The 144179-nt window shown below is 39.6% G+C and overlaps 3 protein-coding genes and 2 long non-coding RNA genes across 6 annotated transcripts in view; 3 read left to right on the top strand and 2 right to left on the bottom strand.

Annotated features, from left to right (window-relative positions):
* The first annotated feature begins 23195 nt into the window (after positions 1–23195).
* On the top strand, positions 23196–27583 carry LOC127576304 (uncharacterized). The gene is made up of 3 exons (XR_007957214.1): positions 23196–23308; positions 27317–27350; positions 27461–27583. It is a non-coding gene; the product is annotated as an uncharacterized LOC127576304 (long non-coding RNA).
* Positions 27584–40094: 12511 nt separating this feature from the next.
* Positions 40095–70420, bottom strand: LOC127576049 (solute carrier family 35 member F2-like). Its single transcript, XM_052026382.1, has 8 exons — positions 70284–70420; positions 63768–63943; positions 63522–63649; positions 62185–62344; positions 54560–54716; positions 52580–52632; positions 49351–49505; positions 40095–40388 (listed from the first exon to the last, which is right to left on the bottom strand). Exons 1-8 carry the CDS (start codon positions 70379–70381, stop codon positions 40179–40181), a joined length of 1137 nt encoding a protein of 378 aa, XP_051882342.1. The 5' UTR covers positions 70382–70420; the 3' UTR covers positions 40095–40178.
* A 22399-nt stretch (positions 70421–92819) lies between these two features.
* Positions 92820–117119, top strand: LOC127575790 (ras-related protein Rab-39A-like). Its single transcript, XM_052025890.1, has 2 exons — positions 92820–93255; positions 114077–117119. The coding sequence occupies exons 1-2, from the start codon at positions 93041–93043 to the stop codon at positions 114501–114503; spliced, it is 642 nt and encodes a 213-aa protein (XP_051881850.1). The 5' UTR covers positions 92820–93040; the 3' UTR covers positions 114504–117119.
* A 7966-nt stretch (positions 117120–125085) lies between these two features.
* On the bottom strand, positions 125086–137252 carry LOC127575882 (uncharacterized). The gene is made up of 4 exons (XR_007957140.1): positions 137180–137252; positions 136393–136490; positions 130755–130846; positions 125086–125396 (listed from the first exon to the last, which is right to left on the bottom strand). It is a non-coding gene; the product is annotated as an uncharacterized LOC127575882 (long non-coding RNA).
* LOC127575880 (cullin-5) overlaps positions 136887–144179 on the top strand; it is a 62305-nt gene continuing 55012 nt past the window's right edge. The window contains exon 1 of one of the 2 annotated variants that reach the window (XM_052026087.1): positions 136887–137317. In XM_052026087.1, coding sequence (XP_051882047.1) covers positions 137297–137317 — 21 coding nt within the window. In that variant the 5' untranslated portion in view covers positions 136887–137296. The remainder of the gene's footprint in view (positions 137318–144179) is intronic. The other variant, XM_052026088.1, reaches the window with a different exon arrangement.

Here is a 144179-nt window from a genome sequence, read left to right as displayed (position 1 = left end):
TTACTTCAATGGCTCTCCACTTTGTTTTGAACCATCTGGACAAAAGCAACTGATATGTCAGCCTGCTGTTTGTCCACCACAGCTTAGCATTCAACACAATCGTCCCCTCCAAACTTTTCACCAAGCTCCAAGACCTGGGTCTCTGTACCTCACTTTGCCACTGGATCCTTGACTTCCTGATTGGCAGACCTCAATCAGTACAGATCTGTAACAACGTCTCCTCCTCTCTGAACAACAACACAGGAGGACCTCAAGGCTGCATGCTTAGCCTCCTGCTCTACTCTCTTTACACACATGACTGTGTAGCTAAGCATAGCTCCAATGCCATCTACAAGTTCACTGATGACACTACTGTTGTTGGCTGAATCACAGGTGGTGATGGGTCAGTATACAGGAGTGAGGTAGAACATCTGGTTGAGTGGTGCTGCAATAACAACCTCACGCTCAATGTCAACAAAGCCAAGGAGCTAATCATTGATTTCAAAAAGGAGAAGTCAGGAGACCACATACCATTTCTCATTGGTGGGACAGAGGTAAAGGGAGTTAGCAGCTTCAAATTCCAGAGCATTAACATCTCAAGTGGCCTGTCAAGGGTCCAGCACATAGATGCAATCACAAAGAAGGCACGCCAGAGCCTCTGTTTTTCAGAAGCTTAAGGAGATATGGCATATCACCAAATACTCTAACAAACTTCCACAGATGTACTGCTGAAAGTATCCTGACTGGTTGCATCATGGCCTGGTATGGCTATTCCAATGCACAGGCATGCAAGAGGCTCCAGATAGTAGTGTACACAGCCTGATCCATCACGGGAACAGCCCTTCCCACCATTGACAGTATCTACAGGAGGTGCTGCCTCAAGAAGGCAGCATCTATCATCAAGTAAGCCCACCATCCGGGTCATGCCCTCTTCTCACTGCTACCATCAGGTATGAGGTACAAAAGCCTGAAGTCCCACACTGCCAGGTTTAGGAACAGTTACTTTCCTACAACCATCAGGTTCTTGATCTGACCTGCACAACTCTAATCCTACCTCAACAATGGAACACTAAGGACCACCTCTGGCACTACCATGGACTTAACTCGGATTATGTTTTTTTTTGCACTAATGTCTTGTTTTACTCAGTCTTTTTTTCTTCACTGTCTGGTATAGTTTACGTTTTGTGTGTTGTCTCAACCCATGTGTCTGTGATGCCACCGCAAGCTAGTTTTTCATTGTGCCTGCATCTCACCGTACTTGTGCACATGACAATAAACTTGATTTGACTTGACTCAACATGAGTTGAAAGGCAGCATTGGAACCTCAGCCTGTGTTTTTGTGGTCAAATCTACAGTCTGGGACTTGAATACCAAAAATGTGGTATGTGGGATTTAAATCTTTTGATCAATAGATGAAAGTACTGCTGAGACCAAGTAAATAGCAACATGCACAATATTTAGGAAGGCAGGGGAGTAAAACTGGTCAGATTTGGAAATAATATGCAGAAGTTGGTAGAATGTTCGACTGATGTGATTAGTCATCTTGCCTGTCAGTCATGTTATATTGAGGCAGTCTTAACATGTTACTCACTTTTGAAAAAGTGACATGAAAATGTTAGCAATGCTTGCAAATGATTCAATCACCTTTGTGATATAAATCTCACCAGAGTATTATGTTACACAGGAATAGCATTCTTGAATAAGACCAAGGCTGAAAATCACTATGAATGACAGCATTTTCAGATTCCATATTTCCTAATGGCATAGAACAGGGCCATGCAGCCCATCAAGTCGAGGCTAGCTCACAGTACAATCCCAATCCCCCACTAATTTTCTATGTCAACTATTCTCCTGATATTCATCAAATTCTACCACCCACCAAGGCTAGGGGCAATTTACAGTGGCCAATCAACTTATCAACCAGCAAGTCTTTAGAATAAGATATGAAACCAGAGCACCAGGAGGAAACCCACATGGTCATAGGCAGAACATGAAAACTCCACACAGACAGCACCAGAAGTCAAGGTTGAACTCAGGTCACTGGAGCTGTGAGGCAGCAACTCTACCAGCCGCACCACTGTACTGTACTTGCATTGGAGATTGCTTGGAGCTGCTTTTACAGCAAAATGCAAAGCTCTCAAATGGATTAAGTTACTGGATATTTGAGTGTGTGGATGTAGTTGTCCTCACAGGCAGATGTATCAAATTCTGAATATATGAAAGCTGACATAATATAACTGTGGTAAGTGCACTCTGCTTCAATGCAATCATGAAATGATTTATTTGGGGGGCAGTAAAACCATCATCTTTCACCAGTTTTATATTCAGTTGCTCCATGCCATGGGACTTTGCAATTTCTATGTACACGTCATGGAAGTTTATACATAGAGTTAGTTTCATGCACCTTATTATTTCATTGATAGGTGCTTCCTTGAAGTATGGTAATGTAGCAGTTAGCGTAACGCTATTACAGCGCTGATGACCCGGGTTCAATTCCGGCTGCTGTCTGTAAAGAGTTTGTACATTCTCCCTGTGTCTGCATGGGTTTCCTCCGGGTGCTCCGGTTTCCTCCCACATTCCAAAGACATACGAGTTAGGAAGTTATGGCATGCTATGTTGGTGCCGAAAGTGTGGCAACACTTGCGGGCTGCCCCAGAACACTCTATGCAAAAAAGATGCATTTCACCATGTGTTTCGATGTACATGTGACTAATAAAGATATCTTAAGCTACCTAGATATCAATAAATGGGCACTGTTCTGGAATGTAATGTGAAAATGAAAACTGTAATACAATTAAGTGTATTGGGAAAATCTACAATAATAATAAACACAGCACAAAATGGTACCAAAGCTACCAAAGAAGTACAGCATCTAAATTCTACCCCGTTATGAAGACTCTCACAAGAGGAATGTAAACTGTGGCTCAGATGATAGAAACCTTGCCCATAGGTCAGCACATTCCAGGTTCCAATTCCCTTTCAGAGGCTTGAACATGAAAGTCCAGACTAATGTTCCACTGCAGTTCTGAGGAGGGCTTCACTCTTGGTCATGTCTTTTGGATGAGATGTTAAATTTAGCCCCATCTTTTACAAGGTGCTTGCAACTGATCCCAAGGCATTATTATGAAGAACATCAGTGTCATGTGCTGGTCAATGTTTAACCCTAAATCAATATTTTAAGACATATTTTCTGATCATTATCACATCACTGATTGTTGGAGCTTGCTCCGCATTTCCTACAGTACAACACTTCAAATGTACTTCATGGGAATGTACATTCAATGGAATTACAGTCATTACGTTTGTTATGGAGACTTAATTATAAGGAACCCTGCTTATTTACCAATCCTCGGTTTTAACAATACTAATAGCAGGGCTTTTTTTTAAATAGACATCAATTCAAGCAGAAATCCCAGAAACAATAATCCAAGGATAATTGAAAGCTAACAGCTTGAATTATTGATAATGAGTGCACTCAGTACAGGAGTGAGAATATTATTGAATCAGAGGCAATGAGTCACGGAGTGATTAGGGAAACTTCTGGTGTTAAAGATGTGGAATAAGCAGAAGCAATACTCCTTCATGGATCGCAGAGCTTCACTGAATCATAATCACATCATGGGAATGAGGATATTTTAAGTCTTTTTAACCAAGGTGCTAATTCTGCTTGGAAATTTGACTAAGAAACAAGTTTGTTCATGTCAACATCAATATTAATATACATAAAAAGTAATTTGTTTTTGGATGATATTGGTAGAGAGACAAATATTGGCCAGGACGTTGGAAGACCAAACTTACTTATCTCTGAATAATGACAGCTTAACATCTCATTGAAAAGATATCATTAAACTGGAAAAAATGCAGCGAATATTTATGAGGATGACTTGAAGGACTGAGTTATAGGGAAAGGTTGGGCAGGCTAGGACTTTATTCCTTGGAACGTAGGAGACTGAGGGGTGAACTTATAGAGGTGTATAAAATCAAGACGGGTTTAGATAGCGTGAACCCGCCAGTCTTTTTCCCAGTGAAGAGGAACTAAGAACTGGAGGGCATAGGTGAGAGGTGAAAGACTTAAAAGGGACCTGTGGGGCAATTTCTTCACGCAGAGGGTGGTGCAGATATGGAATGAGCTGCTAGAAAAAGTGGTTGAGGCAGGTACAATAACAACATTTATGAGACATTTGGAAAAGTACATGGATAGGAGAGGTTTAGAGGGATATGAGCCAAATATGGACCAGCTTGGGACTAGCATTATGGTCAGCATGGACAAGTTGGGCTGAAGGGCCTGTTTCCATGCTGTATGACTCTATGACGCTAAAAGGTGACACTTCCAACTGCAGGGCACTGATTCTAAACACCATTTTGAATTATGAATCAAAGTCCTCGAGGAACTTGAATTCGAGATCTTTTATATCAAAAGTGAGAGCAAAGGGATGAGAAAGGGAGATATATCACAGGTCTTTCATCATTGCTGGGCCTAAATACTGTAACTCTCTACCCAACTTTACTGTAGGACTACCTTCACTAGAAGGCCTGCAGCAGTTCAAGATGGCAGCTCACCATTACTTTCCCAAAAGCAATGGGTTGGGCAATAAATGCTGGTCTTGCCCAGATCCCTAAAATGAATAATAAAAAAGGGACTGAGCCACATCTGACACCCCAAGATTACCCTTTAAATACCCTTTTACTATCTAATGGATGGAAAACAGCCTCTATCTGAATTTGTGATGGGCATGTTTGACAGTCAAGTTCTCACACCTGGACAATCAATCATTTCAACTGGCTTTTAAATGTAGCTATCAATCATTACAAGTGCCACAGGAGAAGAACTTGCTATATCTGATATGGGTACAAAGTTGTACCAATGAACCACCTTAAGTGAGTATAATCAATTTGATTAAGACTCTAATGAATATTTCTTCTAAAAGCAAAAATCTGCCCGTGGTGGAAATCTGAAATAAAAGCATAAAATGCTGTAAGTACTCAGCATTTGTGGAGAGAAAAATGGAATTAACATTTCAGGTCAATGACCTTTCACCAGAAATGAAATGTTCTTACTGTTTAGGCAGAAGCATGAGCTGAGGCAACAGTGGAAAACCCAGGAAAATGAAGTCCAAAAATATGGTACACGACGGACAGACGACGCACCACTAGTGAGTACAGGGCCAAATATGTATATTTAAAACTTTTACAAATAAGTAAGTTATTAAAACAGGGATAGAATAGAGAACTGAGGATATATTTGGATTCCAATTCTATTGACAGAATCTTCTTGACTTTTTAATGTAAATACTATATCCTTACCACATATTTGTAAGGAATTAATTCCATTTTGAGCCTCTGAACTCTCAGCAGAGTTTGACATTAAAATAGTTCATGGTTTTTTTGGACAGTGATTTCTAACAGCTGCAACAAACCCTTGAGACCCCTTGCCTCACTGTATGAGTACTCCTTTCTATATAAGTCAAGCACTCAGAAGTTTAATGCTGAGTTGTTGAACTTACTTTACTTAATGTTATGTTTAGCAAGTTTTATTTTGACTTATTGTACAGAATACAATAGACTGGAATTGTCTTTTGGTGCTCCTGACAGGAACTGGTTTGTACACACTGCTCAGATGAGGGTATGACTGCACGTCCATGCATTATAGCATGGGCACAAGGCAGCCCATTGGACTTGCTGCCATTTAGACTTAAGCATCATTTAAAGGGCAGGAGAAAGAAATTATGACTGTTTAGAAATCCATCCCAGCTCAGCACTTGTTTGTGGCCAACAATTTGATGGCTCGCATGGAATGTAGGGAAGCATTTAATGACCTGATGATAGTGGCGTTGATCCAATGAGTGTATAAGCTGATTAAAGTTATATATATAAAATGTAGATCTCCACCATAAAAATCCAAGTCTGCCAGTTTTGGGAAGAAATACTCAAATTGGAACATTGGATTTTTGAAGCCACAAGATAATGGATGGAAAATAATGGGCTTATAAGAATGGTGGCATAGTGGCTGAATTACTGGACTTATGATCAGAGGTCTAGACTAACAATCCAGATACACAAGTTCAATTCCCACCATGGCAGCTGGAGAATTTATATGTGATTAATCAGATAATTTGGACATTCTGAAGTAATCACAGCATTTGTACCCCTCATGTCCCTTATAATTTTGGGTCACCGAGGAAACCAAAAATTTGCAAATGCTGGAAATTTGAAATAAAATCAGAAAATGCTGGAAATACTCAACAGGTCAGACAGCATCTATGGAAAAAAAATCAAAGTTAAAGTTTCAGATTGAAGACCCTTCACCAGAACTGGGAAATTGAAAAAACAAGTTAGTTTTAAGTTACAGACAGGGTAAGAGAAGGACAAATATGACAGTGCAAGGCCAGGGTTGCCTGGGTTACCTCTATGTTTACCGAGCTGTCTGGTTGATATGTTCTTGAGGGAAGTTGGAGGGAGAGGAAACTTGTTAAAGCTGTGAAATACAGGTCAAAGATGTTGCTGAGACCTGAAACCAAAGGGGGAAGGCTGGAAATACCCAGCAGATTAGGCAGAGTCTTTAGAAAGAGAAACATTGAGTTAATATTACAGATGGATAAACTTACAGTAGAACTGGCCAATTTTGATACAAATAGAAGAAACAAGTTATCTGAAATTGTTAAATTCAGTATTGAGTTGCAAAGACTTCAATATGCTAGACCAAAGATAAAGTTCGGTTCTTCAAGTTTACACAAGGCCTTGTTGGAACACTGTTGGAGGCCACAGAGTGGGAGTGGGATGGAGAATTAAAGTGACGGGAAACTTAAAGCTCAGGGTTACTCCTGCAGACTGAACAGAGGTACACTGCAGAGTAGTCAGTCAATCTGAGTTTGGCTTCTCCAAGGTAGAGACAACCCTGTCTCAAGCAATAAGTGCAAGTGTAGAAAAGAGGTGAGTCTCTGTGCGTGTGCTTGTGAGTCTCACTTTGCAAGAGTCTAAAAGAGGCACATTTGCAGGTTGTTCATAGTTGATTGGCTAATTAACAGCAGCGAATAAAAGGAAGGTAGGTATTAACAGAGCAGCCATTGTGAGAGTGGACCAGGGTTAGAGTGGAGTACTTGAGGCTTTGGTGAGAGGAGGCAGAGGCTAAGGTAAGTCTCTGGTAAGTTTCTTTCTTTCTTTGATTTTTCCTTTTGTGCCAGGCTGGAGTAGTTAGAATGGCTCCAAGGTCAGTGGTGTGTTCATCTTGTGAGATGTGGGAGTCCTGGGAGACCTCGAGTCTCCCTGATAGCTACATCTGCATGAGGTGCATCCAGCTGCAGCTCCTTACAGACCGTGTTAGGGAACTGGTGATGCAGCTGGATGACCTTCGGTTCCTACGGGAGAACGATGAGTTCATAGTTAAGAGCTACAGGGAGGCAGTCACTCCTAAGCTGCAGGAGGCAGGTAGCTGGGTGACTGTCAGGAGAAGGAAGGAGAATGGGCAGGTAGTGCAGAGTACCCCTGTAGATGCACCTCATGCAGATGTAGCTATCAGGGAGACGCGAGGTCTCCTAGGACTCCTACATCTCACAAGATGAACACACCACTGACACTGGAGCCATTCTAACTACTCTAGCCCAGCACAATAACAGGTATACAGCTTTGGATACTCTTAGTGGGGAGGGGCGACCTACCAGAGGAAAGCTGCAGTGACCAGGTCTCTGGCACTGAGCCTGGCTGTGTGGCACAGAAGGGAAGGGGGGAGAAGAGGAGAGCGGTAGTGACGGGGAATTCAATAGGAAGGGGGGCAGACAGGAGATACTGTGGACATGAAAGAGACTCCCGGATAGTATGTTTCCTCCTGGGTGCTGGGGTGAGAGACATCTTGGATCAGGTCAACAGCATTCTGAAGGGGGAGGGCGAACAGCCAGAGGTCATGGTACATATTGGTACCAATGACAAAGAGATGAGGTCCTGAAGAGGGAATATAGGGAGCTAGGTAGGAAGCTGAAAAGCAGGACCTCAATGGTAGTAATCTCTAGATTGCTGCCTGTGCCATGCACCAGTGTGGGTAAGAATAGGTTGATTTGGCAGATGAAGGCATGGTTGAGAAGTTGGTGCAGGGGGCAGGGTTTCAGATTTGTGAATCATTGGGCTCTCTTGTGGGAAAGGTACAATCTGTACAAAAGGGATGGATTACACCTGAACTGGAGGGGGCCAATATTCTTGCGGACAGATTTGCTAGAGCTTTTGGGGAGGGTTTAAATGAGTTTGGCAGGGGGATGGAAACCAGGGTGATAGGTCAGAGGTTGGTGTGTTTAGTGTACAAGTAGATGAGGTGTGTAGAAAGACTGTGAGGAAGGATATGCAGTTGAAAGGGCAAAATTGCCATCAGTTGGATGGACTGAAGTGTGTCTCCTTTAATGCGAGAAGTATCAGGAACAAGGCTGATGAACTTAGAGCGTGGGTAAGTACATGCAACTACAAAGTGGTGGCCATTACAGAGATTGGCTGTCACAAGGGCAAGAATGGCTGCTGGATGTTCCAGGGCTTAGACGTTTCAAAAGGGACAGGGATGGAGGTAAAAGAGCTGGGGGAGTGGCTTTGCTAATCAGGGACAGTGTCACAGCTGTAGAAAGGGAGGACATCCTGGAGGGATCATCTACTGAGTTAGTGTGGGTAGAAATTAGAAACAGACAGGGAGCCATCACTCTATTGGGAGTATTCTACAGACCTCATAATAGCAGCAGAGTCACTGAGGAGCAAATCGGGAGGCAGATTTTGCAAAGGTACAAAAATAACAGGGTTGTTGTCATGGGTGATTTCAACTTCCCTAATATTGATTGGCACCTCCTTAGTGTAAAGGGGATAGATGGGGCAGAATTTGTTAGGAGTGTCCAGGAAGGATTCCTGACACAGTATGTGGACAGGCTGACTGAAGGAGAGGCCATATTGGACCTGGTACTAGGCAATGAGCCTGATCAGGTTTCAGATCTCTCAGTGGGAGAGCATTTTGGAGACAGTGACCATAATTCCTTGACCTTTACCATAGCCTTGGAGAGGGATAGGAGTAAATGATATAGGAAAGTACTTAATTGGAGGAGAGGGAATTATAATACTATTGGGAAGGAACTTGGGAGCATAAATTGGGAACAGACGTTCTTGGGGACGTGCACAATGGAAATGTGGAGGTTTTTTAGGGAGTACGTGCATGGTGTTCTGGATAGGTTTGTCCCATTGAGGCAGGGTAAGGATGGTAGTGAAGGAACCATGGTTAACAAGAGACATAGAATATCTTGTCAAGAGGAAGAAAGAAGCTTATCTAAAGTTTAGAAAGCATGGATCAGACAGGGCTCTTGAGAGTTACAAGGTAGTCAGGAGGGAGCTTAAGAATGGACTTGGAAGAGCTAGAAGTGGGCATGAGAAGGCCTTGGCGAGTAGGATTAAGGAAAACCCCAAGGCATTCTACAGGTACATGAAGAATAGGAGGATAACTAGAGTGAGTGTAGGACTGATCAGGGATAAAAGAGGAAACGTGCCTGGAGTCGGAAGAGATAGGGAAGGTTTAGTATTCACCAGTGAGAGAGACCTTGACATTTGTGAGGATGGCATACAACAGGCTAATAACACTAGGGCATGTCGATGTGAGGAAGGAGGATGTGCTGGAACTTTTGAAAAATATTAGGATAGATAAGTCACTGGGGCCAGATGGGATATATCCAAGGTTATTATAGGAAGTGAGGGAAGAGATTGCTGTGCCTTTGATGATCTTTGTGTCCTCACTGGCATTCAGAAAGTCAGAAGGCATGGGATCCAGGGAAACTTGGCTGTGTGGATTCAGAATTGGCTCACCCATAGAAGACGGAGAGTGGTTGTACATGGAGCATATTCGGCCTGGAGTTCAGTGACCAGTAGTGTTCTGCAGGGATCTGTTCTGAGACCCCTGGTCTTTGTGATTTTTATAAATGACTTGGATGAGGATGTGGAAGGGTGAGTTAGTAAGTTTGCAGATGACACGAAGGTTGGTAGTGTTGTGGATAGTGTAAAAGGTTGTCATAGGTTACAACAGGACATTGATAGGATGCAGAGCTGGGCTGAGAAGTGGCAGATGGAGTTCAACCCTGAAAAGTGTGAAGTGATACACTTTGGAAGATCAGATTTGAAGGCAGAATACAAGGTTAATGGCAGGACTCTTGACAGTGTGGAGGAACAGAGAGATCTCGGGGTCCACATCCAGAGGTCCCTCAACATTGCCGTGCAGGTTGATAGGGTTGTTAAGAAGGTGTATGGTGTGCTGGCCTTCGTTAGTTGGGGTATTGAGTTCGAGAGCCGCGAGGTAATGTTGCAGCTCTGTAAAACTCCGGTTAGCCCACGCTTGGACTATTGTGTTCAGTTCTGGTTGCTGCATTATAGGAAGCTTTACAGAGGGTGCAGAGATTTACCAGGATGCTGGCCTGAATTGGAGAGCATGTGTTGTGAGGATAGGTTTTTTATGTGAGCTGGGGCTTTTTTCTTTGGAGAGAAGGAGGATGAGAGGTGACTTGATAGAGGTGTACAAGATGATAAGAGGCATAGATCAAGTGGACAGTCAGAGACTTTTTCCCAGGGTGACAATGGCTAACACGAGGGGTCATCATTTTAAGGTGATCGGAGGAAGGTATGGGGGGATGTCAGGTATTTTTTTACACAGAGTGGTGGGTGCATGGAATGCACTGCTGGCAGAGGTGGTGGAGGTGGATACATTAGGGACCTTTAAGACACTCTTAGATAGGCACATGAATGATAGGAAAATAAAGGGCTATGTGGGAGGGAAGGGTCAGATAGATCTTAGAGCAGGATAAAATGTAGGCACAACATCGTGGGCCGAAGGGCCTGTACTGTGCTGTAATGTTCTATCTTCTATATAGAAGGAATGTAGAAGGGCATGGTGGGAACAAAACCCAATGCAATTATAAATAAGGTGCCAACATGAAAAAGTTGTGACACAAGACAACATGGTTGCTGAGCAACAAAATGAGTGTGAAATAGACACAGCTAAGCATCCATCAACTGACAGATCAGATCAAAATTCTGCAGTACTGCTGCATGCAAGCACGAATGGTGGTGGACCATTAAACAGCTAACAGGAGAAGGAAACTTCAAAATCATTTCCATTCTCAATGATGATGGACCCGAGCACATGACTGATAGATTCATAGAGTTATACAGCACAGAAATAGGCCCTTTGGCTCCCAACCAATATGCCTATCCAAGCTAATCCCATTTGCCTGCTTTTGGCCATATCCCTCTAAACCTTTCCTATCCACGTACCTGTCCAAATGTTTTTTAAGCTTTGTCATGTCTTTGTCATTTTCACACTCTTCTTTTTCTTTCCCTTCCTCCTCTTCCTCCTCCTATTCGGCTGTGGGAATTATGTCCCTGAAGGCAAAAAATGTCTTTGAAATGTCTTTTGATTGTGCTAATTGAAATAATCAATCAATATGAAGGATAAAAAAGAACAATATGATTGGATCATATGATCATTAACCACATCCTATTTTTAAAGCAGGCAGTGTTCATAAAGTATTGTAGGTCTTGAGGAGGTTAGTGGGTCTGGGAGGAGTGAGAATGGGAGCCTGATGAAACCCAGTTCTTCATTGTAACTGTACTTGGCTGGTATCATAAGTATAGGTGTCACAAAGCATGCTGAAAAGGATGGCCTTGATTGCTCAGGAGCCATTAATGAGAGCATTATTCTATGTGCTATTTTATCCACAAACCCTGTGTTTTATGTTATTATTCATTTAGCTCCAAGCTCAACTGTTGAAGACTAGCACAATGCAAGCAGAAATATCTGAAGCACACCAGAAAAATGAACACTTGCAGACAGCTATTGAAGAGTTTCAGTGCATAAATGAACAATTTTCTTCAACTAATGTGGATGTAGATGCTCAACTGAATGATTTCAAAACTAAGAACATTAACCTTCAGGAAATGCATGCAAAAAAGCAACCTACAGTTGCAGATCTGACTAAAATCAATTACAAGTATTGGAGCCAAATGTCCAAAGCGCAAGAATCAATTATCAATCTGAAAACTGCAATAGATGAGGTAAAAGAAGATAACATCAAGCTCCAATTGATGATTTCTGAATTACATTTGAAACATGAACAAATTCACCCTATTATTGTGGATGCATTTGTCGAGAACAAACTTTGTAATAAGGTAGATGCTGGAAGTGAAGATCAGGAACTTCATCTGAGGATCTTAAAATTACATGAACAAAATAACCAGCTGAAAACTATGATCATGGACTTAGCTAAAAAGCAAAGTTGCCAAGAAACTTTATATTCACAAATACAGGATAGTATCAGTCAGTTTCAGGATATTATGGAAAAATTACAGAAAGGAAATAAACATATGCAAGCCACCATCTCAGAACTTGATGAGAAAAAATACCAATTTGAGGATTTGGCATCAGGACTACAAAGAAATATTGTCAAACTGCAGACAGCTATTCCCCACTGTGTGCAGATTTGTGCATTTTCAGAGCTGCAAAATATGAAAGAAGAAAACTTGAAGCTGCAGTTTGAAAACTGGGAGCTACAGGCCAAAATTTCAGAACTTTGCAAGAGTAAGCACTCGTTTGAAATTTCCCTTTCCGCATTAAAAGCAAGGGTTTTTCAACTGGAGACTAAGTCTAACAATCAAAAGCTCCAATACAGGGTCTTCAATCTTCAGGACAAAAGTAATGAATATATAAACACTATCATCAAACTTGAATGTGAAAATATTATTCTACAAAAAAAATATAGTGACCTACAGGGCTATAAAAAACAACTGTTAACAATCATTTCAGAACTACAAAGTAAAGCATTAAAATTAGAGGGTGTTGAATTACAAAACAAACAGCTACAATTCTTTGTCACAGACCTGCTAAGAAGGAATTCAGAATTAAACATCAAAATCAATGAATTTGCAGAGAAAAATAACTCTTTGGAAGAATATCTTTTGCAAGTGCAGCAAAATGTAACTCATCATCAGATTACTAATGTTGCGTTGCAAGGATATACAAGACCCCAAATTAGAATTGCAGAAGCTAGTGGAAGCAAATATCAGTTTGAAGCTTCTTCATCAGAGCTGCAGACAGTTCTAGATATATTAGAGGTCACTGGTACAATGAAGGAAAGACTTCAAGTGTCAATCTCAGAGCACCAAGAACATATTTTGGAGGCTCAAGATAACATTTTGAAACTACACAGAAGCATCAACTCTCTTCATCAGTTAATAATTGAACTTCAAAAATATAACCAACAATTCAGCCTAAGTGTTTTAGAATTACAAGACAAAATTTGTATGTCAGACAGCAGAAAAGCACAAAACCAATGTGTCCCAGTGATTTGTCAGGGCAAGAAAAGTTATAATGAGGGAATGGTCTGTATTCCAGAGCTCGAAATCATGTTAGAATCACCTTTTACGAGATTACCAACCTCCACAGAATACTCTCTTATTCATATTATCCTTAAAGTAATTAAGGTTAGCAAATACATTGAGCTCTCCATTGAGAAAATTGGGATTGAAACCAAACATCTTCAGGCTTCATTTTTTGATTTGGAGGCTAAAATTATTAAGATGCAGTTACACAAGGATGGCTGGTTAAATTCAGAAGAGGGCACTCTTCAAGAAATTGTTCAGCAGCTGAAGGAACGTAAACATACACTTGAGAAGCATGAAGATGAGAAAGCACTCCTGAAACAAAAGATATTTGAACTTGATGAAAGACTTGCCAAGGAAAAATCCTTCTCAAATAAAGTGGAGGCTCAAATCCAGAATCAGCAACAAGCAGCTAATTCTGAAATTAAAAAATTGCAAAAATCACTAAAAGATCTTTTGAGTAATAATATGAAACTTGAAAAAACAATAAATTGGACTCTCGAACATAATGGAGCACTGGGTGTCAAACTTGATACCCTGAAAAACATTCTCATAGAGGAACAGGTACAATTCAGCGAAAAAGAAATCAAATTAAGCTATCAGTGGCAGATACATATGAATCAAATTGAATGTCTACAAGGTATGTTATCAGAAGTGGTTACAGAAAATACAGATCTTAAAGAAACAGTCAAGATACTTGACCAAGAGAAAGCTCACCTGCAAGCTACAGTATCTGAACTGCAGTCTAAGTTAAAATCAGAGAAGTTAAATATAAAAATTCAGCAAGATGACGAGCTGCATGCAAAGTCTTCTAGCAGCAGACAGTATGAGAAAATTAAAACAATGGAGGAAAATATCAAACTCACAAGAAGCATGGAGGAATTTGAAGGGGTTCGGAAACGTCCTGGGAATACAATGGACAAGCTAAAGACAAAACTTACAGAGGAAAATCTGCCCTTTGATAAGAAAGGTTCTCAAATAAAAAGTGAAGAGAAAGCAACAGATCGTGATGGTAACAGTTGCCCAGAGGCCATAATACAGGAACTAGTGGACAAGTCGGATAAAGACTGTGAGATGCATGTTACTATTGAAAAAGCAGAGTCAATGGTAGATCATGTAAACTCTGAAATAAATGTACCACTTACTGATGAAATTCTATTTTGCATGGGAAGTGAAACCTCAGATATGCCTAATCAATCAATATTGGATGTCTTTAAAAATTCTCATATGCTGAAAATGGCCAATGAACTGATGGAGTATAACAAACAGCTTAAAGCATACATTGGGAATGTTATGGAAGAAAGATACTTGCTGACAGCCATGGCTTCTGAACTGAAAAAAAAAGTGACAAAATTGCAACAACAGGTCGATAAAAGTGAGTTACAGATGATAAATACACTTTGCAAAGATATTCCAACAATTATTGATCCTGTGGAAAGTGAAAACAAACAACTCTTCGACCATAAAAATGTATTGGATAACATAGTTAATAAATTGGAGAAAAAGACTTCAAGAGATGAATTTAATTGTAGTGGACCTGCTGTTCAAATGGAGATACAAAAGGATGCAGAAAATAATCAACTTAAAAACAAAGTTAAAGATCTCCTGAAAAAGAATGAAGACTTAAAAATGTCTATTAAAAAACATGAAAATGAGGAGAAATTGTTAGAAACTATTCTAATTGAGAAAGAAAATATTCTTTCTGTGGGACAGAAAAATGCATGTGAAATACAAAGCCAAATGAAGTACAAAATCCAGTTACTTGAAAACCAGAAATGCCAGGTAGAAAATATGGTTAATGATCTACTGGATGGAAGCATAACTCTAGCAGTCGATGTAGATAAAATATTGCTACAGCTCACAGAAGATGAAATGGACAGTGATCTTAAAAAGCAACATGACTTCAGTGAACTTCAGGCTAAAATTGTTGAGCCAGAAGGAAAGACGTGTGAAATTATTGAAGTACAAGATGAAGCAAAAAAGCTGGAAGAGGCTAAAAGACAATATAAATTGATCGAGAAGTATGGAGTAGAAAAAGAGTGCCTTACAAAGTCTCTTTTAAAGTTTAAACTTCTACTTAAAAATCAGCAAATATACTGCAGAACAAGTGCTGATCTCACAAGTGAAATAAAGGAAGCTAATACAAAAATACAACAACTTCAGGAAAAGCTGAATGCTCTGACATATAATAGCTCAAAACTTCAGGAGATTGATAATAAGTCCAGAGAAGAGAGTCAGTTCAGTAATATTTGTAACTCAGAAGGTCGGGGCAGCAAGTCACTATCAATGGAACCTGAGCACCTTCGCTGGAACATAACAAGCTCAAATTGCACTGGACAACATTCCAAAAATTACCTAGAGGACAGAAAATATCTGAAGTCATATGTTCAGCCACTTGAAGAAAACAATGGAAGCAAGATCTTAAATTTACAAAATATTACACAGTTAGAGGCAATCAAGGAACTACAGGACAGTAACAAAAAAATACAAAATGCCATGGAAAAGACTGAAAGAGAGAAAGAGATGCTTGAATTAAATGAGACTCACCATATAGAAAGGCTAGACACTGAGCAATACACCTCCAATAAACTGACAGTTTATCTGAAAAACAAGTGCAAGATATTAGCAAATCAGAATAATTATCTCCAGGATACAATCACTGAACTGTTGAATGACATCACAGCATTTCAAGTTTTAATTGATAATCTTGAGCGAGAAAGGAAACTGTTAATGACTAAAATCACTGAGCTGAATGATGAAATGAAAATAAATGAGACATGCTGCAATGAAAAAGCTAAGCAAGGGAATTTACCTAAAACTACTGACCTGCAAAATAAGTTAAAGGGACCTGAAAACATTAACACGAATCTCCAAGCAGCCACTGCAGATGTGGACAGAGATAAAATGCCTCCTGCAATCATAATCACTAACTTCAGCAAAAATAATGAATGCCAGACTTCTCAGCCAACAGGGATAGAGATTGACAACCACCATATTATTGAAACAGATGATGAACTTCAGGACCGTGAAACAAGATGTCAGCAAACCATTGATAACACTGAGAACAGTAGAATTCTGCTGAATGAAACAACTAGCAATTTGCAAGATAAAATATTAGAAGAGCACAATGTTAGTATTGCATTACTGAAAAATTCTCAGATTTATTCTGAGAATGTTTACCAACAAAAATTAAAGAAGAATCCACCAGAAAATCCTCATTTACACAATGAAGAAGAAAAAGTGAAATTCATTGATAGTGAGCCCAAGGAAGAAAAAATGACCTTAAATAAAATTCTATTTCAACCAGATGGTCAGGAAGATTTTACATGGACAGTACAAGAGAAAGAAATGGTGGATGTTGCACTTGAGAACCTATCAGGAGAAGCAAGTATTCCAGAAGTGTCCACATTTAGTCTAGAAAGTCCGATTTCAGAAAACCAACAACGTGTCCATGAAACCAAGAGAACTATTATGGAAAGTCAAATAATAAATGAAGCAATAAATAATTTCCAAGGCAGAAATCAACAAGCCAAGGAAAAGAATTTTTCAACTTCTACACATTTGTGTATAGCTGATGAGGAAGATCTTTACACATTTAAAACTAACTGTCAGTGCGACATCAATCGCAATTGTACTGAACCTGAAGTAGAGAATACATGGCTTCAGGAAACAACTGAATCAATTAACAATATAGAAGATCTGAAAATAGGAAATATTATGATGAAGAAAGAAACATTATTGGCTGGAGATTCCAAGTTACAACCCAAAGTAAGGGAAGAACTTGGTGACACTGAAAAACCAACATCAATTTGTGCAAATGAGGCTCCAGTACTATACATCTGTCAACAAGAAAAAGGTGTAACATTGTCGAAGAGAATACAGGAACCAAATGGGGTTACTCTAAATCATCAAGAAGACAAGGATTTGCTGAAAGTCACTCTTAATGATCAAGAGACAGAACTTTCAGAGGAGGAATTTAAGAATGAAGATTACATTGATCAGAGGTAGAAATTAAAAGTGCTATTTGTCTCCTGTCAACCCTGTTAGTCTGTAAATAACGACTGGTTGTGAATACAGGGATAATTTCGATTCATGGTTCCACTTAACCTGTGCTCTGCTCTTCTGCATTGTCCACAGAACAGTTCAATTGAATTCTGTAGGGATGGCAGAACATCTAAAGAAACTCCACATGTGCCTTCATCATAAGCAAGGAGAATAGTGTGTTAGGTGGAGGAGGAAATGTGGAGCCCACCAACTTCTAAAAGGTTGTTGTACTAAAAGGAATGCAGCAGTTTTTCTACTGAAGGTTGAATATTAATACACTCCATTACCAGGACTGCCTCAGTCTGAAGGAAAATAGGAATTGTTGGAGAAGTAAATCTTGTGAATAGAACCAGAGAATTGAAACTAATCAAGCAGGGTGACACAGTGGTAAGAGGTTAGTACCATTGCCCTCAGTTTCAGGGATGCAGTTCTGATCCTGACCTCAGGTGCTGTCTGTGCAGAATTTGCACATTCACTCCATGACCACATCCTCTATTCCCTGCACATTCGTGTGTCTAAGAGCCTCTTAAATGCCACTATCATATCAGCTTCCACCACTCCTCTGGCAGCCTGCTTCAGGCATCTACCACTCTCTGTATAAAAACTTTGCCCCACACATCTCCTTTGAACTTTCCCCCTCTCAGCTTAAATCCATGTCCTCTAGTAGTTGACATTTCTACCCTGGGAAAAGATTCTGACTGTCTACCATATCTATGCATCTCATAGTCATATAAACTTCTATTAGGTTTCCCCTCAGCCTCTGACACTCCAGAGAAAACAACGCATGTTTCTCCAAACTCTCCTATAGGTCATACCCTCTAATCCAGGCAGCATCCTAGTAAACTTCTTCACCTTTTCCAAAGCCTCCACATCCTTCCTGTAATGGGGTGACTATACTTCAAGTGCAGCCTAACTAAAGTTTCATACAACCACAAATTGACTTCCTGAATCTTATACTCTATGCCCCTAGCAATGAAGAAAAGCATGCCATATGCATTCTTTACCACCCTGACTACTTGCGTGGAAACTTTCAGGGAGCTATGAACTTGGACCCCAAGATCCCTCTGTACATCAATGATGTTAAGGGTCCTGCCATTAACCATGTACTTTCTCCTTACATTTGACCTCCCAAAGTGCAACACCTCACACTTACTTGGATCAAACTCCATCTGCCATTTCTCCACCCATAGGAAGGTTGCAGAGGGACCTAGACAGTTTAGGAGAATGGGCAAGGAAATGGCAGATGAGATTCAATGTAGGGAAATGTGCAGTTGTACACTTTGGAAGCAGAAATAAGTGGGCAGATTATTATCTAGGAGGAGAGAAAATCCAAAGCACGGAAGTACAAAGGGACCTGGGGGTACTCGTGCAGGATACCTTAAAGGTTAACCACCAGGTCGGGTCAGTGGTAAAGAAAGCGAATGCTACGTTGGCATTCATTTCGAGAGGTATAGTGTATAAAAGTAAGGAAGTGTTGATGAGGCTCTACGGGGCACTAGTGAGGCCTCATTTGGAATATTGTGCGCCGTTTTGGGCCCCACATCTTAGGAAGGATGTGTTGACGTTGGAGAGGGTTCAGAGGAGATTTACGAGGATGATTCCAGGAATGAAAGGGCTTGCATATGAGGAGCGTTTGTCGGCTCTTGGACTGTACTCGCTGGAGTACAGAAGAATGAGAGGGGACCTCATAGCGACATTTAAGATATTGATAGGAAAGGACAGAGTAAATGTGGCTAGGCTGTTTCTCTTGGTGAGTGAGTCCAGGACCAGAGGGCACAATCTTAGAATTAGAGGGTACAGTTTCAAAACAGAGGAAAAATTTCTTTAGCCAGAGGGTGGTGAATTTGTGGAACTCCTTGCCACGTACAGCAGTGGAGGCCAGATCAGTGGGGGCGTTCAAGGAGGAGATAGATATCTAAATAGTCAGGATATCAAGGGATATGGGGATAAGGCCGGTAATTGGGATTAGAATAGTTTTTTTTCTTCTTTCCCCCATTCCCCATTTCTCATTTCTATTTCCCTTTCCTTGGAACAGACTCGATGGGCTGAATGGCCTGCTTCTGCTCCCTTGTCTTGTGATCTTGTGATCATATCTGTAACTGATCTATATTTTGCTGCATCCTTTGACACCCCTCTAAACGGTCCACAGCTCCACCAATCTTTTGTCATCTGCTGTATGAGAAAGAATAAGCTGCAGGTCTGCAGAGAGCTACTGAGATGGGGAATGAGAATGATGGGATGTTCCCCAGGAATTGGCATGAAGCTAATGGGCTCAATAGCATTTTTCTGTGTTGTTATATATAAACTAAGATATGTGTTTCCTCCATGGATTATTTATGCAAACAGGAGAATTAATTTCTTCACTGAAGAAAAGCTAAATGGGGTCCATTCAACTCAAAGCAATATACTGTGTGGTCTGCATATATACCATGCTCTCAGTTTCGCAATATCTATTACAGAAATAGTGCAACAACCAAAACGTTGAAGTCATTGTAGATTGTGACAAAATTTAATCCCAATGGGCAAGTGATTGAATTCAAGAGATTAGTGCACAGGCAGTAAAGAAGAATGTTGTGCGCAATGTCTCTGAAGTATACCTCCAAATTGGTGGCTGCTAAACTGGTGTACCTTGTTTCCTTTTTTGGTCCTACCCTACTTTCTCAATAATTCACTATAACTACTATGAATACCTCCATTCAACTCAATTTTGGAATATTGGATTCGCATAGGGATGTCACTTTTGAATCTACTAATGCTGAAGGGGTTTAGTTTTCAAAAAATTGAGAATAATATATCAATCTATAAAGAGTTCAAAGACATAGACTCCACAACAATGAAAGAAAAGTGATATATTTCTATACAGGGCCACTGTGTGAATTGAAGGTTGGCCTACTACCCTTGTCCTTTGTGGAATGTATGAATTTTAAGACCATAAGACATTGAAGCAGAATTAGGCCATTTAGCCCATCGAGTCTTCTCTGCCATTCAATCATGGCTGATCTATTCTTCTTCTTCAACCCCATTCTCCTGCCCACTCCCCATAACCTTTGATGCCCTTATTAATCAAGAACCTATCAACCTCTGCTTTAAATCTACCCAATGACTTGGCCTCCACAGTGGTCTGTGGCAATGAATTCCACAGATTCACCACCCTCTGGCTGAAGAAATTCCTCCTCATCTCTGTTCTAAAGGGACATCCTTCTATTTTGAGACTGTGCCCTCTGGTCCTAGCCTCTCCCACTACTGGAAACATCCTCTCCACATCCACTCTATCCAGGCCTTTCAATATTCGGTAGGTTTCAATGAAATCCACCCTCATCCTTCTAAACTCCAGCAAATTTTACACAGCTGATGCAGGTGAGTATCTGATCAAAGCTGATACCTTAGAATATAATTAGTAATTGCAGACATGTACAATTTCATTTGCAATTCCTCAGAACTTTAAGCAGCAAGAGCTGAAGAACATCCATTTGGGCATCATAAGTGTCAGGCAAAGACCACATCGAACAAGAGAGAATCTACCCACTTACTCCATATCCACTCCCCACTGCCCTCCCATGACGTTGAGTGGCATTTTGCCATCATTCAGTCCCAAAATGGGAAATAGAAAGATGGATTATCTCAACAGTATTCATCATTCCAGATTCAACTTCGCCCACACAGAAACATACTACTTTAGAGAGTAAGAATATGGACAGTTGAAGACCAAAGACAAATAAACCATCACACATGAGTAGTGAAATTAAATAGAGGTGACTCCAAAGGGCTGTGAACATGAGGAAGGGAGGGATGGAACCAGACTACCAGCTGCTGAAGGACCCATGGTTCAGACCCAACTGAGATTGCTTAAATTTGATTAAACTCAGACACATAAGAGAATAAGAAAAACGTGCAGGAATAGGCCTTATGGCTGCTCAAACCTGTACCTTCATTCACTAAGATCATGGCCAATCCTGTGCCTCACATCAAGTTTAGTATGAACTCCCCTTATCCTTGATTCTCTATTAACCACAATGTTGAATGTACTTAACAACTGAGCTTCCATGGACCTTGGAGAAAGAGAATTTCAACAATTTACTTAAAGAAATTTCCCCTCATTTCAGTTCTAAATGACGGACCACATCTTGAGACTATGCTCCCACATCTATACTCTCTAATTAATAAAAATACACCTTAAAGGGCACTCCTGGGACAAAGGACACGGCACAGATGTAATTTATTGGTTACCAATGTGAATGATGCCATTTGTACTTGACTGTGCAATTGGCTGATAGTTCTAACTTTGAGTTGCTGAGACGATTGGCTTGAGAAGATACTGATGACTTTAATATTTTTGAAGGCTGGGAGGAGGTTGTATCTGCAAAGACAACCAGTGTGCTTTCGCATCTGACCAGACTAACTTGCCTCTCAGAGTACTGCAGTAAAGGCAGGAAGCAGATGGAAATAGGCAGGTCTGCTGTCAAAGTGCTTAGAAAAGCAGAACAAAGCATTTTGTCACAGCAAGTTTCCAAATGCTGTTTGACCAGCAGCACCGTGCCTGCTCCATTGAGAGAATAAAGGGCCTGAACTTTCAACAAGGACAAGCAATTATGTGTTCAGAAAAAAACGTAGAGATGGAGAATTTATTTAGGTTAGAGGTTGACAGGTCTGTACTGTATCACCACAAAAGAACACTGTAAGTAACTGTGCCATCAGTAGATGTTTAGTGCACCAGTCAATCTTGCTGCTGTCTCATTCTAATCCATTTCTCCTTCCTACTTTTCCTTATTTTCCTTCTCCTCCTCTACCAATATTGTCAGTTCACCTTCTTGTTCTTCTATTTGATGGGTTCTCCCTTGGAAAAACAAAACTATGGAATACACAGCAGATGTTGATTATTTTAATCCCAAAATATCTCACCATATCAGACCTACATTGGGGAACTGACAATTTTGTGTACAACAGATCTTTTGTGAAAAGTTCAATTTGGAAATTTGAAAAACAGTAACAAACTGAAAATTAAATACTTTTTCTCCATTAATGAGAAAGCTGTAATAAATACTGAAGAGGGAGGTGAAGGTGACTCCAACTTTAAATCAAATGGTTTATTGTTTGGAAGATGTAAATCAAAAAAATTCCAATGTACCATATTCTTTTTCTTCACAATTCAACAAATCCTGCATGAGGACGTTCAACCCGAAATGTCGACAATTCTTTTCCTCCCACAGATGGTCCTCAATCCGCTGAATTCCTCCAACTGATGGTTTGTTGCTCTTTTTTTTTTGCAAACTTGGAGTCACATTTGAATGATACAAATGTTTCCAGACACAAAAATCAGACTGAGAATTTTGCAGCTCTTAATAAGGTTTATCTCCATCCTACAAATAATATAAATCTGGCCACATTAAAATGTATCTTTCCCCTTGTTAAAAACTTCCAATGTTCTCTCCAGTTGCAACATATATTTTCCCCCCACAATAATTATTGCAACCATGAAAATTGTTCTTATTCATTCATCATTCGAGAAATGTGAATTGACATATAGAATAGTCCTCTAATTAGATGTAAGTTTAAATCCTTGCAAGTGAAAAACCATCACTGAGGTCATTATTTACAATTTTTTTTACAGTGCCTCAGTTTACAATATACTGTACTAGTTCACATGAACCTAATGGAATTTGATGTAAAATTACTATCTATTTTTTATTTTGTGTTGATTTTGCAACACTTGAAGATGTATTAGCACTATTAACTTTACTGTGTGTTTGTGTGCAACAAGATCACAATCAGTTTATTGATTTTCTTTTATTATTTGTGCAGTTTATCCATTAAACCCATGGCTGTCTTCACTGAGTTTAAGGAACCTACATCTTCTGACAGTGAACAGATTACTGGAAATTCGGAACCCCAAAAAGACGACAAAACTGTAGAGGTAAAAGTAGAATCAGTCCTAGAGAAATCCATTATTTTCAACTGTTTACTGCTGTGTGAATTCACTATAGAATCTGTACAGATCATTTCCAACATCTCCAATGAATGTAGCTAGTTATAATCTTTTACATGCAAGTGAGTTGTTTTATCATTTTATCATTTATTTTTGGCTTTGCGTTAAGGCTATTGCAGCAGAAACAGTTTTCAAATGATTTTTGTGCAAGAACTGGAAGAAATTAATGGCCATTTACAATCATATGTATTTCCCCACCTTCAAGTGTTGAGATGTGGCGTTTCATGTTTCAACAAAAATAAGCTAATGATGTGACCTATAGTCCACAGTTCCCTAAGTTCACTATTCCAAGCACATTGTTATGGGCATTGGACCAAAAGTCAATCACCACTCAGTAAAGAAGTGGGCGCAATTGTCCAATTGATCATTTCAAACAGGCCTAATTTACTTCCCGGCAGTTGCAACTGCTTGACCTCTCGGTTATCCTGTGACTTATGCCATGGCAAAACCCAGGAAATAGGGAAGGGAAACTAAATCCTGAACTGAAAATGATTGTTAAGCTTTGTTAAACATCTAGTATGAAAATTCAAAACAAACAGGTCAGCATGAATGTGTTGGGCTGAAGGCTTGTTTCTGTGCTGTACAACTTGATGACTCTAGGTGAGTAATTAGTGTGAGCTTGTAATTAGATTATTGCTTCCAGAAAGTGATATCGCAAATTTTCAGGCAAGGCTGTCTGGAAGTTTTTGAGAGAACATCTAGAATCCCCACAAGCCATTATATTTTCAGCCATCTATGTATTTATTTGCTGGCAAATTGAATATTATTTTCATTGCTTCATACTAATAAAATGTTTTCCGTAATGATACCATTCCATCCCTTTGAGTAAGGTGTTGTGGAAGCCACAGCAGGTGACTGTCCTGTCAATGTAAGCATTGGACTAGCCTGTAGGAATATTTGAAAGTCACTGATGTAATTTAGCATGGGTAGGAATTCTCATTCTCACAACTTATGTACAGCCTTTGAAATTGTTGGGCATCCCATTCTCCATGGAGGGTTCACCACCATCACTTAGCTGGGTTGTTCTATCCTTATCATCCAGCTGTGGCCATTTAATCACCTGCAATAGCTTCTCCTGCTTCCACAGATACAAGTGTTCTCTAAATATTAACCCTTAACCCCCTCCTAATTTTCATCTACACATTACCCTTTGCCAATATTATCCAAAACATGGTCAGTTTCCAAAAGCTGTTGACAACTGGCTCCATCTCACACCATTTCTTTCGACCTCACCACTATCCTTAAGTTGACAGTCTGGTTGTCCAAAGTTGACAGTCTGGTTGTCCAAAGCGTAGTAATCGATGAGCAGAACTTTCCTCCAAATAAATACTAAGGCAGACTGAAGCTACTATCTACAATCATAAAAATTTATGGCACAAAATGAGGCCATTAAGTCTATGCCATTTAAAGCAGAGACTTTGTGACTAATCCCACTTTCTTGCTGTCAGTCCACAGCCTTGTAGATCGCATCGCGTGTTCATTCAGGTACTTTTAAATGTGAGTGAGGGGGTGAGTTCCACACATTTCACTCTTAGCTCTTTAGGTGAAAACATTTTCCTTACAACCCTCTAATTATCTGCTTATTACAAATATATGCCCTTCCTCCCCTCCTCCACCTCCCTGCCCCCCTCTCCCTTTTCTCCTTCCACTCCCCACTATTGAGCCCTTTACTATTGGATACAGGTAATTCTGATACATCCTATCCAGGTCTCTCATAATTGTGCAAATCTCATTTAAATCTCGCCTCGGACTCTTTGTTTCAAAGAAAACAACCTCAATATGGCCAGTGACAAAGTTTGTCCATCACTTACCTCGTGACAAAGTTTGTCCATCACTTGCAAAATCTTACCAAGTCTCCATTGAACCCTTTCAAGTGCTGTTACATATTTCCTGTAATTTGGTTAGCAGAACTGAACACAGAGTACCTACAGCCTAAATGATGTGTTAAAATATTCTCACAAGATCTCCCAAACATATATTCTATGCCTTGGCCAGTAAAGAGAAGCACCAAGCATATCTTCTTTATTACCTGACCAACCTGCCCTGCTTATGGTGAAAATCTATAGACGTACACTTCAAGTTCCCTCTACCGCTCTACACTTCTCATTGTCTCAGCGTTTATTGTCTATTTCTTTGTCTTGATTGCCTTTTAAAAATTCGAATGATTGAATTTTCTCCCTGGCCACCCTTCCAGAAAGCTACAGTTTTCTTCCTTACTATCTATCATATGGCCTATTTTTGTATCACTTTCAAACTTCCTAATTACACCCTACATGTAAGTATAAAATTTTAATGTATTATTAAAAAGCAAAACATCAGATACTGAACAGAACCCCACTGTATACAGTTTTCCAATAACTAAAACAGCTCTCAATCATTACCCTTTACTTTCTACAGACCATTTTATATCCAATTCACCACTTTCATTCGGATCCCTTAAGATTAATATATTCCTTTCCATGAGAACTATCTGAAGTTGAACCAAGATTATGCACAGCCTTGATGTGATGTTTGGCTCTAAGATGAGCTTTGGACCATGTACTTCCATGATCATTAAGACTTCTGTCTTTGTAATATCACGCAATTGCTCCTGCCCCAACTTATCGGTTGCAAAAACCATCATCCACGTATATACCATCTTTATTAGACTTAACCGATCCAAAGCACTCCTGGTTGCCCTCTCTTATTCTACACCCCATAACCTTCAGATCATACAAAACTCTGACACCCCTGTTCTAACTGGTGCCATGTCCAATTCACAAATCACCTCTGCAGTATCTGATATATAATGGCTCATATTTTAGCAAGGATAATAATTTAAATTTCCTCTCTTGTTTTCAAATTCCTCAAAAAGATGAGTTTATTGTCATATGCACAAGAGCAATGAAAATCTTACTTGCAGCAGCATCACAGGCACAGGGCAAGTTTTTCATGCTCTCATCCTCTCTATCTCTAATCTGCTTCAGTATACAATCCACTGAGATATCGCACTCCTCCATTTTATCTTGTCAGCTATCAAGGCCTTAACTAATCTGTCCCTAAACATGTCTGGTTCTCCAGCTCTCTCCCTTCCTATCTATTTGGCCGAGGGTTTGGCCAGTTTCATTATATGGCTCTGACTAAAATTTCATTTTATATTTCCCTGTGAAGCATTTTATTACTTTGAAAGCACAATATAAATACAAGTTATTATTGATGCTGCCTTTGGTAATAGCAAATAACAGACAGTATCATCTTAGGCATTAGTTATACCTACCTTTTGATCTTCAGTTCCACTTCAGTCAATAGAATCCTGAATCATTTGTCTTGGATACTTGCTGCATGTGATTCAGTACCACACAGTATTAGTAAGTGTGTACAGTGACATTTATGCATAAAACACATTTGTCCCACCTGTTAAGTAAATTTGGTGTCATTTCTGCACATTTTCCTTAATCACTAGCTCTTTTGATGTAACTGGAATAATGACTAACTTTATTTATTCCTATTTTAGGAAGCACTGATAGTCTATATATGCCAGATCAGATCAAGGGTCTTTGAATGATCACACCACATCCTTCCATATCAGCCTGATCTTAAGGTTTAGTAGTAGAATTCCCAGCATATCTGTCAAAGTGAATGCCACCTCTAGGACCACATTAACATGTCTAGCAACAATTGGGATTGAGGGTGGCAGAAGTGTAGCGCTCGTCACTTCCCAACATTCTTCCCAACTGCCGCAGTTCAGTGATGAAAAAAGCAATTGGAATGGATCATGTACAGAAAAGGAAAACCATTTTAAAAAGTAATATGCCATGCAGAAAAAAGTAGGATTTTTTACAAATCTGGCCCATGTGAATATCTGCAATTCATTTTTTAAAATATTATGGTGCTTTGAGAAATGAGTAAAACAAAACTATTATTGCCACTCTGATTCACCTTTCTTTGTAAAATCAGGCAGCAGATACTGATCTTGCACTCAAGATGGAATGTAAGTAAGCCATTGAAACTTCTGAATGTTTGTACGTTAGTTGCAAAGATTCTTCATTGTTCTGGAACATATTTACTCAATCATTTTTGACTGTTATGTTGTATTTCAAGGAATTTGTTCATTTTCTCAAAGAAAATGTATGCTTTGAGAACAGCTGCAGCTGGGAAGGAGGAAAATGTTGTCATACCTGTTGCAACAAAACAAGACCTATGGCATGGATAGAACTGTAAATCACTCTACATAAACTTACAAACCCTGCACCAGTATTTCAAGCACTTAGCAATACTTGTGGCATAAATAATGGATAATATGTTATATACTTTCACTTGTCTCAATGCAATATATTAAAAATGCATTCATGCTATGGCTTTAATGTAGAAAAATGTTTCGAGGTGCTTCATGGGTATATTATTTAAAAAAGGCTGCTGAGTCAAAGATATACCTAATAGGAATTCTACTTCAGATTTACCTGATTTATTTACTGATGATGATAAAAAATGTTCCAATATGTTTAATGATCAAATGACAGATATAAACACTGAATTCAATTAAAACATTAGGGCTATGCAATGCAATTTTCTTTGAAAAAACTTCTTGAAGAAATATTTTGGTGTCAGGAAAGGTAAATTTGCAGTGCTTGGTAGGTTCTTTTGTTTCTTTTTGTAATATTGGTCCATGTATGTTTTCTTAAATATATTCCTACTTTTAGATTATCTGCTTATTTTGTCTTATTACTCAAAAGCAAGATACATAATACATTCATCTTTGTTGAAAGTGCAAAGTATTGAGCTGGAAAGTAACCTTGAATACATTGCATAAAACCCTCCCTTGATACAAAATATTTGCCATAATTTTGGAAGGATAATGTCTCCACAGTTTATTATTAATACAGATGTCTCTAATTTGTTATATGTCAACCTTGAATTTCTTCTTACTAATCTGCATCGATTATATTTTCTCTGTTGTGTAATTAATCATAATGCTATTAAACATGTCAATCCAAAGGGGTTCTCTTTGAAGCATCTTTCGGGTTAAATCCTAGCATTCTGTTGGTAGAAGATGGAGACTTGACTCATCTTACAGATTCAAACCCACTTTGTCTGTCTCAGGAATGAAATCCTGATTCCTTATTGTCTCTTAGAACAACTCCATCAGTGTTTTATTTAGCCAGCCTCTCGCAGTTCTGAACAAGGTTATGTTACATGTGTTCAATAGTTTCAAAATCCAGCCAGTTATTTTGCATAACCATAAAACAGTAAAATAGAAAAATAAATGCATGTGTTTATTGTAGTTACAAACTAGTAGATCTTGAAAATAAGTCCACCTTCTGATATATGTTTTAATATATTTGTAGCTACCTTGATTGAAGAGGATATCAACAGTTTGAATTCAATGACATCTGAAGAAATAACTGCACAGGAAATGCTAGAGAAAGAAAATAACAAATCTACCCCATCTTTGTGGATGAAATGCATGATGCAATAATTCTCCAAAATTATTCTAATACTGCTGCAAAATTATTATTCCCCAAAACTCAACACTACTGGTATGGCAGGTTATTTATTCAGATGCTTAGCAATTCATTTCTTCATCTTTTTAAATTAATATCTTTTTGAAGAGTTATCCTTATTCTTTATCTTTTGTCCTCATGTTAATTGACATGTGCAATTAATATCAACTTAAAAGGGTGATTACTTTCTGGAATGTTTGCAAATGCAAGCTTTGATGTTGGTTACTCATGCCACAACAACAAAATGTTTTTAAATGAGTCTTGAAATATTCACTTTTTGTTGAGATTTTTCCTTATTTCTCCCTTTATTTTCTTAGATTCTGTCAATACAACCCATTTGAGCTTTGAAGGCAAACAAGTCTAATGCCTGACTTATGGGAAGGTATTGCTAAAATCTTAGTTTATGTTAGAGCAACAGAAGTGACTGTTCAGGAGGAAATGGGTTTTGCTTTCTACAGAAACTGACTACTTTCCATGGAATGCTTAATCTAATAATCTAGCTAAACTTGACAGGACCTCCTCAAAATGAGACATGCAGGTTTAGGTGGCCAGTAGTATTGGGAGTGGAATATGCAGCATTCTACATCTCAAACTTCATTAGAATATTCACATGTATCTCAACCATGAACTCCCATTCTGCAATAAAACAACTAATTTGCAGTTATAACTAATTTTAATTCCATGGACTATGTTTATTAATCATAGAACAGGTAACTGTGGTGATGCTAGTAGAAACATGAGAGCACATCTTTCAACTCTTAATTGACTGCTGGTAAACCAGCACCATAGATAAACACATTGAAATGCGCAATGTAATATTCTAATACTTTTGTATGCTTCAGTGAGACCACCTTGGGGTCTTTCAAACTCAAGAGAGAGTTAAAGACCTCATTTGCTTCTTACTGGACAAACCAGCCATTGCAGGGATCAATCTGGTGAACTTTTTCACCACTCGCTCTATCGTAAGTACAACAACATACACAATATTGGACCAGTACACAATATTCCAGGTGCAGTCTCATCAGAGCTCTATCTAGTCAGTTCAGACATCTCTAGTCTTCCACACAAATTCTTTTGCAATAAAGGCCAACATGCCATTTGCTTTCCCCGCTGCTTGATGAACCTGTATATTAATTTTCAATGATTCATCAGCAAGGACACTGAGATCCTTATGAACACTAACATGTTTCAATGTCTCACCATTTAACATATACTCTGCCTTTCTATTTTTCTACCAAAATGAAAAATCTCACATTTTACACATTACGTGCCACCTGCCATTACCTTGCCCAATCATTTAGCATGTTTATACTCCCTGCAGTCATTCAGCATCTTCCCATAACCAATACTGCCATCTAGCTGTGTATCATCAATAAACTTGGATATATTCCACATGAACCCCTCATTCAAATCATTGATACAGATTGGAAATAACTGGGGTCCTAGCACTGATCCCTATGGCAACCCACTGACCATAGTTTCCCAACTTGCATTCTGTATTATTTTACCTTGTACTACTTTGATGCACTGTGTAATGAATTGATCTGTATTAACGGCATGCAAGACAAGTTTTTCACCGTACCTCCGTATATGTGACAATAATAAACCAATTCTAATTCCAATTCCAATGTATGGTAGTGTAGCGGTTAGCATAACACTATTACAGCACCAATGACCTGGTTTCAATTCCAGCCACTGTCTATAAGGAGTCTGTACTCCCATTTCCCTCCCATATTCCAAAGACGTATGGGTTAGGAAGTTGTGGGCATGCTTGGCGACACTTGCGGGCTGCCCCCAGAACACTCTATGCAAAAGATGGATTTCACTGTGTGTTTTGATATACATGTGACTAATAAAGATATCTTATTTTTTATTTTCTGTCCTTTAACCAATCGTCAATTCACACCTATACAATGGTTCTAATTTTGTTCACTAATTTCTTGTGTAGAACTTTACCAAAGGCCTTCTGGAAGTCCAAATACATCACATCAACTGGGTCTCCTTCATATGTTCTACTAGTTACAACAACAAATTGTCATACTGCTTATTGTCATAATACATACTGCTCTGCTTTTCCCTCCTATATATTGGGCTTCCCCTTTTTCTATCTTCAATCCTGAAGAAGGGTCCTGACCCAAAACATTGACCGCCTGCTTTTCTCCACGGATGCTGCCTGGCCTGCTGAGTTCCTCCAGCATCATCGTGTTTTTCATCTAGATTCCAGCATCTGCAGTCCTTTGTTTCTCAAGAACTGTCAAACATGATTTTTCTTTTACAAAACCACATTGATCCTGCCCTATCTTATTTTCCACGTGTCCTGTTACCATTTCCTTAATAATAGGTTCCAAGATATTCCCTACTATTGATGTCAGGCTAACTGTTCTATGGTTTGCTGTTTTTCTACCTCCCTCTTTTCCCAAATAGTGGGGTTACATTTGCTACCTTCTATTATTGGGGAACCTATCTAGAATTAAAGGAATTTTGGAAGATGGTGATCAGTGCATCAGGTATCTTTTTGGCCCTCTCGTTCAAAATCCTAGGAGACAAATCATCAGGTCCTGGGGATTTATTGCTTAAAAAAATTGACAGAAAGATCATAGGGAAGTTGAGGAGTTGTTTTCATCCAAAATGTGGTGAACCCTGAAACTTACTGTCTGAAAGGACAATGGAGATAGAACTGCGCATCAAATTTAAGTACTTGAACCTTCAAAACTTTAGACCAAGATCTGGGGAGTGGGATCAGCCCCAATTGTTATTTCAGCTGTCATAAGTTTCTGCAATATGTAGGAATGTTGCATTAGAGAACCTGGGGCCCACTCAGGATCCATGGTAGCCATTTCTTCACTTGCAATACTTTGCTACAGTCTACATATTCCAGTTAATGGATTTGGCTTTTGCAACATTAAAGAAAGTGGATTTTTCAGAAACAATATACCACCAGTCTGCAATGAGTGATAGTTTGAATCTCAGGTTATGTTTTCTCAGGTTACCATTTTAAGCTTCAGTGTATGTGAAATAGTCTCGCAGGATAAGAATATTTACGATAACTGAAACAAAATGTTTGCATAAAGCTGTTGCCTGATATTGACTGTGATGAGCACAAAAAACCCATAAGAGAAAGCAGATGTTGCATCATTAAATGCTCCTTAGTGAAGAAATACAAAAATATTTCTTAATTGTTTTCAATTTTTGAAATGAAAATTGAATTTTCTGAAAAACTGAATAACTCCTATTTAGAGCCATGCCTTGGGTTAAGTAGATTGAAGAAAGAAAGGAGCCTTTAGCATATTTTACATTCTGTTTTGTTTCTCTGCATTAATGACACAATAAATTGAGTGGAAAAGCAAATTGTGCAGAGGATGTAGAGAGTTTGCAGAAAGATATAGATAGGTTAAGTGAGTGGGCAAGTGTCTGGCAGATGGTGTACAATGTTGGTAAATGAGATGTCATCCACTTTAGAAGGAAAAGTATAAGATAAGATTATTATTTAAATGGTGAAATATTGCAGCATGCTGTTGTGCAGAGGGACTTGGGAGTGCTTGTGCATGAATCGCAAAAGGTTGGTTTGCAGGTGCAACAGGTTATCAAGAAAGCAAATGGAATGTTGGCCTTCATTGGTAGCAGGATTGAATTTAAAAGCAGGGAGGTTAACCTGCAACTGTACAGAGTACTGGTGAGGCCGCACCTGGAGTACTGCGTGCAGTTCTGGTCTCCTTATACTTGAGGAAACATATACTGGCTTTGGAGGCAGTGCAGAGGAAGTTCACCAGGTTGATTCTGGAGATGAGGGGGTTAGCCTATGAGGAGAGATTGGGTCACCTGGGACTATACTCTCTGGAATTCAGAAGAATGAGAGGGGATCTTATAGAGACAAATACAATTATGAAAGGGATAGATAAGAAAGAGGCAGGAAGGTTGTTTCCACTGGTAGGTGAGACTAGAAGTAGGGGACATAGCTTCAAGATTCAGGGGAATAGATTTAGGATGGAGGTGAGGAGTAACTGCTTTTCCGAGAGAGTAGTGGTTCTGTGGAATTCTCTGCCCAGGGAAGCAGTGGAGGCCGCCACGTTAAATATATTTAAGACACAGTTAGATAGATTTTTGCAGAGTAGGGGAATTAAGGGTTATGGGGAAAAGGCAGGTAGATGAATTAAGGGTTATGGGGAAAAGGCAGGTAGATGAATCTGAGTCCATGGCCAGATCAGCCATGATCTCATTGAATGGTGGAGCAGGCTCGCTGGGCCAGATGGCCGACTCCTGCTCCTATTTCTTATGTTCTTATGTTCTTATAACATGCATTTGAATTGATGTTACAATGCCCCCTAGGGGAAATACATTTTTAGGGAAAGATATATCATTTAACATTAAAGCTAATACTTTATTCAAGCTTGATATTACTGTATGTAGAATTCAGTGGAAATTAGAAATCTACCAATAAAATTTTGAAGCTCCACTATATCCTCTCAACCACATAAAAGAAGATTCACTTACTTTTATTAAGAAATCTTTGCATTATTGTCACTTGATGATAGAAACCCATTCTCTGTGCTCAAACCAAAATTCAATCCATTGAAAATAAAGTTCTTCAGAACTAATATAACTGGAGCTATAAAAAACATAAAAATTTCAAAAAGGGCAGTAGGGATAAGCCTGGAAACTACAGGCCAATGATTCTTACATCAGTTGTAGGGAAGTTGTTGCAGAAGATTTAGGGAACAGGATTTATGTTCACTTGGAAAGGTAGGATCTGATTAGCAGGGGTCAGCACTGCTTTTTACAGGGGAGATCATGTCTCACAAATCTGATTGAGTTTTTTGAGGAGGTAACCAAAGAGGTTGATGAAGGCAGGGGGATAGGCTTTGTCTATGTGGACTTTAGTAAGGCTTTTGACAAGGTTCCACATGAGGCTGGTTCAGAAGGTTAAGGCACATGGGATCTGAGGCATGTTAGTGAACTGGATCCAAAATTGGCTGGCCAATAGGAGGTAGAGGGAAGTGGTAGATGGGTGTTTTCTGACTGGAGAACTGTAACAAATGGTGTACTGCAGCAATCAGTGATGAGAACTTTGTTGGTTGTAATATATATAGATGACTTGGATGAGAATATAGAAGGTACAATTTGTAAGGTTGCAGACGACACAAAAATCGGTGGAGTCATAGATAGCAGAGAAAGTTGTTTAAAGATACAGCAGGACATGGATCGGCTGGAAAGTTGGGCAGAGTGGTAGCTGATGGAATTTTATCCAGACAAGTGCAAGGTAATTTGGGAAGTCAAATTCTGGGAGGAGATGTAGAATAAATGCAGGGACCTTAGGAGTATTGATGAACAGGCAGACCATGGGATACAAGTCCATAGCTCCCTGAAAATGGCTACACAAGTGGATAGGGTAGTGAAAAGGGAACTTGGTATGATTGCCTTCACAGGCCAAGGGCTGGACATCAGGTTGCAGCTGTACAAAACACCGGTGAGACTGCACTTGGAGTATTGTGTATAGTTCTGGTTGCCACACTACAGGAAGGACACAGTCGTAATAGAGAGAGAGTAGTGCAGCAGAGATCCACCAGGATGTTATCTGGAATGGAGGACTGTAGTTATAAGGAGAGATTGGACAGGCTGAGTTACTCTCATTGAAACATTGGAGGCTGACGGTTGACCCTATAGAAGTTTACAAAATTATGAAGGGCATAGATAGGTTTGATAGTCAGAATCTTTCTCCCAAAGTAGGTTTCTAAAACTAGAGGGCACAACTTAAGGTGAGAAAGGAGATTTGAGTATTAAGTCTTTCACACAGAGGGTGGTGATATTTAACAAGCTACCAGAGGAGGTGGTGGAGGCAGATACCATTGCAACACTTAAACAACATTTGGATAGAAAGTTGGATAAGAAAGAAGAAGAAGGATACAGACCTAATGCAGGCATATGGGCTTAGTGTAGATAGGCATGGATGAGCTGGACTGTGAGGCCCCATCTCTGTGCTGTATGTTTCTATGATTCTACGATTCTATCCCCACGGATCTGTCCCCACATTCCTACCTACTTTAATAGATGCCAATTTCATCCTGTGTTTTGTGTGCTTATTTTCCCCTGTCTCCATTTGATTGAACACATATTTCCATGGTGCCTTATCAATGTCTCAAAACATTTCATATAGTTTATTACTTTTTGGATTGGAAGAGCATGTTAAGTAAGTAAACAGTAGTCATTATGCACTGACATCACCGATGAATTGATTTGGCACTATCGGTAGAGATTCAGTGAAGAATAGTAGTTCGGACACTGGTGCTCTATGGGTTTACTCATAGGTCAAATAAAACTATGGTTTAATGTTTTAACTCAAGGGTCTTTAATAATTCAGTGCTCCCTCACTACTGCATGGGAGTATTGTTTTGGTTCAAGTGTACACATCCTACTACTTAACATAGACCCACAATTGACTGACTCAGAAATCAAAATACCATTTTACCCAAGCCTTTCTGGTCCAGAATCCCTTTGATAGAACTGCCAGCCAAACTAGTTTCTGAGGAAGAAGTTATGACTGCACTGGGTAATCCTCCATTATACTGGTCCAAGCAGAAGGTGTGTCTCACAGACAGGTCCAAAGCTCAAGATATGACTGCACAAGAACCACCTGCATTCTGATACTGGGAGTTAGCAGGCAGGAGATGTGATCTGAACAAATCTCAGTGCCACATGCAGGCAAGAATGGTGGTAGATAATGAAGTGCCCAACAAGTGCAACAGGAGGTTACATGAATATCTTCACCCTGCTGCATCCTGAGTGCAGCACAGCACCATGATCCAAAGGCAAGACTGAATCGTCTTTCAAATAAATGGACTTGCAGATCTTGTGCCAGGTCTAATCTGCCACAGGATCTGGAGACAGAAAGCCTACCTTGGAAATCTCAGCAAGGTCCTCCTGCATTCGACTGCAGATTCCAGCAGTGGAGCATGGCCAGGAATTCACCAGCAGAGCTCAGCCCTGAACCCTAAACTTGCATGCAACTGCTGGAATCTATCAGCAAGGTCTAAGCCATCATTTTCCAGTGAAAACTGGTTAATTTATTTCCTTTCAGGCAGACTGTTCATTTCTGTCTCCTTCGCACTAATGAAATCAAACCTAGGTCAGTTGGCTGGTTGGTAAACATATTCATTTTGTCCATTAATGTGACCCTGGGGTCAGCTGTGATTCAATATTTCGACTTTGAACATCATCCTCAGTCTCCTACACGGTTCCAATAAATCTTATTTCAAGATTACCATATTGTCCAGGTAGACAGCTGTGCTTCAGTTTTAACATTGACTTTAGTATTGGCTTATTATTTATTCCTTTAAATATTCAATGAGAATCCATGCTCACTGTATGGATGCTTAACTACCTGCAGTATTTTCCTGGATATGGGGGTGCTGGCAAGACCAGCATTTATTGCCTATTCCAAATTTCCCTAGAAAGAAAATGCAGTGGATAGCAAGGCCACTTTAGGGTCAACTACATAGAGTGTGTCTGGATTATAACATATGGGGCAGACAGGGTAAATTGGCAACAAAGGACATTAATTTTTATGGTCACCATTACTCAGAATAATTGTTGTTAATTCCACATTATTCATTGAATTTAAATTACACAGCTGCTAAGGTGAGATTTGAACTCAGATCTCTGGATCGTAAGTCCAGACCTCTGGAGTACATCCGGTAATTTAAGCACTGCAGCACCACTATGCCATATGTAGCAACTACATATGAAATGTGGAGAGGAGGAATGATTCCCCCTGACTCCAAGGCACTTTAAGAGCTCCCGCCAGTCTGGGATCAGCGCTCATCATCCTCCCTACCACATCCTACCCATTCCTCTCTCAAAACTTACTCAAGTTCCACTGCCAGCAAAGCAGGGGCCAGTAATGAGGAAATGTCAGCTCACCCTTAGTGAGTGAACAAAACCTATGCTTTTGGGTAAACATTGATGTGAACATTTTTAAAATCTCAAACCTGAACCCAACCCACATCTGTTCTGTAGGATGAGATGGGGGGAAATGTGGAAAGGTTGGTAGGTGGTGGTATGAATGCAGTGCATGGCACCAGCTAATCCTCACACAGAACATAGGTGTGGTTCCCATAGTTTCGTTTGTGTTTCTGCTTGCACAAACAAAGAAAGTGTTAGAGGTAAAAACATAATATTCTTTACTGAAGGCAGTAATTCTCAACCAACCTGCAGTATCAGGGTACAATATACCAAGAAACATATCATATGATATACAGTTATGAATTCACTAGATCTATTATCTGTTCATTCATTGAATTCTGACATATCTGAAGTGTCCAATCCACTCACTAGAAACTCCATTGGATCACTTTCCTAGGTAGGCCTCATACCTAGGTCTTATATCCTGTTCTGCGCAGTTGCTTCAATGTAATTGTCTTCATTACTTTGAATGGATTATATTTCGGATCACCACATTTTTAGTATCATCTCATTGCACTAAACTGTACACAAGAACATGAGCACAGGATGGTGCACGAGCACCTGTCTACATCAATGGTGCTGAGGTCGAGAGGGTTGAGCGCTTCAAGTTCCTGGGAGTGAACATCACCAATAGCCTGTCCTGGTCCAACCACGTAGACACCATGGCCAAGAAAGCTCACCAGTGCCTCTACTTCCTCAGGAGGCTAAAGAAATTTGGCATGTCCCCTTTGACACTCACCAACCTTTATTGATGCACCATAGAAAGCATCCTATCTGGATGCATGGCTTGGTATGGCAACTGCTCTGCCCGGGACCGCAAGAAACTGCAGAGAGTTATGTCTCCATAACAGCTGTTAGATTATCTTCATATGTTGCTATCTGCACTGTCAAGTCATCTATCTTATTGTAAATGCTACATGCATTCAAATAAAGACCACTAAGATTACTGTTGTAACTTGTATTGGATACACTAATGGATACCATGTCAAAACAATCTCTACTTTGGTTGCTTTCTGAAGCTCTTCATCTTCGGTCCTCTATTTTCACACTGTCTTGGATCCTGACCCAGAATAATTCACTATGGACAGTGGAGTTTTCCTCTTTTCTGCTAACACCTTTAAAATCATCTGTTCGGACCTTTTCCCTTCTGGGTTGATGCCAAGGCTTTCAACTCAGAGATAACTTTTCAGTCTCTCCTCTCACATTCTAGCAATGCTGTGCTGAGCTGATATTAATGTATATTAATGAGCTTGCTGTAATATTCTTCAGAAAATCTACAGATCTTCATAACTGCCTCTGCATTGCAAATCAACTCACTCTCAAAACAGCCAACTCAATCTGCACTTGATTCAGTCCATTCAGCACTTCTGTAGATTGTAGTCTCTGAGCTCTTTCGCAGAACTTATGCAGTCTCAACTTCTCTGCCTGTATCAACTTTGCCAGACCCAGTCAAAAATGAAAATAAAAAAACTTCAAGTGATGGAAACATGAAATAAAAATAGAAAATGCCAGAAACACTCGACACGTCAGGGAAGAAAAACAGTGTTAGTGTTTTGAGTCAAAGACCCTTTGTCAGACAATAGACCTAACTGTAACATCTTGTGCTCAATCTGTTGCTTCTCACCTTCCAGACCCTTGTAACTGTGCAGATACTTCCCAAAATGTCTCAAGTGGTTCTCTCATGCTGTTCAAACTGATTACAAATTCTTCCTCTGAACTATCTGTGAATAATCCAATATTTTCTGAAATTGCCATGTCACTGTTGAAGTGATCTTTTTGACAGGCCATTCAAAATGGACTATCTTTTACTGGGCTTGGATTTTTTTTAAATATTCTTTCAAGGGTTGTGGGCCACAGGCTGAGCTAGCATTTAATTGCCCATCCTTAGTTGCCCTTGAGAAGGTGGTGGTGAGCTGTTAGGGAGATAGTTCCAGTGATGATAAAGGAACAGTGATATATTTCCAGGTCAGGATGGTGTGTGGGTTGGAGGGCACCTTCCAGGTGGTGGTGTTCCCATGCTTTTGTTGTCCTTGTCTTTCTAACCGGTAGCGGTTGTGTGTTTGGAAGGTGTTGTCTGAGGTGTCTCGGTGAGTTGCTGCAGTGCAGCCTGTAGATGGTACAAACTGCTACTACTGTGTGTTGCTGGTGGAGTGAATGAATGGTTGTGGATGGGGTACCTATCAAACGGGCTGCTATGTCCCGTATGACGTCAAGCTTCTTGAGTATTGTTAAAGCTGCACTCATCCAGGCAAATGGAGAGTATTCCATCACACTCTAGACTTGAGACTTGTAGATGGTGGACAGGCTTTGGGGAGTTAGGAGGTGAGTTACTCAATCTGGAATATCTTTTCCTCTGGGACACCTGACCCTGATCTAGTTACCTGGCCAAATTGACACTTTTTTCCACACACTTTTTCCTCAGCCTCATTGCTGTCCTTTCAGACATTTCGATAAATGGTATCTTTCCTCTGCCATCGTGTCACAGTACCTGTTTCACCTATTGACCAGTAGTAGAATATATATACACCCAGCCTTTACTGTCTTACACATGAGTCAGCACTGTGAATCCATGACTCGGGGAAGGCCTTGCCTTTGCTCTTCATGACTCCCTTGGTATACCCTCCATTAATATTACCCATTTTTGTTGCAAACATTTCCAGAGATTTCAATTTCCTCTTTAATGCCATGTGACTACATCACATTCCTTGATTCAGTGGTAGAATTTTTCTTTTTTTTAGCATGCTTTGGCTAAACTGCTGTCCTGTCTCCTCGGAGGAACGACTCACATTTAACCGCTAGGTTCTCTTTATAGCTATATACATTCTCCATCAAATAGACTGTTGTCAAATTGCTGGTGCATTACTTTGCTTTGATCACCACAGCTGCCCATGCCGAGTGAACTGCCTGCATTCACTGCACTCCTAATCTGGATTGTACTTTCTCTCAGTGCCACAGCTGGCTGTAGAGTAGACAATGAACTACCAGGCCTTGTCTGCACAGCACTAATTCCTCCCCCTTAACTGGAAAATTAAAATCCTAAGGCGATTCACTTTAAGATAAGCATTCTTACTATGCCAAATGCTATCGAAATTATAATCAGTGCTGAAACATCTCCAATCCAGCTGATCAGGAGGAGTAATATTTACTTGGAAAGTTTGTGGTTAAAGAAATTTCTGAAGTCAAACATGTGTTCTCGAAACTTGGTTAATGCAATTTAAAGGAAAAGTCATCACTCTGTGTTTATTAAACAGAAATGTGTTTATTGTTAAAGAATTTTATTGTTTCAGTTTGTAAAGGGAAACAAAAAGGATTTATAATACCAAGGAAAGTTATAAAAAAATCCTTTATGCTGAACAGCTGTTCTAGTTGGTTGTTTCCATGGGGAGGTTTCTGGAGGCAGAATGGCTGCTGACTTCTTGGGTATTATCATCATTCACTGGAACAGGGTTGTTGAATCCTTGAGGTGCAGCTTGCTGTTGACTCTGGAGTTCGGTTGTATGTGATGGAGTTGAGTTGTAGAGGATAAATCCAACCATAATGAGCACAAATGCCAGAATATACAGAACGGAAAACTAATGATAAAAATTGAAGGGAAAAGTAGTCAGATTTTTAAAAAATTATAATTCACTTTAATGGAAGCATAATGAAATTCAAATATTGGATGGGCATACACTTGATAAGAGGAAAAGAGAAATAATTAAGGGGTTTAGCATATTTGAAAGTGACAAATAACCAGAGCCAGATGAAATATATTTGAGGCTATTGATTGAAGCAAGGAAAACAAAAGGCAGGAACTGTGACCTCAAATTTTCAATCCAACCTCGCTATAGAAGTGGTGCCAGGGGATTGCTAAAATTGTCCCGTTGTTTAAAAAGGAAGGAAGGGATGAAATCAGTAATCATAGGCCAGTTAGTTTAACTTGATCTAAGTTATTGAAATCCATTTAAGGGATAGTAAAAACATTCATTTAGAAAGGCACTGATTAATTAGGTTCTAATGTTCTAATGCTCTCAGTTGTGTCTAACTTGATTGAAAGGCTGCTGATGAGTGCTGCACACAATTCTGGTCACCACAATACGTGGAAGACGCAATTGCTCTGGAGATGGAGTGGAGGAGGGTTACAAGGATGTTGCCAGCAGTGGAAAACTGTAGCTGTGAGGAAAGATCGGATAAATTTGAACAAAAAAGTCTGAGCGGAGACTTAATTAAGATGTATAGAATTATGAGTGCCTGGATATCATGGGAACAACCTATTTCCCTTAACAAAGGGGTCAAAAACCAGGGTGCATAAATTTAAATAAAATGGTAGAAAGATTAGAGAGGCGATGAGGACATTTTCCTTCACCTGGAGGCTGTTAGGGTATGGAACTCATTGCCTGAAAGAGTGGTAGAAATAGAAAACCTCATCACATTTTAGAAATGCCTGGATGTGAACTTGAAGAGCAGTGATCTGCAGGGCCATGAACCTGGTGCTGGGGATAGCATTATAATAGATGGACCAGCCGGACCCAATGAGTTGAATGGCCTCCTTCTGCATCATACATTTTCCATGATTCTATGACTTAAGTTCCACAAAAATCTCAAACCATCCATTTTTCAGCTTAGTGGCACAAAAATTAAGACTTGCTCACTGAAATCCAAGACTTGCATGAGATGAGATTTTCTCCATATAATATTCCAATCACAAATTCTTAAATCTAGAAATTATTTTTGTTTGCAACTCCAACTATTTTTCAGCATTCAACAACTTTATACTTAATATAGATAAAGAAGAATGATTGAGAGTTTAGCTATTGTGACTAATGTGCAGAGCTATCCTCCCACGCATGGATACAGCTAGTAGTTGCAGATTGTGGAATTACCCTTTAATTATCATCTTAACAAAAAAAGTATGACGAGGTGCAAAAGAGAATTTTAATGCAAACCACTTATATGGGTTGACTGGTTAATATTATAGTGGTCTATTAGGCTGCAGAGGAGGTTGATGTTAATCACAGTGGTGGCTTGATTTTTTTTCTTTTGGTTTCCATAGCTACCTCCTACACATTGCTACCAAGAGACATTAACCTTTGCACCATTCTTTAATTATCTAAACGAGAAAATAGCCTGAAAGCTGTTACTTGAGATTTAAAAGGGGTCTAGTTTTCAACATTGTTCTTAGCTTTGTGAGATTGTCAAATCTCAACAGCTTTATGATCATTTAATAGAAAAAATATTGATGAATCAAATCAGATCAATTTCAAGAGTGTCCAGGATTAGTAAAAGCTTGTTAGCCCTGATTAAAGCCAACTTGCATCTCGTAAAGGGGACATTCTGGATGGCCTCACAGAACACAGAATGGGTATCCAGATTTCTCAAAACAGCCCTGGAGGCATTGTAGACAAGATGGAGATCTCTTCCCACAGGAAGCGAGGAAACCCTCTAGGAACCTGCTATTGAGGCAATGAAAGGAATCACCTGTTGAAGTCAATACTAGGTAAGTATCTTCAAAGACAAGAATACAGTGCTAGTAGGAGTTCAGTGAGCTTATACATGTGAACTAGGTTGGTAAATACATGTTTAGTACTGTCTCTGATCATCTATGTCAGCACAGTATTTCATACAGCACACCCTCATCAACTACTTACCAATAATCTCTGTCAATTGGAACCAAGATCTAATATTCAAATGGCCCAGCACAACCTCACACTTATAATTTTTCAAAGCCTCAGTGCCATGTCTCACAGCTGACACAGACTTTCATCTATTCAAATATCACTCAATGCAAGACACCCAGTGACATATTTCAGTTTCTCATAAAATAAAGTGACAGACAATTGGTGTCTTCCACAACAATCAGGCAGAAGTGTGTCACACCCCTAGTGGTGAAAGGGTAGGCCATTAATGGAGTGGTTACATACTCTGGTGAGCCAGCAGCTTTGAGACCACAGAAGATGACAATATCTTTAAATCTAATCCTCCACCCATTTCAGGCTAGGTTGTGATGACCAGGTGATCATTGGACAGCAAAAGAGCAGAGATGGAGGTATGCCATCACTCAGTGTAATCACTACAGCTACCATAGTCTGCAGCCAGAGCAGAGGGAGAAAGTATAAAATATTACAATTCTCTAAAGAAACAAAGGTGTATATGGGAATTGGGTGACGACTTCCATTCAGCATTGCACAAGGTGTCTAATCTGCAAACTCCTGCATGTGCAAGCACAAATATACAACCCAGGAGCAGGAATAGGCCACTCAGCTTCTTGTCTGCTCTGTCCTTTATTAAGATGGTGGCTGATTTGATTGTAAACTCAACTCTGCATTCCCGGTTACCTGAGGTAATTTTTCACCTCCTTATCAAGAATCTATTTCTGCCTTAAAGTTATTCAAAGGCTCTGCTTCCACCAACCCTTGAGAAAGAAAGTTCCAAAGACTCATGATCCCCTGAGAAAATGTTGCTTAATTTCTACCTTAAATGGGCAACCCTTTAGTTTTAAGTAGTAACCTTCATTAAACATTCTCCCACAGGTGAAGCATTCTTTTCACATTCAGCCTGTGAGGATCTTGTATGTTTCAATCAACTGATCAACCACAACTGATGAGATTGAATATTCCTTCCTGCCACACCAACATCTTGCTGCAAAACAAAGGAGAAATCCTTTATACTTTGTTCTTTGTGGATTGGTTGCAACAACCCTAGAACACCAAAAGAGAATATTTCCTAAATAATCTTGTCCATTATCTTGTACAGCTATTGTCTTGGCAAAGGTCATTACATTGGATTTTAATAAATTGCTGCATGCTGCCACTGATATCATGTACTTCCAAAATTAGAAAGCCAATACAAGCTGACACCCCCACCAACGCCCAAAGCCACTCAGTCTTCACCCCCAAATCAATTTTCACATTTTTAATAGCAATAGATCTATGAAGGGTGAAGTCAAAGACTGAGTGGAGCAGTTCAAGGACAGTGCACACCAGCATTTCGTTCCCTTTGTTGTGGTGAAAGAACTAAAAATCTGCATGTCGTCTATGTGGGCATACTTCCCAGAAAATTTTGATTTCACACACTTGATATGCTGTGTCTGTTGACATTTTGAAGTCTACGGTGAAAAAGAATCCCAGTATAATTGCTCTTAATTACAAGTAAAGTGCACTCAGATCCCTATTTTGTTTCTGATCTTTATATTCCACAAGTACAATGCTAGTAATTATCAAATAATGTTGGTTCATGAACCTACTGAAGTGAACATGTTCTTTAACTCAAAACAGCAGCAGCAATGGGTATTGGGAGAAAATAAACTCTTAGCCAGGCATGCTCTGGAGAATTCCCTTGGAGAAAAATAACAGCTTTTGAAGCTGCAATTGCCATCTTATTTGTTAGTTAAACCTTTATTGGGGGGAAATTACTAAATAAACAGATTTGTAATTGATCTTTTTTAAACCAAAAACTCATTTGACATTCTTCTGCAACAAGTTTGTATACAATGATTAATGGGAGAAAGTAATGTCTGATTGGTTCAAATCCAATCCCATTGGTTCGACAAATCTCATTTGCAAGAAATCCACTTGCAACTTCCAGATAATTTGGTTAGACAATACTGAGGGTCTCCACTGCATGTGAAAGTGCTAATTTTTTTGTAGCAAGCTCAATTCAAGCATGTACCTTGGACATCTAACCGGGGATTAATGCTGTCCCTTATTAACATTATCCAAAAGTACAAGATCATATTTGATAGCTTTTCCTCACTCTCCAGAAGTATTACTGATGTTATTTTTAGGTGAATCAAATTGTCCATTGGTTATTAAACAAAGCTGACTTTGTCAAATTCCTACATCTCTTCTGTGCTTGTGCTATCTCGGTCTTTGGAATAGAGTGCAATGTGTGACATGCTGTTTATTTCCTAGGCAGTTTTCTTCCCACAAGTTCACTGAAGATTGTCTTTTTCACCTTTATGACATTGCTTGTTTAGTCATATTTCCCTCCCTTTGAGCCTCTAATCATGACTTTACCATTTTGAAGTCCACTAGCCAGGCAGCCTTATTTCTATCTCTACGAACCAATAACTAACTGAAAATACCACTGCACTGGCTTTAAGCCACCTGTGCCCCACATTTCCATCATCTAAATTCTTGCTACTTCTCCACATTGTTAAGAATCACACTGAAAATTCTTTCCATAAGTTCCAGTGGCATTGTCCAGCAGATCTTTTGCTCTTGCTTGTCCCCTTTGCTGTTATACTTTAACTCCATCATTGATGCAATTTACACTCAACTGCCTTGTTCCCTGGAACTCACTCCTACCAATAGTGGTCCACCACATCTCCTTGGGGCTTACCACAGAAATTTACCAGGACTGGTCTTGCAACTTTTAGCTCAAACCTGTAATTCCACATGATTATTACTTTATGCTTATTGACTATTTTCTTTGCTCTTTGCAACTGAGGGAAACAGCTTGAGTTGTAATTATTATCCATGTAGTTGGCAATCCCATTTAGGATTTCATTTGAAATAACTTTTATTATTATGCAAGTAAAATTGTAATTGCTCTTCACTTATTTTACCCTTATTGAAATGAACATATTTTTAAAGTTCATTTATTAATAAATGGGATGAAGCAATCTATTTCATGGATAAAATGTTTTGTATTATATCATTCAACCCATCTGTTATTTTTCTGAATATTTTTATTAAGATATTTACTGAATACATTAACATGAATTTCCTCAAGCCATAAACCTGGTACTAACTCTGCCAGGTTAGGCTATAGTTAGGCTAACTCTGCCAGGTTAGCTGCAACCAGTCTTTAGTTATATAACTAAAAAGAAAGATTCTTTTGATCTTCAAAGGTCTGAGCCACCAGCAGTGGGGCGTAATTATGCCTTTCAGGAAGCTAGTCTGGTCCTTGTCTCTCAGCACACTGGCCACCATGAGCACCTGTGAGGTCAAGGATGCTAGATGTTCCAGCATAATACACATTAGCAGTGTATCCTGCCAGAAGTACCAAGTGGATGATTTATCTTGGTTTCTTCATTCTCATGAGGCTCCAACAATCACAGAAGCAACCTTCAACCAATTTGATTCATTCTAAGTCTTATCAAGAAGAGGCTGAGACAATGGAGAGAACAAAGCCTATAAGACCAGACAACAAGTTAATTGCCCATGTCTGTCATGTCAACAAAAAGGAGGAAAAATCCTGTCTGGCTAATATCCATTCAATCTACCTCCATCATTAGAAAAGTTCTTTAAAGTAACACCAATAACACCACATTTGGACCAAGGCAGTGTTGAGGTGCGGAAAAATTTAAAAGAAGCATTGCCCCACTCAACAATGCTCCGTTTAGATTTTTCCACACCTCAACACTGCCTTGGTCCAAATGTGGACCAAACAGCTGAATTCCAGAGGTGAGGTAAAAGGAAGTTTTTGACTGAGTATGTTGTCGTTGGTTTTTGTAAAACTAAAGACAGAGGCCATCGAGGAAATAAAAACACGTGAAGAGTTGGGATCATACCTTACACAAAGGAAGGTAGTTGTCATTCTTGTTGGTCACCAGAACATCACTGCGAGGGTTCCTCAAGGCAGTGTCCAAAGCCCTAACTCCTTTATCTGCTTCATTAATAATCTTCCCTCCATGACAAATGGAGAAGTTCACTGATGATTGCACAATGTTCAATTCCATTTGCAACTCCTCAGAAAATGAAGAATTTGTGCCTACATAAAGCAAGGCCCAGAGAACATTCAGGTATAGGTTGATGTGGCAAGTAACGTTTGTGCCACAGAAGTGCCAGTAATGACCATCTCCACTAAGAGAGAATTTAACCATCTACTTTTCATATTCATTGTCATTGTTGCTGCAATGTGTGCCATTTACAAAGTGCAAAATACACTGCAGTTACTCAAGGTTACCTCAACCATATCTCTAAAATCCATGACTTCTACCAACTAAGAAGTACAAGGAAAGCAGGCACAAAGGAACATCACCACCAGCACATTCCATTCCAAGTCACACACCATCCTGGCTTCGAAATATATCACCATTCCTTCACTGCCACTGGGTCTAAATCCTGGAACTCCCTACCTAGCAATGCCATGGGAGTATTTTCAGCAGAAGGACAGCAGTGGTTCAAGAAGGTGGCTCACCATCACCTTCTCAAGGACAATCAGGGATGAGCCATTAATGCCACCATGCCAGCAACTCCTGCATCCAGAGAAAAGAGTTTAAAGAAAGAGTGCATCCAAACAACTATCTGAAGAGTGGTTCTAGCTCATGCCCTACAAGAATCCCATCATGGCTGACATATCCACATTAAAGAGGAGCTCATGGCCATTCTGGTGGACCTGCAACTAATGAACTTAATACCCTATTTTTGTAAGAAAGTGAAATACAGCAGACAGTGAAACTCAGTCAATCTTGAGATGCTAATAATGTATCACAAACATACTCGTAACTTTTTCAAGGTCATATCCCATCCCTTACCATCTCTTCATCCGAAGACAAGTAGAATCCCAAAGGAAATATTATAAACATTGTTTACACAATTTCTCCCGAAGTTAATGCTAACTTTCTATCTATGTTTAAGTGGTTTACGTCTAGTGTCTGTGCCTTTAGAATCAGTCATAAGCAGTTTAAAATAAAATGTAATGATAATTCAGATTCCAATGATACTTTGAACAATGTTTAAACATCCTTCAGCCATGTGGTTGATGAAGCAAGTTTTAGGATGCAGGACAATGGTAGAAATCAGTAAAGTTAGCTGGGGGGAAAGTTGCAAATGAAGTTCAATCCAGAGAAGTGTGATGTAATGAATCTGGGGAAGGAAAGCACTTGATAAATGTAAGATGCTGACAAGTGTGGCGGAATGAAGGAGATTTTGAATGCACATCCACAAATCCAGAAAGTAGCAGAACAAGTAGATAATGCTATTTTGATGACATATGGGGCACTTGCCTTTATTGACTGAAGCACAGAATAAAATAGCTAACAGATCATATTAGAACAATAAAATATAATAGCAAAAATCAAGCTGCAGAAGGAACTCAGCAGGTCAGGCAGTGTCTATGGTGGGAAATGGACAGTGGACATTACTAGTCAAGACCCTTCATCTGGACCCACTATGTTCCTCCAGCAGCTCGTTTTTTTGCTCTAGATTCCAGCACCTGCAGTCTCTTGTGTCTCCAGTAATAAATAATAGGTCATTGTATTGCATTCTCTTCTGGTCACCACACTGAAGGAAGGGTGTGACAGTGCTAGTGGGGATACAGAAATATATGAGGATGTAAAGGGTGAAGAATGTTGGTTATGAGACCAAGTTGGAAAGGCCAGTTTGTTTTCTTTGGGACAAAAAGTATAGTGGGAATCTGAAACTCTGTCCGAAAAGTTGGTGGTGAAATGCCCATCACATTTAAGAAGTAATGAGGTAGGAAGAGGGAGTAGCTTCAGTGTTCTTTTTTGACTGGTGCTGACACAATGACCTGAAAGGCCTCCACCCTGTGTGAGAAACGTCTATGCTTCTGTAATTTCTCAAGCAATGGACAAAAACAAGAAAGCTTCACATTGTGTTGGTTCTGTTTGTAAAAAACAGTTATTTTTGTGCTTGAATGGTTGGATGCAAAAACTCCAGGAAATTCCAGTAAATCTTCTCTGGGAGAGTAAGACAAATACATGATTGTTTAAATCATTTTAAGAATTGCTGAAAGAAGAAACCAGTCACTCAATTTGAAATGACTGATGGTGAAAGTTTAGATTAATTTAAATTCTAATGAAGGTAAGAAAGTTAGAAACCCTGTAGAGTATAAATGTTATTTACACTCAGTTTGTAATTAGGAATTAGGCAAAATAATTTCTTCAATAAACATATGTCTGTATTTTGTAAATGCTATTTAGATGCTAGTTTAAATTTGGTAAATAAATTCATAAACTTAAGATAAAGGGTACGGGCTTGGCTCAATAAGTAGTGATATTTAGCAGATAAGGTTTTATTCTTCACTTCCTGGGCATGTTACTGAAATCATGCTGAGCTATCAAAGGTCAGTTAGATAGTTTTAAAGATATGGTGAGTTAACATTCACACTCTACAGTGAACTAAAGATGAAAGGTAGAGAAGATTCTAAAGTGGACCTTAGGCTTAAACTAAAAAGCTAATAATTAGTTTCTGATATAAATTAAGCACCAATTTACCAATTAAGCTACAGACCTATAGACTGGAGGTACAGATTTAATTGCCACTCTCTTGAGATCCTAAATTTAGTTGAAAGACACATAGAGTTGCCTAATGGATGGCAGACGTTTCCCTTCAAAGATTAAAAGGAAGTTGTCATTGAATCTTCTATTGGCCAACTAGGAGCAATAGAGACACTGGAACTGGAACATTGCCTACAGCCTTGAATAAAATACTCAGATGTCTGGAAAAGACCAGACCAAGGGATGGGAATATGGTCCCTAAAAGAAGAGAGGAATGTATAATCAGAGCAAAATAAAATAAAATTCAATGTAGACTATCTTTAATCACCAATACATTTTATTAGTTTGGTGTCTCTTGAAAGGTTGCTTACCTTGTAGTGGAATAAGAAGATCCCAAAGAAGAAGCTGTAGAGGTCTGCAGTCAGAATGGCAAGGTTGACTGAGGTGGCATTGCTGAGCTTAATCACAACAGGTAGGAAGCTGTACCATCCAAACATGCAGACAGCAAAGGAAGTGAATAATAACACTGCAAGAAAAAGAGACTCAAAATGATTGATTCAAACATATTCCCAGTACTCTGACCACAGGTGTCTAATGTCATCAGATTAGATCCAATTTTATAGAAGTTCTGCTCCCTCAGTTTGAAACAACCATCATTTGGTTCTCTTGCTATCAGGGTGGCAGAAGTCTACATATTCATCAGTTTCTCTCAGATTTGCCACCTTGGTTTAAAATAAAATTGGTTGCACATTAAACTTGTCTTTGCTCTAGCGCAGTATACCTTGCTGTTGACCTTAATGGGAAGGTACAAAACAAGTTAATGATCACTTTCAACAAATCATACCAAAAATTCAGCTTTAATTTAGACTTTAAATTCAGCTTTCATTATTGTCCACATAATATGTTTAGTGCTACTGATGAGGAGTCAATTCAAATACAAGTGCTTTTAAATTGTTATGCCCTGGTTTTCCAAATAATATCCCCTTACTGCAACACTAGAAGAAGTATTGAAATCAACCGCTGTATTTTTACTTTCAGAGCATCTGGCTTTCTATCCACATAATGTTTTCCTGATTAAGTAACATCTTGATTTTAAAATTTGTCTCATTGCTTTCAAATCCCAATATGGTTTTGCTCCATCCTGTCCTCATAATCTGCTCCAATACTCCACCCTCCAGCCTTTTAATCATCTTATAAAATAATTGCCCCATCACTGCCTGCTGTGCTTGCAACTGGCAAGGTCTTTATCGTGTAATTCCTTTCACAAAACTTCAAATTTGTGGTGGTCCGACAGCTTTGTTGGCGCCAGAAGTGGGCGACACTTGTGGGCTGTCCCCAGAACACTCTATGCAAAAGATGTATTTCACTGTGTGTTTTGATTTACATGTGACTAATAAAGATATCTTATATATCTTATATCTTTAAACAATGTTGCGTGAGTGATTCTACTTGCAAAAAAACTGTTCTTTTTTTGCGCTTGAACGGTTGGATGTACAAAATGCAGGAAATTCCAGTAAGTATCCCATGGGATAATAAGACAAGTTGTTCCTTAAAACTCATCCATTTGACTAAGATTTTCATCAGCTGCACCTGGCTTTGAGTCAAATGTCCTTGAGTCAATTTGCTACTTTGAAGGTTTTACATAAATACATTTTGCTGCTGATGCTATCTTACAGATAATTGATGTTTTTCTCTGTTAGAAGCTCGGTGTATGACCTTCTCAGATCTAATGGTATAGTTCATTTCTTACTTCTATGCGTGTTGGTGCATCCTGTCAGGGTATAAATAAACCAGACCTGAATCAGATGTTTATGTATTTCGTATGAGCCTCTCAATTCAATCTGAAGACAATCTGAACAACTATATCAGTGAGGTGAGTTCCCCTGTATTAGTTAACTTTCTGGTTGGACAATAAATTCAATCAGCATGACTTATTATTGCATGATAGTGCAAAATAAGGGACTTTCCATACTTATCCAAATATGTAGATCATTTTATCTGACAAGATGAAATCAAAATGCCTCCTAGTAGCTTCAAAATCCCTTAAATTTCCTCTTTTCTATCTGACTAACTGACAGCCAAAAAGAAAGGCTTGTTGAAGCTTACTAATGAGTATCAGAATGAGACAAGATTACAAATTGTTGCTTGTTTACTCTCTTTGCTGCTAATGGAGATTGTGCCAAGTGTGAAACCTGGATTTGTTATGCACAGCAGGAGCTTCCTTGAAATGTTCTCACCGACAAACTAGGAACAAATTTATAGTAGTCAAATTAATCGATCAATCAACACATTTTTGGGATGTGGTAGAAAACTGGAGCACCAAGAAGATGTGATAGAAAATCAGAGCACCCCGTCACAGGAAGAACGTGCAAACTCCATACAGACAGCAATGCATGTCAGGATAGAACCTGGGTTGCTGGAGCTGTGAGGCAGCTACTAGCTATGCCACTGTGCCAAAATGAGGGGAAAATGATATCATAGGCCTGTTTTAGTCAGCAGTAGTCCTTAGCTTCCAAAAGCAAAATAATGTAGGTGTTGAAAGTCTGAAATAAACAGATAATGCTAGAAATACTCAGCGGGCTAAGCATTAGCTGTTTCTCCCACTAATGATGCTGCCTGACTTGCTGAATATTTCCAACCTTTTCTGTTTTTGTTCCAGAATCCTTAGGTTGATGCTGCTAGAAACAATGATGTATAGGCCTCCAATGATTGTATCTATATTTTCTGGTGGCTGTGTTTTCCTAACAGCCTTGGCATTTAGGAGAGCAACCATGCCAGTTAAGTGGCTTCATGTACATTTGGGACTGTCATGATGATCATGATCTTAAATTCTGAGGAAGAATTCATATCATCCGTATTTTGAAAATATTAATTAATTTTGATTTATGTGTGTTTCTCTCCAGGTAATATAATTTTGGACTGTTGAAAAGAAAAAAACATAAATTGCATCTAATTCCAACAAAAATAAGTTATTGCATAAGGGTTGTGTTTTCCTTAGAGTTAGCAACTCCATTGCCTCAGCAGTGTAGTGCAACAATTGGATACCATGACAGTGTTTTACAAATTTATGGCATTTGTTGTGTCTTTGAAATTACAGAAGGATAAGCAACCTTGAATGCCAATTTTTTTTCCCCCTTTGCAGCTACATAAGCTGACAAATCTAGACATTGAATTTTCTTGGTGAACAATTGAAATAGAGATGAATAAATATATGGCTGAATTCTCCTTCAACTGTTGTATTATTCAGAAGGTACAGATTAATTGAGAAGCACTGTTGGCTTGACTGTGATGCCTGAAACTCACAATTTAAACTTGCATCACATGCTCACATGTAATGTACTTGATATCTGCCAGGGATCCATAGACCTGTAGAGTAGCTGAGATTTACTTTCTTCAGGAGAGCAGGGGAGGATATTAGAAAAAAAATTCAAGAACATCAAAAAATCCTACCCATACAATTCAATGAATTTCATTAAAGATAAACAGAGAAGAGGGAATCCTTTTTTCAGAACTATATTCACAGTGTAAACCTGAAAATGCTTTAGAAATAGTTCAGTGGAAATATTCAGATGGTAGATATTATGACAAATGAAAGCTTACCTACTTGCCAGTTCCAATTAATATTTGCAATTTCATTATGTTCCAGAATGCCTCTACAACAGAAAAAAATGAAAGCTTGACTTTAAAAGAAACACCAAAGATACAAGATACAAAGCATTAGTTTTGCACAGGACAGGTTTCTTTAATTTTCTCTTTTCCCTTCCTCACTTCCTGCACATCTCCAACTCCATCCTCCAACTTTCTCTATCTGTGTTTTCTACTATTTTTGCTCATTTGCAAGATATGACTATCACTTCCTATTTCCCTTACTTATTGACTTCTTTCCATACTTGATAATAGTAATATGTAATTACAATTTGAAAATAGTTTATGAAAATGGTACAATTGTGTATGGTGTAAATACTTATCTACAGCATAGTACATTTTGCTGAAACTTTAAGCAAACCTTAGTATTCCAACCTGACAGCATCCTGCTTGCTCAGTTGCCTGCTTCACACGGAATAATCTACATCACCTAAGCAGCATCATTCAATAAACCAAACATAAATTGCCAAGCAAATTGCTTCAAGCAAACCACATAGAAGTGATCCATTCATCCCATCAAGCCTCTGTCTCAGAGCAATCCCATTCCCTTACTTATTTCCCTGCAACCTATTCTCTCTCGCATACCCATTAACACCCCTTGATTCCCCTGCCACCTACCTGCACCAGAAATAATTTACCATTCAACCTACCAACCAGCACATCTTTGGGATGTGGGAGGAAATTGGTGCACTTGGGACAAACCCATGCACTCACAGGGAGAATATTACAAACTCTACACAGACGGCACCACAGGTCAGAGTTAAATCCGAGTCACTGGAGCTGCCAGGCAACAGCACTACCTGCTGCATTGCTATGCCAGTGTTTGGTAGGTATGGATTTATTTTGGGTAAGAGTGATTGAAGCAAACACCCTCACTGTATTTAAATTTACCTGAATGAGCACTTGCCTACAAGGTAACATACTGAAAGTTGTGAAGTGGTATTTGATTCTAGTTGGCCAGTGTGGATAGAATGGGCAAAGTGGATTTCTTCTTTGCTGTATATTTACATGGTAGTTGGGTGGTAGTCAAGAAATTTTCATTTATGGGTTCTGCTAGTCTGAAAATTGATCTTGTTCCCCTTTGCTCGGTGTCTCATATTTCAAAAGCAACATGTAAATTACACTACTTTTTGGAGTATTGAAATAATATTTGTCCTGCTTTTACAATGAAAAGGAACATTAAGAGTGTCATTTACAATCTGCAAGAGTTATACACATTTTAAACCTTTTCGGAGCTAAGAAACAATTCTTATCATCAAGGGGAACTTACAACAAATAAAATACAGTTTAAATAAGGTGCGTGGAATGGGCTGCCGGCAACGGTGGTGGAGGCGGATACGATAGGGTCTTTTAAGAGACTTTTGGATAGGTACATGGAGCTGAGAAAAATAGGCAGCTATGGGTAAGCCGAGTAATTTCTAAGGTAGGGACATGTTCGGCACAACTATGTGGGCCAAAGGGCCTGAATTGTGCTGAAGGTTTTATATGTTCTGTGTTCTAAACCACTCCTAAAGTATGGGTCTTGAGCTGTTTTATGACAACTGACTGAATTAAAAACAATTAATTCAGATTCTGGTATCATAAGGAACTTGTTCAATTCTGATTCATATCCTCATGTCCTACAGGGTCTTACTTACCTGAGGAAACAGCATTTTTGTGAGGTAACCAATAAATGGTGAACAAATATGACACACTACAAAAAAAGCAGTATTTATAATTTGCAGGATGCCTCAAAATTTATAAACGAATATTTTGTTGTTCCCATTTTTTCTGCTTTTTTGTGTTCTATCATTGTGCAGTTTTCAACATTTAAAAACTGAAATATATTGCTTCAGAAGAAACCAAACTTTTGCCAACATTGTGCTTGTATACAATGAATATTAAACAATACTGTTAAATTGGATATAATTTAGAAAAAACAGTGCTATTCCTTACAGTTGTATAACACTAAAGAGGGTTGCAAACAAGCCAAGCATTCCCAGGAATTCCTCTCTGCTAAAGTTTTTCACAACGAATTCTTCACAAACGTTAGAAATTCCATAAAATATAGCACCTCCCAGGACAAGAAGGTCTCCCAGCAACTTATTGATACCTATTTAAAAAAGGCACTAGATTAATTTAAGATAAAAATAAAACTTTTATTAACATGGATTTATATAATAATTCAGAATATGTAGCCATTTTATATCCTTACTTAACCAAAAAGAAATGTACATATAAAATGCATTTCGACAGAAATAATTGACTCTGGATTAATCATTAAGCTCATTTAAATGGGAACTTACTCAACATCTGCTCAGCCCCTCACTACATTGCTTGTGAATCACCAGATGTTTTAACACTTCAGTATACAACCTACTTGATCAACGCACATCGCCCATTTTAAGTCTTTCACCATCACAGCACCATCGCTGCAGTGTGCACTATCTACAAGGCAACAATTAGTCATCTTATTCAATTGAACCTTCCTATAATCCCCACTATCCCAAAGTATGAAGATAGCCACCACAAGGGAACTCCAGCACTTTGAAGCTTCCCCCCAAGTCACACAACGTGAAAATATATTGTTTGGCCTTCATTTTCGCTGGTTCAAAATCCTGGCGGTCCCAACCTACCAAAAGAGATGATGGACAAGATAAAACTAAAAGAAAGCAGTTTAACATTTAAGGAATGAATGCGAGAACAGCAACATTTATACACTCGTTTCCAGAGTAAAAACACCAAAGCAAAAGGGATCCAACCATGGCCAAACAAAGAAGGATATTATTACATCCAAACAGGAATCATATAAAATTTTCAAGAAAATTAGCACACTGAGTGGATTGCATTGCAAGACTGATAAGGGAACACAAGCAGAGCATGAGGACACAAGTAGAACATAAAAGCTGATTGTAAAAACCCCTGCAAGTATGTAAAATAGAAAAGATTAATCAAGAGAAATTTAGGATCTCTACAATCTGAAATGGAAGAACTTGTAATAAGGCACGAAGAAGTGTCAGAGCAATTAAACAGACTCTTTGTCCTCATGGAAGAGGACACAAAGAACCTCTCAGAAATGCTGGAATAACAACAGTCCAACGATAAAAAGGAATTAATGGAAATTAATTAGCAAACAAGAATAGTGCTGGTAAAATTAATGTCACTTAAACCTGATACATCCCTAGGGTCTGATAATCTGCATCCCAGTGCACTAACAGAGATTACTATGGAAATATTGTTATGCATTTTTGTCTTTCCCAAAATTCTATGACTCATGGAACGGTTCCATCAGATTGGTAGGTGACAAAAAGGAGAGAGAAAACAGGAATTTACAGATTAGTTGCCCTAGCAACAGTAAGATGGAAATCACTAGAATCTATTATAAAGGATGTAATAACAAAACACCTTGAAAAAATCAATGGAATTAAACAAAGTAGAGATGGATTTATGAAAATCCATGGTGTTTGATGATGAAAGGAGACACTTGCTAAAGAGGGCACTCCTAATGAAGATTAGCACTTGCTAATGGAGATTCACCAGGTTGATTCCTAGGGGGTACAAACTGTTAAATGAAGAGACATTCAGTACAATCATGAAATTAAAGCAAAACGTATTGTAGGTTCTGGTGAAGGGGAGAGATATAAAATAGAGCAAGGGCGAAAAACAAATACAGCTCCTAAAATCAACAACAAAAAAGACTGCAAATGCTGAAAATCTGAAATAAAATAGAAAATGTAGGAAATACTGAGCAGTTTAGGCAGTGTCCATCAAGAGAGAAACAGTTAATTGTTTCAGACTGAAGACCTTTTATCAAAGCTGATACTATGAGTTTAAGTTGCAGAGGAAGGTGGGGGGGAGTAGAGGGAACACAAAGGAAGATCTGTGAAAGGGTGAAGGGCAGGAAGATTGAATGACAAAGGAGCTGTCTGAAAGAGGCTGGTAAAAGCCCATAAATTGGTTTGGGGGAGTTACAATCAGGAGGAGACAAATCAGATCTGTAAGTACCAGATAAAATGGAGACAAAGAACTGTGACTGCTAGAAAAGTGATATACAAGGCTGGACTGGCTGATTGTTGAAATTGTTGTTCAGTGTTATGTCTAAGAGGCTGTAATATGCCTGTTTGGAAGAAGAAATGTTATTCCTTGAGCTTACATTGAACTCCATTAGAACAGTGTAAGAAGCTGAAGGCAGAGGTCAGAGTGAGAATGGGAGGAGAGAACTAAAGTGACAGGCAGCTGCAGGCTTAGCACCATGCTTGCACACTGAACATGGGTGTTTTGCAAAGTGATTAACCAATCTACACTGGTTTTCCCAATGCAGAGGAGACCACAATGTGAGCACTGAATGTAGTAAAGTAAATTGGAAGTACAAGTGAGTTGCTAATCCTGAACTCCTGATGACATAGAATACATGGAATTAGGAATGCCATGTTCTACAGGAGAAAATATAACCTTGTCTTACTATTTTGTGCTCCGGTGTCCTGCTCAGCAGTTTATTGTTCACAGGAAAGTGCAGGATAGTCATGAGAGGAATGGTTGTTAAATGGAAGCTCTTCTAGTTTGTGGCAATTAATCGTTGTGAACAGAGATTGCCTTTTTTATTGAATAGAGAAACTATGAACTGGTTCTAATTGTTTGGATATGGACAAGGTATTGATGGATTACTGCAGAACTGCTTTGTGTTTGTGAAAGGAACAAAGTATTTTGGGATGGTCCCTGGCTATGACCAGTGTTGTGGTGAATTCTAACCACAATGATATCAACTGGACACCAAGAGCTTCAAAACAAGGTTGTGCTTTATTCCAGTCTAACAACAAGGCTTCCCAACAGTTGATGCTCACATCACATGTACACATGATGAAATCACTAAGTTCTATACCCAAATAACTTATGTACATGTTGCACACAAATGCACCACAGTTTTTTTTGTCATAGAAAACAAGTTTGTTTACACTCTTCAGAAGTACTCAGAGTTATTAGGGAGTTCGTCATTGCCTGATTTCCTTAGGCAATTTGACCTTCTCAACTGTGTATTTATCTCTGACATTGTATTTGTTCCTTGAAATGGAGAAGTCGCAATTTCTTGGCTTAACTAGCTGCTGTTCTGTAACTCTTCAACAATAATTGATTATGTCAAATTCAGGAATAGATTCATCATTACACCACTTCAGTATCTTCAAGTATGTCTCTTATTAAGATTATCTGATCAACTTTAACATTATTCACCTTATTTGCAATGGGTACGGAATACCTTATGGGACTACAGATTTGGACTACTTCACTGAAGTGTCATATTCACTCACTGCTCTGGTAACTCTAACTCTTTCACTTAGTGAGAATTGCTTTTCTTTGCCTTGAGTTACTAGAATTTGCTTCAATTGCTTCCTCTCTAAAGTATGTTCTTTGTTGTCATTTGTACACCTGTCCTGACTGGTTCTCATTGTTTCATAATGATCCTGTATAATCCACTGCCCAAATTGTGTTTACATTGATTGAACACTATCAGTCCAATTCTATTTCTTGTTCTTCTTAAGATGTTGGTGCAATGTTACTAGAACCATTACTGGATCAGACAAGAATCTGGAATAATATTGATTGATTCCCAGAAAGGAACTAAGTCTAAAATAGCTGGAGTTCATAATAGCAACAACCTGTCTTTAACATATTTCAAGGCATACTGTATATCTTCAAACCAAGACAGTTTTAATATCATGTTGTAATAGTAAAGGAACTTTAATAGTTTCTCTAAAATAATATTATCCTTTCCAGCAGCCATAGTTATAAATGGGTTATCTTGGTTGCATAGCCAATTATCAATTCCCCTCAAAATGTTATCCATGGTTCGCTGGGAGACTTTTGGTGAGGTTTTGACTTGATATGGCAATTTAGTAATAAATACAACCCTTTATGTGTATTGATTATGAGGTTCTTCTGACTATCCTCATACACTTCCAGCTGTGCATAGGGCACAATGAATCTGGTTTGAAAAAACTTGGATCCCACCAAATGTGCATACAAGTCTTAGGACATCAGCAAATGACATTGCTCATCATTGACTGTCTGACATAAAGTTATTTTGAAGTCGCTACACAATCCTACTTTTTTATCCACCTCAAATATAGCTGCTATTGTAGATGTCCAGTGACGTGAGTTACTGTGACCAAAATGTCATTTCTTTCCATTTTCTCAAGTTTTTCTTCCACTTGGTTCTTCAAAGAGTAAAGAACTGTTTGTGCTAGACTGATTTGACACCAGGTTTAATCCACATAAGTGCCTTGTATCCTATGATTCCGATATAGATATCATTGAAGATGTCATCAAACATGAACAACAGCATCCCCAAACATGATATTATGCATCAATGTGATTACTAAATAAAACCCTTTAATTTTGCAGGCTAGTCCTTGCCCCATAGATTTGGATATTCTGCAAAGTCAACCACCACTATTGAAATTCAAGACACCGGCCATGTATTGTTTCTGCCCCAATACCATCAAAACCTCTCAGAATAAACCTCAAGATCAATCATGCTCCTTACTAAGGATAGGTGACTGAACTCTTATCATAGGTATCCTTCTCCATAGTGATTTGTGGCAGTCAGGACTTGACTTTATACTCCTGTTGTTTCACAGTACACTAGTTTATAGCATAGATGCTATACAAAGGAAATTCTGTATCACCTGCCATGGTTGTAGTATTGTGCAGATTCCCTCTTCGTGACTATTTTTGAGAAACCTGCTCTTTCTGTGTCAGTGTTTCTTTATCAACAACACTGTTATCTTTCACCTTGTGTTTAGAACTGCCAAATGAGTCCTTCTGGCATGAGTAGCCCTTGATCTCTGTAAATGAACAAATGTGTGGGAAATGACTGGTGGTACATCGATAGACTAACTTGTGTCACCTGAGATCACATGATGCTGCCCCTGTTTCTGGACCAAAGCTTTGGGAATTGTCCATGGATTGTGACTACCATTATATCGATGCCTGGCAAAGGATAGAAATCTCTGGCATTTTGAATTGCCATCTCAATAGAAAATCTACAAGCTAATCAAGAGAGAAGCTTCTTCCTTTAGACCACACATGATCTTATTCACAATTATTTAAAACTCTCCAAATTTACGATGTTTTGCTGGGTTTCTCGATGCAAAGATATAATCACTCACAGTTTTGCCTAATTCAAGTTAAATGTGATAAGTTTACAGCCTTCGCTATCTCAAACATCTGTTGATTGAAATATTTTTAACCTCTATATTACCTCTGCAAATGGGATATTTCTAGCTCTCTGTAGAGCTCCTCAGTTGTTGAGCATGTAATATGCTCTCATGTGGTTTCCCAGTTGCAGTTGACACATCAGAATCCAGATGTTTTCAATCCACTGACTGTTCTCACACATTTATTCCACCTCCCAATTTACCCCCACCCACTTCCCATTGTAAAACATATTCACTCTCAGAAATTAAAATTTCCCCAGCATTTTGGGGTTGAATTAAAATGTTATCTTCAGCATGACTTCTTGTTTTTTTGTACTATGTAAATCAGAAATTATTAAATCAGAATCCTATATGCTTCAACTACTTTGTTAATTTGTAACAGACACTCCCTTGTGTCTGTTGTCACATCTACTTTAATATTGTGCATTTAGTATGTCTAGTCTCCTATCATGCTTCTTACTAAAAACTATCACCTTGCTCTTTTCTGTGCTGAATGTCATCTGGCATGTGTATGCGTGAACTATTGATGTTTTTTTTAATAACTTCTTCACTGTTTATTACACTTTCAGTTCATTACACTTTCTAGTTGTGTCAACTAGAAATTTCAAAATGAAGTCCTGTTCCCCAACTATAAAGTGTATAGTTTATGGGAGGAAATCAGAGCACCCGGAGGAAACCTACGCAGACACGGGGAGAACGTACAAACTCCTTACAGACAGCAGCTGGAATTGAACCATAGCATTGCCACTGCATCCACCCTCTGGACCAAGAGCAGCAATCACCACACTCTCTATTTTCTATCCCTATTAACTTTGCACCCATGCTGCCATTTGAAATTCATGAGTGCAACATCAATGGAAATGCCATCAGTATGCTCTCTGTTAGCTTATGAAAGATTCAACAACTTGGTCAAAGACAGTTTGCTCAATGCAAACCCTGGTAGCTCTTCTTTATTAATCAATAATTGTATAAGTAGCCAATTTTAGGCCATATTACTGTTTCCATCAACATTCTGGTTGGTCTGTAATTGCCAGGTTCATTTTTCTCTCTTCTTTTGAACAAGGGTGTAACATTTGTAAACTTTCAGTCCTTTAGTAAATTGGTTTATTATTGTCACATATACCAAGGTACAGTGAACCATGGTCAAATAAGGATTGGAAAGTTATGGCCAATACCTCCATATTTTTATCCTTATTGCCTTCAGCAAGCCAGGATAAATCTTGTCTGAAAGTTCTCATTTATCATGATACAGCAAAGTCCTCTTATTTGGGAAATATCAGTGCAAAGCACTCACATCGTACCACAGTTTTGTCTCCATTGATCTACTCCACTGCTCCTCTGAACGACCTTTTCACCTTGATATCACTGTGGAACACCTTTGGATTCTATTTCATCTTAACCATGAATCTACTTTCATACTGTTTCTTTCTCCTTTCATTTCCTTTTTCATTATCTTTCATATTCAGTTTTGTCAAACTGACATCTATTATATGTGCTAGAGAATAGTTGACCTTTGGAAGTGGCTGCCAGCTCAAGCAGTGGGCAGTGATTCTCCGGATTTCATCAGTGTCTTTCTGGCTGGGGTGGAGATCACCTCTTACAAATGATAGGTATTGCCAGAAAATCAAGGCTAGAGTCATCTCCTAGACTAACCATGATCACATGAATGAGGCAGGAGGAATTTCTCAAAGTTTTTCCCTCAAATTGCCTGGGGTTTTAGCCGTATCTTAGTTAAGTGGGTAGTGTATTTATTCCAAAGCAGTACAATTGTGTTGGATAGCCTGGAAAGATCCAGATAGTCTTTTCCTGTTACTTGTATGTAAAAGCTCCGCAAAGGATACTGGACAATAACTAGCCAAGTGAAAATACAAATAATACTGATGTGCAGATATTCCAGTTCAACATCTTCCTTTAAGAGGTTAACTGAATGGAGTAAAGATAAATTATAAGATAGGATATCTTTATTAGTCACATGTACATCGAAACACACAGTGAAATCTTTTTGCATAGAATGTTCTGGGGGCAGCCCACAAGTGTCACCATGCTTCTGGCGCCAACATAGCATGCCCACAACTTCCTAACCCGTACGTCTTTGGATTGTGGGAGGAAATCAGAGCACCTGGAGGAAACCTACGCAAACACGGGGAGAATGTACAAACTTCTTACAGACAGCAGCTGGAATTGAACCCAGGTCCCTGGTGCTGTAATAGCATTACGCTAACCGTTACCCTACCGTGCCCCCCATATGCTTCTGACTTGGAAGTCCTTTACTCAGTTCATACTCATGGAACAAAATGCAGACTCTCACTCTACAAAAACATTTCACACAGTTCTAGACCTTGCCGGGCCTCCTGCACCAATATGTCTTACCTATTCCTTGATGTCTTGAACTCAGAAAATCCGCACAAACCATAATTCCAACGCCCAGCAAACACATTAAAACGGCTACAAAATGGATGGCTTTGTATCTTGAATGTAAGATGAGCCATGATAGGAGCATCACCACAGGAATGACAAAGCAATCTAGGAGCTAAGCATGCATGACAAACACAGATTAACGTAATTCGTTTATAGACAGTAAGCTTGGAAGAATTTACACAGAAAGTACGTGTTTAATCATTTACCAATTGTTTTTCCTAGTCCTACTGAATTACAGTGCCCATTGAAATCAGTCACATCACATTTTAATTAAATGGAAAACAATGTTTCTGCACACATTGGTACCTGGAAGTACAAGATTTCTCTACTTTTCTTGAAAGTGATTGGCATAGTATTTAAACATCCTTTACTCTTTATTTCAAGTTAGGTTTTTCCTGTTAGTGGCTTGTTTTCCATCAGTTTCATATTCCTCATGAGATTCATTTTGCTAGGCTGTCCACGGATTTAAGAAGATAAGGATTCTGGGATAGACTCAGGACAACTACTGTCAAGTTTTGATGTTTAACTGTTGTGATTATAGAAGTGTTATTTTACAATGATAGCTTGGCTTTCTCTTCTCCATGTTGGTAGAGAACAGAGTCAGGTCATGTACTTTCAGGGCTTGCTCATTTTTTTATATCCTACCTATATTGTTATTCTAAAATCAAGAGGTTCTACACCGTGAACCCCTACCAGGTTACAGCATTACAGATGACCAGTTGGGCTCTGACCCTGTTCCTGAGCCGCATATTCACTGCAATTATAAATACTAGAGCCATACTATTTCCAGGTGTACATTAATAATTTACTGCTATAATTTCAAAAAAAACTCCATAAACTTAATCTTTAGTTTAATATACAAATTACAGCGCAATGGGTTTCTAAACCAAAAAGAGGAGAAAAGTCGGAATGTCAGTCCTGCTCTGTACTGAATGTGCTAATCTCATCCAAGGTGGTAGTAACAATACTACAATTCCCTCAGCATTGCTAAGCAGAAAGGGGAAAAATATTCCAGGATTCCCCATCTGGATTGTTGAAAAGTACACAACTGTAGGCAATGATTGAATACCCAGATAGGAATTAGTTATGATGCCCTTCAGCCTTGAGAAACCCCCTACATGGGATGTCCACCTGAATGAGCTGTCAGACTTTCATTCAGATTCAGGAAGCTATATCTGGGTGTGACTTAGTGAAAAGAACAGAGGTAAGACTTAATTGTTTACTAACCCACAACCAACCCACAGGAAAATAAGGTATATGACAACTGTATTAAAGTGTTGGGCGCATACCTGAACACTTGTTAATGTTGTATACTGGTAAGCTTTAACTACCATATAGTTTGCTTCAACATCAATTAATCCCAGCAGAAGATATTTCCACCATTTTGTCTTCAGTATTTGTACTAAAGCTTCATTGCCTAATTGGAAGCAAAATTAATATAGCACTTCAACTTTGGTTACAATTACTTTAGTATTATGCTGAATGCTCTGCTGATTCTGAACACTTAAAATAGATTATTTTTGTTCATAACATACCCTGCCTAAAAGCCAATATTCCAGTGTAAACCAGGAACAAAAGAAGGTAGTTGACAAAGCCCTGAAGCATTGGAGTGTTGACAGCAAAATCATCTGCCAGATATTGACTGCTGATTGCAGTTCCGCATAATAACATGGATAATCCTTGACCAAGGAGAAAAATCTTTAGCAGATTCCTAAAATAGATCAAGATTTCTGGTTAGTACATTAAAATTTGGCCATATTGGAGCAAACCTGAAAGGTAAGTGTTAAAGAGAAAAATGCAACAATGAACCCCAAGAAGCATAAGAGAATGGCACCAAGTGAAAAGAAAGAATTAAATATATTTAAGCAATATAGACAGTAGCTCTTAGAGCAATATAGAGAGTCACAGAGAGATAAGCACAGAAACAAGACCTTCAGCCCACTGAGTCCGTGCCGACCATCAACCACCCACTTACACTAATCCTACATTAATCCCATTTTTATTCTCCCTGCATTCTCAACTCCCTCCAGAGTCTACTACTCACTGAGGGCAATTTACAGTGACCAATTAACCTATCAACCCGCACATCTTTGGGATGTGGGAGGAAACTAGAACACCCTGAGGACACCCACAAAGTCACAGGAAAACATGCAAACTCCACACAGACAGCACCATGAGGTCAGACTGAACCCAGGTATCTAGCGCTGTGAGGAAGCAGCTCTACTAGCTGTGCCACTGTACCGCTCTTCTGAAAGGTACGAGAAATGTTTTCCAAATTGACAGCTGCCTGGCTAATCTCAAGGACTGAAAAACAGCAGTAAATGACTGGGCTTATCTTCACTTAAAACTGCAATTCATATGTAGCCTATTGATCTTTGATACTGCATGACAACTTCTGCCGTTTTAAATAGGTGGACTGGAAAAGGGGAAGAGTGGAAGATACAGGAAACAAAAAGTTGTTAGATGGAAGCCTGGACAAGGTAAGATCCTTACTTAAGACAGTCAAGGAAAAAAGTAAGCTCCATCAGAAAACTGCTTTTGAAATTGAAAAAGATAAAATTGTGTAAAATAGTAAAAGTTAAAACAAGATTGCAACAAAGTAACTAACTGTCTCAATGGAAATATCAAGATACATAAAAAATGAGAAATATTTGAATGTCTGTGCATTGGAATTGAAATCTAAGAGGCTACAAGGTCAGTGGTTATGGAAGCAGGAGGTGTGGTACTATGTTTGATGGACATGGGGTTGTATCAGGTAGGCTCATCAAATTGGTAGGTGGGATGTGTTATTCAGGTGGAATCAGCAGATCATTGAGTAGAGAGTGTTCATTCCGGCTAATGTCAAGTGGCTGGGACACAGAAGGATGGTGAGCTTGATGGGGGATTCATGACCACTCTTGTCACTGGAGAGGAGGCAAGACCTGAAGGAGAGCTGGGTAAATAATTAACTTAAGGGCACCCAACCAGTCTGAGCTGGCTTCCCAACACCCAGACTGGGACTTCACCAGATAGTGGATCTTTACATATCCTAGAAGCTGACAACAGAAGCTGTGAAAGCCTCCTGCACAGGCCATGTGAATGTCATTGGATGTCATTCACATATGTGGGGCCCTCCATCTCTTAGTGTATCAGGTGTACAGGTGACCTGAAATGAAAACCATAAACTTTGTGCAACTTATATGGTTCCCAGTTGAAATTTACATTTTATTTTTCATTGAAATTAGATTATGTAGTGCACAAAAACATGAAATGTTGTTCTATCCCCTACTTTTCTTCCACTGGTGATATTAGTTACTCCATGCTGATCTCAGTCCTCCTTGTCTGTGAGTCTCAGCATTATGTTTCCCCATTGAACTGACCAAAAATCCCCCTGTGTGATCTTCAAGTGCCTCTTATCATTGGCAATTGGCAATTTTGGGCCATTAATTAGTAAGAACTTTCCCGTACTTGGGAAAATTTCCCTTCATATTTCACTTTGAAAATTGCTGCAGATCTGAATTTTCAATTGATTTTACTGGCATCAATTATAATTGGAATCTTTAATCAAAGATAATAATGTACCTTGAACCCTTATAGATTATACATACAAATCATCAAATGTAATAAATTACTGTATATGCTAAAGGTCTAATTCAACCACTCATCTACAAGAATTTCATGGATTTTGGGAAAAAAGCCATTAATAGGATTAACAGCTTCATATAAATGACATCATTATGGTCCATGCAGTTAAAATATTCAAAAACCTGTTTGTATAATGTAGTAGAAGATGAAAATCTTTAATTTCATTTTAATTGTTCAAAGTTCAATTTTAGTATTTTGATAATGGAAAGGTCTAAAAGTCAAAAGCATGAGAATGGTGACTCAGAGTTAAAAAGTACCTTTGTTTTAATACAATGCATCAACTCTCAAACCCTGACCTCTGCTGTCTAAATGGAGGCAAAGAGTAACATGCAAAATCAGCATATTTCCCACAATCAGAAAACAGTTTAAAGAAGCATTTATTGTTAACATGTCTTTATGTTAATTTATCTGCTATAGAGTGAAAATGAATCAAAAATGTAAGATATTTTCCATTTTTCAGTCATTCTTACTCATAAGTAGAGCAGGCAGCCCTGTTTTTTTTAAGTTGTTCCGGATTGTTGGTGACACTCCACCACTACATTTAATGTTTATGTTTGAAAGCTCTGTGAAGATGGTGGTGGCTCTTCTTGTTGAAAATTATTAGGTGAGGAATTCCAAGATCTTACTCCAGCAATGATGAAGAGATAGTGCTGTTTCTAAAATTCAGGAAGAAGTGTGGCTTAGGCAAAAGCTATCCGGCCATGAGATAACATGACATGTCTGCTCCTCTTCTCAATAATAGGATTTGTTGATGTAAGTTTGGAATATTGATACAAAATTTCCTCAAAATTGTATATATGGTGTACGGCCAGTTGTAGGGCTACATGTTAGGTGTGTGACAAAGGTGCCAATCAAGCAAAAACTTTGCTGGATTGTTTGTCAGGTGTGTGATGGAATCATCTCCACTTGCCTGCATGAATGTAGTTCCACCATCCAGGACAAAGAATCCACTTGATTAGAGCAACAAGCAAGATGCTGGAGAAACTCAGCAGGTCAGGCAGCATCAGCAGAGGGAAACGGACAGTTGATGTTTCAGGCCAAGACCCTTCATCTGGACTGAAAGATAGAGGGGAGATAGCCAGTATAAAAAGGTGAAGGGAAGGGGTGGAGCAAGAGCTGGCAAGTGATAGGTGGATTCAGGTAAGGAGAGGTGATAGGCAGATGGAAGAGGGGAGAGTACAAATAGTGACAGAAGCTGGGAGATCTCTACAACCTGATGGCATAAACATTGAATTCTCCAACTTCAGGTTAACTGCTCCTCCTCTGTCCTTTTTGTCTCTCCTCCAGATCTACCCAGTTTTTCTTATACTCACCTCAGCCCCATCACCCTGTTTCTTTCCCCTCCTCCACCCACACCATCTGCCCATCACCCACACACTCCTTCCACTGGTTCCCCTCACCCACTGTTCCCATCTACTCTCCCCACCTCCCTTACTTGATTACATGCTCCACTTTCCTCTCCTATCAGATTCCATCATCTTCAGCCCCTAGTTGCCTCCACCTATGATCTCTCAGCTTCTCCAGGTTCCAGCATTTGCAGTCTCTTGTGTCTGCACTTGATTAGACCCTATCCACTTAACTTAAAAATTCATGCTCTCTTGCAACAGTATGTATCATCTACAGGATGCATGGTAGTAATTAGCCAAGTCTTGATTGCACCTCCCAAGCGCATTTAGTAGTGTGGAGGAGCAGAGGGATCTGGGGGTCCATATCCACAGATCCCTGAAAGTTGCCTCACAGCTGGATAGGGTAGTTAAGAAAGCTTATGGGGTGTTAGCTTTCATAAGTCGAGGGATCGAGTTTAAGAGCCACAAGGTAATGATGCAGCTCTATAAAACTCTGGTTAGACCACACTTAGAGTACTGTGTCCAGTTCTGGTTGCCTCATTATAGGACGGATGTGGAAGCGTTGGAAAGGGTGCAGAGGAGATTTACCAGGATGCATTATGAGGAGAGACTGAGGGAGCTAGGGCTTTAATCTTTGGAGAGAAGGATGATGAGAGGAGACATGATAGAGGTGTACAAAATATTAAGAGGAATAGATAGAGTGGACAGCCAGTGCCTCTTTCCCAGGGCACCAATGCTCCATAGAAGAGGCCATGGCTTTAAAGTAATGGGTGGGAAGTTCAAGGGAGATATCAGTGGAAGGTTTCTTACCCAGACAGTGGTTGGGGCATGGAATGCGCTGCCTGGGGCAGTGGTGGAGGCAGGTACATTGGTCAAATTCAAGAGATTACTAGATAAGCATATGGAGGAATTTAAAATAGAGGGATATTTGGGAGGAAGGGGTTAGATAGTCTTAGGTGAGGTTTAAAGGTCGGCACAACATTGTGGACTGAAGGACCTGTATTGTGCTGTACTGTTCTATGTTCACACATTCTCTACAATGTTGTCAAGAAGATGGTAATACAAGCTCCAGGTTTCCATTCAAATCATAAACTATGCTGATTTGAAACTATATTGAAATTTCTTCATCATTATGAGGTAAAAGTCTTAGAACTCCTTGCCTAATCCCATGCTTGGAGTTCCTTCACCATTCAATCAAGAAGCCATATCGCTACTACCTTCATAAAGGCAAATAGTGAAGGACAATAAATGCTGAATTTGTCTGTCATAGCCACATTCTGTAATATGAATAAATAAGCATCTGGATCAAGATTGTAAAGAAGTCTGGAATCAGATAATTCTGATAGGATCAATCTGAACATCAGGAAACAGGTTTCAGCTGAGCAAAGTCAGTTCATGGCTCTGCTGATTGTTTTTGCTAATAATTGGGAAAAGCCAGACGGGGTTATAATTTGATTAGATTTGTCATTTTTGTGAGTGGGGCTCTGCTGCATAATTCTCCACTATGTTGGGAATGGAATTGTATAATAGTGGTATCAAAATAGATTGGTAAGGGGACCCACCTCATTCTGGTGAATAGGTCTTCAGCATTGCAGCCAAGATGAATTGGACCTCATTTTGGTGAAGCCAGCTGCCTATTATTGTCAGGTGTAGTGAAATAAATTAGTTGGACTTTGGGCACAGAGAGGACAATCAACCTTCATTTTTTTCTTAAAAAAAATAACTGAAAACATTTTGGCTTGTACCTTGCTGTGCTTCACCATTGATGGAAGCAAGGATGCTCATGGTGACCAAACTATCCACAACCATTTTCAATGGTCTTCAAAGGTTCTGGCAAAGGATCTTTGACCTGAAATATTGACTCTGCTTCTCTTTCTGCAGGTGCTGCCTGATCTGCTAAATATTTTGCTCTGTTTATGTCTATTTATAGTCTGTTACTTTAGGTAACAAGTATGTTGACAACCCTGCTAGCAGCTTCATGAGTTGTGTCCCCATTCTAACATATCTGATGCCCTGACATACCCTTCAATAACTCCACTGATCAAGGTCATGCCCTTGGTTTAACAGTGACCAAGAGCAAGAGGTGTGCTGGGCCAAGAGTTACAAATTGGAATTGGAATTGGTGTATCATTGTCACTTGTACCGAGGTACAGTGAAAAACGTGTCTTGCATACCGTTTGTACAGATCAATTCATTACACAGTGCAATGAGGTAGTACGAGATAAAACAATACAGAATGCAGAATAAAGTGTAACAGTTGTAGAGAAAGTGCAGATAGACAATAAGGTGCAAGGTCATAATGAGGTAGATTATAACATTTTATCATACTAGTGAACCGCTCAGTAGTCTTATAACAGAGAGATAGAAGCTGTCCTTGAGCCTGGTGGTATATGCTTTCAGGCTTTTGTATCTTCTGTCTGATGAGAGAGGGGAGAAGAGAGAATGTCCGGGTTGGGTGGGGTCTTTGATTATGCTGGCTGCTTTACCGAGGCAGCGAGAAGTATAGACAGAGTCCATAGAGGGGAAGCTGGTTTCCATGATGTACTGAACTGTGTCCACAACTCTTTGCAGTTTCTTGCGTTCATGGACAGAGCAGTTGCCATACCAAGCCGTGACACATCCATTGTGGCAGTAAAAGATTCTGAGAATGATGTATTGCCTCATGGAAGCAATATATGTGTACCCAGATCTAATCTTCACCTGTACTGCTTTTCAAATGGACCATGTCACACAATATAATTGAGGATTGTCCTCAGCCTGAAGTTGGAACCATATCCTCATAAGGACTTGGAAACAATTATTCCTAACAACACCATAATGGACAAATGTGCCTGCAACTGAAAGATTTGCAATATTTTCATTAACAATGAGAGCACAAATAAAGAGTGATTTAAGTGAGTGGAATATATTTCAGGTTAAATAGCCAAAATTTAACTATGTTCTCACTTCTACCAGTAATAGACGCAGACCACTTCTGTCTGAAACTAAATAATGGTCAGAAGACCAGCTGACGCTGCATTATTTCTCTGGCAATTAAGAGCATGATATTGAAAAATTAAAGTTCAACTTTCACACACTCACCATGTCAAACATTCTCTTAGTTTGGCTTTCTCTATCACATTGGAGAAAAAGTTCTTAATTGTGTTGCTTCTCTGTGATATTCCCTCACTGCTCTCCATTGCTCAAGGCGAAGGACACAGAAAACCAAAGAGGAAACCTTAAACCAAAGGACAAAAGAAACAAAACGAAAGGACAGAAAAGCTGACCTGACTCATTCCTTAGCACATACTGAATTCAGAGAATCTGACCGAATGATTAACCCTCTTAATGAGCAATGAAATAAGATAATGTACTGGCAAAGTTCTTGTGAAAGGTGTAAAGAGGAATGACTAAGAATGCTAATTCTTAATGAGTATGAAAATAAGATGCCATTGGAGCATTAGTTTCAAAAATAAGCCAATTGAATTGTAATGATATTTATTTATGCTTTTTGATTAAATTTTCAAACAAAAAGTAAGAGAAGTGAATATATCCTGCAAAATTTAGTGTTTAAGAAACACTTTCAAACAGGTTTTATGATCTCCAAATGTGAGAATGCAATTAATCTTTTGAATGATTCACTTACATAAAAATCAGACATTGTATCATTTACAGCAGATTTTATGGTAGTTTGTTAAATATACAGGGCAGCTTCATAATAGATAAGCTGACTACTTGGTTTAAATATTTGCCAGAAAACACATCTTATGCGAAAACGATGTGATAACATGTAGCTGTAAGACACCTCCTCAAAACAATATATTTTAGACATGGATTAGAAGTTAGAACATAATGTAACTTTTGTATCAATTACAATTTATGGGAAGCATAACATAAACAAGGGATTAGAACTTGAATGAACAGAGATTAGTATGTACATTGGATAAACACAAGATAAAATAAATGTTAAAAAAGACTGTAGCATCAGGCTTAACTGTGACAAAAGAAAACTGCCATAATTAAGAACATTTATAAGATGAACATTTTCAAAACCAACTGAGCCCTCAAAATCCTGATCCATTAGAAGAAACAATAGGTGACATTTTCGAAGGACCAAAAATTGACGTCAGAAAATCAATAAATGTGTAGAAGATACTAGAAATAAGGTGCTTTATTATCGACAAACAAGAAGAGGATCAGATCTAACCCAGGCCCTTGCCTACTACCAGCCCATTCCTGGTAAACCAATAGAATTGCTCATCAAGAGCAAACTTGCATAAAAATAACCTACGAAATACAATGCAATTTAACTTCAGCATATGAAGGGGCTGATTGAGTCATGTCTTTGAATTCTTTATAAATGAGACAGTAACAACCCCACTGGTCAATATAAAATCACATCATTGTTTAAAAGCTGTTGGGTATTTCCTCCCAAAGATCCATTTTTTTTCAGATCTCGTTAAACTAGGTCTTTCCAGTTAATCATTAGTTTCTCAAATCTTACTTCCCTTCATTCAACATTCTCAGTGACAATTTTTCTTAATAAGAATGTCTTGCATTTTGTTCATCCAGTGCCAATTCAAAGACAAAAGCTGCTGGGAAACTCACCAACCTAAACGTTGCTGGGAACATAATGGCACTTAAACAGTATTGACCATTATTATTGCATTTAAACAAGGAAACGATATTTGTGGCAACGAAGGGATGTGTTATGAGTTGCAGTTTGCCATAAGTCACTGAACGATTTCTGCTGCTCCATCGTATCCTTGTAGTAAATAGGAGCTCAACATTAAACTTGTATGAGATCAAAAAATGCTGGATTTACATCATAAAAATGAACAAATCTCACCACAATACAATTGGACCCAGTATTTCAGATCATAAGGACTGTCATGATGTGATTTTTGCTCTTGGAATGTTACTTAATGACAGACCCTACAGTAGGAACACTGAAACAGAATCTCTTGCTGCTAGTCTCTTGTTCTAAAATTTCAAAGTTTTTAAATTAATATTCCTTTCCATCTCTTTGCTCTATTTCCATTCTTTCTTTCCCTCTCCATACTTCTCTTTCTGTATAATTGAACTTTTTGATTTCCTTCTTCATTATTTCCTCTGTTTCCATCTCTATTCTAAAAGCTCATTGGTGGAGGAGACCTCCATTGGTTGGTGTTGTTCACTGAGGTGTCAGATGTCCTACTGACTTCATGCTTCCAGCAATTAGTAGCACAAAAACTTCTCAAGCTGAAGGGTAAAGAAAATAAATACAAAGAATGGGGCAGACTGCAGCAAATTCTGGGCATTAATTACAAGGGTAGCAGCATGTATTCAATTGAATTAGTATAATGCTACCGTGATTTGCTGAGAAAAGGATTTAAATTTGCAACCAAAGGAAAACTGCGGCATAAAATGTGTGGCTGATTACAAAAGGACTTAGACTTATTATCTGACCCTAAGTTCCAGTCATCAGAACCTCTCAGTTCATCAGCAGTTTAAATTTTTTAAATTATAAGATTGGGCTGTTTGGGAATTTATTCACAATTATAGACTTTTTTTTACTCCATAAGCATCAACTTTCTCTTAAAGTCAGTTTTGTTTTACAGATTATTGCTTCCTGGTTGGAAAGACTTCTACACCACGGAAGTGTTATAAGTCTAAGTCCTTTTGTAATCAGCCACACATTTTATGCTGCAGTTTTCCTTTGGTTGCAAATTTAAATCCTTTTCTCAGCAAATCACGGTAGCATCATACTAATGTCAAGCCAGGAAATGGAATTACAGATACTCTATGATGCTGTAAAAGGACTAACCTCTGAAATAGCCCTCAGAAATAGTAGTAGAAAAGCCACTGTTCTTCCATCCCTATAAAGAGCAAGGATCAAGAGCAGAGTATCAGAGTGAAAGGATGGGTCAAGATCTCACTAACATTTTATTATCCATAGGGTCCAGTGGTGCTTGGAAAGCTGAGTGTGTGCCCAGAAACCTTCCTAGAAAGATGATTGTGATGAAAGTTTAGGAGTATGTTGGGGTTTTCTCCTTTTGTACTGTGAAGTATTACAAACCACACTTAACTAAGGAGTATTCCAGGAACATGCTTGTCATAAGTTTTCTATTTCTCTGAGACCTATTCAACAGTGTCAGTTTGTTTGCTGCTTCCTGTATATATGTTCAGGATGCTGGTGATGCTAAATGTTTTTCTTTCCTCTAGCTTCCCACAACCTCTGGGGTTCTTTGCCTCAATCTCACTTTGACTTGCTTCCCATTCTTCACTGACTGCTTCTGAAGGATTATCCTGCACAAAAACTCTGAACCATCACTTCTGTCCTCCCTGACATCCTGGGTAGACTCAAGCAGTCTACATGAGCTTCCCTGTATCTGCCATTGATCTTTACCCTATAATTTCCAGCCAGCACACTTTAGAACAGCTCCAGGGATCTACCTTGGCAGTTGCACTTGGCTAGGGTTAGAAGCACTATCACCTTGTCTCCTCCCTGGAACTATATTCCTTGTCTCTGAGCTCTGCCCTCTGCCTCCTCTTCTTCTCATGTACCATCCCCTCCAAATTAAGCTGCAGAAAACTCAGCCTCCTTCTAAGGCATTGATCCAATGCGTGAGGAAATGTCCTGTGCATGAAAAGGAACAATATGTCCCAGTGTGCTCACTGAGCAAATAGATCCATTGTCCAACCATTTTTCTCAATGCTTCCTGTATCATTTGGATCGAACATTCAGATTCATTGGATGTTGGAATGAGATGGAGACAGCAAACAGTGCCGAAAGCTAATAAAGCCATAAAAGCTGCAACCTGTACTGACCGGAACTGCTGATTCTTATCAGGCACCAACTGTTCTGGCAGATTCTGTATTGCAAAATATGAATGCAATTTCCCCATACTTGTGCTGTGATGATAGACGCTCCCATCAGCAATACCTCAAGCCATTTCAAGCAACCATCCACTGCCAGCTGAATAAACCAATTTCCACCCCTGGGACTACAGAACAACCCATCTGCAGAGGGATTCTAGGCAACTGTGCCTTGCAATACTGATACACTGAGCCTGCATTGACCAGATCCTCAGTAATTCAATTCCCGGCCAAAGCAAGACAGCCCAATGCATGGCCTTCACATGGGACATCCCCAAGCTGGACATGGATGTCGGCGAGAATACGCTGTGGCAGAATAACTGCCCAATGGCCCCACTTCAGACAGCTTTTATTCACGGATAGTTCACAGCACCTTCTCCAAAAAGGCTGGAAGTCCTGCTGATGCTCTCCCTCAGTTCCTGCCATCTTGACAAGGTGCAGTCATACACTGGGATAAGTAGAACATCAGCTGTGATGTTCTCTTTGGAGGTCCAGTACTCCGTGGAGTAATCGGTGCGAGAGCAACAAGCCCAATCAATGTTGTATGAATATCAGATAAACAGTATTGCTGGAAATCTGAAATGACAACTCAACAGGTCAGGCACAAACTGTGGAAAGAGAAACAGGTCCGAGAACCTTTGTCAGAAGCCCAATATTGTAGTTGGCAAACTGCCATCATCAGAATAGAAGATTTCAGCCCTAAGATGGCCAGAAGCAGCTTAAGGTTACCTGTGGAGGTATTTACCGAAATGGGTGGCCCCAAAAGTGATGGTCCTGTGCTCCTCCTCTATCTGTGCATGTCATTGTACAGTGGGGTGAGCGAGTACGAAGCTTACACAATTGGTAACTCATGGCCTGAGACCATCATATTCCTGATGACTGTACTGACCCCAGAGCCTTGAGAACACGATGAACAGGGAAAGAATCACTGCAGAGACTGGCCTTGCACCTCTTGCCTGCAAAAATTAAGTTTATTATTAAAGCCTCCAGATTAAAAGATCAGAGCTCTATAACGTTCATCAATTCCTTGCATTTAGTACTACAGCTACTTTCTCCATTGCTAGTCACAACCTGTCCTTATCAGCCTTGAAGTCCAAGTATACAACCTCATGTTGCATAAGGGTGTGTTTACTTTACTTCGAATGAATATTAGGATAATGCGGCTTCTTGAGTCTATTTACAAACACATTCATGTGATCCTCCTCGTTGCAATGAGCATATCATCCTGGCTGCACAGACAACTGCAAACCTCCCACAATAAATGTTCCATTACTGCCCGAATTATCCTTAGAGCTGATTTTACCTTATGTGACAGTTTTAACAAGTTATTTGTCAACATATATTTGTTCACTGTCAGGTAGCACTGACTCACCAGACCTACAATCATTGGGTGTGGTCATGGGATATTTCCAGTTTGGTAAAAAGTTTGGTTCCTGATAGCTCCACATATAGATTCTGGATGTGGGCTGTGGATTTTGCTCATCATCAGCAGTTTTGTTCAGAGTGATCTTATAATCATTGCATAACTGCACAGTTTTGTCCAACCTCAGGACCACAAGAAGTAGGGTTGCCCACTCACTGTGCTGGACTTTAACCAGCACCCCATGCTGTTTCCACAGCTGTTCTTCCACTTACGTGTTAAAGAGCAAAGGTCAGGGACAGCCTGGCACGTTGGTGGACGTAGATATGGCCTTTATACCTAGCAAAGCCAAGATATGAGTCATTAAATAAATTTGTTTATGGTATTATCAAATTGTCAGTCATGATCATGCTGAACTTAAACTGCAGATGTGTGCCCAATGAAGTCGGATTATCTGTAATCAATCTTTGACCAGTGGCGTAGGTCATTGAGTGTAAATCAGTAAAATTACTGGTAACTTTATCTGTTTCCACCAAGCAGAACTTCGCACATGATTGCTTGCTCTGTTAATGATGGCAGATTTTCCTACCTTTCAGTTGCCCGCGACCTATTGCTTTCACACTGACACCACTCTATGCATTCAGAGCTGCAGTCCTCTCTGCTTTTGATTACATGTACTTAATTTGTAGCTTTGAGATTTTCTGTTGGCACCAGGTCAAAATAAGTCTCCAATATCAAACCCATCTCATTAATCAGGACCTCAACTGTGCTGTATGGTGCCAATAAGTTAACTAATATTCCTCAGGTTTCTGAATCCACTTCCAATAATGGTATGGCTTGCTTGTGGGAAGGTTTACAACTGTCTGTGCAACCAGTGTGATATGCTCATTGCAACAAGGATCGAGGAGGAGCAGGTGAAAATGTCGGAAAATCCTTCAGAATTTTCACTTGTAACTTCTATGGTGTTCTTGGCTTTGTATAATATATCCAATTATTCCAGGTAAATACTTTTTGCATCCTGTTACATTTGCTGAGTTATTTGAACAAATTTGCAATTTCTGTCACTTTGCCTTCTGCCCTTTTTACATGTATGACTTCTTACTTCAGTAGTGAGGGATTCACCCTTCTGTTTTCCCAGCTACAGACTCATGAGTCTTACATTTACTACCAATGCAATCCATTCTCATTGCTAGCGTAGTATATTGGATACTTCTTTTACTTGTACTGTGGAATATTACATAACTCATTTTAGAAGAATCAGGGAAACACATCTGTTTACTATAGCAGTTGATACTCAACTGCCTGAAATATGCTACATGCAATATTGCAATAATTAATTGGACAACACACAAAGCACTGGAGGAACTCAGCGGGTCAGGCAGCATCTGTAGATGGAACTGAGCAGTCAATGTTTCGGGTCGAGACGGAGATAGCTAGTACAAAGAGGTGCAGGAAAGGGGTAGAGCAAGAGCTAGCAGGCAATAGGTGGATCCAGGTGAGGGGGGTGGGGGTGATAGGCAGATGGGGGAGGGAATGGCATCAGAGCTGGGAGGGGTTAGGTGGAAGTGACAAAGATGATAGGATTTGATAGGACGGTACAGTAGAGCATTGAATAAAGGGAGGGAGGTGGGGAAAGCAGAAGGGAGTAGTGGGGGGGAACTAGTCGGAGGAGTGTGTGGGTGATGGGCAGATGGAGAGGATGGGGAGGGGTTGTATTAACTGGACAACCCCACCAATCTTAAGGTAATGCCTATACTTCAAACTAAAATACTTACACATAGGTTTCAAAGCCTTTGGCCTTTAGGTTAGGCTTACATCATTAGAGTTTTGAAGGATGTGTTGTGATCTTATAGAAATATGTAAGACTTTGAGGAGAGTTGACAAGCTATGAGAATGTTTTCCTTCATAGGTGAAACTAATTTCATAATATAAGTTTGCCCATTTAAGGTGAAAGGAGGAATTTCCTCTGTCACGGGGTCATGGAATTCCATACACCAGAGAGCTAGGGAGTCATTCAATATATTCAAAGCTAAGATAGATTTTAGATTTCAGGGAAATCAAGGATCAGGCAGAAGAGTAGAACTAAGCTAACATCAAATCAGCTAGGGCATGCTGAAGGGGTATCAATGCTGGGGATGTTGAGCTGGGAAAGGATGCTTATCCTTCCAGTGAATTTGGAGCATTTTGCAGAGAGAGCATTGCTGGTATTACTCCTGCTCCTATATTTTTATGTTTTTATGTTCATTATGGTGTCCACAATTGCTCAATGATAACATTCTCGCCTCTGAGTTAAAAAAATTGGGGGTTCAAGTCTCATTGTAGGTCACTGTTCTCTTCTATGCTCCTGAGGCCTGGACAAATCAAAGCACTGGAAAGCTACCACTAATCTTGGGCTTCACCACTTCCCAAATGGTGCCTATGTTCTTGCCCAGAACCTGGCTAAGATGAGATCCCTCCCTTACTGAAACAGTAATAGCAAACCAAACATTTCCTTCAGAACAAAAATTTTTTTTCTATCCTTGTCCATTTCAAATGAACAACTAATAACATTATTTATAATGTTATTGATAAAACATCCCTCATTCATTTTTGACAGATTTCTTTCTCAATTCCCTTTCAATTGTTTTACAATCTATTTTACTCCCAGTCATTGGACTCATTTTGATATTCCTCAACTCAACTCAACGGGTTTGCGTTTGGCTTATTTTCCTATTTTAATTCTTTTGTGATAACATTTCGCTATAATTAAGGTTTTAATCCATTTTTTTTCTTTCCCTACACCCAGGAAAATGTTATTGGTAATCCAGATGCAATGCAACCATATTTCAATTACAGTAACAAAATATTCAGGATTAGGAAAAACATTGAAAGAAAAATAAAATGACAGAGCCTAGTGAATTCAAATTACTACCAAAGCAAGATACTACAGATGTTGTAAATCTGAATTAAAAACAGAAAATATCAAAAATGCTGAGCAAGTCTGGCCACATCTGTAGTGTAAGAAATAGAATTAATGTCTCAGTTTGATGAATGTTCATCAAATATATTAATGCAATTGCATTGATGGATCTTTGCAGTTTTCTGCTATAACTTTGGCAATTTACACTGCTTCTTTGGGCTTCCTTTGATGTCTCATTGAAGTTAATGGTGGAAAACAGCAGTTCCTAGGAATTACAGAGGCATAATGAACAAGGCTATAAAGAAAATGATAATGTATGTGCATTGTAATAATTATTCTTTTTTTTCCTCTTTATCAGCTGTCCATTGTTAGTGTTTACTTTTCCTGCCAGTTGCATATTCTGCTTTCTTTTTTTTCATATTAATTACCAGAAACCATTTGTCTTACATCTTCTTTGAAGATTTTTTAGCACTTTTTATGTAAATTTAATCTTATACGGTGTTCAGATTATTCTTCATGCAACAAATTCATTTAAAGGTAGGAAAATACTAAAAGCAGCACATAATTACATGAAGAAATAATGGCTCTGGGCCAAAAACCTTATGATTCTGTGGGAAGTGAAGAATGTATTTAAAAAACAGTTTGAAACAATGACTCTGTGACAAATGAGGTTAATTATGTGATACTAAGCTGATAATTCACCATTTCTATCATCTAATGCTAATTAAATTGGTTTGCATTTTTAAATTAGCTACAAAGCTACTTATATTGAAAATTTAGACAGTCTGCATTTATAACAGTCAAAATTTTCTAACATTGAGCAATGAAATAAATTTATTAAATTAGAACTAAAGGGAAACCAATGAAATTGCATCAAGCTAGCTTTTCACCAAGTTAACAATTATTAAGTAAAAATTAAATATTTTAACCTATAAAGTATGAAAAGATGGCTTTTCACCATGTTGAAATGTTTTGAAAAGCTTAAATGTATGAAAAATTTAAAGAATTATAGAGTTTAGAAAAAAATTCAAGAAATTATGGGATTTGCAAAATTGTTCCATTTTCAAACACTGGGCAGGAAATCTTGAATTTGGGCAAGACTGCTGTGTCTCAATCCATTTTTAAGCAATGCAAGTATTTGCTGAAAATGATATTGAAAGAAGAGACAAGATGGATAAGGTCGCCTCGTGGAAATCTTACTAACGCTTTGACTCTACCATGAAGCGTGGCTGATTGCCAGAATAAGTGCACTCAGTTGTGAAATTTTGACAACTGTTGATTGCTTCTCAAAAAATACAGGCAGTCCTCAGGTTACGACACGGTTCTATTCCTGAGAACTGTTCATAACTCAAACTGTTTGTAGGTTGGAAATGAACAAAAAGTGTGAGAAAGAAGATTCGTGATGGGAGGGCGAGCAGGTGCAAGAAGAGGGCCACCAGCCAGCCTCACTAATTCAGTGAGTGAGCAATAGTTCTGCTCGGCTCAATGAGAGAGAGTTGAAGAGAGAGTGCGGGGGGAGGGGGGAGTGGAGAGTGGTAGGGATTGGGGTTGGAGGATTGGTGTTGGGGGATTGGTGGGGAGCTGGCAAATCCATGCCCATCCATCTTGCTGGTCACCCAAACACTCGTTCATATGTATGCAGTGTCCCTAAGTCGGGCGTTTGTAACCTGGGAGGATCTGTAAGCATTTCTTGGCCAAGCCCCTCCAATGGAGCAGCAAAATGTCACACTGTAACTCGCAAGGACATAAGAAATAAAAGGAGTGAATCATTCACTCCCTCACACCTACTTTGTCCTTTAATAACTTCATGGCTGATCTTTGACCTCAGCACCATCTTCCTGCACAAAAGTCATCTCCCTTGATTCCTTTAATATTTGAAACTAATAATGTCAGTCTTCTGAGCCTACACTTTCCTCTTGGCTGGAGAATTGTGAAGATTACAGTATCAGAGCAGTGGAAGACACTGGAGGAGAAAATACTGGAAGAGCAGAGCAAATAAATTCCAAAAATAAGTTCCCAAATCAAGAGCACCCTAATCAACGTACAAAAAGGTTAGTGAAAGTCAAAAAAATAAAGCATGTCAGAAACTGTGAGTTCAATGCCAAGAAAGCCCAGAGGAATATGCCGTATAAAGTACAGGAATGAAAGTAAAAATAAACAAGGAAAACAGAGGGAGGCATGAAAAATATTGGCAAATATAATCATTGGAAATTCAAACATGGTTTATAAAGTGCAGGAGGAAATAAGGAAAGAGAGGGAGCCATTGAAAGCCATGAAGGTAACCTGCATATTGTGGCAGAAAATATGGGCAAGATTCTTTATGAGTATTTGTGTTTGTCCTTATAAAGGAAAGCATTGCAGCCACTGCAGTTCAGGAGGATGAGAATGAACTACTGGATGAAATAATCTTCGTGAGGGAGAAAGTATTAAAAGGTTTAATATCTTTGAAAGTAAGTAAGTTGCGAGACCAAGATGAAATGTATCTGGTGTGTTAAGAAGTAGAATAGGGAAGATGATCTGATCATCATTTTCCCATTCCCTCTGGTTTCAGGGTGCTAACAGATTGCTAACATGGTACCATTGTTTAAAAATAGAGAAAGGACTAAAAGGCCTGACAGCCTATTACTAATAGTGGGTAAATTATTCAATAAAAATGAGTGGCTTTTTTTTATCATTTATAACAGCACAAGCTTTATTGACTTCTTAAGGGTCATTCATATCTGAGCACCAATTGATTTTATTGACAGGATTAAAAGGAAGTTGGATGTCATCTATTTGGAACTTAGGCATGTTTTTAACAAGATCCCACATGACAGATTGGTCAGAAGAGTTAAAACACAATTTAACACAAGGGAAAATGGCAATTTGGATCCAAAATTGGCTCAGTAGCAGGAAGAGAAAGGTAGTGGTCTACAGGATTGCTGTTTGCAGTGGGGTTTCTTCAGGCCTTTGTCTTTGCATTTTGAGACAAATTTAAACTCAAATGTAAGGGTTAGGATTAGGAAGTGTGGCATGATACAAATATTGGCTGCCTAGATGATTGGGAGGAAGAAGATTCTAGATTACAATTGACCAGGTCAGATGGGCAGAAAAATGGCAAGTGTAAGTAAATCCAGAGATCTGTGAGTAAATGCATTAAGAAGGACAAGGAAGTGAAAGGAATACACAATAATTGATAGGATAATGAACCTCCATATATCCCTGGAGGTGGTTGGACAGGTAGAGAAGGCATGCAGGATGTTATCCTATGACCTAAGGCACAGAATATGAATGGAAAGTCCTTAACAAACTGTGTGATAAGGTCACTGCCAGATCACCTGTACAGTTCAGGTCCTCACATTATGGGAAGAATGTGATAATACTAGAGATTTGTGAGGAAATAGACAGGAATTTTATTTCGAGGGAAGTTTGGATAGACTGGGATTGTTTTCTCTGCAACAAAGTAGGATGAAAGAGACTTAATCAAGATATATAAAATGCATCAAAGCCTGAATCATAAATGTTCATGATTCTCTAAGAAGCCACAGATAATTACTACATTTAAGAAGCATTTAGACAGACAGTTAAACAGACAAAGCACAGAAAGACACTGTCTTGGTGCAAGCAAATGGGATTTGTATAGATGGGAATGTAGGTTGGCATTGACGTGGTGCCAAAAAGCCTGTTTCTGTGCTATGCAACTCTATGACTCTATCATCCAGCTGTGGCATTTTTGTGGATATTCAACTTGAATTTCATTTCAATGATTCCTCCCAGGATGCCAATAGTAGGGTGTTGCCAATGGTAATGTCATTCAAGTCAGAGGGACTTGATTAGGGTTTCTCCTGTTGGGGATGAACATTGTCCAATCCCACTGTGCTTTGCCACATCAGCTCAAATCTGGATGTTGACATAGTCCAGCTTCATGTGGGCATTGTCATTTTCTGAGGAATTGTGCGTGAAGTTGAACATTGTGCAATCATTGTCAAACTGTCCACTTTTCATCTCACAGTGGTAGGATGGTTGTTGATGGAGCAGTTGAAGATAGCTGGACCGAAGGCATTGCTCTGAGGAACTTATGCAGTGATGTCTGCAGTGTAGCAAGTCCTCCTTGTACCATGCTGTGGAGTATAACATAAACTCATCTGGATTGGAGCATCAGGGAAACACATCTATTTATTCTGGCAGTTGATTCTCAACTGAACTGAAGCATAGTAAAAATATTGCAAGAGTTAATCATATGACATATTTTATTAAGGTAATAGCAAATCACCAACCTTAAAGTATCAATTGCAGTTAAGAGCAAGCATATACAGCATTATCCATCACAGTACTACCCTTTTAACAAGAAATGAACAACACTGTACAAACAGATGGACATATTTACACTGAGAAGTTATACACACTAGAAAGTTAACACCTGTCATTTGTGTTCTAGTAAATCCAAATGCAATCAAAAATTTATGTACACATAGCAGATCTAAGATTGTCACAGGTTCCTTACTTCCCTGAGACTTTCTCAACAGTACAGATGTGTCTGGCACACACCCCACCTGTGCTCTGAACTGGTGTTGCTAATGGGTCATCTTCCCAGAATCTCTATGATTCTGTGTCTCAGCTTAATTCTGGCTTGCCTTCAGATGGACAGGGTCCACTCAGGATGCTCCTGTTATTTGGGGTATCTCTGATCATCATCAGTTTCGTACTCTCTGACATCCTGGCTGACATGCTTATTCCTTTGGACACACTTGGAGAAACCTACACTTTCAATGCATTCTTTGCATTCTTTCTGGATTGTGGAATTCACTTCTGTAATCCAACTGCTGCTATCATCATCAGATCCACTTGGTTGCATCCCCCTTTGCTTTCTTTGTTTTGTGGCGACTCACCGTCTAGTCGGGCGAACCAGCTCGGCAGTTGGGTCGCGCGGCGTCGCAGCGACGAGGCCCAAGATGGCGGCGGGCCTCGTCTTTCCGAGCGACGGGGAGAACCCGCGCGCGGGAAAGTCCTGATGACGTAGGACTTACGTCATTGCCGGTGTTTTGGGCGGGAACATTCTCCCTTAAAGGGCCCGCGCAAGGTGGGAAAATAAACCAGTTCTGTTTGGCAATCCTCCGAGTAGAGTCTTGCTTTATTCCGTGGTAGCAACCGCTACATTGGTGACCCCGACGGTCCAAACGGCTTTTGGACCCGCGAAATGGACGACAGCGCAGCAGCCAACGCAGCGGCCCTCAAGCTGCCCACCTTTTGGACACTTCAGCCCAGCGTCTGGTTTGACCAGGCCGAAGCGCAATTCCACCTTCGGCAGATCACCTCCGACTCCACGAAGTACTACCATGTGGTTAGCTCTCTGGACCAGGAGACAGCCACCCAGGTTGGAGACTTCATCCAGTCGCCTCCGGAGGAAGATAAGTACCCGGCTTTCAAAGACCTTTTGATCCGGACCTTCGGCCTCTCCCGTCGTGAGTGCGCCGCCCGCCTGCTTCATCTGGATGGCCTGGGGGACAGATCCCCATCTGCCCTAATGAATGAGATGGTGGCATTGGCCGAGGGACACAAGCCATGCCTGATGTTCGAACAGGCCTTCCTCGAACAGCTCCCCGATGACATCCACTTGTTGTTAGCTGACGCCGACTTCAGCAACCCCCGTGAGGTGGCCGCCTGGGCAGATGTCCTGTGGAAGGCCAAGCGCGAGAGCGGTTCGTCCGTCAGTCAAATCACCAGGCCGCGAGCCCAACGCCCGCCTCACCCGGCCCCAGCAACCGAGCAGCCACGCCCCAGGAACGCAGACGACGACACGGGTGACCAGCTGTGCTTCTACCATCAGAGGTGGGGTGCGGAGGCCCGTCGATGCCGCCCACCCTGCAAGTTTCAGGGAAACGCCAGGGCCAGCCGCCGCTGATGGCTACGGCGGCTGGCCGCCGACAGAGCCTCCTCTTCGTTCAGGACAAGAAATCTGGACGGCGTTTCCTCGTTGATACTGGAGCGGAGGTCAGTATTTTGCCCCCGACAGGCCGCGACACTCGTGACAGGCCACCAGGTCCTCTACTCAATGCCGCCAACGGTACAACGATACGGTCTTTCGGCACCCGTACGCTTCAATTACACTTTGGCGGCAGCCGTTTTACCTGGACCTTTACCCTTGCCACCGTCGCCCGACCACTCCTTGGAGCCGATTTCCTTCGGGCCCACAACCTGTTAGTCGACCTGCGAAGGAAGCGGTTAGTCCACTCTAGCACTCTCCGGACCTATCCCTTGGGAGAAATCAGCCCACCAGCCCCGCGCCTGGACTCCATTTCCCTTTCTGGAGACGATTTCGCCAAGCTCCTAGCCGAATTCCCATCAATTTTGGCACCGTTTACAAATCCTAGGCCCACACACGGGGTACGACACCACATCATTACCACAGGGCCACCCCTTCATGCCCGAGCACGACGATTACCTCCAGACAAGCTCCGCCTGGCAAAGGAAGAGTTCCGTCACATGGAGGAGCTGGGGATTGTTCGCAGGTCAGACAGCCCCTGGGCCTCCCCCCTGCACATGGTCCCCAAAGCCACCAGAGGGTGGAGGCCCTGCGGCGACTACCGCAGGCTGAATGACGCCACCACCCCGGACCGCTATCCCATCCCTCACATCCAGGACTTCGCAGCGAACTTACACGGGGTCCGCATCTTTTCCAAAGTGGACCTCGTTAGGGGATACCACCAAATCCCAGTCCATCCGGATGACATCCCCAAAACTGCGATTATCACCCCATTCAGCCTGTTCGAATTCCTTCGGATGCCGTTCGGCCTTAAGAACGCCGCACAGACCTTCCAGCGGCTGATGGACGCGGTAGGCCGAGACCTGGACTTCGTGTTCATTTACTTGGACGACATACTGATCGCCAGCCGTAACCGCCAGGAACACCTTTCCCACCTCTGCCAGCTGTATTCCCGCCTCCGCGATTTCGGCCTCACGATTAACCCGTCCAAGTGCCAATTCGGACTTGACTCTATCAATTTCCTCGGCCACAAAATCACCAGCGACGGGGCAACACCCCTACCCGCCAAGGTGGATGCTATCCGCCATTTTGCCCGCCCCGACACAGTCAAAGGCCTACAGGAATTCCTTGGGATGGTCAACTTTTACCATTGTTTCATCCCTGCAGCAGCCCGTATCATGCGCCCTCTGTTCTCGCTGCTGGCTGGTAAGGGCAAGGACATCACCTGGACTGACGAGGCTGCGGCTGCTTTTGTTAAGGCCAAAGACGCCCTGGCAGATGCCACGATGCTGGTACACCCCAGGACTGACGTCCCGACTGCCCTCACGGTAGACGCGTCCAACACCGCGGTGGGTGGGGTACTGGAACAGCTACTCGAAGGCCGCTGGCAACCCTTGGCATTTTTCAGCAAGCACCTTAGACCGCCCGAACTGAAGTACAGCGCTTTTGATCGGGAACTTCTAGCGCTGTATCTGGCGGTCCGGCATTTCCGATACTTTCTAGAAGGCAGGCCTTTCACCGCTTTCACCGATCATAAGCCTCTGTCCTTTGCCTTCTCCAAAGTCTCCGATCCCTGGTCAGCTTGTCAGCAGAGACATTTATCCTACATTTCCGAGTTCACAACTGACATCCAACATGTCTCCGGAAAGGATAATGTCGTTGCTGATGCACTTTCCAGACCAACCATCCACAACCTATCCTTGGGTGTCGACTACACGGCCCTAGCTGACGCACAGCAAGCCTACGAAGATCTGCCCAGCTACAGAACCGCAGTCTCGGGTCTGCAGCTCCGAGATTTCTTGGTTGGTCCAGGTCAGCAGACCCTACTTTGCGACGTTGCGACTGGTCAGCCCCGCCCTATAGTCCCTGCAGCCTGGCGGAGACGCGTTTTTGACTCGGTACATGGGTTGGCGCACCCGTCCATCAGATCTACTGTCCGACTGGTCGCCAGCAAGTTTGTCTGGCATGGCCTGCGCAAACAGGTCAGTGAGTGGGCCAGGACTTGTCCGCACTGCCAGACGTCAAAAATCCAGCGACACACCAAGGTCCCACCACAGCAGTTCGAGCCTCCCCGTAGGAGGTTCGAGCACATACATGTCGACCTCGTGGGCCCTCTGCCGGTTTCAAGAGGAGCCCGGTACCTCCTTACCATCATGGACCAGTTCACGAGGTGGCCTGAGGCAACCCCCCTGACTGACATCACAACTGATTCCTGCGCCCGGGCGCTGCTCACAACTTGGGTCTCACGTTTTGGCGTTCCGGCCCACATCACTTCAGACAGAGGCACCCAATTCACTTCCAGTCTCTGGGCTGCATTAGCGAACCTGCTAGGGACGCAGCTGCACACCACCACGGCCTACCATCCTCAATCAAACGGGTTGGTGGAACGTTTTCACCGCCATCTGAAATCGGCCTTGATGGCCCGCCTGAAGGGTCCTAACTGGGTTGACGAGCTGCCTTGGGTCCTGCTCGGCATACGCACTGCCCCCAAAGAAGACCTCCGCACTTCGTCAGCTGAGCTTGTATACGGGGCGCCACTAGTTGTCCCCGGGATTTCATACCTACCCTTCGGGACCAAGGGGAACAACCCCCAGCAGTCCTACAAAGACTGCGCAAGAGGCTTGGCGACTTGGCCCCGATTCCCACCTCATGGCACGGTCAAGCCCCATCCTGCCAGCCCAAGGAACTGCGGGACTGTAAGTTTGTTTTCGTTCGCAGGGGCACACCTCGGGCGCCATTGCAACGACCATATGAGGGACCGTTCCGAGTCATACGGAATAACGGATCCACTTTTATTTTGGACGTTGGAGGCAGGGAACAGGTTTTCACGGCGGACCGCCTCAAACCGGGCCATTTGGATCTGCAACAGCCTGTTGAGGTTGCCACGCTGCGACGCAGAGGCCGCCCCCCTAAGCGGCAGCTGGCACAGCCCACGGACCTTGGGGACTGTCTCGCCGGTTCTGGGGGGGGTTGTGTGGCGAATCACCGTCTAGTCGGGCGAACCGGCTCGGCAGTCGGGTCGTGCGGCGTCGCAGCGACGAGGCCCAAGATGGCGGCGGGCCTCGTCTTTCCGAGCGACGGGGAGAACCTGCGCGCGGGAAAGTCCTGATGACGTAGGACTTATGTCGTTGCCGGTGTTTTGGGCGGGAACATTCTCCCTTAAAGGGCCCGCACAAGGCGGGAAAATAAACCAGTTCTGTTTGGCAATCCTCCGAGTAGAGTCTTGTTTTATTTCGCGGTAGCAACCGCTACAGTTTTCCTTTTTAAGCTTTGACCATACTTAAGCTTCTTGTTTAGAGATCTTTCAAGCAGCCACTGTCTTCACTACAGTATTTCGAATCTGCTTCCACCATGCTTGAGTGATTGCATGCCACCCCATATTTTTGAACTGGTCTGGCCTCTGTGCTGAACTCTGATGTTCCTGTGCATTCTTCCTGCAACTTGTCCAATTCTATTTGTAATTGATTGATCCTTGTTGGTAATTCATACTCATACTTCCATACTTCCATATTCTTGGCCACTTTGGCTGATTCCTTAATTATCTTGACTTGTATTCACCTACCATAAAACTCATATGCCTTCTCCAATTGTCCTCTGGTCTCAAAATATAAAAAAGCTTTTCTACCAGATTCAATTCATACATTTGTAACTGCAAGTCCTATATTTCAGAAGAAAGTTCTCAATTCTTTTTAAATCCTTGAACCTTTGCTCGTTATGCAGATCCTCAGCAAACATTGGGAAAACATGACATCCATTCTTGTTTTTCTTTGGGAGATCATTGCTTTAAGCTATATATCTTTATTGACTGAAGCCTCATAGTCCTCACACTCTACTATCTTTATGAACTGACATGTGATCCCACAACTTTTATTGCTTCTACAAGTTATGCAATTGCTTGCATGTTCCATGCTTTGCCTACCACACAGCCTTCCACTATATTTGTTCTCTGTGCCTCTCATATAGCCATGCTTTTCCTGGTGTTGGTCATAGCTTGTTTCTGATCCTCCACATTCCATTTCAGTTTGTACCATCATTTTAATTGAGCATCTGTCACTTCACTTCACCAGGCCAAATCTGGGACAGGGCATGTGATAATGGAGAGAGAAAAGGCCTGTCTGGTTGCACTGCATCTTCATCTGCCACACTAGACAGGGTGTTCCATAGAATATGCTTTTCTCGGATGCAGTGATTCAGTTTCTGCCCAATAATGTCAGCTTCTGAGTATAGTCTGATGTCGTTAACAGCTGTTCATTTTCCCTGTCCTGCTGAGTAATAGTCCACCTCATCTCTTCTAGTGTTCTCCACACTTCTCCAGAATATGTGTAAGGCATTGCTGCTGGTTAGCATGTGACTTGCAGAAGTTGTGTCTGTGGGTTAATTATCTGTTACTGTGCAATCTACAGCAGTATCCATATACAACACTCTGACTGTTTCTTTTAATAGTGGTCTTCAATTTACTCCAGCCTTCTCTGTCAGTATCTGTGGCATAAGTACCATTTAGTAAGTAATTTTCCATGTCTTCATTTACTTCTATGATATTCAAGGCTCCAATCTGGATTTGCTCTGCTTATTTCTCTTCTTGCCTGCAAGACATAAGTGGATAGTGGGTCTCCATACTTTCTGTATATTCTGCCTACTTTTGCAAACATATGCAAGTTGTCCTATTTGACTGCAATAATAGCAAATTGGCTGTTATGAATAAATAAACCAGGGCTGTGACATTTCCCTGGCATTTATAGGCTTTTTGCAATCAACTGACCCATGGGTTTCCCACCTGTTGTGTTCTCATGGTTTGCTGGTTTTCTGTTGAAACTGCTCTTGGTGCTCACATCCTGATCCTGAAAACAATGAAGCCATTACTGTTCTTGTAGTTTTGCACAATTCTCTCATTTCTACAATTTGAGTTGACAGAAACTATTTAATTATTTTAGTGCTATTTCCAAAACAATGACTATGCTTCAAATGTAGGGTCTGGACTATTTAAGAGTTTGGTCTGGGAATACTCATCAACTAAACCACATGCTAATCTTCACTTCAATGGTTGGTCCAGAAAAATTCCAAAATTAACTTGCCCTGCCAAGTCATTCAAATTTACAATGTTATTGCTGATAGCCTCCTCTGGCATTTGATAATGTGTAACAGCATTGTACATTTTAACTACTTCACATTGGATTAAGTATGTCTTCAGTTTTTCAACTATTTCATCTATTTCATTGTACATAGAATTCTACAATAGGTTAATACTTGGTACAGAAATAATAGGAACAACACCAATCTTAAAGTAACAATTGTGCTTAACAGGTAATATAGGTGAGGCACAAACGAATATGCATCTCTACCAAAGAGTCTACAGGCCCAACTTATGGACACCCCTGCAACTGAATAAGCTCCCATAATATTATTAAATTTAATAGTCCGATGTACATACATATAAGACCATAAGACATAGGAGCAGAATTAGGCCATTCGGCCCATTGGGTCTGCTCTGCCATTCGATCATGGCTGATTTATTTTTCCCTCTCAACCCCATTCTCCTGCCTTTTCCCCTTAACCTTTGATGTCCTTACTACTCAAGAACCTATCAACCTCTGGGTGGTAGTTAGCTATATTCGATTAGTCCTGTTTCTTTGTAAATAGAATATGCCTGGAAAATCTTCTATATTTTTAGGTAAATGTCAATATTGTACTGTGCTGTATTGGCTAGAGGTACAACTAGATTTGGAGCATATATTCAGTGCTAGAGCAAGGATCTTTTCATGCTTCATATTATTATACTTCACATCTGGTCCCATAGCCTTTGTTCTGTCAACCATTTCTTGATATTCCATAATGGTAGGGATCTCAGGGTAAAGATGATATGGATCATCACTTCGGACTTCAGGCTGAACACAACTGTAAATATTTTAGCCAAGTCTTTCGCATTCACAGGGCAAGTGTTAATTTATGTTATGTTAAGTTTATGTAATTTATGTTTCTAATGTAATGTGCTGCTGCCAAAAGCTAATTTACATTAGAATTTATACTCTGGGTATGTATGCCCATGGCAATAAACTTGAACTTGAACCAATGTTTGATTCATGCCATGAGACATCCTGGGGTCTGGAGCGAATGTTGAGAATCCCAGGACTATTTAGTCCTGTCTGTGTACCACAGTCCCACTATCTCCAGTGAATTTGTCCCAGAAGTACCCAAGGATTGTGAAGGAGTTTAGCATATTGCCTGTAAGGCATAACTTTGTGAGATTGTTGCTAGTCTGGGTGAATTCTTTAGACCATAGTCCCCAGACATTTGGCAGGAGGGTTTTACAAGGTCAAATGGGCTGGGGTAACCTTGGCCTGTAAGAATTTGTGATCAATCTGATGTTATTCTTGTTCTCCACTTTAATGTAGCTCTTATGGTGCAACTGAGTGGCTTGCTAGGCCATTTAAGGGTGAATCACATTCACAACAGGTAAAGACTGCAGACTTCCTCTCCTGAAGAGGAAATGAAACATGAGTCATAGAGTCATAGAGCACAGAAACAGGCCCTTCGGCCCAACTCGTCCATGCCGACTGTATTGCCCAGTGAGCTAATCCCATCTGCCTGTGTTTGGCCCATAGCCCTCTAAACCTTTCCTATCCATGTACTTGTCTAGATGGGTTTAAATGTTGCTGATGTGCCCACCTCAACCACTACCCACGTCAATTTCTGGCAGCTCATTCCAAATACACACCACCCTTTGTGTGAAGAAGCTGCCCCTGATGTCCCTTTTAAATCTCTTGCTTCTAATCTTAAACCTATGACCTCTTGTTTTTAGCATCCCCTCCCTGGGAAAAAGACTGTGTGCTTTCACCCTGTCTATGCCCCTTATGATCTTATATACCTCTATCAGGTCACTGCTCAATCTCCTATGTTCCGGGGAATAAAGTCCTAGTTTACACAACCTATCCTTGTAACTCAGGCCCCCAAGTCCGGGCAACATTCTGGTAAATATTTTCTGCACTTTTTCTAGTTTAATAACATCTCTCCCTTAAAAGGGTGACCAAAACTGTACACAATACTCCAAGTGTGGCCTCACCAACATCTTATATAACTGCAACATAACGTCCCAACTCGTATACTCAATGCCCTAACTGTTAAAGGCCAGCATGCCAAACGCCTTCTTCACCACTCTATCTTCCTGTGATGCCACTTTCAGCCAATTATGCACTTGCACTCCTAGGTCCCTCCATTCCATAACACTCCCCAGGGCCCTACCATTCATTGTATAAGTCCTACCTTGGTTTGCTCTCCCAAAATACAATACCTCACATTTATCTGGATTGAAAGCCACTTCCCAGTCCTCAGCCCACATACCTAACCGATCAAGATCCCCCTGTAATCTTTCATAACCTTCTACACTATCTACAACACCACCCATTTTATATCATCCGCAAACTTACTAACCATGCCTTGTACTGTCACATCCAAATTGTTTATATAAATTACAAACAACAAAGGTCCCAGCACCGACCCCTGTGGCACACCACTGGACACAGATCTGCAGTCTGAGAAGCAACTGTCAACCATCGCCCTCTGCTTCCTACCACTGAGCCAATTATGAATTCAATCTGCTGAATTTAATAGCAAAACGGTAGAATTACATCATCATTAATAATTAGTTTTTGTTGTTAAGGGAATTTAAATTCCATAGCTGCTCTAATAGATTTGATCATCTGTTGCTGGATTGTTAGTCCAGACCTCTGTTTCTGGACTGGTAAATTAACCACCACCATACCCCAATTATTAATTTCAAAGTAGTTAATTTGCATTCTTGCCACTCAGATTCCTTGTGCCACTTGTTTGAATTTATGATTTGATTGGTTTTTGAGCTACTGTTGGTGGATTCAGACCAACATTGCAGGAGAACAGCCAAGTGAGGAGTAAAATCAATTTTTGGCCTGTGGCAATCACTTCTAGATCAAATAAGGAGTCCCTCTCTAAGGTTTCGACATATTTAAAGTTCGATCTAGAACTACTGATCCCACAATGCACGTTATATTCTACGCAAATATTATTTTATAAATTTTAGAAGGGAAGGCTTCAAGGAGGTTAAGCCTGGAATTAAGGTGTTGCAATATCTCAGTGTAAAGTACTGAATGGGCCATTTTTATACACGCATTATGCAGTTTTAAGCAAGCTAAGGACCAAGTAATATTGTGAATTTGATTTTTTCATGGATCAGAATATCACGTTGATCTTATAATCATTACTGCAACATTCTTAAATGTATTCCTCATTTTTGATAGAATTATCGTCATCATATCGCAATTCTCTGGAATTGGATCCACAAACAACTTGTCTCTATGGTTGGGTATTTACACATTCTGCGCGTATATGTTAATTCTTTCGTCAGACAAGTCCATGCGTCCGTTTGAGCTCAACATCAAACGCTGTTCCTAGGAGCTCCCGCCTCCTCCCGTGTGCTATTAGTTGATGCGACCACCTGCCCACGTTTCCCGACTTGTGATTGGAGGTTATCAATGTCAAGCATCGCCCTTGGACTGTCAATCATTGCTTCCCTCTTCCCGGGCTTGGTTTTCCGGTACCAGCTACAGAGCTGAGTTTGCAGCATTGGAGGCTCGACGGGTGGGGGAGCTGAAAAACCGGACTAGAATTTCTGCTGCAGTAATAGTTTGTTTTTTTTATTTGCTGGTTGATATTATTTGGAAATACATTTTGGGTGCTTTCGTTTTTATTTATTTAAACAAAACAGCATTTTAGTGAGACCGTGCAAAAAGGAAAAGAGAAAAAGTTATGTCATGGAAGCTATTTGGATCTATCAGTTTCGTCTGATAGTGATCGGAGACTCGACGGTGGGCAAGTCCTGCCTCCTCCGGAGATTCACCGACGGCAAATTCAACGATGCGTCTGACCCCACGGTCGGCGTGGACTTCTTCGCCCGGTTGGTGGAAATCGAGCCGGGAAAGAGGATCAAATTACAGCTGTGGGACACAGCGGGCCAGGAACGGTTCAGGTGCGCGGCGGTATGGCTTGGTTTGGTGTTGATTTTTTTCCCCCTTTGAGGGTGGAAATAAAAGTAGATAGAAACCGGGGCGGGCGGTGCGGGAGAGCGCGGTTTTTGCTGCTGGACTTTGCTCCAGAGAGATGTCCTTGATTTGCATCACTTCAAACGGCAGACGAAATAATGCAACTTTGGAAAGCGACCTGCAGCTCTTTGGGGGAATTGATTTGAGAAATCTATTCTGTTCTCTCATTTTTAAAAAAATATTATTCCAGCATGCTTGTAGTTCAGTCTGTCCGTGATGCAGCTGCTTTCATTACGTCTGCATAAGCGGTTTTACTTCCAGCTGGGTTAATTTATAACTGTGGGTGCCACCTGCCATTGATGAGAGCAGCACAAATAAGAACAGTATCTTAAATTATCCCACTAACTCAATTCTGCTTTTCACGTATTTCGGCTAATTTATGTTTGGACGTGTTTGAATGGGACTGACCATTGCTGCTGACAGAGCGTGGACAAGAGGGATAGCTACATGGTTTATTTGAAATTACAGGTTGGGACTCAGTGCTACTGGCAAACTGGTGACCCATTTGGCAAACTGAACCCTAAACGAGTATAAAAGATTTAGAATTGGAATCTGGCGTTTTGAAGCAGATTTAATTTATAACAACTTAAACAATTGCAATAAATATTATAACAGTAGGCCATTCACCCACTTAAAATGTGCTATTAAAGTAGATCATAGCTGACTTGTACCTTTTTACCCAGGTCTAGGCTGTAAAAAGTTGGTAGTAGATTCAAAATTTACCTGTGGCACTGCAAACTTGTGTTTGATTCTTAGCTTTCTTGAATATTTTGATATTGGAAGCAGTGGATATGAACATTCTTGTTTTAAAATGTTAAATTTCTCCTAGTTTTAGTATTATTTTGCTGTGTGTGTAATTTTAGTAAAATTATTGATATGAATTTGGTTTTAATATTTTGAATGTAGGGAATATGGCATATTAAATCTTTGACATCACATCTTGTTATTTTTATTTGATCATGTGTATATTTCTAGTCCATGTTTTATCACCTAAAATGGTTCCACATTAAAATTTAATCTGACATCCAATATGCTAACTTGCCTGGGTTTTCCTTGATAGCTTTGCAGTTCTCCTCATTTAGCCAGATCTATGTTAGTATCATCAGTACCTATCAAGATTATGTTCCATACATTTTAGTCCAAGTCATTTGTCCATCACAAAAGTGGACTTAGTTACACCACCGTAAAATCTTCCAATAAATACCTCTTGGTTTCTGATTTATACTTTGTCTTGCTGCAATACAAGTTGTGAAATTATTCTTAAAGGATTGTTAAATAGGAAATTTCAGGACTTTAGACCCAGTATTGGCCAAAGAAAGATGTTTTGTTATTGAGTGAGAACAGCAGGTGATGAAGGTGAGTTACCCACTGCTCTTACTCTAGGTGATGAAGATAATGTTGTCAAAGAAGCCTTGATTTCATATAGCAGTGCATTCTGTAGGTAATATATTTGACACACTGGTTGACAATGGAAGGCTCTGGTTTGACCTGGATGATGCTGAGTTGGTTGCATGTGATCGTGCAAGAGTACACTCAGATGAGGAGAACTTCTGATGTGCCTTGTTGATGCTTGAGGGGCTTTGATGAGTCAGGATATCAACAGAATACCAAGTCTTTCATCTGCTTCAGTCACCATTGGGCCTGTTCAAGTTTTCGTCAATTGTTGACACCCCAAGGGGTAACTGGTAATGCTAATTTTATTCAAGTCCAAGACAATATAGCAAAGCAATGAAGAAGTCATTGTAAGGTGCACTTGTGATGCAAGTGTTACTTACCACAAAGCCTGAGCCTGGTTATTGTCCATATTTTGCTGCATGGTTTCATCATTGCAAATGGAGTTGAACATTCTACAGTCATTAGCAAACAGCCAATTGTGACCTCCTAACAGAAGGGAGGTTATTGATCCAGCAGCAGAAGAAAGTTGGGCCAGAAAAGATACTCTGAAGATGTCTGGCGGTGATGTCTTGGGGCTTTGATAATCCACCTCTTAGCTGATTCCATGATCCTCTAGAATTGTTTTTGCCTGACAGCAAATTTTGGAGTCCAAAGGCTTATTGCTGCTGTATTGCACATTTAACAGATAATCAGTGATCAATGATGAATTGGTGTATATATTTCAGTTTTCAGACACAAAAAAAAGGATTTCATGTAATATCAATAAATGGCTGAGAGCAGTGGGATACAGCAAAAACTATGAGACCATTCAATATCCTGGCTGTAATATTGAAGATCTGGACTTGAAAACTAGCTATGCCTCCAGCCAAGCTTTTCCAGGACACTTGCAGCACTGGCATCTACCCGACAATGTGGAAAAAAAATCTTTTTCACAAAAAGCAGGACAAATCCAATGCTGCTAAAGTGCAGCCCACTCAGTATGTATCTCAATCATCAACAAAGTGATGGAAGGTCTCATTGACAGTGCTATCAAGTGGCACTTGCTCACCAATAACCTGCTCACCAATGCCCAGTTTGGGCTTGACCAGGAGCACTTGGGTTCAGACCTCAACATGTCCTTGGTCCAAACATAGACCAATGAAGTAAATTCCTGAAGTAGCAATGGCATTTGACTGAGTGTGGCAGTGAGGATCCCTGATAAAAACTGAAGTCAATGGATGTCAAGAAGAAGATATTCCATTGGCTGAAAGCATACATTGCCTCAATTATTTATAATCTGTTAATAACTTGGATGAGGGGACCATGTGTACAGTAGCCAAATGTGCTAATGATATAAAGATATGTGGTTTAGCAGAAGTACACAAAAAGCCTGCAAAGGGATATAGCTAGTTATGGATAGATATAAATGGATCAATTGAGTGGGCAAGAAGTTAGCAGCTAGGATATGATAGGAAAATATGAGGTTATCCACCTTGGAAAGAGGAATGAAAAAAAAAACAAATGATCATTTAAATGGAGTGACATTACAAAATGTGGTGCAAAGGGATCTGAGGTCCTGGTACATGAAACACGAAGGTTCGACAGTGCAGGTACAGTAATTAGGAAGGCTGGTGGAATTTTGGCCTTCATTGCAGGGAGTATGGAATACAAAAGTAGGGAAGGTTTGATGCAACTTCACAGAATTCTGGAGAGACCTCATCTGAATTACAGTGTATAGTTTTGGTGTCCATATTTAAGGAAAGGTACATTGGAGGCATGCAGAGAAGGCTCATCAGGTTAATTCCTGGAATGAAAGGATTGACATTGGAAGAGAGGTTGAGCAGGTTGGGTATGTACCCATTAGAAGGATCAGAGGTGATCACATTGAAATGTAAGACTCTGAGGGAGACTGACAGAGGAAAATATTTCCCATCACTTGGGTTTGGCTATCTATCATCAACCACTGTGTCACCTGCAGAACCAGAGGAGCCAACAGACTTGATCACTGTTACACGACCATCAAGAACACTTACCATGCCGTCCCATGCTCACACTTTGGCAAGTCCGATCACCTGGCTGTACTCCTACTCCTGGCATATAGGCAGAGACTGAGGACTGCGGCACCAGTGGTGAGGACTGCAAAGGTATGGTCAAGGGAGGTGGAGGAGCGTTTACAGGACTGCTTTGAATCGGTGGACTGGACCATATTCAGGGATTCATCTTCAGATCTGAGTGAAAGTGCCACAGCCAAACTGAGAACATCTTGAGAACATACCGAGTCTTCCCAAACCAGAAGCCCTGGATGAACCAGGAGATTCGCAGTCTGCTGAGGGCTAGGTCTGTGGTGTTCAAGACCTGTGATCTAGAACCCTACAAGAAGTCCAGGTACAAACTACAGAAGGCCATCGTAAGGTCGAAAAGGCAATTCTGAGTGAAGTTAGAGACACAATTGGATGCACAGTAGATGTGGCAGGGTTTGCATGATTGACCTGTATGATTGGTTTGTAAGATAAGCTTTTCACTGTACCTTGGTAAAAGTGACAATAATAAACCAATACCAATCGCTTCCTATAAGATGAAAACTAACACCATAAATGGCAGTGATGCTTCACTCCGCAATGAGCTCAGTGCCTTTTATCCACGCTCTGAAAGGGAGAATAACACTATACCTGTGCGAATCCCCACAGCATCTGGTGACCCTGTGATCTCTGTCTCAGAGGCCGACGTCAGAACATCCTTCAAGAGGGTGAACCCTCACAAGGCGTCAGGCCTCGATGGTGTACCTGGCAGGGTACTGAAAATCTGTGCCAACCAACTGGCTGGAGTGTCCAAGGACATCTTCAGCCTCTCATTGCTTCAGTAGGAGGTTCTCTCCCGCTTCAAAAGGGGCATCAATCATACCAATGCCCAAGAAGAGCAGGGTGAGCTGCCTTAATGCAGGGTGAGCTGCCAAATGACTATTGCCTGGTAGCACTCATATCTACTGTGATGAAGCGCTTTGAGAGGTTGGTCATGACTAGAATTAACTCCTGCCTGAGCAAGGATCTGGACCTGCTGCAACTTGCCTACTGCCGCACAGGTCTACAGCAGACACAATCTCACTGGGTCTCCACTGGGCTTTGGAGTACCTAGACAACAGCTAAACATGTCAGGCCTGTTTATCGATTACAACTCGGCATTCAACACCATCATCCCCTCAGTACTAATCAACAAGCTTCAAAACCTAGGCCTCTGTACCTCCCTCTGCAACTAGATCCTTGACTACCTTATCGGGAGACCACAGTCAGTGCGGATCGGTAATAACACCTCCTCACAACAACAGTGCTGACCCCACTGTTCTACTCTCTCTACACTCATGACTGTGTGGCTAGGCACAGCTCAAATGCCATCTATAAATTCACCAATGGCACCGCTGTTATAGGCAGAGTCAGATGGCAACAAGGAGGTGTACAGGGGTGAGATAGATCAGCTGGTTGAGTGGTGTGGCAACAACAACCTCGCACTCAACATCAGCAAGACCAAGGAATTGATTGCGGACTTCAGGAAGGGGAAGTCAGGAGAACACACACTAGTTCTCATTGAGGGGTCACCGGTAGAAAGGGTGAGCAGCTTCAAGTTCCTGGGTGTCAACATCACAGAGGATCTATCTTGGGCCCAACACATTGATGCAATCACGAAGAATGCACGCCAGCAGCTCTACTTCATTAGGAATTTGAGGAGATTTGGTTTGTCACCAAAGACTCTTGCAAATTTCTACAGATGTACAGTGGAGAGCATTCTGACTGATTGGATCCTCCATACCAGGCAGTGATGCAATGTGCAGGATCAAAAGAGGCTACAGAGTGTTGTAGACTCAGCCAGCTCCATCACAGGCACCACCCTTCCTGCCATCGAGGACATCTTCACAAGGCAGTGCCTCAAGAATGCGGCATCCATCATTAAGGACCCTCACCATCCAGGATGTGCCCTCTTTGCATTACTACCATCGGGGAGGAGGTACAGGAGCCTGAAGACCCACACTAAACGTTTTAAGAACAGCTTCTTTCCCTCCACCATCAGATTTCTGGTTCATGAACACTACCTCATTATTCCTCTTTTGCACTATTTATTTATTTTTGTAACTTATAGTAATTTTTATGTCTTGCACTATACTGCTGCCGCAAAACAACAAATTTCACAACATATGTCAGTGATGATAAACCTGATTCTGATCTAGAACTAGTGGAGTATAACTTTAGAATAAGGGGTTGCCCATTTAGGAAGGATGTGAGGAGGAACTTTTTCTTTGGGGGGTTGTCATGAGTTTTTGGAATTTTGAAATGGAGAGGTTGAATCATCAAATGTATTCAAAGCAGAGATTGACATATATTTGAACTACAGGGGGACAGGGAAATGAAGAGAAGGGGAAAATGGTGCTGAGGGCATGATTGGATTAGCCATGACCATATTGATTTATGGAGCACATTCCAGGAGCCAGCTGGCCACTCCTGCTGCTGCAAACTGGAAGATGATTGTGTTAGTTAAAGGTCAATTGTCCCAGCCTCAAGCTATAGGAATTTCTGCTGCTTCATCAATGACCTTCCTTCCATCACAAAGTTAAAAATGGGAATGATTGCAGATGACTGCACATTGTTCAATTCGATTCTCATTTCCTCTGCTACAAAGATAGAGTCCCAAAGACTCTGTTGCCTGCCAGGTGCAATTTTTAAGGACATTTCTTCTGGGCTGGAAAAGAACCTGGGAGGGGGAGGATCCAGTTATCGTGGTTTGTGTATGCAGTGATAACGTGGTAGGACCAGGAAGTAGGTTCTGCCAAGGGATTATGCTAGGCAAAAATGAAAATCAGAACCACAAGGGTGATAATCTTTGGATTATTACCTGAGCCACATTAGAAATTGGCAAAGGGTAAATGGGGTGAGAGAGGTAAATGCATAGCTCAAAGCTTGGTGTGGGAGAAATAGGTTCCAATTCATGGGACACTGACATCAGTACTGGGGAAGGAAAGAGCTGTTCTGTTGAGATTGGCTTCACTTGAACCATGCTGGGACCAGTGTCTTGGGATTGTAGATAGAGGGCTTTAAACACAATAGGAGTGGGGGAGGGCTGCACGAACTAGATGTTTAATAAATTGAAGTGAAAATGAGAGAGTGGTGGTACAAGAACAGGAAGAAATTGATAAGTGTGATTTTGACAGAGTCAAATGGGATTATCTATTCAGTACACTTCAAAAATTCAATTTTAGTCCTAAATTTATATCTGTGATTAAAATGATTTATTATGCACCTATGGCTTCAATACTTACAAATAATCAAAGACCTCCTTTGTTTAGGCTTTTTCGAGGTACTAGACAAGGCTGCCCGTTAAGCCCTTTGTTATTTGATATTGCTTTAGAACCCTTGGCTATTGCACTCCGGGACTCTTCAAATGTGTGTGGCTTTACTTGAGGACAGAAGATTCATAAGCTATCTCTTTAAGCAGATGACCTGTTACTTTATGTTTCTAATCCGGAGGAATCTATCCCCACAGTACTATCACTATTAGATCAGTTTAATGTTTTTTCTGGCTATAGATTAAATTTTAATCAGAGTGAACTTTTCCCATTAAATATGCAAATCCCAGTTTATAGCAATTACCTTTTAGATTGGTAACTGACTATTTTATGTATTTAGGTGTTAAAATTACTAAGAGACATAAGGACTTATTTAAAGCTAATCTACTGCCTTTAATTGACCATGTTAGACAATTATTTACTAAATGGTCCCCACTGTCTCTATCATTGGTAGGCCGAATTAATGCGGTTAAGATGAATATTTTACCAAAGTTTGTATATTTATTTCAAGCGATTCCAACTTTTGTTCCGAAATCTTTTTTTAATACTATTGATTCTAAAATTCTTTCATATATTTGGCAGAAGAAAAACCCAAGGCTAAGTAAGAAATATTTACAAAAACTAAAAAAGAATGGTGGTATGGCCTTGCCTAACTTTAGATTATATTATTGGGCAATCAATATTAGGTATTTAATTTTTTGGATACAAGATCCAGATGTAATTCAACGCCCCAAATGGGCACACCTTGAGTTCCAATCAGTACTTGAATTTTCATTAGTTTCTATTTTAGGAGTTCCATTCCCTTTCGCACTTACCAAATTAAGTAAACATATGATTAACCCAATAGTTAAACATACAATGCGAATATGATTTCAATTTCGTAAATTTTTTGGATTGAATAAATTTAACCTGTCAAGTCCCATTCAATCTAATTTTTTCTTTCATCCATCCAGAGTTGACTCAGCTTTTTCCATATCGAAAAGGAAGGGAATAGTATGTTTTTGTGATTTATTCATTGATAACTGTTTTTCATCTTTTGAACAATTGTTTAACAAATACAATTTGCCTAGAGCACACTTTTTTCGATATTTGCAAATTAGAAATTTTTTAAAAGCTACTATACCCTCTTTTCCCACACCTTACAAAACTGAAATTACGGAAACTCAGAAGGGCTTGATAGCAATAATTTATGATTTAATTATGAAAATTTGTTTAGAACCACTGGACAAAATTAAGAATGAATGGGAAAGTGAACTCCAGACATCTATACCTACAGAGACTTGGAAGAAAATTCTTCATTTAGTTAATACATCTTCAATGTGTGCCAGACACTCGTTGATACAGTTTAAGGTAGTTCACAGGACCCATATGTCAAAAGATAAGCTAGCTCATTTTTATCAACATATAAATCCTATATGTGACAGATGTAAATCGAATGTGGCTTCTTTGACACACATGTTTTTGTCCTGTCCTCTTTTTTTGGAAAAATATTGGAAAGATATTTTTAACATTATTTCAAATGTATTGAAGGTTGATTTACAACCTCATCCTATCACTGCAATTTTTGGTTTACCAAGGATAGAATCTGGCCATTTTTCTGTCTCTGCTAACCGTATGATTGCCTTTGTTACACTAATGGCCAAACAATCCATTATGCTTAAATGGAAGGATCTAATACCCCCTACTACTTTTCAATGGTTCTCTCAAACTATATCATGTTTAACCTTGGAAAAAATTTAGGAGTGGTACTGTTGATCCTTCGCTTAAATTTGAGGAAGTTTGGAGTCCATTTATTCAATATTTTCACATGATATAGATCCCCTTATAATAACCTTTCAATTTAGAGGAACGGAGTTGACGACATAATATTGCTCTGTTTCTATTGAGAAATTTTAGTCCAGTTTTTTTTGGTTTTTTTTAATTTTTTTTTCTTTAGCTTAGTTTGGTTTGATATATTGTTTATAATTTTTATTATTGTTTTGGGGTTTTTTATATATTTTATAATAAATCTTTTTCTTTTATATTATATTCATTCACTAACAGATCATTGGATCTACAGTTTTTTTTATACTCTAGTGTTTTTTATGATTATCCATATCGTGATTGTTCTCCTGATCTCTTTGTATTACATGTATAAACATTGATATCTTAATCTGAATTAATTTGAAAACTAATAAAAAGATTGAAAAAGAAAGATAAGTGTGACAGGCTGGGGCAGAAAATGTAAACAAAAGTATGCAACACAGCTAATCCAGAGTTTAACAGTCTTTATTTTAATGCATGTAGCATTTTCAATGAGAGATGAGTTTCATAGCACTGATAGCAACGTATAGTATTGTCTGGTACGGAGATGTTGCAGAGTGATTTGGATTGAGTGCAAAATATTCCAGGTTATACAATATTCCAAAAGAACATGCCTAAAGGGAAAGCAGGGAGGGTAGCATTGTTAATCAAGGAAGGTATCCGGGTCATGATATAGAGGCAGTGGATAGTAGTGTAGAATTGGTTTGGGTTGAAATCATGAATAGTAGGGGAGAGCAGTTATGGGCAGGAGTAGTCTGTAAGCCCCCAAGGGTGACATAATGGGGGCAGGGTTTCAGGTTCTTAGATCATTGGAACCTCTTCTAGGGCAAGGGTGACCTGTACAAGAAGGAAGGGTTGCACCTCAATTGGAGGGGAACCAATATCCTGGCCGGGAGGTTCGCTAATGCTACTTGGGAGGATTTAAACTAGTTTGGCAGGGGGATGGGAACCAGAGCACTGGGTCAGAAAGTGGAGGGATTGAGAGGAAGGTAGATGTCAGGGCCAGAAAAATGGGCAGGACCAAAGTAATGGACACAATGGGATGGACAGTTTGAAGTGTGTGTTTTTGACTGCTAGAAGTATTATGGGTAAGGGTGATGAACTTAGAGCATGGATCAGTACATAGAACAGTGATGTTGTGGCCATGACAGAGACTTGGTTGAGAGAGGGACAGGAATGGGTGTTTAATGTTCCAGGGTTTCGATGTTTTTAAAAAAGATAGAGAGGGAAGTAAAAGAGGGGGTGGAGTTGTACTACTAATCAGGGACAATATCGTAGCTGCACTCAGAGGGAACATAATGGAGGGTTCGTCCACTGAGTCCATATGGGTAGAAGTCAAAAATAAGAAAGGTGCAATCACTCTGATGGGATTATACTACAGACCCCCCAATAGCCACTGGGATATTGACGAACAGATATGCAGGCAATTAGGGAACAGTGTAAAACTAAAAGGGTTGTTGTTGTGGGGGACTTCAACTTCCCTAATATAAGCTGGGACCTCCTTAGTGTAAGAGGCTTAGATGGAGCAGAATTTGTTAGTTGCATCCAGGAGGTTTTCTTAAATCAATATGTAGATGGTCCAATGAGAGGAGGGGCTGTACTGGACCTGGTGTTGGGTAACGAGCCTGGCCAGGTGACTCCCCCTTTAAGTGGGAGAACAGTTAGGGAACAGTGACCACAACTCCTTAAGTTTTAAGATAGCTACAGATAAGGATAAGTATGGACCTTGCGGGAGTATTAAATTGGAGCAGGGCAAATTATGAGAGCATTAGGCAGGAACTAGGGAGAATTGGGAACAGCTGTTTTTGACATCCATACCCTGACATGTGGAGGGTGTTTAAAGACCAACTGCACAGAGTACGGGACAAGTATGTTCCAGTAAGAAGGAAGGACAAGGATGGCAAAGAGAACCTTGGATGTTGAGAGAGGTGGTGAATTTAGTCAAAGAGCAAAAGGAAAAGTATGTAAAGTTTAGGAAGCTCAGATCAAACAGAGCACTTGAGGATTATAAAGAAGCCAGAAAGGAACTCAAGAAGAGAAATAGGAAAGCTAGGAGGGGCCATGAAAAGTCCTTGGCAAGTAGGATTAAAGAAAATCCCAAGGCATTCTATACATACAGCAAGAGGATGATGAGGGAGAGGGTAAGACCACTCAAGGATAAAGGAGGGAACATGTGCTTGGAAGCAGAGGATGTGGGTGAGGTCCTTAATGAGTAGTTTGCATCAGTATTTACGAAGGAGAAGGATGTGGAGGATAGTGAGATCAGTGTGGAGGATAGTGAGATCAGTGTGGAGCATGCTAATATGCTAGGGCATTTCGAGATAAAGGAGGAGGTAGTGTTGGGCTTTAAGGTGGATAAGTCCCCAGGGCCTGATGGGATATACCCCAGGTTATTGAGAGAGGCAAGAGATGAGATTACTGGGGCCCTGACCAAGATCTTCATGTCCTCTCTTGCCACAGGTGAGGTCCTGGAGGACTGGCGAGTAGCTAATGTTGTTCCATTAGTTCAAGAAGAGAAACAAGGATAATCCTGGTAACTATAGACTGGTGAGTCTCACGTCAGTGGTAGGGAAGTTACTGGAGAGGATTCTTAAGGATAGGATTTATGAGCATTTGGAAAACCATAGCCTAATTAGGGACAATCAGCATGGCTTTGTGCAAGGCAAGTTGTACCTTACGAACTTGATTGAGCTTTTTGATGAGGTGATGAGGGTGATTGATGAAGGTAGAGCTGTGGATGTTGACTACATGGATTTTAGTAAGGCGTTTGACAAGGTCCCTCATGGGAGGTTCACCCAGAAGATTAAGATACATGGGATCCACGGTGAATTGGCCGTAGAAGACAGACAGTATTGGTCAATGGGACTTATTTTAGCTGGAGGCCTGTGACTAGTGGTGTTCCTCAGGGATCTGTGCTGGGACCTCTGCTGTTTGTGATGTATATAAATGACCTGGATGAAAATGTACATGGGTGGGTTAGTAAGTTTGCAGGTAATATGAAAATAGGTGATGGTGTGGATAGTGTAGAAGACCGGCGAAGGATACAGCAGAATATCGATCAGTTGCAGATGTGGGTGGAGAAATGGCAGACGGAGTTCAACCCGGCCAAATGTGAACTGTTGCATCTTGGGAGATCAAATGTAGAGACAGTACACTGTCAGTGGTAAGAGCCTCAACAATGTTGATGAGCAGAGGGATATTGGGGTCCAAGTTCATAGATCCCTGAAAGTGTCTATACAGGTTGATAGGGCAGTAAAGAAGGCATATGCATGCTTGCCTTCGTTAGTTGGCATTGAGTTCAAAGGTCAGGAAGTTATGCTACAGCTTTATAAAACTTTAGTTAGGCCACATCTGGAGTATTGCATTCAGTTCTGGTCATCCCATTATAAGAAGGATGTTAAGGCTTTTGAGAGGGTGCAGAAGAGGTTTACCAAGATGCTGCCTGGATTAGAGGGCATGTGCTATGATGATAGGTTGGACAAACTTGGGTTGTTCTCTCTGGAGCAGTGGAGGTTGAGGGGAGATCTGATAGAGGTTTATAAGATTATGAGAGGCATAGATAGAGTAGACAGCCAGTATCTTTTCCCCAGGGTTGAAATGTCTAATACCAGAGGGCATGCATTTAAGGAGAGGAGGGGTAAGTTCAAAGGAGATGTGCGGGGCAAGTTTTTTTACACAGAGTGGTGGGTGCCTGGAATGCACTGCCTGGGGCGGTTCAGCACAACATTGTGGGCTGAAGGGCCTGTTCCTGTGCTGTACTGTTCTATATTCTATGAATGGTAGCACAGGTTTGAGGGGCCTGGTGGCCTTCCCTGATCCAGTTTTCTTGTGTTCCTCAGCAAAGGAAGCAGTCTGTACCAGTATACAGCAAGACCTGGGCAACATTAAGACAGGTGGCAAGTAACGTTTGTGCCGCAAAAGAGCTAGGCATTGAATCTCTCCAACGAGAGAGTCGAACCACATAGCCTTTGTTAAATGGCATGTTATTGCCAAGTTCCCCACTGTGAACATCCTTGGGCATGACCAGAAACACAAGTGGACTAGCCACATAAATCCTGTGGTTACAAGACCAGATCAGAAGCTGGGTATCCTGTGGTGAGTAACTCACTTCTTGACATCCCAAGTCTTTCCATCATTCATGAAACACATCAAGACTGTGATGGAATATTCCACTTGCCTAGATGTTTACAGCTTCAACAACAAGAAGTTCGACACCATTCAGGACAAAGCAGCCTGATTGATTAGCACCCTATCCAAGACCCTAAACATTCATTTCCTCCATCACCATTGCACAGTGGTTGCAGGGTGTACCATCTATAAAATGCACTGCAGTTACTCACCCAAATTATTCCAACAGTATCTCCCAAACCCTGAACTTCTACCACCAAGGGCAACAGGCACTTTCCCTCCAAGTGGCACACTATCCTGACATAAAGTATATAACTGGTCTTTCATTGTAACTGGGTTCAAATCCTGGAACTCCCTCCCCAAAAGCATTGTGGGAATACCTTCACCAGAAGAACTATAGTGCTTCAAGCTGGTGTCTCACCACAGCATTCTCAAGGACAATCAGAAGATTGTCAATGAATGCTGGCCTTGCAAGTGATGCTCAGGTTAAAAATGAACTTAAAAACCTCAATAGTGTAGATATGTACTTGCATACATTTTAAATATAATGTGCTCAGTAAGATATTGATCAAAATGCATACATGACTACAGAAGGTTAAACTTTTTAATGAAACACAGGCTAAATCTGAGTCATGATAACTGAAACTACCAGATGTCATGTGAACCCCATTGGTTCACTCGTATTCTTTTGATGGAATAAAATATGCTATTATTGCCACGTCAATCTTTATATATAACTCCAGACCTACAACAACGTAACCTTTAACTCCCTCTGAAATGGCTGAGCAAACCATTGGCTTGTATTAAATTGCTATCAAAACAATAAGAATAAAACCACATAGGGACAATAACGCCTCAGTGGCACAGCCAGGCAAGTGGACTTTTCATGATTTACATCTTAATTGGAATATCTGTCCCACAGTTTGGTCATCTTGCAATCTGACAGCCATACTCACAGGATGAAACCTCTAACCAACATATCAGACTCCTCCAACACCATGCCTGATTGTGTTCTATCCCATAGGCAGGATGACCCGAACAAGAGTGATAGAGTTGTGAAATATTGTGGAGGTGTGGTCCTTGTATCCTCAACACTGACTCTGAAGTTTCACAGTATCAGGTCAAACAGGGCCAAGAAAATTTCCAGCTGATTAACTTGACAAGAAATAGCAGGTTTCTTGAGTCTCCTCTGCTGTTTGATAAAATTATGGTTGATATTCTACCTTGTCTAATTTGTCTTCCAGTCCTTGTATTAAAAGATTATGATCTCAGCCTTAAATACACTCATTCTTCATCTTGACCCCAAATGATTGACCTGTAATCCTTAGAATGTGCTTCCTGGTGGTTATGCCTTCATATTTCCCGCATTATGCTCTGCCACCTTCTTGCCAACTCAAGTCAATCTGTCTATCGCTAGAGTCAATCCAGTAAATCAATACAGGTGGTCTCCGCGTTACTGTGGGAGTGGGGGTTGCGTTCCTAGAAAATGGTCAGTATTGTGATTTTTCTTAATGCAAAGCCACGTCATCTACACATGCATCAAGAAACACAAGTTGAAGCAAAATGAATTTTGTGTTTATTTTCTATTTTTCACATAAGTTCTGTAAGAGCTAATTTTATTTTGCATTTCAAATTTTTGGGTAGCAATTTGTGAATTCTTTAAGGGTGAAATTCCATTATCTAAACAGCCATAACGAGGGGGTGCTTTGCCTCAGAGTTACTTTATTGTTCCTTAGATGGAAAAACCAAAACGTGTACATGTTTGAGGTGTGTCCTACCATAATTTGCCTGCCCATCTGGTTGCACCTGCATGTTAACTTCTTGGTATTTGTTTATTGTTGTCTCTTGTACTGAGGTACAGTGAAAAACTTGTCTTGCATACTGATCGTACAGGTCAATTCATTGCACAGTGCAGTTACATTGAGTTAGTACAGAGTGCTTTGATGTAGTACAGGTAAAAGCAATAACAGTACAGAGTAAAGTGTCATAGCTACAGAGAAAGTGCAGTGCAATAAGGTGCAAGGTCATAACAAGGTAGATTGTGAAGTCATAGTCCATCTCATTGTATAAGGGAACCGTTCAATAGTCTTATCACAGTGGGGTAGAAGCTGTCCTTAAGTCTGGTGATACGTGCCCTCAGGCTCCTGTATCTTCTACCCGATGGAAGAGGAGAGAAGAGAGAATGTCCTGGATGGGTGGGGTCTTTGATTATGCTGGCTGCTTCGCCAAGGCAACGAGAGGTAAAGACAGAGTCCAAGGAGGGGAGGCTGGTGTCCGTGATGCACTGGGCTGTGTCCACAACGCTCTACTGTTTCTTGCTGTCCTGGGCAGAGCAGTTGCCGTACCAAGCCGTGATACATCCTGATAGGATGTTTTCTATGGTGCATCGGTAAAAGCTGGTGAGAGTCAAAGGGGACAAACCAAATTTCTTTAGCCTCCTGAGGAAGTAGAGGTACTGGTGAGCTTTCTTGGCTGTGGCATCTAAGTGATTTAACCAGGACAGGCCGTTGGTGATGTTCACTCCCAGGAACTTGAAGCTCTCAACCCTCTCGACCTCAGCACCATTGATGTAGACAAGTGCATGTACACTGCCCCCTCACCTGAAGTCAATGATCAGGTCTTTTGTTTTCTTGATTTCTTGTGTTTCATGTACACACACATACCTGACTGGACACCAGCATTTTAAAAAGAAAATATTGTTTTGCTATCCTTTGTAAAAAAAACTTTGCATTTCCCCTAAATATATTCTATTCAGTACTTGCCCACTCAGGTAACTGGTCTACATCCCTTTGCAGAATCTTTGCATTCTCTTCACAGTACATTTTACACCCTAGCTTTACATTGCATGTCAGTAAATGGGAACACATTACAATCTGCCCTTTTATAATTAGATCATTAATATAAATTGTAAATAGCTGAGGCTCTAGTACTTGTTGCATCCCGCCTATCAACCTGAAAATGGTTTGTTTATTCCTATTCTGTTTTCCATTCATTAGCCAGTCCTCAGTTCACAATAATATATTGCCTCAAACCCAGGGAGGGAGCCCTTTTTGTTTTGAAACCTTTTTCAGTTGTTTAATCCTTGTTGAACATTGCTGGGGAAAATGAGAAAATGTGCATTCCTTCAGTGTTTATCCCTCCAAGAATTTCAGTAGCAACACAGCAGGCCAAATTCTGATGGATGTGGCTTACAGGTCAATCCTACATGACATAGAACAAATATTTGGCAAAAAATATCTGTACAATATCTCCAACAACCTACATTTCACTATGTACCTGTCCATGTAAATATTGGTGGAAGTAACCAATACACAAAGCACCTGGTCCGCTTTTCATACTGAGTACATCCTTTGTGTGTTGTGTTGTACTACCAGTGCATTAAAATGGATACATTCCAGAATCATGAATATGTACAAGTTAGGAGCAGAAGTAGGTCACTCACCTTGTCAAACTTGTTCCATCATTTAATGAAATTAGGGCTGATCTGATTGTAACCTCAACTCCACATTTCCAGTCTACTGCAATAATCTTTCACCTTTTGGCATATAAAGAACTATCTACCTCTGCTTTAAAAATATTCGAAGACTCTGTTTCCATGACCCTTTGAGGAAGAGAGTTCCAAAGATTCATAACACCAAGTGTATGTAAGTTGAAAGTCAAACCAGTGTAGGACTCGTACTATGAATGGTAGGGCACTAGGGAGTGTAATGGAACAGAGGGACGTAGGAGTACAAGTATATAGTTCATTGAAAGCAGCATCACAGGTAGACAGGGTGGTGAAAAAGGCATTTAGCACACTGGCCATCAGTCAGGGCATTGAGTATAGGAGTTGGGACATTATGATGCAGTTGGTGAGGCCGCACTTGGAGTACTGTGTGCAGTTTAGGTCACCCTGTTAGGGGAAAGATGTGGTTAAACTGGAAAGTGTGCAGAAAAGATTTACGAGGATGTTGCTGGCGCCTGAGTTATAGGGATAGGTTGGCCAGACTATGTCTTTATTCCTTGGAAATTAGGAGAATGACGGGCGACCTTATACAAGTGTGTAAAATTATGAGAGGCATAGATAAGGTGGACAGTAACAGTCTTTTCCCCAGGGTAGGGGAGTCCAAAACTAGGAGGCAGAGATTTAAGATGAGAAGGGAAAGATTTAAAAGGGACCTAAGGGGCAATTTTTTCATGCAGAGGTTGGTAATTATATGGAATGAGCTGCCAGAGAAAGTGGTTGAGGCAGGTACAATAGTATCATTTAAGAAGCACTTGGATATGTACATGGAGGGAAGGGGCCTGGAGGGATATGGGCTGAATGCAGGAAATTGGGACTAGGTGGGTGACAACCTGGTCGGCATGGACTCGTTGGGCTAAAGGTCCTGTATCCGTGCTGAATTGCTCTATGACTCTGTGACCAAGAGGAAAATGTTGCCTCATCTCTGTCTTAAATGGCTGACCCGTATCTCAGGATATTGGCCATCTGGGGCAGATGAGGACAGCATATTCTAAATCTTTGGACTAATGCTGGTTCAATAAGGAGAGCTGGTTCATTATGGAGTGTAAGAGAGCATACCAGGAGCAACACCAAATAGAAGTTAAAATGAAATGCAAACCTGGTAAAGTAACAGTACAAGATAATGTACATTCTAAATACTAGAAGCCACATAGTGTAGACAGGTGATTCCATTGAATCAGATCAAAACTTTTGCCATTCTGCTACATCCATTTGTGAATAATGGTGACAGTTAAGTAACATGGAGGAACCTCTGTGAACATCCCTATACCCAGAGATAGGGCTAAAGTGTTCACAACCATCGTCAGCTGGAGTGACACAACCATCTCACCCTTGTAGCCGGGTCCCCATTGTACAGAATTCTGTTTCTTTTTATTAATAAGTCTTAATCGTCTCATATCTAACCAAGTAAGATTTATATAACAGCTTTGTAATTCCTGCTTACGATGAAACTCCTGTTTGCTATGCAAATTTCTCAAGCATCTGCAAAGTTTCTTGAACAAATGAAGGCTGTGATGGCATATAGTGCAAGTGAAAAGTGTTACCAAGGAACTCAACAAAAGTGCCAATAAATTTTAGTTATTGAACCTTCGCATTGCCCCTCATTGCTGCAATTCCCAAACCATCTTTATACCATTCACATTGTCCCTTTTCACTCTGTTTCTGTTTTGAGACAGCATCTTTCTACAGTGCTCCTGAACAAGTTACTATTGCTCATTGGTTAGCAGTCTTTTAATTGCTATATTTTCTTCTCATGTGACTGTAGTTTAATCTAACTGTAACCATTTAATCTCATTTTCCTGTAATTTGTGCCTGAAGTATTTAATTCTTGTAGGATGATGCTTTGGCCACCGCAAAAAAAAATTGTATCATCACATCCTTTGCCCAGTCCTTTAAGGAAACCTCTTCCAAACACAGAAGTTTCCTTTTTAAAATTTCAATTTTGTTGCAACCAGAGCTCTGAATATAATAAACAATCCATATCATGCACAGTCCTGTGCTGTTTAGATTTGCTCAAAAATCCCTTCTCCAGTAATTCTTGTTGGGTAGGGAGTGGTCCGTTGCCATGTCTTGTGAGATACTGTGCCAAGTACTCCAATAATTTACTCAACAGTCAAATATTAGAGAGGAACAATCTTATTATTTTAATAAAGACACATGTCTTATCAAGTTGGAGTGGGCCTGTTCCCAATTCAGCTACTAATCTTGGCTCCTATATGGCTCATAAAATTTTGGATTACTCCATCCTTTTCTTTCTGGATTGTATCTAATGCCATAAAATACTCTTACACTTGAACCCTGGAGTAAAATTAAAGCATTCTATCAGCCATTATCAGGCGTTCTTAGTTCTCAGTCATGTCCAAATTCAAGCAACATTTCCTTACTCACTAATGCTTCCTCCAGTTTTATTTATAATGGTTCATGCATTTGGAAGTGCCACATTGATGAAGTAGGGGAAATAGGGAAAGAAGTTTAATTTGTTGCTCAATTTGGAGTACATGGTGAGTGGATTTTTTTCTCTAATGCAGGCAAAATTTGACTACATGTCCGAAGTGACTACTCAAGATTGTAATATCAATTTTCCATTATAGCTAAAAGGACACCTACTTGCTTTATGATGGAGTTCCATATCTTCTACCCTAGATCATACATGTGAAATGTCCTTTTATTTTTTTACACATTTTTAAAGCTAGAGATGACAATATTTCTTACTTGTTTAATTTATTATTGACTAAACATTTATCCTTAACATCCATAAAGAGTAATATATATTTTAGTTTTATGTGTAATGATAATTTTCATGAGGAATTGTGAGGCTGTGTCACTTGTTTACAAAGTAAGATCAGAGTATATCAATCTTATGGTCATCTTCAGTTGGATGTAACATATTTCTTTTATCACCAGCCAATTGTTTTAGCCATTAATAAAATAAGCAATGAGAAGCTTGATATAGTTACTTCCTATGAAGGCTTTTTGTTATGTGGCTTTGTTGTAGATACCCAGTAATGTAGGTTTTGGGACTTGGAGGGCCCATGTGAGATTTGAGATTTAGACTGAAATTGGTGGTACTTCATGTGTGTGAATTTTATAAAATAAAATTCTATAATGTGAAACTTGATCTAGTTTTAATTTGACAGATCTCATAAGTGAAGAGCTTAATTTTAAATTCAGTTTTTATTATGTGAATTGGGAAGTGAAGATTTTCAGTTCCTGTATCAAATGAGCAGAACACGTTATTCTCAGGGGAATGGTGTAAATTTATTTATAATTGCTTTAGTTTTATCTCATTCTAAGTAAGTACTTCAGTTAGTAGTCTTTAGTTTTCTGATTCTTGTGCAGTCTTTTTTTTTGTTCCATAACTGTGCCTTATTCCTGAATATTAGAAAAAGACATTGAAAGATTGTACCCCTTTTAAGGTTTGTGATGATTCATTGTCTAATCTGTTTTATAGTATTGTATTGCACTAGAATTTTTGTATTTTTTAAAAGTTATCGCTGCTGTAAATTTCTGGAAAAAAATTGTATTTCTCTGCTAAATTCCTAAATTGCTGAACTGTTGACTTAGTTCTTTGTTATAAGTGGGGGAAAAGAAGATTAAAACAGTTGATCAGAATGGATCATCTGTTAGAGGATTCCAATAACACTGTTGGGATCTTTGAGATTGCTTGAACTGAATTATGTTCGAGCTTTATAATTTCTTTCTAGATGGCAAGCAATACATGTTAAAGTGCTCTTCAGAACATTTATGAAACATGAAGAAATATCGAATACTACAATGCCTATTATGTTTCCATAGCTAGTTACTGCTGGAGCACTGCAGCATGGCTTATAGGAGCTGGAAAACCAATGATGGTAATTTGTCATTTGTGATTATTTGAATAAATTCTGTTTTGTAGGATCAGAAATTGTTAATTTTGCATCAAAGGCTGGGGGGCAGGGGCAGAGCAAGAGGGTGGAGGGTGGGAACATCAATGTACTATGTCTATAAATCACTGTTGTGGAGGACATCAAATTTTCATACAACTGTCACTTGAAAACAATCAGGGACAATAGACTTTGCTGAGTTTTATTTTGGCCCAGCCACCCATGGCTACCATCACCACCATTCTGGTGTATTATGAAAGTGGAAAACTCTTGTCAAAAACATGGCTTAAACTTGGGGAACTCAAAGCATGTGTGTCAGTACCATATTGTGCAGTGGTGGTGAATTTCTATGAAATTTCTTCCACTTGTCTATGTAACTTAGGTAAAACAGCCATGGAAGCAACAGAAAACCATATATTCAGTATTTACAGTTTATTCTGTGGCTCTTTGGTAAATGTTATCACAGACGAGAAAGAAAATATCTCTTCTTATTTAGATCAAATCTAACTGAACCTTTTATCCATGTGATATATTTATATTACTTTTGCACAGAACTTTTAGCATGAACTATTATTGAGTTTGTTTGGTTGTTGATTCCAGAAATGAAACTTTACATTGATGTATTCCTAAGAGCTAAATACAAGTATTAGCATTAATATTTTTAGTTTTATATTATTCCTGAGCACTGCTTGGTTCTAAAAAGAAAAACTGTTGGTTGAATTCTACTCCCTCTTTTTTATTTTCCTTAGGTCTATAACTCGATCCTATTACCGTAATTCAGTTGGTGGGCTGCTTGTATTCGACATTACAAATCGCAGGTCTTTTGAACATGTCCGTGACTGGTTGGAGGAAGCAAAGATGCATGTTCAGCCATTCCAAATCATATTTCTTCTTGTTGGACACAAATGTGACTTGGCGACCCAACGGAAAGTGTCAAAGGAAGAGGCAGAGAAACTTGCAGCAGTATCGGGTATTAAATATATTGAGACCTCTGCAAAAGATTCTACAAATGTGGAGGAGTCTTTCACTGTTCTAACCCAGGAGATATACGAGCTGCTCAAAAAAGGCAACATATCCATCCAAGAAGGATGGGAAGGTGTTAAGAGTGGTGTGGTTCCTAATGTTGTTCATTCTTCTGAGGAAGCTGTGCAGCCTGGAAGAAGGTGCCTTTGCTAATTATTGGGGTTAAAGAACCCTATATTCCAAAGAATTGCTTAATGTACTTTAGCCATTTGTGCAAGCTTACATCAACAAATTTACTAGGATTCATCCTAGACCAAGTATAGAATTGATTAAATATATTTCATTGGAAAGTAAGTACCCCAATTTGGCTACAGAGCTTCTCCAACATGAAATGTACATATTTTATTTTCAATAGTTGCTGACTTTAATAGTAAGAGTGTATTTTTTTGCACTGTAAAATCAAGTTTTATTTTTGGAGTGTTGCCTTACTGTAAGGCCAGCCAATCTGTGGGGTAGGATAAGTAAAGATTTAATAAATATGTATATTTGATATGAGCCATTTACCCTAAACAATGATTTAAGTATGGTTTTGCCCATTTCAGAAATGTTTGAGTAGTTTCTGGGAATGTGAGAAGCAGAAATTCTTAACTTTAAGTTATTGATTTTGTTTTTTAGAAGCAGAATTCTTTTTTGTTCTGTGCAATTTCTTAATTCCCCAGCCTTTAAGTAAAGTTTATGAATTGTGATTATTTGCCAGGATTTGGATTGGAGCCTTTGGTGTCATTTGTAGTTAATAAAATGGGAATGGGTGACAAATTCAAGAGTTAAAAGGAGGAGCAAATGAAAACAATAAATAAGAAATAAATTGTACTATTAACTGGGGCTTCAAAAGGTTGCACTGTTGTGAGTTGCTGACAACATTTCTGGTTCAGGCAAGCCAGCAGCTTGGTTGTATACACAAAGATGTTGGCCTCTGTTTAGAGCCCTGCACTAGGTTCTTTTGTGGACCAATATTGCTTAATGTTTAGCTTATATGGCAAATTAATGAATGTTGGCATGGCAATGTGGTTGTTCAGCTTATTGCTTTTAATGTTACAGTTTACAGTTACAAACTGCTGCCTTTTTATCTACTTTTGGAAAGAGGTGAGGCTGCTATGGCTATTGAACAATCCTTCCAAAATTTGCTTTTGAAATAGAGATGAGAATGGAGAATGCAGGATGGTGGGAGCAAGTTAAAACTTGGCTCAACTGTGAGGTTTACAAAGGACTTGAATATTACCAGCAATGGGCAGGTTTAAGAGTCATCAAGTAAGCTTTTAATCCTCCAAGAATATTGAGATACCCTGCTGTTGGTCAGGCAACCTTTATATGCATTTGCTCACATCCTTGCACTTAATTGTTGGTAATTACTGCAAACCAAAAAAATAGAGGCACCTTTTAAACAGTCCAGTGATGTCTGAAATGTATGCAATATGCTGAATTGGCTACTAACCTTTGGCACATATGCCTGCTCTTTTTTTCTGAAGTCTAATGTGAAATGCATATAAGCAAATGAGTAAGTGAATTTGCAAGTCTTGTAAATCAAGTTGTTTGCTTATCAGTTCTGATTTAACTAAACCCAGCTGTGCATTGCAAACCACTAATTTACACAAAAAATACACAAGAATAGAATTTTCTCATGTTAATGACATGAAATATCAGGATATTTGTACTCTGCGTCCAAAATTCAGTAAACCAAATTTCACTACATTATCATATTCTGCATTTATTACATATGACCAAGAATGGATTTCTACCCCCATGATATTTTTAATTTACTCACATCTTAAACGTGATGATTTTAATATTTAAAATGTAGGCTGTGGTGAAAATCAAATACCCCAGTTCTCTAATTGGTCATTTATAATAGTTTTTTTGGCAAGGTGGGTTTTATTCACCTTGTTAGGCATCACAGAAATTAAAATTTTAATGTTTTTAAATCCATCTCTTTTAGTATAACGTAAAGGTCTTCACTCACCTATGTGCTGGAGGTGTGGCTAATGATGATCATCCTAGCCAATGAATATATTCAATAAAACCAATTTATATTTGGCATCTAAGAACAGAAAATGCTGGAAATACTCAAGTCATGCAGTATCATTAATGTGAGGTGTTAACGCTGTTTCTTCCACAGCTGCTGCCTGACTTGCTGGATATTTTGAGCATTTATTTCAGATTTTTCATTTCTTTAGTATTATATTGATACATCTGTTGCATTGATATATCTCTAGCTAGAGTGATTGTTAAACAAAAAGTAGCAGATGAACATGGCCCAAATGTTAAACGAAGCCTCTGATCTTTGATTTGAACTGAAGTATTAATATTAAAATACAAACCTAATTAGAAATGGATGTAATGATTGCTAGCTATGTCCAAACATTTACGCAACTTCCTTTCTGGAAGTTTTACTTTCATTATTCTTTTAATTGTCACACTTTGATGTAGCAATCTTTAATCTTGGCCAATGGAACTGTTTTCAGTTGAAAATGAAAATCAGAAGGTAAAACCTATGGTCCCTGCTTTTCAGACATAAACAGTACAAAAACATTCACCTGAGGCTTGGAAGCTAGTTGTTTAGTCATCTTGAGGTAAGGTGGAAATTATTTGTGTTCATCTCTACTATTTTGAAAAGTAGCAATTTAACACTTATGATTATTTTAGTACAGCAATTATTTCATTCATCAATTTCAACAGTTGTACTTATGAAGAGGCTTAAAAGTAAGGAATAAATTATTGAATGTCAACATATTTATTTTGTTCTCCAAAATAAATATTGTTTTGATTATGTGTAGACGTTTGACTCTCTTTATCCTCAAATTTTAGCAGTGAGTTCTGATCTCTAAAGATCATTTATATTCTCCAAAAGCCAATTTCTATTTCCTCATGGATTTAAAATGGTAAATTTTATTACAACCAAAAATGTCCAAGGAGCATTGAATGTTCTATGTGTTCTTGATGGTTAATATCAAAATTATCATAAGCATATGCCATTGTTCTCTCTAATTTCAGAAATGTTTTAAACCTTAAGGTAGATTTTAAAAATAAACTGCAATGACAATAGCCTTTTGAAACATTAAGCAAGTATTCCCCATTTGGGGGTATAAATTTATTTTTTATATCAATTAATTCTTTATACACTTGTAAAATTTTGGATCTTTTGTATGACAAAGACACATGTACTCTCAAAAGAAATAAGGCATTCAGATGTGACTTCCCAAATGTTGTCAACAAATGTTACTTGGGTTTCAAACAACCAGTTTGGTAGTGTATTGAAGATGCTTGGAAGTTAATCACAATGAAATGAATGTGTTTCCTCACCATTTTTTAACAATCTTCACATTGAGGATTTAAATTACCAAAATCTTTGTTTTGTAATTTTCTTACAGAACTGCACTCTTTAATTCAGCAGGTGTGATGTTTCTGTTTTTTCTGGCAATTCCCTGAACTAATCAGTCATGGAGAGGTAATGAACAGCGACTGGAATTGGAAGTTTATACTGATGAGTTACCATTGTGCCAGAGTTAGACTTAGGATAACATCATTGTAGGTAGCTACCCCATTATTCCAGGTGCCTCTTCAACAAGTGGAATTTTCAGACAGTTTCTGAGTAATACAAGAAGTAAAGATTTTGAAAAGAAATTCTAGACTTTCTGTAAGAAGTAAACAAGCTGATATGTGTGAATAACATGCTCATTTAAGTCATTAATGACATCAAATTAGTCCTTCTCCTGCTAAGGGACACGCAATATAATTTTAATTTTTGTTTGCAGTTTCTGTATTGGAAAGCAAAGTGAAATGTTACAAATACCAGTTGGTCTTCTATCTGCAACATTGAGGATTTATTTAGTGGTGAAAGGTAACAAAAATTTTGGAGGTATTACGGATACTTGCAGGAAATTTCTTTAGCCTTACATTCTTGCATGTGATGTATATTCATGTACACTTCAGCTTGTTAAACTGCTTTTGTTTTGGAAAAAACACACAATTTTTCTTGCAAACAAATCGTTTCTTTTAAATTCATATTCCATTCTGTATAACCGTTCATGACCAGCAGTAATGTGGCATTTAACATGAAAACCAATGTAAGCAAATTATACTTACATATCTTTACAAAGTTGCATTTTGTTGTGTGGAACATCCAAATGCTAAAATTAAATTTATTTATAAGTTATCTTTAGGAGGGAGAGAATTTAGTTATGTAAACAAAACATCAAATCTGTGAAAACTACAATATGTACATGTCAACAGACTACAAGTGCCATTTAATTCCAAACTGGTTTTATTAATCTGGTTTAATTATAAACATAGGATGAGTCAACGTTCTTGCAGGATAATACATTGGATGTGCATTTGGACCACGATCCATTAGCAAACAGGTGACCATTTTGTTTCATTGCATCATAGTTTCTGTATAGTTCCACGTAAATTTTTTGAATACCCACAGAAGAATTAATGAAATTATACATGGATATTAGAAGCTTGGATAAATTGCTGATAAAAGCACAGCATTTGGTATTTTGGCTAGAGTCTGAGTTGTTTGTATTAATTTTGCTAATGTGGTTAATGTACACAGAAACTGCATAAATGCCCAGCAGTGCACCTTTGGTACTGATAACATACAGTTCACTAGTGAAACACACCCTGACCCTTTTATGTATTTTATAAAAAAAAATCCTCTATAAGCAAAGATTAACAATTTGTTTCCTTCTTAAAGAGGTAAATTAACAGAACATTTCTGGATACCACAGAGTGTTTCAATAATACTGAATTTTAAATATCTACACTTTTGTCACCATCATGGTTGCCTTTGAAGATCAGAAAGGTCTTTGACGAACAACTCTTTTTCTGTCTGCATAGATGCTGCCTGACCTGCTGACTATTTAAAGCATTTTCTGTGTTTATTGTGTAAATGGAGCAACTTGTAATATAATTTGATTAGTTATTTGTCTACTTCGTCACAGAACAGCTGCTGATAAATTCTGGGATTTCCTTCTCTTTAAGGAATCCTGAAGGACAAGGTCAAGCTGGCTGGAAATCCTTCCAGCAATTGAATAGAACTACAGGTTTAAGGACTCGGGATGTTCCTAACAATAGTTCTCAGTCAGACTAAAAGACTCAAGTTCCATTATTTCTGATTTTAATTTTAAATGTTTCCCACATTTTGTCTGACACATTGACAGTTAAGAACCAATTCAACTTCACTAATATTTGAACATCAGTTGTTATGGTGCACCACCTTCCTGTAAGTCGACAAAAAAATTATATAATTCCAGAAAAGGGTCATTTTGGTTCATTTGTACAGGGGCTGCTAAACCCACATTGACTCCATTAATTCTTAATCTAATTTCCTGCTCTTTCCCTTTTAAATTTTTTTTCTACTTTGTGCTGATTGAATTGACTCTTTAAATATTACAATTGAATTGGTTTCAATGGCTATTGTGGTAATTTATTCCAAGTTCTAAGAAGCTTAAGTGTGAAAAGGTTTCCCCTATATTTCCAGCATTAATACATCTTCTGAAAATATTTTTCCACTTCATGGTCTCTCATTATTCTGTATTGAAAAACAAGAAAATAGGAGCAAGAGTTGGTCACCTGTCCCAGCATTCAAAATGATCATGGCTGATCTGCCCCACACCTCACCACCCCTTTGTGCCAATTCCCCAAAGCCCTGAATTCCCCAATCTTTCAAAAATTTATTGACTTCCTCCTTAAACACCTCCAGTGATCCATCCTCTACAACCCTCCAGGGTAAAGAGTTCCAGATATTTATCACCCTCTGCAAGAAGAAATTCCTATGCACCTCAGTTTTAAATGACCACTGCCTTATCTTGAAACTATGTCTCTTTGTTCAAGACTCTCCCACCAGTAAAAACATCTCAACATCTACCCATCATGTGTCAATAAGATCACCACTAATGCCTCTAAACTCCAAAGAATATAGATCTAACTTCTTAAGCTTTTCACAATAGGACAGCCATCTCATCCCAGGAATTATCCTAGTAAACCTCCTTTCGACTGCTAATATATCCTTTCTTATATAAGAAAACTGTGCACAGTACTCCGGTATGGCCTCACCAACAATCTGTACAATTGTAACAATTCTTCCCTATTTCTGAACTCCAGCCCCCTTGCAATAAAGGTCAATATGCTACTTGCCGCCTTAATTACTTGCTGCACCTGCCTGCACCAGATCATCTAGATCCTTCTGTACTTCACTCATTTGCAATCTCTCTCCATTTAGATAATAGTCTTTTAATTCGCCTTAATGAAGTGCGTGTATAAGTAATTTAATATATTTACAGTTAATGATATGTGATCCCATGCATTCAATTGAATAAAGTGCACTTTTTTCATGGCTCCAATTACCTTTTTAATTGTAGGAATCCCAAAGTGAGTAGATTTACTTTTAATACACGGTTCTCTTCTTTCCTCTGATCTGAGCAGTAAATGTTAATCCCTATGGCTCAGTCTGCTAGGATATATCCCTTTTAAAGTAGGATTCTATACTTACCTGGTATCTCCTGTATAACAATAATATGATGTACCAAACACCAAAATGTTTATTTCACATAATAACCATAAGTGCTATCATAAGATGAAATTAATGTACATGTTGATTGGCAAACGAAATAAAAAAAATATATAAATAGTAGATATTGCTGGAATGTTCTTGTCAATATCCCTCAAACAGACTAAAAGTCTATTGTTCTGTTTTTTGTTACATTTATGTTCTGATTATACCACCATCCTTCCCCACCCAAAACATCTTTTATAGAAAAGTCAAACAACTGGTTTTAGAATTTTATCAACTGCCTCTTTGTTATTCTGCAGAATTGAACCTGCGCAACCCAAATTACTAAATTTATGCCCTACTTCTGAATGTCGCATTCAACTGGTTTTGGATATCTACTTACCAGAAACTGCTGGGTTCACTTTTTTAAAAAAATAATCCTTGCTTAAATAGTATGAATCATTAATGCCACTTTTTTGAATATTTAAAGTAGAATGTGAAAAAAAATTGTGTATGTATCTGCACCCATGTTTCAATATATTATGAAATGGTTGTTTACTGAGGGTTTATGTTAATGTAAATTATAAGGAAATTTTCAACCTTAAATATGAAATACATTACACGGAATGAAAATTGTATAAGTGGGTGGTTTGGCAGATTTCTTGGTCAGACCTTGACAATTCTTTGACCTGTATACAGTGGAAAAGAGGAGGAAAATATGCAGTGCAGCTTATTCTGACATGCTTTAGCAGCTAGTATTTTCAATGGAGGTAATGTAAAATGCATGTATTATATGAACACAGCCCAAAATTTACTGCCAGTGCTACAAAGTTGCCTTTTATAGATCTGCCATTATCAACTTTACATAGTCCTTTATGATGGAAGGTCCTTGTGCATATAAATGCCATCGTAATGTAGAAGGCAGGGGTCAGGGTTGATGATCGAGAACAAGAACAGGCCTGAAAGTCTTTGACAGCCAACTAGGCCATGGACTCTTGGCCCTTTGCTTAGCTGGGGAACAAGATCTATCAAAAATTTAATACTCTTCCAACAGAGACACAAGAGACTGCAGATGCTGGAATGTGGCGCTGAAAAGCTCTGGAAGAACTCAGCAGGTCTGGCAGCCTCTATGGAGGGAAATGGACAGTCGACGTTTCAGGTCAAGACCCTTCATCTGGTCTGGATCCAGATGAAGGGTCTCAACCCAAAACATCATCTGTCCATTTCCCTCCATAGATGCTGCCTGACCTGCTGAGTTCCTCCATATATTTCTGACATTAAGAAATGGTTAAAGATCAATTGAAACAATGTAAAAATTTTTAAAATGAACAAAAACCAAATGACAAATTTTAGAACACCTAAAAGCAATTAAAAACATTTAACTAAACACAATTTAAGAAGAATTATGTAATCCCTTGTCTCTCTCAGACATTTCCTGTTCATTCAAACAAGAAAACACTGGGTAATTGCAAAGGAAACTCCTCAACTATGTCTTCTGCTGCTGGACAATTGATGGTCATGAGTAATCCAATTTAAGAGCATAGTTGAGAAAAGGGCTTCCAGTTGGCTTGGGATTTCTGAGATCCCAAATCAGACATCACTTTCTCAGAAATGAACTTGGTGGCATTTCCCCACAATTGTACGCCATTTTACCCAATGTGCAAGTCAATACAGTCATCTGTTCAAAGTTGTGGAAAATGTAGTCTTGCTGTTACCTGAAGTATTTGTATCTAAACCTTGCAACCTATTTCTTGCCATTCTGTTTTTATTTTTGTTTATCAATTACTTTTCAAGCTACCAGCATGTGTTACATACAAAATTGATTTTGCATCTCTCACTGACAGAAGAGAATGATGTTATATTGTAATTATCACAAATAACAAAACAGAGTATTTTAATATCCTTCCACTTTAGTTAAAGAAGTTAATATGAGATCAGCTGCACTTGAAATGTTTTTAAAACTACTAATAGTGTTGACTGAAGTGTGGCTTGTTTGCCATCACTTATAATGTGAAATTTGTTCCCAGCTGAGTATTTTCTCCATGTAATATGCATAATGAAATGATGGCAAATAATAGAAGTACAAAAGCCACATTTTAACAATGAATTTGCTTAAATACTTCGCGGACAATTTTTTTCCTTAGTAGCCAATTCCAAATATGTGTATATTTAAAAAAAAATCCAATCAGTTGTACTCATTTCAAAGTCCATTCCATTGACTTCAGTTGATCCAGCTTGCAGAGATGAGTTCAACCAATAGGTCATAGACTTCCATCCATTTGAGTACCAGCAAACTAACAAGTTTCTTCCCCTTGAATTTAATATGTTTAGGATATTACTAATCAATTGTATTAATAATGAAAATTACCTATGTGTACTTGTGGCTTATTCACTGGACATTTGATATATGTGTTAGCTTAAAAATGTCAGATGAACATATAGGTACAGTGTAGCAAATACTTTGTAAAGTACATTGTCTCTTTTCTAATGGCCTAATTTATGCCAATATTGATTTTTCATTTCAACCATATGCTTTGAACTGTGGTGTTCAGTTGGCAATTATAACATTAGGCTGTCTTCTCCGTTTATAAAAGTTTGGTCAATTTATTAATAAATTCAAGTTATTAATGATTGAAATACCTTGTTGATAAGTGACTATGGTGAAATTGATAGTCATTGTCAATTATTGATCTAAAAACATATTCTGCTAAGCCCACTCCATGTTCCTGGAATAAAAATGATATTAAACATTTCTGCTTCCAGTAACCATGGAAAGTACTGTCTTGCGTAATAGCATACATACATGTCAAAGGATTTTGTGTCTACGTTCTGATACAACTGAAGCATGCATTGCCAGTACCTGCTGACCTAGAATCTATTGTGATGGTTTTCGGTAACTTTACTATAATTTTAAAGTTGTGTACCAGTGTAATTTGATTTTGTTGAAATCAATGCTTTTATGGCCATAAAATGAAGAATTATGATAAAAACAACTTTTTTTGGTTTTCCTGCTGATTGCATGTGTTCCTTTAGTTCCTCCCATCCGTAACTGCCCACAATTCAATACCTTGCTTTCCCTTGTAATCCTAATGACTACTGCAGGCAGAGCAGTAAAGCCAAGATACTGAAAGCACCTTTTCCATCAGGGGCTGCAAGATCAAGCTGGGAACAGAAACATCTGTTGGCTCTCCCTCCTATTGCAGAGGCCATTAGTCTTATCAGGTACCCCAGCCATTTAGGACAGATGTCATTAGATGTTTGATAATGCACAAAAAAAGTCTGACTGATTATACAGGAAGAAGATTTTGTTTCAAAAGGTATCGACCATCCTTTTATGATGAATGTGGGTAACTGTAAGGAATGATGCTCATAGTTGATGCTGGAATAATATCAGTGGGACACCCTTGAAAGTATGCTGTTAAATTGTTTTCATCTAGGAATATTTAAATATCTACCTCAAAGAATGGGCAGTGAATTCTCTCATTAGCAAAGTGATGAGGTCATGTAATAAGTCCAACCATGTGAACATTCCAGGCCTAAATTTTCCATGGCTCATTAATTTTAGTGAAGTGGTAGATGCAAAAATAGAATATTTTACAAACCACAGTGGAATTCAAACTCTCAAACTGAGATTCCAAGCTTGCTGTATTAGTAGTAGTAATAATAGATAAACTCAAAACAAAAATAATTAGTTGAGGTACTTAACTTATTAATTTTTAGTGAAAATACATTTTTGGTAAATCATTCTACCTCCATTGTACTGCTGTATTGAGGTACCAAAGGCCAAGAGCTTCTCTACAGGAAATGGAGATTAATGGTGTGTAAATTAACACATCTTCTGGAGACCAAATTGCAACTATTGTTGGCCACTATTTTGTTGTCGACAAGAAATCCTTGGCTGAAGGTTCATGGATAGGGAGTAAAATTTGGTCCCCTCTATCAACTGTAAGGCAGAAAAATCTCAAGTTTCAGGAATTGACAGTAATGTGGATTCAGTATCCATAGAACACTAACTTTAGCAGAGATTGCAAGTGGCGAATGCTCTGCACATTTTTCCTGGCAAACCATAAAGACAGTGAAAATGAGTTTGGCAAAGTGCTAGTGCATGTATTAGGAGAACCGATTAGTTTGAACTTAGATGTTCAAACTAAGAAATCAAACGAAGAAACTCAGTAGTATTATTAAGTCACTGGCTGCACATTTTATTGTGAAGCCTTTGAGAAATACAGTTACAGTACTGAAGCCTGATACAAGTGCAAAAGTGAGAATAGCATACAAATATTACTGTTGTGAAATTTCTTGCATTAGCAAACAATTTCCATGCCATTAGATTCCCAGCAATAGACAGGTAGTGAACATCTTGTAAAGTTTTCTACATGTGGTTTATTGTGTTTGGGAATAATTATCAGATCTTGTTTACACTAGCTTATGATGAAGATACATGCAAGCTTCAGATTGTAAATGACTCAGTCCATTAATGGAAGGTGGCCTCAGACTAATTGGATGAGAAATGAAAACAGAAAAATGCTGGAAATACTTGGCAGGTCAGGCAGCATCTGTAGAAAAAGAAACAGAGTTTACATTTCAGGTTGGCAATGGCCTGTCAGGTGTGTTGAATTGATGCTTGTCACCACAGCTTTTGTGAGTAGGTGAGGTCCCTGTGCTTGATTATGCACTGGTCCTACTCCAATTTTAAAAGTACAGTGAATGAGAATAGGATTGAATATAATTCTGATTTCTGTTTTGTCAGATGAACGGTAATTAATTAATATCTATTGTCTCACACACCCAAATAGAATGGCACAGCACTGGAGCATAGATTCCCAAAGTTTATATATCGCCTTCACACTTTGAGCTGCCAGTGTACCACCTTTGTTATAAAAGCTTCATAATTTATCCACTTTAATGCTCTATTATTGTTCAAAATGTATAAATAATACACATAGCAATTTAAATAATAGCATAATAGTACTATTGGTATTACTAACTGAGCAGTTTGGTTAAGCATCAGTGGACAACATTTGAAGCCATAGGTAATAGTTTGAGTCAGTAGTTGCACAAATACGGTATGTTGATGATACTTTCATTTCACTCCAGTGAGTGAAAATTCACTTCATACAGCTAAGTTGTAGCAAATGCTACTAAATTTTTGACAAACTTACTGAGCATTTTGGGGAATTCTGCTCACATTTGAACCCAAACTACTTTTGTCAGAACTCAACCTTGAGTCACTGTAAATTAAGATGGCTAGAAGGTTCTCCTCTTGACAAATGTTGTCATGTGGGTACTGCAGAAAAACTTGTGAAATGGTAATAGACTCAGCTGTTTACATTTCCCACTGTAGTTCAACCTTGTTGGGAATTAACCTCCACAGTGAGCCCATAATTACGCCACCTTTATCATTGATTCCATCTTGTCCAGTACCTTGAAGATGATTTCACTTCACACTTGAAGCAGAAAGTAATTTTTAAATGGTGAGATATTGAATAATATTCAACACCATGGAGTTCAAAGAGACTAGGTGCCCGGTGCACAAGTCACTGAAAGCCAAGATGGAGGTACAGCAAGTCATTAGGAAGACAAATAGTATGTTGACCTGTATTATGAAAGGATTTTAAAAACAGAAGTAAAGGGAAAATGCTCCAATATTTGGAGTCATATCTAACACAAAGGAAGATAGTTCATGGAGGTCAATCAGCCCGGCCTTAGGACATCACTGCAGGAGTTTCTCAAGGCAGTGTCCAAGCCCCAATCATCTTCAGCTGTTTCATTAATGATCTTCCTTCCATCATATCAGAAGTCGGAAATGTCTGCTGTTGAGTACACAATGTTCAAGTCTATTCATAGGTCTTCAGCAAATGATGTAGTGCATAAGCACACCAACAACATTAAGGAATAGGCTGATAAATGGGGATTAGCATTTGCACCACAAAAGTGTCAGGCAATCACCATCTGCAGTAAGAGGGAGTCTAACTACTTATATTTGATATTCAATTAGATTACTATTGTTGAGCCTAGTTCTATCAATATCCTAGGGATTACCTTTGATCAAAACTCAAATGAATCAGCCACTATCTATAATGTACAAATCAGGAGTATGATTTTGCCTAGATAGTGTAGCTCCAACAATATTCAAGAAGTTCATGAAAGGTCAAAGCAGCCCACTTGATGGATACCCATCCACCACCTTGAATAGTCATTCCCTCCAATACCAGTATACAGTGGCTTCAATCTTTACCATCTACAAAATGGAGCTACTTACCCAGATACTCCAGCAACATCTTCCAAACCTATTACCTCCATTACCAAAAAGGACAAGGGCAGCAGGCACATGGGAACACCACCAGCTGCAGATTACCCTCCAATTTGCACACCATCCTGATTGGGAAATATCTTGCCAGTATTTCTTCATTGCTAGTTCTAAATCTTGGAACTCGCTTCCCAAAAGCATTGTTGGAGTATCGTTGCTTATATGACTGCAGCAGTTCAAAAAGACTCAAGGGCAATTAGGGATGGGTAGAAATTGCTGGCTTTGCCAATGATGCTCAGATCACAGAAAATGAATTAATTAAAACTGTGGAGGACATCAGCACCACCTGCAGGTTGCATGCGATTGTGCTCTGACCCTTCTTTGAGATTGTGTTTCACGAAGGTGCTGTTGAAGCTGAGTAACTAGTGTGCATTTTATAGATTGCCAAGGTTACTAATAACAAAGAAGGAGGCCATTTGGCCCATCAGATCCATGCTGGCTCTGATCAATACCCCATTAATCTACCTGTAACCTATTCTCTCACAAACACTACCCTGATTCTCCCATCAAACACTGAATCTAGGGATAAATTATAGCATCCAATTAACTATTAAACCACAGTAAAACTCTGATAATTGGGCACCCTCAGAATTTTGGTGGTGTAATACTGGCAAATTTTCCAAACTATTGGACATTGCTCTTGCTAATACAACAATAGGCTTTTAATTCACTTTTTTTTAGATGTTACACAATAGTGCAATAAATTTTCCCATGTACCCGGTGAGTTTAAAGGGAGTGCAAGAAACAGGGCCTGGTGAGGTTAAAAAAGTAATGTGGGAATGGGGCCTGAGTGACTTTAAAGGGAACGTGGCAAACAGAACCAAGCGAGTCGTACACTGAGCCTTTGAGATTTCTGCACAATAAGGTAGCAAAGTATTACAGTAGTAAAGTAATGCCCTGAAATATATTTCAAGGGGCACTTTAAAAGAGGATTGCAACTTTGAATGGGGGGGAGGGGTGTTATCAAGCAGTCAAATGGGGCAGAGGAACAAATAAAAATAGAAAACACTGGAAGTGCTCAACATGTCAGGCAACATCTGTAGAAAGAGAAACACTCTCTGCAATTTAGAACTGACTTGGTTTCTCTCCTTCCCAATTCTGACAAAATATTAAATCTATTTCCCTTTCCATGGATTCTGGCAGACTGGCTGCGTGTTTATTGTATTTTCTGTTTTTATTTCAGATTTTGAGCATCCAATTTCTTTCAGAATAGATAAATTTTAGGAAGTGCTAAAAAAAATAGATTAGTAGGTGATTTCCAGCACTCTAAACTGGAATCAAATCACTGTGAAGTGAATTCTGAAGGTTTTGTTTAAACAGCACAAGACATTTTAGAGAAGGGTATTTCTGAAGGTTTTAGGGATTGAAATTGTGCAAGTGAAAGAATATATTTGTAGGAGATCATTTAGATGGAAATGATCATAATTAATTTGGTTTTAACAGTCTCAAAATTCTAGTGGTGTCCCTGATGTTTGAATCAGTGGTATGCTAGTGATTGTTCTCATCATGGGTATGCCATGCAAATTTCAATGCCGCTTGAAAAAGGATTTTACAATATTTCTATGGTTGAACATGTACCACCAAGATCAAGTCAGACTTGGAGCAGGAGAAGAATAAGTATGTGGGGGCTGGAGGGTAGAGAAGGCCAACAGCCTTAGTCTAACAATTATGGCCTAGGTTAGCTCGCTGAGCAAGTAGTTGGTTTCGGGAGATTGGGGCTGGGAGGTGTGGGGAGGAGGGGGTGGCAATCATGTCCTCCAGCGAGGCTATTGGCTGATTACTGGGCCTTAGCTCTCATGCCACTCAGCTGATTGGATGGATAGCTTGGGAAGTTGGTGCAAAGTAGGGGTTGTGGACCTGTGAATCAACAATAAATATGGCCCTTATTGAAGTCCCATTTTGTCACAGCCTTGCAAAGACCTACTTGCCTCTGGATAAGGTAAGATATCTTCCCCCACATCGTTGAAAAAGATATGTTGCCTGGCAAATAACTTCATTCTGTGTGTGCCCCATGCTAGTGAGGCAAGAGCAAATTGAGATTGGAAGTATTAGGTTAAATTTCCAGAATGGCACCATTTGATTCAGAAATAGTCACAGTCACATTCCAATCAATTTCCTGATACATAACATTGGAGAACAACCATACCATGGATCTGAATTTCTGGGTCAGCAAAAGGAAAGGATAGGTATCGAGGAGACCTACGAGAATCTTGCCAAGACTGGAGAATTTTACTTATGAGGAAAGGTTGGACATTTTGTAATTGTTTTCTTTGGAACAGAAGAAATTGAAGTGAGATGCCTAAAACTATGAAGATCTAAGAGTGGAGCAGTGAATTCAATAACCAAGGAGCATAGATGTAAGGTAATTGATAAAGGATTAGAGAGAAGTTGAGAAATGTTTTTCACCCCCTGGGTGTTGATGGCCTTGAACCATTTTATAGGGTAGTAGAGCCAGGAAAACTCATCACACTTAGAATAAAACTTAGATGTGCACTTGAAGTGTTGCAACTTAGCAGACTGCACACCAAGAGCTGGAAAATGGAAAGAGGTTGAAAAAAAACTTTTTTGGCAGGCATGGAAATGATGTGATAAATGGCCACCTGGTTTGCCATGTATTTCTATAGTTTGAAAATTCAAACATAAAGCATGTTCTTGATGTGCTATATGATTGAGTTTAAGCATATAATTGATTGCTAAGTGCAATCAGTATTTCCTAACACACATAATACATAATGGGAATTTGAATTGTGCACTTAAATGCATGTGCCATGCCTACACAGAGACCCTTGGACACACAGCAGTGATGCCATGTATGCTGATGTCATTCCTACAAAATTAATTCTCGCATATTTGTGCACCACCATGTGGACCTTGACCAAGAAAGAAAGCACTACTGGAAGGAGACCTGCTGAAGCTTACCTTGAAGGGACAGTACTTACTCTAACGTAAGGACTGTGCCAAGGAAGATAATAATGGAATCTCCTCCTTTGAACTCAAAAACTCAAATCTCTCTGTTTTGCAAGGTGAGGCCTTAAAAGTGGGAGCAGCTTCAACCATATTTTCCCTGGTTATCTATCTAGTGCTGGGTAAATGGGGAGTATGCACCTTTGTTTGTTCAATCACTCTTACCACTTATTCACCCACATCTGTCCCACTACTTTCAGCAGCAGTTCCCTTTGAGAACAACTATTTTGAGCTTTATAGCCAGTGTGGAACATCATGAAGGTAAATTTCTGCTTCGCTTGTGAGTCCTTCTCAAATTATACGCTGTTACTACATGTGACTATGCTAAACACCTGAGAATCACATCCTTAAGCACATGCACCTTATCTGATATGCATATATGGTGGACACGGTTAAAACAGACGTGGTTCCCCTAAGCAGAGCTATTTTTAACTCTTTTCTAAGCACGTGACTCTTTCTGCTCACTGTATTAACAACTTAGGCTAGATATCAAACTAGGCAGATAAGTATCAAACATCTGTCTGGCCTGCTTTTATGTTCTAATTTTTATGTTATTTTATCCTCCATATTAATCCTGATCACTTGTTAAATCTGTTACCATTTCTTTCCGGGCACAGTAATGGTGCAGCAGTCTACTTACCAGATTAGAAATACAGAAGCCTAAACTGACATCCAGAAACCTCAGTTCAAATCATACCAGGGTAGCTGTGGAATTTGAATTCAGCTGATAATCTGGAATTTGGGAAAAGAAATTACCAGCCTTAATAATAATGAAACATAATGCATCCTAATTACTGGATTGTTGTAGAAACCAAATGGTGTACTAATGCCCCTCAGGGAGGAAATTGCCTTCCTTACCTAGATTTGTCTTTTGTATGACTCCAGTCCCATCACTGTGGGTTGTTTCTTGGAATGGCCTCCCACCACCTTCTCAAGGGGGAATTAGAGATGGGCAATAAATACTAGCATTCCCACTGATACCCTAATCCCAAAGATGGATGAAATTCATTGTCTTGCAACCTTCATACCCTGTTCTAAATGTTCAGTTTGTCTTTGCTTCAATTGCTAAACGTGGCAAGTAATAAAATATTCTGTAGTAAAATATTTCATTTGCTGTTTCTGTTAATGTTGCTACTTTCTTTGCTTGCTCCTGACACTCTGAAACACTAAAAACAATTTAGCTGGTATTCAGTTTCAACCTCAGTTTCATCAGAGGATGATATTGAGTGGAATCAGAAAGTTCTGCATACTAAGAGTAGGTAAAATCAGAGGACCAGCTGCCACAAATATTTCTTAGCAACTATACATAATAACATTAGCAAACCAGTACGTGCAATTTTACCACCTCTTTACTAGGAAATGGACTGTCATCCAAATTCTCAAAATTAGGAAATATTAAAAATAAGGAAGTGAAAAAACAGTGCTATGTATGTAATATTTTCCATTTTCCTCATACATATACAGTATATACACATGTTTCTGAACCCCTGGTTGCTATTGCAAGTACCTCAAAAATGCATTCTTTAAAAGAAAAAATACAAACATACAATACATGCTGGTCCAGGAACAATGCAGTTCTTCATATCTAGATACACACAGCCAAAGATGAAAGTTTAAAATGTAACCAAAGGCAAAATGCAAGCATTTCCTATAAAATGTAAATATTTCTGTTTTGAAAATTTCTAACTTAGAGGTCTGGAAAAGAACATTACACCACTCTTAAACTCCTCTTGGGATTTATTTGAAGGATTGCCATAAATAATTCATGATTATACTGAAATAGTCCAAGCTTTCCGATTAAAAATCAGTATGCTTGTTACAATGCATGAAAAGCTAGTGAGTGGAATTTCAGTTGCATTAGACAATAAGGTGAGGGTACTAAAGATGCTTCCTTCAAGATTATGAAGGAACGTGCCCGTGTTGAAGAAGGATGACAAGAAAAAGTATAGATTTTAGATTCAAAAAAATTTTGATTTGGTGAACCTGTAAATACAAATTAATGACATTAACTTGAAATGATATAGCAAAGACTTTAGCTGACTGTGTTTTACAGTTGAAAAACATGATGCTGCTGGAGGAACTCAGCAGACCAGACAGCATCCGAAAGCAGGTAGTCAACGTTTCAGGTCAGGACCCTTCTTCAGGACCGAAGATAGGAAAAGGGGAAACCCAATATATAGGAAGGAAAAGCAGAGCAGTGATAGGTGGACAAAAGAGGGGAGGTGGGGTGGGCACGGGGAGGCGATAGGTAGATGCAGGTAAGAGATCGTGAAAGGCAGGTGCGGGGGAGGAGGGGAGAGCAGGTCCACCGGGGAATGGGTTAAAGGTAAGAAAAGAGAGAGGAAAAAAAGGGTGACGAAAAGGAAGAAGAGAAGAAGCACGGTGGGTGGGGATTACCTAAAGTGGGAGAATTCAATATTCATGCCGTTAGGCTGCAAGGTTCCAAGATGGAAAATGAGGCGTTGTTCTTCCAGTTTGTGCCTGGAATTCTCCTGGCAGTGGAGGAGGCTCACCAATGTAGAGGAAAACCAAAGAGGTGAGATCAAACGCAGACTAGGTGACCGTTTTGCAGAACACCTGCGCTCTGTCTGTAACCGCAACCTGCATCTTCCCATTGCCAGTCACTTCAACTCCCCCTCCCAAGCTATCACTGATAATGACAGTCCTCAGCCTCCTCCACTGCCAGGAGAATTCCAAATTGGAGAAACAGCACCTCATTTTCCGTTTTGGAACCTTGCAGCCTAACAGCATCATAGTATTTTTCATCTAGATTCCAGCATCTGCAGTCCTTTATTTCTCCTGTGTTTTGAAGCTGTAGCCCTTGGAACTGAAAGAAAGTTATTGAGCTGGTCAGAAAAGTGACAAAATTGCAAGTACTTAAATGTGACTAGTGGTGTCCCACAAGGGTCTTTCTTGGAACTAGAATTATTCATTATATTAATTGACTGCTGAGAGAGATGCATATCCAAGTTGCTGATCACACAAAGATAAACTGTGTATAAGTATTTACTGATTAGGCAAATGGACAACCTTTAACGAATGGAAGGTGAGAGATTTTCCACTTAACCTGAAAAGGATAGATAAGTGCTTTCTAAGTGGTAAAAAGCTAAGAATCTTCCAAAGAATCTTTGAAGTTCATACACACACATCAGAGGTCCTGAAACTTTTTTTATTGTATATATGCTGTTTCAGATTTACCAAATGACGGTACACGCCTTTTGAGAAAGATTGGGGAGGAGCGATGAAAGCAATGACAATGATAACAGCCAGGAGCTGAACTTACTGGTTGGGTGGTTGAGACTGGTGGGCAAAGAGACCCCATGAGGAACTGATCAACACATGCTGCTGTGGTTGAAGTGGGAGGGGGTGTGTAATGTGGCAGTGGTGGACAGATAAGTTACGTGGAGAGGTAGAAATTTGAACCCGGATCTTCAGGGGTGAAACTACAACGTGCGAAGTGATGGAAGTAAAGACCTCTCTTGCGCAAATAGGAGTTGTCACTGGGGCATTGTTAATTTTTAAATCCGAGTGATACATTTTTGCTAACCAAAGTAATTAAGAGATCTGGAGTAAGGACAGGTATATGGTACTGGGTCACAGATCAGCCATAATTTCACTGAATTATGGAACTGCCTCAAAATTTGGTTTATTGTCTGCAAAGATAAATTGAACCAGCATGCAATAATTTGTTCTTCTATTCTACATCAAAAAATTAAATTGTGAAATAGCTACTTTTTATGAATAGTTATAACAATTATTTTCTTTGTCATAATCCATGAATGAAATTTCAAAATTCAAAGCTGTGGTTTCCCATCAATTCTGTTGATAGTTTTATAGTTATAGAGAAAAATATATCTCAAATTTTCCAACAAAAATGTAGTTTGGAACCTGACAAATCTGATCTTTTATGAGATAAATGGAGTATTCAGATGTATAATTAGGACCATGAAATATAAAACAGAAGTTACACTGGAATCTTCATATAAAGTTTTGGTTAGGCCTCACCTAGAATACTAAGTCCATTTTTGATCTCATGTTGGAGGCACAACTCCGGAAAAAGTTCGGAGGAAGGTCACTACATTATCTAATTTAAAAGTCCTTGGTCAATATCATAAGGTCTACAGGTTTATTTTGTTTAAATTAAAACAATTCTTTCTTTTGTTAAAAATAGAAGGTAGAAATTTGTCTTCCACATTTGGTATATGCACAATATAGTAAAGAAAATTGAAACATTTTGGAATCAAAATACAAAGGACAAACTCCATTATGCAGTGAATTTAGTGCATGGGACCAAGGATCAATGTTTACCCTGTTGGGTGTACATGAACAACTGAATCAGGTTGGGGAGGGTAAGGTAGGAAGAAAACAAACTGCACAGTTGTAAACCATATTTGTTCTCAAAATTCAAGCTGATACATCAGTTATCTTTCAAACACATTTTTGATTGTATTCAGGAACTGGAAAATAATTTTGCAGATTTACTTCCCTGGATTAGTACAGAGTTTGTTTTAACCATTTCCTGCGACTTACATGGCTGCTTGATGGATGTGAAGCAGTATGGGCCATTGTACTTTGTTGCAACACGGTTAAATGAGACAGAACTAATGAGATTTTTCTGTCTCTTTCATATATTTCATATGTTAACCTTGGCCAAGTATAATCAAAAAAGACAGCATTATTCATTACATTTATTTCTCTTCTTACGTCAAGATTGCCTGCTTCCATCTTTGTTACATCACCCACCCATGCTCTTACCTCATCTGCTGCTGAAACTTTCTGCTACCATAGTAATTTGAATTCATTCTTCAGGGATGCTAAGGTGGTGCAACAGTCAGTGCTTCTACTTCACAGTTCTGGGGACCTGGGTTGATCCTCACCTTGGGTGCTGTCTCTCTGGTTCTCACATTCTCTCTGACTGGATGGGTTTTGACTGGGTGCTCTAGTTTCCTCTCACATCCAAAGATTAATTGGCTACTGTAAGTTAATTGGTTACTGTAAGTTACCCCATCATGTGAATAAGTGGCAAAAGAACTAAAGTTGAGTTGATGGGCAAGTGAGAGAGAATAAGTTGCAGAGCTACAGGGAAAGAGGAAGGAGAATCGATAACTCTGTTGGGAGCTGGCATAGGCCAAATGGCCTCCTTTTATGATCTAGTAAGTAAACTCCACTGCTCATATCCTAACTTTCATCTGCTCCATTCATCCGCCACATTTTTGGCTCAACAGCCTTCGTTGGATCCCAAACTAGCAATTCATAAATGTTAAAATTCTGGTCTTCGTTTTCTAATTTCTCCATGACCTTGCTGTTCCTGTTTCCTATCTTAATAATATCCTTCAGTCTGAGATCTTTGCATTCCACTAGCTCTATCATCTTGTGCATTCCTAACTTTAGTTCTTCCATTTTTGCCATTTGCGCCTTCAGCTGCCAAGCATCCATGCTCTGGAATTCCCACCCTAAGGCTCTTTAGTTCTCCACCCATCACCCTTTAAGACCCTACTAAAACTACTAAATGTGACATAGTTGGCTGACTCCCCTCAATAATAAGAGGTTGAGTGTTAAATTTTGTTTGATACGATGTCTGTGAAGAACCGAAGGACATTTTACTTTGATAAGGTGCTATACAAATAAAAAAATAATGAAAATATTTTAAATACTTAATGGGTTAATCAACAGCTGTGCAGAAAAAAACAGAATTAATATTTTGGGTTAGTGACCTTCAATAAATGTGATCTGTTGATGTTTATTATTTTATTCACACAATTTTTTTAAATCATACATATGGTCTGCTTGGCTTTGATTTCTATATTTTTGATCTGATCACTTGTTCTGACTTTGAAGCTCAATGTGTGATGACATTCTTCTACACACTATATATAGCCTGAATTCTTGGAATGCCTATGAACATGTGAAAAGGGAAGAATAGGCCACCTGGTCTTTTGAACTTGTACAATAAAGACCAAGGGAACTGAATACCATAAATGGTGTTGGTGGCAGTTGAGGGATAGTGATGAAAGTTGTTAATTGCAGCTGATCTCTGGAAGTGATGTAGACAGAAAGAAATGAATAAGGACAGTGAGGATAGAGAAACACAGCTGTTGGAACCATGAGATGCAAAGCACTGCAGTTGCTGGAAATTAAGAATAAAAGAGAGTGCTGGAAATACTCTGCAGGACAAACAGCATCTGTTGAAAGAGAGAAAAAAAACTGAGTTAACATTACAGGTTGATGATCTTTTGTTACAACTGGCCAGTTCTGATAAAAACGAGAAAGCTGGTTACCTGCAGAATTGTTGTTAAATTGTTGAATTCAACATTAAATCCTTGAGGCCAAGCCTGCAGTATCTTTGGAGAGATTAACAGCGTTTCCGGTTGATGACCTTGCACCAGGACAACGAAAAGTTAGCCCTAAGGATTCATTTCAATAATTTATCCAGCATTTTCTGCTTTTATTTCGGATTTCCAGCCTCTCAAGAATTTTTGTTTCGCCTTCTGAATCTTAGGTCTAAATTAGCAATGAGTGTCACAACGCTACTGCGAGTTTTTCTTGAAGAAGGTTCTGCAAATGTTTCATGTCAATGGGATGTGGGCGTGAATTTGGTTATTAGCAGCCAGAGGCGTGAGACAGCGCGCTGTTCTCCACAGCCGGAGGCGATACTCACGGTCGGCGGAGCGCGGTCCACAATGGGGTCAGTCGGGAGCAGAAGCAAAACGCTGTCCTCCAGGCGAGGGGGCGCCGCTGAGAGCGCTGGCCGCCATGAAGTGGAGGGTGGCCGAGCAGCGCTGCCTCTCAGGGAGGGAGGCGATCTCGGCGGAGTGGCAGGCGGAGGGTGTGCGGTGGAAGGAGCGGCGCCGCGGTGGTCGGTCGCTGGCGATCACATGAGCCAGCCCGTTATGGGTCTGCTGCTGCCGAGCTAAGTTTAGACCCAGGCGCAATGTGGCGGGGGGGACCGAGTAAAAGTAGAAGGAATACGATCGGAGAGAAATAGTACGGAAACCCCTAATAAACCCGTTGTTATCGTGGCCCCTTGGCCCGGTCGCCGTTACAATGTGAGGAGTATTTTTGTACCGGAGACGATTCTTTTCTCCACATCTTCTCTCACTTTTCGCCTGGAAGTTTCTCGCCCTCGTTTACCTCCCGCCCCAAGTCTCGCGAGAGGCTGCGAGGGATTCGGTAAAGTTTAATATGGCGTCTAATCTGTTAAAGGTAAGCGGGCGGCCCGGCGTCTGCCTCCGGCTCCCTCACCTCCCCGCCGCCTTGTCGCAGCTCCGCTCGCTTCCTTCCCGACAGTTTGATCTTGTTGTAAACGTGCGGGTTGTGTGAGAAGCGGCGGCCGCTTGCTGGTCGTGGGCCTGGGTCTCGGGCAGTGAACGGCCGGGGGAAGACGGAAAGGAGAAGCATCACTTTGTGGAGGCCTTTCCTGCCGCTGTTCCCCGGAGTTCTGCAGAGCCGTCGACCTGCTTCGCCCTGTGTGTGGAGAGTTTGTTGTGGAGCACGGATTGATGGTTTTGTACGTAGGGTGTGATATGTTTTTTTTAAAAAAAAGCTTGAATCATTTTGGGTTTATGGTATGCCTTGAGGGCGATGCAGATGCTAAATCTGGAGTTCTTGTTGTTTGTAAGTGAGCTGCTTTTAATTTATGTTAATTGAATTTTGCATCTAACTTCACTGGTAGTGATACAGTGGAAGGTGAATTTTAGGAGCTAATTTGTTAATTTACAGTGTAGAGATTAGAATTGCAATGTCGAAATAAGAATAAGACCAAGAATAAGGCTGTTGTTATGCCAATATAGTATCTCCTTTTTAAAAATATGATTCAAGATTAGAAATAGCTGGAAACACTGTGTAATCAGCATCTTGGAGGGATGGAAGATCTACATCTTGGGTAAACACCAAAATTATGTTAAGAGGATCAGAACCAAGGATAAGGCAGAGATGTTCTAAATTTCAAATGGAGTTAATGTTAGTGGTCTCACGTATTTGGAGTCTCTTTTGACTGCTATGTCTTGCCTAAATATGTTTAGATTTTTTTAATATCATTATTGTCCAATTATAAATGATGCAACTGAAAATTGCAGCTTTTAAACTTTGATTATGATGAGATTAAAGATGAGATCAAAGGCTCCTTCACAGTGTTGGTTCTCAGTGAACTGAGAATACAAATTGTATTCTTACTGGCATCCCGTATGTATAATGCTAAATGTTTCAGAATGGAGTTATGCAAGTTTCTTTTTCTGATATAAGCTAATGGATTTTCAAAAATAATTTTGCAATCAGACTGCAATGAACATCAGTTACATAATGTTCTTGTGATACTCTGCATTCATTTTAGTAATTCCATCATTACTACTGCATCTACAAATAATAAAGCTGTACCCAGCAGAAATTCACACTAATATTATAATGTGTAATGTTCTCATCAAATACTATCATTGGGCAGCATTTATAATTGCACTACTAGATATTTTCCCTTGCTTTCTGTATTATGTTTGCTGACAATCATTGAGAGAGTATTTGGATAACATGATTTTAAATGTATGGTGCATGTTATTACCAGCAGTAAAATTAAGGACAAGACAGGTGATTTGTTTTTTAAATAAGCACTTTTCATTTTACCAACTGAATTTTTGATTAAACATAGTCACCTCAAAATTCACTTGCTAAAATTGGAATTCTGTTAACTTAAACTTAGTACAGTGGAGTATTTCTGTTCTCCAAGTAAAAAAAACATGCATTCCATTCCACTCATACATGGTATAAGTAAACTTGTGCATCAAAAACATATGTTCATGTTTCCTAAGTTAATATTTTTTAAACATTGCTTTTAGTGCATATCTAGAGTTAAATTGTTTCTGGTCATTGAGTTCTGCAGAATGTAATTATGGCAACTCTGATCAAACTGTATGCCACGTAACAATACTATGCCCAATATTCAAATTTGCTAATGGCATTGTAGCAATACATATTTTCTTAAGAGATTTTGATAGCACTTATAATCGTTCCTCAAAGTTGGCCATAAGAAATATGAAGGTGGAATAAATACAGATAAGTGTCTGTGCTTTGAATGTGGGGGAGGGGGGGGAGAATGGAAGAATAATTTTGAATCAAAAGATGTAGAAATCTGAAATAAAAACAGAAAATGCAGGTAATATTCAGCAGGTTAGTCAGCATCTATGGAGAGAGAGAGAAGCAGAGCTGATATTTTAGATCGATAACCTTTTATCAGAACCAGAAAAATTAAAAATCAAATATTTAAATTGCAGAGGAAAGGGAGGGGTGGAGAGAACATTGGGATTGTCCAATTGGGTATTGGATGGAGACCAAGGGAGTTTTAGACACACAAGGTGATGGTGCTGGCTGAGAGAGTGTGGTGGGGGCTTGTTAACTGCAGCTGATGTGCCTGAAGGGGATGTAATTTGAAGGTGTTTGAGGACAGCAGGGTGAAAAAACATGCTGGAACAGTGGGATACAAGATAATGCGGTATCTGGAAATACCCAGCAGGTCAGTAGGGAGATGAAAACTTGAGTTAAAATTACAGGTCCATAAGTATTTATGAAAACTGGCCATAAACTAGAAAGGCTAGTTATCTGAAATTGCTGAATATGGAATTGAGTCCTGAGGGCTGTAAGGTACGTAGTACCAACATAAGATGGTGTACATTGTGTTTATGGAGACAGAAGAAACTGAAGATTCTGGAATCTGGAACGACACATAAAGTGCTGGAGGAACTCAGCAGGTCAGGCAGCATCTATTAAGGGAAGTGGACAGTTGACTGTCCATTGGCCTCCATAGATACTGCCTGACCTGAGTTCCTCCAGCGCTTTGTGTTTGTGTTGCATTGTGTTTATGTTGGGCTTCATTGGAATAGCATAAGAGATCAAAGAGAAGTCAAAGTGTTAGTGAGTTGGAGAATTAAATTGATAGGCAACTGGAAATTCAGGGTCAACAATGGGGAATGTATGTTAAGGAACCTGCATCGTGAGCAATAAATATACTATACTCAATTGGAAATAGCAGAAGTGAATGGCTGCTTCATCTGGCAGGCATGTTTGGGTTCCTGGATGGTGGGAAGGGAGGAGATAAAAGGGCAAATGTTGCATCTCCTGTAGTTGCATGGCACAGTATCACGAGGATGGGAGTTCTTGAATCCTTTTGAGTTTATTATTTGCGATTGAGGACTAACTTTAATCGACAACAATGCTATGCTATCGAGCAAATTGCCTTTGGGGGTCTCAGCATAGCATCACATTAAGCAAGGCAAGGAAACCTCTGATTTACAACCTATTGCTATCCTTTGATTATTGAACACATGCAAGAAGCACTTAAGATAGTAAGGGCACGGGATATACTCTGGATTTCTGTGGCAAATGGACCTGCCCATGTTTGTATTTGGAGGAGTAACCTTATGAAATCTTCGGCCTCTGCCATGAAGACACCTTCCTCTGCTTTAAGTGACACAACTATTTAGCTCAATAGGATGGATTCAGAACGGATCTAGTAGCTTATAATCGGATCTAGTAGGTATTCAAGAGTCACTCTGGGCTATTGACTACAACAAAATTGTATTCTTCTGCAATTTCTGGCTAGCTGGGCATATCTCTCAACAGTAACCTTGGGTAGAGGCAAAAAATCCTAAGACACTGATTTGAAGAACAGAAAAATAATTCCTGAAATTCTACAGTGTTTATCTTTCAATTGCTATTGCTAAAGTTTATTACATTCCTGTTCATGGGAATGCGTGGTGAAAAAATTAATTGCTGCAATTCCCACATTACAGCAATGATTTCATTTTTTTAAAAAAATCTTTCATTGGGTGTAAAATATTTTGGAGTATCTTGAAGCTTCAAAAGGCATTGGGTAAATGCAAGACATTCTCTTTTATCTACGATCCCATAGCTCTGTTTCTTCCATCCACAATTCCATGCTTCTATTGTAGCCTGGACTTTGTGGGCATCACCTTTCTCATTGTAGGTTGCTGTCTCCAGGTGGTTCTGGCCGTCATTTGGCAGTCCTTTGTGATCTAGGATGACTGACTTCCATTCTGGATTTGTGGATTCTGAGGTGGCAAATGAGGCCAATGTGGGAACTGCTGACTCTTTCACGGATGATTGGTGGGAGGAGGCTGGGTGGTTTATGAAGTGGTCTGCTCCTTTCACCATTTACGCAGAGTTTCTGTGCACTCGTGATGCATGGACTCAAGGTTCAATAACATCCTGAATACTCCTTTTCCACTTTGAGTGATCACAGGTCAGTTTCAACAGGGATGTTCCATTTCTTCAAGGAGGTTGTGAGCATGTTCTTGATTCCTATCCTCTGGTAATCTCTTCCTGTGATAGAGCCTGGAATAGAGTTACTTGTTGGAAAAGCAAAAAACTGCAGTTATTGGAAGATGAAACAAAAACAAATTCTGGAAAATTCAGCCAAGGTGATCCTTCCTTTGAATAATGACTCCCCCTGTTCTGAGGAAGGGTCATTGAATGAAAATGTTAACTGGTTTCTCTTTCCATAGATGCTGCTTGACTTGCTGAGTTCTTGTAGTATTTCTGTTTTTGTATCTGTTTTAGGAGTCTGTGGACAGGTACAGTGGCATGCAAAAGTTTGGGCACCCCTGGTCAAAATTTCTGTTACTGTGAATGGTTAAGTGAGTAAGAAAATGAACTGATCTCCAAAAGACTTAAAGTTAAAGAAGAAACATTCTTTTCAACATTTTAAGCAAGATTAGTGTATTATTTTTGTTTTGTACAATTTTAGAGCGGAAAAAAAGGAAAGGAGCACTATGCAAAAGTTTGGGCACATCAAGAGATTTGAGCTCTCAGATAACTTTTACCAAGATCTCAGACCTTCATTAGCTTGTTAGGGCTTTAGCTTGTTAGCGCTATGGCTTGTTCACAGTCATCGTTAGGAAAGGCCAAGTGATGCAAATTTACAAGCTTTATAAATACCCTGACTCCTCAAACCTTGTCCCAACAATCAGCAGCCATGGGCTCCTCTAAGCAGCTGCCTAGCACTCTGAAAATTAAAATAAATGCTGCCCAAAAAGCAGGAGAAGGCTATAATAAGATAGCAAAGCGTTTTCAGGTAGCTGTTTCTTGTTCATAATGTAGTTAAGAAATGGCAGTTAACAGGAACGGTTGAGGTCTGGAAGACCAAGAAAACTTTGAGAGAACTGCTTGTAGGATTGCGAGAAAGGCAAATCAAAACCCCCATTTGACTGCAAAAGACCTTCAGGAAGATTTAGCAGACTCTAGAGTGGTGGTGCACTGTTCTATTGTGCAGTGACACCTGCACAAATATGACCTTCATGGAAGAGTCATCAGAAGAAAACCTTTCCTACGTCCTCACCACAAAATTCAGTGTCAGGAGTTTGCAAAGGAACATCTAAACAAGCCTGATGCATTTTGGAAACAAGTCCTGTGGACCGATGAAGTTAAAATAGAACTTTTTGGCTGCAATGAGCAAAGGTATGTTTGGAGAAAAAAGGGTACAGAATTTCATGAAAAGAACACCTCTCCAACTGTTAGGTACAGGGTTGGATCGAACATGCTTTGGGCTTGTGTTGCAGCCTGTGGCACGGGGAACATTTCACTGATAGAGGGAAGAATGAATTCAATTAAATACCAGCAAATTCTGGAAGCAAACATCACACCGTCTGTAAAAAAAAAAGCTGAAGATGAAAAGAGGATGGCTTCTACAACAGGATAACGATCCTAAACATACCTCAAAATCCACAGTGGACTACCTCAAGAGGCACAAGCTGAAGGTTTTGCCATGGCCCTCACAGTCCCCCGACCTAAACGTCATCGAAAATCTGTGGATAGACCTCAAAAAAAAAGCAGTGCATGCAAGATGGCCCAAGAATCTCCCAGAACTAGAAGCCTTTTGCAAGGAAGAATGGGCAAAAATCCCCCAAACAAGAATTGAAAGACTCTTAGCTAGCTACAGAAAGCGTTTACAAGCAGTGATACTTGCCAAAGGGGGTGTTACTAAGTACTGACCATGCAGGGTGCCCAAACTTTTGCTTTGGGCCCTTCTCCTTTTTTGTTATTTTGAAACTGTAAAAGATGGAAATAAAAAAAGTAATCTTGCTTAAAATATTAAAGAAATGTATCATCTTTAACTTTATGCCTTTTGGAAATCAGGTCATCTTTTACTCGCTTAGCTATTCACAGTAACAGAAATTTTGACCAGGGGTGCCCAAACTTTTGCATACCACTGTATGTGAATGATATGGCTTGCCCAACGTAGCTAATTGAGTGTAACTAGGGTCCTAACTCTGGTGATGTTGGTCAGGGCGAGGACAACTGATATTAGTTTGCTTGTCCTTCCAGCACAGAGACAGCATTGGTAGTATTCACCTTTCTAGATAGCCCAGGTTTTTAGAAGTATAAAGGAGGACACTGAGAAAACCCTGAGTTTTCTGCCATGTTCAAGGTATTAATCTTCAAATGTCCTTTTTCCCCAATCGGTCAAAAGCTGTGGAGCATTGAAGACAGTGATGAATTTCATCATTGATGTTTCCCTTCACTGAGAGGTAGCTCTCACAGTACCCCATTCCTGCCTTTTCCTCATAGTCCTTCATCCCTTTTGCATTAATAAATATTCTTATTTCTATCCTGAATATACTTAATGTGTTGGCCTCCATTGCCTTCTGTGATAGAGAATTCCATGGGTTCACCATCTTCTACATGAAGAAATCCTGATCTCGATTCTAAATGGCATACCCTGTATCCTGATACTGTGCCCTTGATTCTGGACTCCCCAGCCATCAGGAACACCATCCCTATATCTGATCTTAGTGACCTTGTTAGAATTTTATAGGCTTCTGTAAAATCCCCTCTCATTCTTCTAAACTCCAGTGCATACAGCCCAATCCAACTGAAACTCTCCTCATACATCTGTTCTACTGTCCCAGAAATTGTTGTAATAAATTTTCGTTGCACTCCCTCCCTGGTAAGAACATTCTTGGATAAGTAGACCAAAACTGCACACACAACTCCAGGTGGGGCCTCACCATGGCCCTGTACAGCTGCTGCAAGATATCCTTGCTCCTGTACTCAAATCCTCTTA

Source organism: Pristis pectinata, chromosome 11 (genome assembly GCF_009764475.1).
Source record: "Pristis pectinata isolate sPriPec2 chromosome 11, sPriPec2.1.pri, whole genome shotgun sequence".
Lineage (NCBI taxonomy): Eukaryota > Metazoa > Chordata > Chondrichthyes > Rhinopristiformes > Pristidae > Pristis > Pristis pectinata.
This window is presented reverse-complemented; position numbering and strand designations above follow the sequence as displayed.

Coding starts and splice junctions, on each gene's coding strand:
- LOC127575790 (XM_052025890.1), top strand. CDS start 93,041: ATGGAAGCTATTTGGATCTATCAGTTTCGTCTGATAGTGATCGGAGAC. Junction 93,256..114,076: donor GCGGGCCAGGAACGGTTCAG/GTGCGCGGCGGT, acceptor TATTTTCCTTAG/GTCTATAACTCGATCCTATT.
- LOC127576049 (XM_052026382.1), bottom strand. CDS start 70,381: ATGGAGAGCAGTGAGGGAATATCACAGAGAAGCAACACAATTAAGAAC. Junction 63,650..63,767: donor AATATTGGCTTTTAGGCAGG/GTATGTTATGAA, acceptor GCTTCCAATTAG/GCAATGAAGCTTTAGTACAA. Junction 52,633..54,559: donor CTCTTTAGTGTTATACAACT/GTAAGGAATAGC, acceptor TTTCTGTTGTAG/AGGCATTCTGGAACATAATG.